The sequence below is a fragment of the Nymphaea colorata genome, chromosome 6 (genome assembly GCF_008831285.2).
Source record: "Nymphaea colorata isolate Beijing-Zhang1983 chromosome 6, ASM883128v2, whole genome shotgun sequence".
Classification (NCBI taxonomy): domain Eukaryota; kingdom Viridiplantae; phylum Streptophyta; class Magnoliopsida; order Nymphaeales; family Nymphaeaceae; genus Nymphaea; species Nymphaea colorata.
Window position 1 is genome coordinate 17697238 of NC_045143.1, and position 144179 is coordinate 17841416.

At 38.4% G+C, this 144179-nt stretch overlaps 3 protein-coding genes, 1 long non-coding RNA gene and 1 pseudogene across 5 annotated transcripts; 4 read left to right on the forward strand and 1 right to left on the reverse strand.

Moving 5' to 3' along the window:
* The first annotated feature begins 22240 nt into the window (after positions 1-22240).
* Positions 22241-60707, forward strand: LOC116256824 (beta-amyrin 24-hydroxylase-like). Of its 2 annotated transcripts, none has more exons than XM_050078413.1 (2): positions 22241-23122; positions 59742-60707. In XM_050078413.1, the coding sequence occupies exons 1-2, from the start codon at positions 22544-22546 to the stop codon at positions 60393-60395; spliced, it is 1233 nt and encodes a 410-aa protein (XP_049934370.1). In that variant the 5' UTR covers positions 22241-22543; the 3' UTR covers positions 60396-60707. The 2 variants fall into 2 exon arrangements, with proteins under 2 accessions (XP_049934370.1, XP_031489181.1); XM_031633321.2 differs by lacking the exon at positions 22241-23122 and adding an exon at positions 55742-56471.
* A 3048-nt stretch (positions 60708-63755) lies between these two features.
* Positions 63756-66324, reverse strand: LOC116256825 (uncharacterized). Its single transcript, XR_004173236.2, has 4 exons — positions 66199-66324; positions 66039-66111; positions 64264-64457; positions 63756-64184 (listed from the first exon to the last, which is right to left on the reverse strand). It is a non-coding gene; the product is annotated as an uncharacterized LOC116256825 (long non-coding RNA).
* Positions 66325-67109: 785 nt separating this feature from the next.
* On the forward strand, positions 67110-71008 carry LOC116256606 (3,9-dihydroxypterocarpan 6A-monooxygenase-like). The gene is made up of 3 exons (XM_031633004.2): positions 67110-67711; positions 67897-68080; positions 70193-71008. Exons 1-3 carry the CDS (start codon positions 67110-67112, stop codon positions 70838-70840), a joined length of 1434 nt encoding a protein of 477 aa, XP_031488864.1. The 3' UTR covers positions 70841-71008.
* A 9242-nt stretch (positions 71009-80250) lies between these two features.
* Positions 80251-85624, forward strand: LOC116256823 (cytochrome P450 93A3-like). Its single transcript, XM_031633320.2, has 2 exons — positions 80251-81205; positions 84659-85624. Exons 1-2 carry the CDS (start codon positions 80324-80326, stop codon positions 85310-85312), a joined length of 1536 nt encoding a protein of 511 aa, XP_031489180.1. The 5' UTR covers positions 80251-80323; the 3' UTR covers positions 85313-85624.
* Positions 85625-90994: 5370 nt separating this feature from the next.
* Positions 90995-100217, forward strand: LOC116256607 (cytochrome P450 93A3-like; annotated as a pseudogene).
* The last annotated feature ends 43962 nt before the right edge of the window (positions 100218-144179 follow it).

Genomic DNA, 144179 nt, shown 5'->3' on the forward strand with positions numbered 1-144179 from the left:
GGTGGCTATCCATTGCCAAAAATGAATATGTTGATAGACAATGCCATGGGACATGAGATGTTCTCTTTCATGGATGACTATTCAGATTATAACTAGATCAAGTTGGCAGTCAAACATCAATAACGTGGGAATCTTCTGCTATACAGTGATGTCCTTCATGCTAAAAAATGTAGGGGCTACACGTCAATGAGCAATGACAACAATCTTTCAAGATCAAATGCATCAATGTATGGATGCATATATTTCGGTGTTCAATCAAAGAAAGTTTCTCGAATATATAGTCATTAAAAATTGATATGATTCGGTGTTGAATCAAAGAAAGTTTCTCGAATATATAGTCATTAAAAATAGATCAAGCAAAAGCTAAGATAATAATTGATATGTTTGCCCCAATGACTCTTAGAGAGCTAAGAAGCTGGCAGAATTCAAGCAATTAGAAGATTCATTTTCAACTTGGATCTTAAATGCAAGTCATTCACCATTTTCTCAAAAGAGGGGTCAATCTTCAGTGGGCCCCACAATGCCAACACTTTTTGACGTATATCAAATAGTACCTATTGGATCCACCTATCCTTCAACCACCAACATTAGAAAAGTCATTTCTATTATGTTTCTGTAAATGACTCAACTTGTGGTTGATTTTTAGCCCAATATGAAGGATGTGCAAAATTAAACATGCAATATACTATGTGAACAAGACTTTTGTGCAATATGAAAAGGAATGTTCACCAATGGAAAAGACTTGCCTACCATTAGCCTAGCTGTGTTAGAAACTTAGGCACTACCTTCTTTCATGTGAAGTCAAAGTAATCTTTCAATTAAATCCCCTCAAATATATTTGGAACAACTTTTTCTCAATGGCCAAATCGCTGGTAAGTACTCCTCATGCAGTATGATCTTGAATAAATTCTTCAGACATTTACAAAAGGGCATGAAATAGCCAATAAGTTGGCTAATTTTTCCATAACAGAAGAACTGAAGGCAATGGATAGTTTTCCTAATGAATTGGTCTTGCATGCAGTGTCCCCACTAGCGTGGACCTTGTTTTTCAATGGATCTAAGAACATGGTGGGAATATGAATGAGAATTCTCATACTCTCGCCTAAAAAGGAAATAATACCATATTCCCTCAGGCTGGATTTCCTCTGTACATACAACATGGTAGAATAAGAAGTCTTTAGTCGAGGCTTTGAGATACTACTAGAATTTAATGTCAAAAGAGTTCACTCTTAAAAAGACTCCCTCATTATTGTAAATCAAGTTAATGAAGAATGGTAAGTGATAGATTCTAAACTCATACCATCTCAAGAGATGACCAAAGTACTGGTCAAACAGTTTGATGAATTTCAGCTTTTCTATGCTAGAAGAGAGTTCAATTAGTTTGCAAATCGTTTAGCCAGCTGAGGCACCATTAGTACCATCAATTGACCTGAACCATGTGGAGCCTTTGAAGTTGGAAGATTGAATCAATCAGTCGATGGAAAGATAGAACAGGTCACCATGTAGAATCACAACAAGCACCTAGTATGAAAAAGGTCACCATGTAGAATCACAAGAAGCACCCTAGTATCAAAACATAAAGAATTATCTGAAAATAGGAAGCTTCCCTCTAGACATGTCTAAACAAGAGCAGAAAGCAATTAAAAAATGTCTTGTCAATCAGCCTATGAAAGGATAGAACGGGTCAACCGGAATCAAAAGAAGCACCTTAATATCAAAACATAAAGAATTACCTAGAAACATGAAACTTCCCTCTGGATGTCCAAACAATAGCAGAAAACAATTCAAAGAATGTCTCATTGATATTGTATACTCGCCAAAATTTTATACAAGAGGGCCTCCAATGCAGAATACTCCAGATGCTTAGATAAAGATGAGGCATAAGAGGTAATTAGAAAAAACCCATGAAGGAATCTGTGGTGGCCACATAGGCTATGAAACTCTCACCGAGCAGTTAATTAGAGCCAACTATCATTAGCAAACCATGCAAAAAGATTGTTACAATCATGTCAAAAAGTGTTTCAAATGCCAAATTCATGTAGATTCCATTCATGCACCTACTACATATTTACACTCAGTAGTCTCACCATGACCTTTTTTCAATGTGGGCATTTGATGTTGTGGGCCCATCAATCACTCTACTTGTAATGGTCATAATTACTTCCTTGCAACCATGGAATACTTCACTAAGTGGGTTGAAGTTGTCACCCTCAGAATAGTAGAAGGCAAACACATAGTGGCTTTCATTCATATGAACATTCTGTGTAGATTTCCAGTGCCTCATGATATTGTCTTAGATAATGGGACACACTTCAAGAATGAACACATGCAGAATTTCTGTTCAAAATTTAGAATTAAGCGTCAATTTTCAGCACCTTACTACCTACAAGGCAATGGCCAAGTAGAAGCCAGAACCATGAAAAGATGGCATGAAAAGGAATGGTTGAGTCCAGCTAAAAATGGCATGAAAAGATCTACAATGCATTATGGGCATATATAACAAGTGTTAGAACTCCCACAACTATAGCTCATGCAGAATTAGTATATGGAACACAAGTAGATTGTCACTTCATCTACAAAAGCCAACATTTAAGTTTGTGGTGGTTACAAAACTACCCATGGATTAGTGTCAACAGCAGAGAATTTTTTTATTATTAGACCTCCTCAATGGGAAAAGATTGAAAGCCACATAGCATGTTGAAGCTTAACGTAAGCCAGTCATTGTGAGAAAATTCAAAGTAAATGATGTTGTGTTTAAATCAACCATTCCATGGAGGCATCATCGGCAAGGAAAGTGAATGCCAAATTGGGATATGTTATCGGAGAAATTACCTGAGCCTATCAATGCGCTTCATTTGAAAAAAAATGTATGCTTGATGTACTCTTTTTCCTTTCATTAATAAAGATTACATTTTCAGATGGCCATACATATTTTATCTCATGTGCGCAATGATTCATTCTTCCTTCGGCCCTATAATTAAGGGCATCACATTATCTAATGGCTATAATTTTTTAAAGGAACAAGTTCAAAATCATTCTAAAAAGATTTTTCAAAAGTAAAGAACCTATTAAGTGTCACAATTTCCCAAACTTTTGCCCCATGAAGGGAAAAAGAATATAAAGGTTTTCAAAATGTTTTTGAATGAATATATGCCTTCAAATTTGCAATCGTGATTTCAGTAACTCGTGATCATGAAGTACCATGAAAACTTTACATGTGAATATTCAACACTTGTAAGTATAAAATTTTGCAAACCTACCAATGTCGCATAGAAACTTTCTCATCTTAGCACCACCTTGTCTGTAAATCAAGAATTTTCAAACAACACAACTCATCAGAGCATCAAAACTGTGTCTGTGTGCTGGAAATCTCACATAGATACACACCCATTTCTTGCATCAACACGCACCAAAGTCTCGTCTCGCACCTAGATAAATACCCCTATTTTAGCATCTACACATACCAGTGCCTTGTCTCACACCTAGATATGCTCCTTTTCTACCATCTACATGCACCAGAGCCTCGTCTCACAACGAGATGTGCCTATTTTTCAGTGTCTACGTGCACTAGAAACTCATCTCATGCCTAAATACACCCCTTTTCTAGTGTCTTTGTGCACTAGAGCCTTGTCTCCCACTTAGGTGCACCCTTTTTCAGTATTTATGCACCAAAGCTTTGTCTAATGCCTAGATACACCCTTTTTCTACCATTTGTACGTACCAGAGTCTCATCTCACACATAGATCTACCCTTTTTTAGTGTCGACATGCACCAGAGCCTTGTCTCATGCATAGATACACCCTTTTTATGGCATCTACATACATTATAGCCTCATCTCACCCTACATACACCTATTTTCTATCATTTTTGTGCACCAGAGGCTCATCTCTTGCCTAAATAGCCCCTTTTTATAATGTAAACAAACTAGAGCCTCGTATCGTATCACGCCTAGATACACCCCTTTTCTAGCATCTATACTTACTAGAGCCTCATCTCACACCTAGTTGCATCTCTTTTTCTAGCATCTATGCACACCAGAGTCTCATCTCACACGTAGATGCTTCCTTTCTCATGCTTAAATGTACACCAACATTCAAAAGTAAAGCACTTCAATTTTGAAATTGAATATCCCAAGATAATTTGTTGATCGAATTTTAATACTGTGTGAAAAAAGAGAAACCATTTCTATTGGTTAAAAAGATTCAAGGAGCAAGTGTCTTGAGAATGTCGTAATATGAACCTTTGTTTTTTTTTCTTTACTTCACTTCCTTTCTTTCTCTTTCTCTCTCTCTTTGTTTTTTTTTTTCTTTAGTTCACTTCCTTTCTTTCTCTTTCTCTTACAACCTTTTTATTTTTCTTCCTTTTTTTTTCTTTCTCTCACTTCATCTTTTTCTCTCTCCCTAAGACATCAATCTTCATATTTCATTGATGTTCTATTGATTCTATGCATTTCATTTAGCTTATGCATCTAGCTTTGATCTACACTTATTTCATCTAAATTATCCATGAAAATTTTTAGTCTTTGATCGATGCTTCCTTATTTTATTTATTTTATTCCTAATTGATGTATTTTATAATTTAATTTAAGCATGATCTTTTATTTATGCACTTCACGTAGTTTATTTTCAACATTAACACATTTACACACATTAAACTTAATTGAGACTTGAAGATGATGAATACCTTATAACTTTGATATCAATCTTACTTTGGAAATAAGTAGTTAACTTTGAAATCTTCAAATAAGCTCACCTAGATTAGACGTGCATCTATTTCAGTTTGAATACATTTGCAATACTAGAACACACAATTCACCTTTATTAGAATTTAAACAAGTTAGATTTAGTAATATATTCCAAGTAATAACTTGAGTATAAGAAGTAACCAGAACTTTATTAAATTCTAATTGAGCACTTTGTTTTCAAATATGCATCTGTGTTTTCAAAAAGAATTTAAAATGCACCAGTAGTTTCAAAGCAAGTTTTTTTTAAAAATAAAAGGTTTGTGATTAAGACTTAGAAAACATCAAAACGTCTAGATTATACCCACTAAACCATAAGTATTCTCCCCAAAGCTTAGATCTTAAACATCTAAACTAAAAGGAACTGATCATATAGGAGTCCTAAAACCCTAAAATAAACTTCCTTTTAAAAGAAAGAAATGGAAACCTAGCATTAATATCATTCAAACCCTAAAAATATTGTTTCTTAATATCCAAAAAGATGATAAAAAGCCACATGCCACTAAAACAAACTAAAAAAAACCTTATATTAAACCCTTGTTTATTTTGAAAGTTAGGTCTAAACTAGAATGATAAAATGAAAACCTAAAACAATCGCCATCGAACCACATCCAATTTCTAGTAAAAGTCATGAATAAAATTAAGAAAAAAAGCCATAAAATCCTGATCCATTGATAGTTAAAACCTCTGAATCCAAGTCTTAGAATCTAGATCTCGTTTTTGAAGAAACCAATCCTAATCATCAATTCTTTGAGATGTATTTATCAAGTAGTTTATGGTAAATTATTGCATGGCCTATGATGGTAACGGGATAATCGAATGAAATTTTATTATGAGTTCTAACTTTTGAATGCTGAATTAGAATTTTTAATAAAGCATTACTTTTAAAAACTAGAGCACATTTCCTTTATTCTTGTATTAGATCATGCCTTTTACTTGATTACCTCTAATAAAGGCATCAAGAACGGTCAAGCGGAGGCAAGTCATATATCATATCTCTGAAAACCTTATACTAGTCAAACTGAGGTAAGTCAAATGATGAACAATCGACCCATGGAGTGACCAAATTTACATGAAAACAGTTTGGCCACCATGACAAGACTTGTCCTTATTAGACAAACCTTACCCTCTATTTTATTAATTTTTTAAATGACATTTGAACTTTAGAGTCTGATGTGCCCCATATAAATTAAGGCATGGTTGGTTGTAATTTCTCAAATCTATATGAGGCACATCAGACTCTAAATTTCAAATGTCATTTAAAAAATTAATCAAATAGAGGGTAGGTAGGTCCAATAAGGATGGGTCTCATTATGGTTGCCAAACTGTTTGCACGTAAAATTTAACGGCTCTATCCATTGATTATTCAACATTTGACTTGCCTCTGTTTGACTAGTATGAGTTTTCCAGAGAGATGAGATCCAACTTGGCTCTGCTTGAACATTCATGATGTTTTTATTAGAGGTAATCAAGTCGAGGACACGATCTAGGTCTGTTGTACTGACATGTCAGTTCTCATCTCTATGAAAACCTCATACTGGTGAAATGGAGCAAGTCAAACGATGAACAATCAACACACAGAGCAGTCAATTTTACGCGCAAACAGTTTGGCGACAGTGATAAGATCTGTCCTTATTTGATCAACCTTAGCGTCTATTTCATTAATTTTTGAAAAGACATTTGAACTTTAGAGTTTGATGCACCCCATATAGATTTAGGCATGGTTTGTTGAAGTTTCTTATGACTAGTGGAGGAGTCATCATACATGGTCACATAGAGTTGGGAAAATATAACCCTCCTTTATTTTAGAGTCGTATGAAAACAATGTTTGTTTCTTTTAATTTTAATATTCATCTTGGGCCTCATTGCATTAGAGTCAAGAGTTTGTGCATGCACTTTGGATCATCATGTCGCTGGGCTTACCCTGTGAGCAATAGAACTGGCAGAAGTTTTATGAGTGGGTTAACCTTTGGAGCTAGGTTTTTCGCTCATCTTTCCAGTACTTTGACACTAGTCCAGTATATTAGCAATGGTCAAGGAGAATAAAGAGAACCATGCCTTAGAAACCATACCTTAGAACCTATAGGCTGATGTCATGTACTCTTTTACTTTGGTATATAGACATATCTGTATATGGAACTCTTGTTGATCATCTTAAACCCAACTCAATTTAGGAACTCCAAGCTTTTTTTTTTGAAAAAAAAATAATGCATAGCAATTCTTTTTAGGAAATGTTGTTTGTATGTCAATGTTATGTATATATACATACATTGTTTGTAAATACATATATGTATTTCTCTTGGGCATGCCCTAATGAAGAGATGACCAAAATCTTCTCATTACTGTTATCAAGTCTCTTCAAGTCTAAGCTGTTCGTCCTTGACATTTGGTCAAAATGAATATCTCCATTTACTTGGATCAACAAGGTTTGTCCTCTTCTTAGTCCACTTTTTTATTTCAGTCACTATGGTTTAGACCCCTGCAGAAGGTCACATCATCCATAACATTCTTTATGCAGACCATAAAACCTGCTTCATTCTATCTGAAACCATAATCTTTCAATGATACGTTGATTGGCTATCTTATACCCATGTATCTCCAGACCAACTTAAAAGTTGTGGGATCAAAGCAATAACACAATCAAAATGCCTCATTGTGAACCTCATATGTGCCATCTCTGAAAGATGGATCCCATAAAACAACAAGTTTTGTTTCATTGGTGAGAGATTACTGTCAACTATGATGAATTTTTAATTATTATTGACCTACCTCAGCCAGTAGGCCATTCTAAAGACTCAAGTGGCAAACAATTTATAGTCAATGACAGAATACAATTGGAAGGAGATTCTATTCAGGTTAGCTGGGGTAAAAAATTGGACTATCACAAAAGAAGTAAATGGTTTTTCACCAATCTAGTATTTTTTCACATCATATTTGCAAAAACAGGGGCATAAATGAAGACCCTATCCAAAAAAAGCCTGAGATAGAACTAAGCATGACATGTGATTTATACTACTGGCTTAATTTTCTTTGCAAGGTACCATTGGTGTTCAGATTGTAAAATTTTTTAGAATGTGGGACACTCAAAGAAGGAGATTGTCAATAGTAGTGACTGCATTTGCCTTTTTATACAAAGGTCTGACTCAATTTACAATGCAAGACACAACACTCATTGTTCAATATTGCACTTGGGCATTGAACCAATAGTTCTATAGACATGTCATTCATGAAGGAAGTGCTTTAAGAACCACAACATCAATTCTGTGCTGCAGGCAAGTGATTGATGAAATGAAAGAAGAACATGTCATGTGAGACTAAGTCAATCGGGATGAAAAAAGGTTCAGTACACATTTGCAAGAAGTACAGATCTGATTCTATTGAGACCCTTTTTCTTTGTTGATTATCATTCAGAGAGGTGCATTCGACAAGTTACTCAAAGGATTCCCAAGATATGGAGCCATACCATGAAACGATCTTAGCTTCAGAAGATGGTCTGGCATGCATCACCTAATCTTGCTTATCTAGACTACATTAGGAAATGCATTGTACTTTTATTGCAGTCCAGGTGTTGGCTTTGGATATGCTTAATGGTGGAAGTCTATTTAGCCACCTCCTTATTGTTCTTAGTCTTTTACATTGATGTATTGTTTCCACAAGTCAATGTCATTTTAACTTTTTTTATGTTTTGTTATGATGTTTCTCAAATCTATTCCTATTCTACCATATTTGCTTCTCTTATGAAAATATTGAAAAGAGTCAACCTTTCTAATATAGTGAATACAAGTAGAATGCAAAAACCAAATGATCAAGTTTCATATGACAACACTACTGGAGAAGTGAATCTCGAGAATCAAAAAATCAAAGAAATGAAGTTAGCATTGATCCTACAACATTCAACATATTTCAAAAATGATTGAGAAAGTCATACAAGATGGGTTCAACTTTGAAAAAGTAAAGACATGCACTCTAGGACTGAATGGAAAAGAAACATCAAAGGATTCTCAAAATACACAGCCTTCCCCTAAGGCAACTGTTGACCCATTCTAGACAAAAATACAAAAAATCGAAAGGATGATGAAAGCAATATAGAATAAAATAAAAATCTACCCTTGTGAAGACTTTTACCCAAATTTAGAAGGAGAAGAGGAGATAGAAGATCTCCCAAGTGATCTTTCCAACTACATTAGTAAGGAAGATATGAGGAATGATCTGGACAACTTTTTCAAAAAACGCTTCAAAATAAGATGGAACAACCAAATCCCTTTTAGACGTTTTCCTCAAACTCTTGAATGCGATGCAGCTCACATGGTCTGCAAAAAATGTTAAGCCAACCAAACTTAAGGAATTTGACAAGGTTATTAATTTGTTTATCAAAAAGCATGAGGTCAAGGGTACTGCACCAACATAGAGCCATTTGAGCACCTTGCACAAAGAATCAGGTGAAAAGATTAGAGATTTTATTCAAAGGTGTGAGTGACCAATAACAAGATGAAGACTGGGGTCCCTAAAGAGCATGCCATCCTAATGATGCTAGATAATTTCAATCAACCACTAGATAAGAAAATTGCTTAAATTCCCTATAAGTCATTTGTAGAGTCAGCCAAACGAGCAGAATGTGTCAAAGCAACAATTAACAAAGGCAACCATGATGACCCCCTAAACAAAAAAGGAGCTCAAGAAGCAAGCAAAAGTCCAAGTAGCACATTAGTTGCAGCTACATCTAGCCTAAAACAAGACTATATGAATCAAAATAAGCAAAACAACTATATTGACAACAATAGACAAAAGGTTTTATCATCTAGCAAAGAAGCTCCAAAGGAAAAACATCCCACCTAGACCAGGCATAAAAAATTTACCCTATCGAAGCAATCTATGGCTGAATTTTTAGGACTATGCTTTTTTAACATCCCATAAAGCAACCCAAAATATCTGACACATCATAAATGAAGGGTAAAAGAAGAGACCAGTTCTGTAAATTCCATTCTGAGATTTGATATAGAAGATTGCATCGTCTTAAGGCATATAGTGCAAGACTGCATTGATAAAGACCTATTGGTGGAGGAAAATCAACTAGGAATTCTGAATCATGTCTTTCCTAACCACAAACAACACATTGCCGTTGTGGTTTTGATGCTGACCTTTTGCCCTCAAGACTACATACAACATGAAATGCTGAATATGTCATATTGTGGTAGTTGCATTGCACTTGGAGTCAGCACCAACTCGCTTCATCTTAGCTCTGGCCAAGGAGACATCAACTCTCAAAATAGGCTAAATAATGAGAAAAAAGGACTCCCTAGATCACTCATTTCTAATGTTTTTATTCTGGACTTGATCAAGGCATTTCCCTCACATATGTAAGTATTGGAAAGCATGATCAATAAAGTGAAAGTAAAACTCAATACTTCCCCAAAAACTATGGCAGAGAATCAATTTTGTGATGACCGACATGCCAAACATGTTTTCAGTTGATGACCTGCCAAAGCTAGATCAATTCCATAATAATGCCCTATATATTCTGATGGGCACTAAGGAAATGGTAGTTTCACATGTATTTATTGATGGAGGCAACAATCTCAACATATGTCATGAAATAACAACCCAAAGTTTAGGAGCATATGCCAGATAATATGACTATCCACAAATTTGACAACCGTAATCAGACCTCAACAAAAAGAATTTATTTGGACATGTCAATCAATTATACTCTGCATTTTGTCTTTGTCTATGTGGTTAATGTACCACCAACAATCTACTGCTCGGTAGACTATAAGTCCATAAAAACAATGTTGTTCCTCTACATTACAACAGTGTTAAATGTAGTAAAGGACAGTGATCATTACCTTCTTTTCTAAAAATCCAGAAGATCAACTACCTCAATCTATGATACACAGGCTGGCATGTAAAATCCAAGTTCCTAGAATTCATTGGAAAGATGAGATGGACCTGAGCAACAACTAAAATGGCTGAAATTGCAAGAACATATATAACAGGTCAACTCAATTTTACAATGGTGTGGACTAGCTTACTTCAAGCTTGGAGGCAGGATCAATGAGCAAGACATCAAGAATCACCCTCTATATGATCAAAATTTTCACATATAAAGAAGAAATTTTACTTGCTCCTCAAGCATGGCTATAAGCTATGCAAAAGTTTGAGACCAAAGTAGAAATGGACAAATGAAATCGTTGACCATGCTGAGCCAAAGCTCTAAACCTCTAATCTAAATCCAAAATCCAAATCCATGATTAGAATTTGTATCAGAATTTATCCTCACCTCCTCCTCCAAATTTTGCGCCACTTGTGCAATGGATTATGCCTGAGACTCTTGTCACGTGTGGACCAATACCTAGTGGGTCGAACTCAACCAGCTAGTTGATCTTGGCAATGCCTCGAGGACTCTGTGAAGGGCTTGGCCCTCTCTAGATATAAGCAGCAAAACTAATTGCTGGTCGTTGTCTGTCAAGTCGCATGTGACAGATCCTCCCTCCTTAGAACAAGCTTGTCCCAAAGCTCGAAGATGGAGTTACCATGGCTGAAACTCCTACTAGCACTCCCAAGTGAAATGATCCTCGCTATTATCTCATTCAACCAATACCTCATTGAACCAAGTATATTGCTGGTAGATGTGATGCGTGCTAACAATCTGCTGCAGCTACGGTCCATCCTCAGGCAGCAAGGGTACCTCAGATTAAGGGTCTCCCACATATGACTTCAGCCAAATGACGTCAAAGAATGGATGCACCACAGCTTGAGGAGGTGTAGCTAGCTAGTAGGCCATCTTGCGACCCCCGCAATCACCTTGTAGATCCCATAGTAGTGTAGAAGGAGCTTCAAACATGGCAGGCCAAAGAGTGTTTGCTGCTTGCATGGAAGTCTCTTGAGCCACACCCAATCATCCACGACAAAAGTTTGATCCTTGCGCCCGTGTGTAGTGGTGTTTCTTTGTAACTTGCGATGACTTGATATTGAAGTGAAGGAGCTTGACGAGGTCATCTCAGGTGTGAAATTGTCTCTGGATCTCCAGATCTTGTACTGTACTGAGCTCAAATATCACCATAGATGGAGGATGAAAGCCATGCATAGACTCTTGAGGAGTCATCCTTATGGTGAAATGCAGTGAGGTGCAGTAGCTCCACTCACACCACACAAGATGTTAGACTCAAGTGTTGGGCTGCTACCCAATGCATGCCTGTAAGTGTGTCTCTATCATTTGACTGGTCACTTTAGTATGACCATCGGTCTATGACTAGTGTGTCTTGCTGTTGTTGATCTGAACTCCTAACATCCTCATATGTTCTCTCCAAAGAGAGCTTATTAAAATGGAGTTTCGATCACACACTATAGTGCACGGCAGTCCCGTGAAGCTGCCCAAATGCCATAGATATGTCTTGGCTATAAGAATCGCAAAGTATTTTCAAGAAAGTGAAATAAAGTAGGTGTGATTCGTCAAACAATCCACCACAAGTAGCATCATATTCCCTTGAACCATGGCATCGTCTTTATGAAGTCCATCGTCACGTTGGTTCAAAGGCTAAGTCGACACGAGCAAAGGAATGATGTGGCCTGTTGGGCGTTTGGCATCGTACTTCTACTACTGGCATGTGGCTCACTCTCAAACGAAGCACTGAACATCAGTACAATTTTCCTCCTACCAAAACTAAGAACGAGGGTGCTGGGGTTCATGGAAACACCCTCATGATCCCTTCAGCACCACAACATGGTTGCACTTGCACAGAAGCCTAGACCAAAAGTACAGAGCGATATGTAGTCTAGGCACTGTTCTACAGAAGACCATCTGCTATTGTCCAAACATGTCCCATATGTCTACCTGTACGGCGGACAATGTGATAAAGTTCTCTCTAAGCTTGGGCAAGGCATCGGCTGCAGTGTTCTTTGGCCCCTTGCGGTACTCTCAACAACTTTGCGACGTGTGTTGCGATGAAGATCTTCAGTTGGAGAAGGTACTTAAGGCATGTGTAGTCAGTGCATACCATGTAGCTGCCTTCTGAAAAAGTATAGCCTCCACTTCTCTAAAGCAAAAACAATTGCCAGTCTCCTTCTAGTAGGTAGGGAATGGCTTAAGTGCCCCTCCACATGTAGGCAATAGACTGTCTAAGATAGGAGAGGACATCCCCTATGCCTACATCATAGGCGTTGATCTTTGTTCGCTGAAGTCTGGCAATGCTAGCATAGGTGCATGGATCAAAGCACTCGAAAATTTCGATAGCCTCGTCCGCACAAGAAAAGCCTCCCAGATGCGGATGCTCATCAATGGTGTGGCTATGATGTTGTATTCTTGTGTGAACCAGCAACAGTACCCAGTCAAGCCAAGGGAACTACGCATGATTCTAGCTTCTCTTGGTCATGGCCATGCCTCCATGGGTGCTAGCTTCTCTAGGTCTATTGAATGTCATCTATGGAAACGATGTGTTCCAAGTAACCAAACTGCATCCAGCCAACTGAAAACTTACTCACCTTGGCATAGAGTTGGTGGTCGCACAAGATGCCAAGGACAACGTGCAAGTCATGGGCATGCTCCTCCAAGAATGGGCTGTACACCAATACATCATCAAAAAATACGAGCACAAACATCCTCGTGAGTGCCTAAAAGCTTTCATTCATGCTGCACTAAAAAAGTGGCTGGTGCATTAGTCAAACCGAAAGCCATGAGTAGAAACTCGAAGTGATCGTTATGAGTACAGAAAGCTGTCTTATTTATCTCACATCTTTGGCCATCCAAATTTGGAAGTATCCAGTGTGAAGATCAGACTTAAAGAAGTAGGCTGCGCTAAAAGATCGCCCAACAACTCATTGATGATGGGAAAGAGTTGATTGTTATTGATAGTCATCTCATTCAATACTTGATAGTTTATGCAAAAGCACCATGTCCTGACCATCTTCTTCACCAAGAGCATGGGCAAAGGCACTCTGTCATCAAGGCCGATAGGTTGGAAGGTGTCTAGAAAGTTTAACTTTCTGTTCTGCTATAAAAGTCAATTTGAAGCAGTCAAGTGCCATCTACGAGCGAAGTCCTACACCTCCATGCAAATTTCTTGGTGAAGTCCTCCAAGGTACATCATCACGAAGGCTAACTCCAGCCAGTCATGGATGCAACAAGGTAGCCACTCAAACAGAGCTTGTTAGTTAGTTACGTTGTCGGTTTGTCCTAGTTCTTTGAGCTCGATGTCATGGGTGGCACAGTTGGATTTGTCAAATCTCTTGGTGGCAGCATCACAAAATCTATCCTTGTAAGCTGTAGGTGTTTGTCAACCAGCCATATCCATGGCTTCATCCTCAAGGTTGTGCAAACAAAGGCAGATTCATCGGTGTGGTGGAATCGGTTGGCAAGTTAAGTATTGGCATACCTGAAAGGGTAAATGCTTCAGGTCCTTGTTTGTGAGCTTGGGGAAGTCGGCATGTCTTGCTACTCACACCCATGAAGCTTCTCACATAGACCCCAAAAATCCATGTCGATGACTATTTACATCCTCAAAAATCTTTTGGTTCTTGAAGTGCTCTAGAAAAATGAGGTTTTATTTTGAAATAGAAAGAAATTAACTCACCCGTCTATATAAGGATTGACTGTTCCCGGCGCCTTTACCGTGGGTAACCATTCCAAGAGCTATGCTTATTTTTTATGCATTTTGTTTTTACTTAAACATATTTTTCATTCTAAATGTGGTGTGGTGTTTGAAAAAATATAGAAAATTTGATGTTTCAAATTATTGAGCAAGTTTTGAAGAATCATTTGAAAGTGTAAAACATCTTTATTTGAAAAATTTTGAATTGAGAAATCTTTACAAATTTCATTTGGAGATCTTTGAAGATCACTTTTTGAAGTCACTTTAGTGTTCTGTTAAGACTTTAAGTAAGTTTGAGATTTTACTCTAATTCAGTTACTACCTAATCAGAGTTCCATTTTTTCTTGTCTAAGTTCTTGCATAGAGGTGTTTGTGATCATTCATGTTGTTAAGTGAATGTGGATGTATGAATGTGCTGATCCTATATAATTAGAAGGAAATCATTCATTCTTACTATAACATTAATTTTAAACATTCCTACCATCATATACATTTAAGTTTCTCATGATTATAATTGTTATAGGCATTTTTATGAAAAAAAAAATAAAAATAGACTGGGGTTATAGACCATCAAGCATGATTCCAATATTGGGTCATTACTTGAGTTTTGGTCTTAGTGAAGTCGGCAAATGAAAAGATTTTGACAGAAGAATACTGAAAAGAATGGAAAAGAGAAAATACTTTAATCCAAGAGCAATAGAGAAAAAGAGAGAGAGAGAGAGAGAGAGAGATTTTGAAATCACAAAATAAAAGATTTTTAAAAAGAAAGAGAGAGAGAGAGAGAGGTACTATACACATAAGTACTTTTGTATATATATATATATATATATATATATATATATATATATATATATATATATATATATATATATATATATGTTTTTGAAATCTTGTGAGAAATATTAAATCAAATGGAGAAGGAGAAGAAGATTTTAGAAAAAGAAAGAGAGAGATTTTAAAGAGAGAGAGAAAAAGTTAACACATGTATATATGTATTCATTTGTATATGTATGTGTATAAGAATTTATAAAGCATATGTTTAATCACAAAAAGAGAAAGACTAGGAAAGATAGTCATGTACACGTATATGTATATAACATGTATACACGCATATGCTTTCATGGCAGTTGAAAATCAAGAAAGAACTTAAAAATATCTAACTTCAATTTTTCTATGTAGGCCAAAGAAGATCTTCGGCTCGTGCAGGAGCCTAGGCTAAGTCTATAAGCGTCTTTAAAGAGGGTTCTTGCTTTCGAAAATATTTTAGGAAATATGATTCCAAATACCTTTGTATGTGAACATGAAACCATAATTATTTTGTTTGTTACAAGAGAATATATTTCTCCCACCAGCGGGTATAGAAGAAAATCAAGCAACGTAATAAAATGCTCATTGGGGTTCCTAATCGGGTGATTAAGAGAGAAACTATACGTGAGAATGACACAGAGATGCATTTTAACATATACATATTTGTGATGGATTTTCCCATATTGGAAAAATCCCAACCTAAAAAATCTACACAACAATGAAAAAATGTCAACCCAAACACTCATTCTCACCATGCATTTACTCATTAATTAAAGAAAATTAATCTATCACACATGAATATCATCTTAAACATAAATAATGAATAAAGCGATATAACAAGTACATTTTTGGAAATAAATGAAGAAATAAAATTTATTTCGCCTTGCTCATGCTCCTGGTGTACTCAAGAGTAGTTCTTGACTTCAAAAAGAAAATCTTTAGTTTTTTTGCACGGCCATGGGGAGGTGGCAAGAGGAAATAAAAATAAAATAGAAACAAGAGGAGGACTACATACCTTGAATATAAATGATATTTGAAATGAGTCTCGTCCTTTTAGTGATCCTAGAGTCACCTTGGATGAAGCCCCAAGATGATGAAGGTACCCCTCCTCCCTCCCAAAAGAATTCTTTGTGCTCCTTTGAATAGTTTGAACTTGGAGAAGCTTGCTCCCAATGTTGTTGAAGAAGAAGAAGAATAAGAAGAAGGAGGAGGAGGAGGGGAGAAGAGGGAAATGGAAGGAGAGAGCTAAAGAAAACTATAGATTTTCAAGTGAAAAAGCACTAGAGATTCTCCAAGAGTTTGCTTATGCCCAAGAGAGAATATTATGGGGGTCTTTATAGAGAGTTTTGGAGCCAAAACTTAAAATTTGAATTTGTTTGAATTTAACAACATTTTCACGAAAATTCCAAGCATTTTTTAATGATTTTTAATTTTTTAAAAATAAGTTTTAACCAAGTGGGATTGGGCATTGCCCTGCAAATACCCCTTTGCAGTGTGGGCAGGGCTAATGCCCACCTAACATGGCCAAAATCACCCCCAAGGGGAAGTTTTAGCATGAAAATGGCGCCTACGCCCCCCGCATGCACTGGCACGTCGGCTTGCAGTAGTGTGAGACTAAGGACCACGCGATCATGCTCGACTGCGCGATGCGCTTTCATGTTGCATGATCCTACGCAATGTTCACGTGCATATTTTTTAAAAAAATAAACAATAAATAAATAATAATAAAAGGCTGTTTATATAAGAAGTGTAAAATCATTTTTTATTTAAAATGTGTATCAAAATGGTTTTTGTTACAAATGGATGGCTGACTCCGTTTTGAGCGATTTCGGGCTCATTTTAAAGCCTATCACAAAAATGCATCCTGACGCGAGAACGCGAGAACAAAACATCAAACAAATGGAAGGTCCGTGCATGCGCACATGGTGCTCTATAGCATCAAATTTGGTTGTTTCGATCTTGGCGTTTTGATTTGGATCTAAATATGGGTTTCGAATTTGAATTTTGTGTTTATGTCCAGATAAGTGTTTAAAGATTCGTTTTTGGATCAAATAGTCACAAATTTGTTTTAGGCCTAAAATTGGGCTTAGATCTAAAAATTTAAATCCAAATAACTGAGAATTTCGTTTGGATGAAAATAAAATAGTCTTTTTGAAAAAATTTGGTGTGATAACAATGGCGAAGGTAGTCTCAACGACTTCCTTGCCATAGTCATGTGGTGGAGACTGTCCTCCATGCGGGTTGCGGCCAGCATGCTGCGGGTCTGCTCCATAGCCGTGGGGGGCTGGTCATCTTGTGGCCAGCGATCTCAGTCGGGACATTGGCCGAACTCCGCATGACAGCTGGTATCCAAGCTGCCAGAGCCCCAGGGTCTATGGTGCGGTTGCTCACCATTGTTTCTTTCAGATTTCTTTGAGAAGTCCTCCATGCGATGGCCTTGTGCTTGGACCTCTTGGATGAACAGAAGGAAGCCCCTCAACTAGGATTCCATGGCCGCATGCATCCACTGCATAGCCTGCTTCATCTTCTTCATGTAGATGTCGAGGGTGGACTATGCTACATGTGCGGGGCTGAAAGCGACATCCTTGTATTGGTCCCCATTGGCCATGATGATGATTTGGCTTTGATAACAAATTGTTAGTCTTTTGGCCAGGATCTAATCGTCGAAGTCGGAGAGGATATTAGTCTCAGATCTAGGAAAGAGTTGGGAGAAACTATCCTCTAGACCTTGGCGGGGTTGAGACTTGAGTGCACCAGGGGCACCAGTGTCTCTCTCAGACAAGTCCGATAAGGATTGGCATGGCAGAACACTCGGCTGCTCCCAGCAGCCAGTAGTGCTGCACGTAACACTTGCTTATTGCCTACTGCAGAACACTCGCTTCCTCTCGCTCATTTTAATACTCCATCCCTAGTATGGCATGCCGTCTTCCACTCATCCCCCAATGGATGTAATACCTACCAGATTGGGTAATATGAATTTTTGACTAGAACCTCTTCCATCATAATACAATGACATGACAATCTAGTTACTCTATCTAGACGAAAAAGAATGTCAAAGAATACTCCTTTAATGTCGTCGTGGAACCTAAGATTGGTTTTTTTTCATTCAATTTGCATCTTGTGTTTCATAGAAAGGCGGGTAGTCTCATCCTTGGGCAAGGACAAACCAATCCATGTTTTGGGCAGAAAGATGTGTTTCATTCGTGGATGATTATTATAAGAGATTCCCAACATATAATCAAATTCCAATTCTTTAAAAGCAAATAAACGCTTTTCTAAATCCAAAAAATAGATGGGATTCTAGGACGAGGCAAAGACTGCATATCTCTTCTGGTTGGTCTACACCAACCTGCCTTTTGCTTGGCTAGTTTTGATGAGTGGTGGGCATCTGTTTGCATCCCCAAAATTTCTTTAGTTGGCTTTGGAGTGCTCCAGAAAAAATGAGGTTTTGTTTTGAAATAGGAAAGAAAAGGACTCGCCGGTCGGTACGAGGATCGACCGTTCCTGGCGCCTTTACCGGGGGTAATCAACCGAAGGACAATGTTTATCATTGATGCATTTCGTTTTAACTTAAATATTTTTTTGATTTTATATGCAGTGTAGAAAAATATTGAAAGTTTGATGTTTCAAACTTTTGAAATGATTCTTGAAGAATCACTTGAGAGTGTGAGACATTTTGGGAAAAACTAAAATTGAAAAGTCTTTATAAATATCATTTGGAGATCATTTTGAAATCACTTTAGTGTTCTCTTAAGACTTTAAGTAGGTTTGAGGTTCTGCTTTAATTGGGTTACCACCTACTTAGAGTTCTATCTCATCTTGCTTAAGTTCTTTTAGAGATGTGATTGTGTTCGTTGGTGATATTAAGTGGAGGTGAATGCATGGATGCATTGATCTTATATGATTAAAAGAGAATGAAGCATATATGATTAAAGGAGAATGGAACATTCCTACCACAACATTCATCTAGAAACATTCCTACCATCGCATGCATTTAAGATTTTAGTTTTGATAAATATCATATATAAGAATGAAAAGTTTTTTTAAAATGGATTGGGGTTTTAGCCCATCAAGCATGAATCCAATATTGGGTCATTACTTGATTTATGGTCTTAGTAAAGTCGGTAAATAAAAATGATCTTGGAGAAGAAAAATATAAAAAAAGATGCATAAGATGAGATATTTGATCATAAGAAAATATAGAGAAGAAGAGAGAGAAAGAGATTTTGAAAATCACAATATCAAAGATTTAAAAGAAAGAGAGATACATATTCATATACATATTTATATATACATATGTATGTATATACATATACATATAGATATGTATATGAAAGCTTATGAAAATGAGGTTTAAATCAAGTAAAGAAGAGAATATCATTTTAAAAAGAGAGAGAGATTTAAAAAATGGAATACAAGTATATATATTTATATATACATATATGAGATTTTATAAAAAGATATGTTAAATCATAAAGAGATAATGACAAAAAGAAATAATCATGTGCATGTATATGTATATAACATGTATATACGTACATGTTTTTATGAGAATAAAAATCAAGAAATGCAAACAACCGACTTCAAGTTTTATGTAGGCCAGAGGAGAGCTTGGACTCATATAAGAGTCTAATCTAAGTCTCTCAGGCCTCATTAGAAGGTTTCTTTTGAAAATGTTTTAGAAAATATGATTTATATAAACATAGAATGTTATTATTCAGTTGGTTGCAAGAGAAAATTTTTCACCATTGGGTATGGAAGAAAATCAAGCAACATAACGAGACACTTGTTAGGGTTTCTAATTGGATGATTAAGAAGGAAACTATACGTAATGACATGAGAATGTATTTTTAACATGTATATATTCGTGAAGGTTTCCCTGGATTGGACAAGTCTCAACCTCGAAAATTAATATGAAGATAAAAATAAAGAACATCAAACCACACTCTCATTCCCATCATACATTTACATATAAATGGAAAACCAAACAACTATGCATGGATAATATATAGACAATATTCAAGGAATGAAAGAGAGAGAGAGAGAGAGAGGATGATGGAAAGAGAATAGTTCAACTAGGAAAAGGGCATGATATAACTACGAAATGATATGCCATCTCATATTTTCATGCTATCGATGCACTTGAGTATAGCCTCTTATATCTAAAATGATGTTAACTGTTATCTCCTTTTGCTACGAGGAGATGAAGATGAGAGAAAAATGAAGAAAGAAACAATACTACATTCAATAAAAGAGAAAACATAATTCAATCAAGAAATGAAAGATCATCTTATCTTTGCATTCTCCCGGTGTACTTGAGCATAGTCTCTTATCTCTAAAAAGAAGTTGAGTGATATCTTCTTTGGCCATGGAGAAATGAAGATAAAAAGAAAATAAAGAAAATAACAATAAGACTATATTCAAGAAAAAGAAATATCAATAATAATAAGAATATATTAATGAAGAGAAAGAACAACAAGAATACTTGAAAGAGCATAATTTAATTATAAAATAAAATATGATCTCATCTTCTCATGCTTTCGGTGCACTTGAGCATAGCCTCTTGTCTCTAAAAAGATGTTGAGTGTTATCTCCTTTGGCCATGGGGAGATGAAGATGAAAGAAAAATGAAGAAAGAAACAATGCTTGAAATGATTTTGAAAGAATCTCCAAGAGAGTTGTAGTTTGCTCTAAGTTGGAAAGGAAAATGGGAAGAGAAAGAGGGAGAGATAGAGAGTTCAAGAGAAACCCTAAGTCTTTAAGTGAGAATACTCTAGGGTTTCTCCCAAGAGCCACTCTTGCCCAAGATGGGGGACATGGGAGGCTATTTATAGAGAATTTTGAAGACAAAACCCAAAATTTGAATTTTTTTGAATTTCACAGCATTTTCATCTGAATTTCAAAGAATTTTGAATTATTTTCAAAAGTTTTTAGAAAAATAGGTTTTTGACTAAATGGATTGGCCCTTAAGCCTGCAAATACCCTTTTGAGGTATGGGCAGGGCTAGCCCACCCAAAAATTTTTTGAAAACCGACCCTAAGAGTCTTTTTTTTTTTTTTGCAAAGAAAAGGAGCGGGGAGGGGGGCTTGCATCGTCGAAGCCCCTGCCCGGGCGTTGTTGTGCTGCCGCGCGCAAGGGCGATCGTATTAACACGATTGTCACTCGATCGCGTTACGTGCGATCGCGTGACGCGTGCTCACGCGGCGCAAGGTCGCACGACTGCACGTCGCGCGATACTCCTTTTTTTAAAAACTTAAATAAAATCAAATGAAATCTAATAAAATGAAACAAAAAAATATTGTTTATATAGAAAACATTTTTTTATTTAAAATGTATAAAAGAAAAGTTTTTGTTAAAAACGAGCGGTCGACTCCATTTTGAAATTGAATCATTGCTGACTTAAAAAAAAAAAGGAGAGGCAAGGACCACAAACCCAAAAACGTGAAAAAGAACAAAAAGTAATCGAAAACAATTGCATGAACTGCTTGAATGATTGGGGCCGACCTTTTAATTGAAATGTTCCACTCTTCCATACTTCATTGTCTTTTCCTTGGGGGTAAAAAACAATTGTGGGAATTTGAGTCCTTTTTTAAGAAAATGTGACTTCTCTTCCTGTTCTAATCTTAGAAGGAGTTGCTAGTTTTTCTAATGAAAAAAATTTTGCTTTTTTACTATGGGACGTTATTTGTATGCCCAATCATTCAGTTACGTGGCCACTGCACTTTACCCCTCTCTGCAATTTGGAACCAAGTGGCCTCTACCAAAAACATGTGGCTGTCCCGTATTTGGTTGCTCGGCTGTGGACCCTTCTTTCTATCGCCTGACGTTACACGTACATCCTTGGAGCCGACCGATCTTCACTTTTATGAGGATTCCCATACCGATCAAGTGGCCTCTACCAAACGTATGTGGCCGTCCCATGTTGGTCGCTCGGCTGTGGGGCCCTTCATTCTAGCGCCTGACGTATAATGCTTGGAGTCGACCGATCTTCACATTTATTAGGATTCCCATATCGATCCGACCCGAGCTTGACCCCATCATATCACGGACGATGGTAACAAGGTTTGGTCACGTAGGCTGGACTTTGCCGCTAGATCTTCTCCTGATCGTCCGCACACACGAAGCCAGTTTTCGGAAAAAACACATAAGTGCTGCCATGGAAATAGATTATTCCTTCTGCAACACGCCTATCATTGTCTCTTTCATCTTCCTCGTTATCATTTTTTGCCGGTTCTTGTCCAATCGATCCACCTCCCACCTTCTCCACCCTCTCTTCCGATCTTGGGCCACGCTCACCTCTTACTCGGCAGCACCCCTCACTCTGCATTGCAAAAGCTTAGCATTCGATACGGCCCGCTCCTGTATCTCCGAATCGGCTGTGTGCCCATAATTGTCGCTTCCTCGCCGTGGCATGCCAGAGAATTCCTCAATGTCCATGGATCGTCCTTCTCCTCTCGTCCCGGCATCACCCTATTGGACACTCTGTGGTACGGCAACAATGAGGAAAACATGCATGGTGGAGCTCCTTGGCGGCAGGTCGCTCCGACGCTTCAGCTTCATTCGGCAGCAGGAGATCGGCTGCTTCTTACGGGTCATGATGCCGAGCGCTGGTGAGCCGGTGGACGTGTCGGCGAAGTTTGGGGTACTAACTGGCAACATCTTGGTGAGGATGGCGACGGGACGGACGATAGAGAAGGGATCACGAGTGCTGGATTTGGTGCAGGAGGCATCTGAGATAGGCGGCCAGTTCTATCTTGGTGATTACTCCAAGTTTATGAGCAGGTGGGATGTGCAGGGATACAAGAAAAAGTGCAGAGATATTCATGAAAGACTCGATGGTCTTATGGAGGAGGTGGTGAAGGAGCACCAAAGCAGGAGAATGGAGAAGACGGTGGAGGGTAAAGATATCATCGATGTTCTTCTGAAGAGCATAAAAGAAGATAAGGAAGAGGGAGGGCTCACCGAGGAGGATGTAAAGTCTCTTATTTTGGTAAGAAACATGCACCATTTCTCGCCCACGCCTCATTAGAATGTCAAGTCTCTTATTTTGGTAAGAAACATGCACCAGTTCTCGCCCATGCCTCATTATGCTGCAGGCTATCACTTTTCGTAGAAAAGTTACAGTTTTCATTTCATTATATACAACATAGTTAGTGTGATAACCATAGACATACAAAACTTTTTTTTTTTTGAGAAAACACATATAAGTGGAGAGAAATAAGTCTGTCGTTTAAAGCTTTTAAAAGACGTTGCTTTTTACGAAAAAATTTAGGTCTTTTTTTAACAATTTAAATGTCAACTTACTTGTTTTCATTTTTTTAATTTTTATTTATTTTGTCTCTAATTTGAAGGTTTTTTTTTATTTTGTCTTTTTCATCATTTTGCCGGCTCTTTCTAGAAGTTTTTTTGCCGGCATACGTCACTATTTCTTGAGTTCAAATTTTATCTGACTTTGGAGATGTAAATGACCAGTATGACATTCTCATGCTAGGAATTAAAAGGAAGACCGCTGCATGCTTTTGAAGGTTTGTTCATGTATAAATATGTCTCCATTGAAACAAAAAAAATTTAAAAAAATATATTTTTTAAATTTAAACGGGCCAAACCGGGCCGGCCTATCGGGCCCGGGCCCAATCAGGCCGGCCCGACGCCCACCCTTATTGGGTACCCGCTTGCTTTCAACAACTCCTTGATGTCCAATGATGGTCGCCGTCCTCAGCCTTGGTGGATGGCAAGGGTTCTGTAATGGACCCTCGTCGTTCATTGAGGAGCGCCATCTTTCCCTGACCACCAATCGAGGGTTTTTTATTTTTTGATTTTTTATTTAAATATTAAAAAAAATTTGAATTGAATGTTTTTTTCTATTGCTGGAAAGAAGGAGAAGCTCGGACCCAACCCCTCAACCATAACAACTCTATTTTTTACTTTAATACTTTAATACTTTATATGAAGGAGCCCTTGTTTGAGAATTACATACAAAAGTTGAGGGTCGCCTCTTTGATGATCACTTTTAAAATTGGCAGTTATATTTGATGTTTGCCCCTTTGCTTGCCTCCTATTAATTTGTAGTTTTTTTAATAATAAAATGTCATATTGAATCTTGGATGGCTAAATCCATGCTGGTTTCGTTTTTGGATCTAGATCATATTGTTATATTGTGTCCAAATATATTTTGGGCCTGGATGTGATTTCTGTCGAAGTCATTTAGGTTCTGATTTTATATCCATTTAACGTTTAAGATCCATGGGTTGAAATTCAGTTTGGATATATTTTAAATCCAGATCTGGACTACCTATTTTGGATAATTTGGTTTGGGAACTAAATCCTGTTTGTATTGGATTATATCTTACTATGACACATTACAAACAAGTTAATTATCTGCATATTAGTTCCGCATTGTGTCTATTCTGAATATGATAATGTGATTGGATATGATATGCTTGCTATTCAGTTTGGAATCAACATTCTCTTGATCTAGAATATCAAATCTTGATTGTGTTTGACATTCTATTGAAACCTGTCACAGAAGCAACATCTGCAGTGGAATAAAATTGATCGACTTTGTGATATTAAGATTTCTACATACATGTTATTCTTGTGGCCAGAGGAATGCTGTGGCCAAATTCAAACATATCCATCGATGTTGAATATGTAACGATTTGCCTGTGAACGATACGTCGGTTCAAAGATAGATGGATATATTATAAATCTGGACAGATATATTGTAACTCACTAAGATTTGGCATGAAGATGAAGCTAGCTTGTTAATGAAGCTCATACGCAGATGAGTCCCTCAGTGGCAATTCGTGGAATTTGCTGGTTGGCTGCTTGTATAGATGGTGGCATGAATTCCAATGTCGTTAAACACTCCATTCTTATAATTATCTGTTTACATGCTTGCTTCAGGATGATTGTTTCAAATCCAGCAAACGGTTTATATGTCATGTGCCGCTGGTGTGGGTGGTTACAACCATTTCACTACTTACAATAAACGCTGATAGTTCCAAACCGGTTATGTGCAGCTTGCACACTTTTGTGTACGGAAACGGTTGTGCAATGATCTAAATGTGCATGCTTTCCCTTTTTCGTGCATATTTGGCAACTCAATCTCACACAGCTCTCTGAGCACACTTGACCGCCTATATGGGTTATATTGATGCACGAAATTTCATGCATTAATATGGTTAATAACTAAAATAGTCCTCGATCACATTTTTTAAGAAGAAAAAAGTAAAAATCTATCGATGGCATGTCGGTGGCTTGTGTGGGCAAGGCCTTTGAGACTTCTACCGATGGCAAAAGACGTCGGAAAATCTCATGAATGCTATAGTGCATTCATGGAGTTGTGATCAAAATGAGTGACAAACCTAAGATTAAAGTTATGATGATGTATACTGGGCACGTGATTGGGATGACTGGAAGTCGACCTCAGCATATTACTGCTTTCTGGGTGGTCCTCAGGATATGACTGATATTAATATCTGGCTCCCTATGCTTTTTGGGATTTAAGTACTAAAAAGGTTCGCACATATTTACCTTGGACCCGTTGTTGACTAGGCCTGGGCATCAAGCCAGGTACCTTTCCAGGACAACCATGTCCAAGGCCCGGCAAAGCCCATTTTTAAACCGCTAAATGGGCCAGGCTGGGCCGATTGCGCTGGATCCTGATAACATCCGAACGCCGCATCTATAACTCGTTCGTTGTTATAAGTAGAGGCCTAGGCATTTATCAGCACTGGAGCAGGAATAAAACTGGTTCTATCATTTCTTTTTGCTTTTTGTGTGGTGCATACATTTCTCAACAAAGAAAACAAACAACTATTTACCACCGACAACTTTAAACCAGAGAATAATTAAGAGCTCCAACTTACAAGCATGAAGTGATATAAGTTAATAAACTCACAAAAAATTAAAATTAAGATCTTTTGTCTCTCTGATTTTCCTCAAGTTTCTGACAAGGGTCTTCATGGACCATGTACACAGGAACATGATCATGCAAGCACATAAATAGGCGTATGCACACATAAATAAGCAGGTGTTACCCTATTCATGTTCAAAAGGACTGTCTCAGCCTGAAGCAGTCATTACTCCCATGGGTAGGGAAAAACAGTCCAAGCACCCATATTGCGTGCTCATATCAAAAATTTGCAATGAAGCTACTAATCAACAATACAACATCTCCTAATGAAGCACGCACAACATTTATGTCACTGTAAGAAGCAAAAGTTTTACATTGACATCTTTTGTAGCAGGAGGCGCTGCAATATATTCATAGAATTCAACAAGAAAAGGCAAAGAGGAAAAAAGCAGGGCAAGTTGGGATCTAGGGCCAGGAAATGATCTCCCTTTTCAGGCTTATCATTCTGAAATTGATCCAGATATCCTTTAGCAAAATCTTGCTCAAAACCACCAAAACATACAGCATGATCCTGCGACACAATGAAAAATGCACACTCCCTATCCTGTTCAGGTTCAAAGGGACTTTGTCAGCCTGCTCTATCAACCAATAGGATGGGAAAGCGCAGATACAGGCACACCTAGTGCATTTAGTATTTAGCAAACTGAACTGGATAGCATGAAGAATATTTTATTCCACAAGGATAACGACTCTACTATTTGAACAAAGTCGGCAGATGGATTGATTTTATTTTCCACATTGTAGGTTACCCACAACCAGATAAGAGCAAAAGGGACCATTTAGACATATAACTACATCCGATCCTTCAAGATCCCAAATAGTTGCCTGCAAGGTCAATGCAACAAAATGATTATGTAACAAAATAATGATATATTTAACAGAGATAACTAGAGAAGTTTCAATTTCATTCCCATTTCTTAATTTTAACCATGAATGACGAAGCAGATAAAAAATTTTAACAGACTCAAATTCTAGCAGGTTTACTATATCACTTCCGGCCTTAATAAATTAGGCAACACCTTGCAGTTTTGAGAAGGAGCTTCATCGGAATAGAAGTCCAGAAGAATCTAGTTAAATGATGGCTACTCAAACTTAGATGTTAGCAGGTTTACTAGTCCATAACGGGCATAACTCCTTGGAAGGTAAATTTCCCACCAACTTCACCATGTTGTTCCCCACTGATGGTTTTTTTTGCCGCTAAAAACTCCTTACAGCATTCATACCTTCTTGAACAGCTTCTCAGAAAGGAAACTTGAACTGATTTTCTGTAATCATTACCACTACCACTAAATTGATACAAGTTAACTTACCAAATTTGTTGTCTACATAGTTTCCTTTGTATTATATGCTGGAACATCAAAACAGGTCAAAATGATTACAAGCAATAGCCATAAAAACGTGAACTGACAGAAAAGTGGAACTTGTGGTCTGCATAACCAAAGGTCATGGTGTTATGGCATATGTTAGCAGCCACCTGCTAACTACCGACCCTTACAAGGTAAGTCCCCACAACTCACTCACACACTGCCCTAACCCAGTTAGAGCAACCCCCTCACTAGAAAAGAGACCTCAATTCATCGATGGCCCTAATGACCTCCACAATTCCCTTATTTATAACGATCTTCTGGGTCAGTCCAGTGAACCCGATTCCTGATCCGAACCCTAGACTGTAGCATTACTCCCTCCTTTGAAAACACCTTGTCCTCAAGGTGTGAGAGTTTGTTATCGAACCATTGTCAAACCATTGTCAAATGAGGGTAGTCCTTCCCCCCAGTGTTCTATGCTGTCCATGCGATCAATGTGCTCCAAGTTGAAGATTGCAACTCCATTACCAACTTAATTGATTCAACAACTTGATTAAGAGCTGCATTTGATCTGCAGGGCTCCTTGTGATCTCCACTACTAACTACGCAGTAGGGGATGAGTAGTGATGAATCCAGGCTGCACCACTTCCAGTGAATCAAAACAACTCGTTGATCCAATATGATTCTCGTTTCTGACTCTCCCACTATAGGTTTGCCATTCATCTTTAATATGTGAATGTCTCTAGGATGAAATGTAACATTTAACGCCTCCAGAGCATCAGCCAGGGCTTCGTTTGCAGCAAACTGAACTGCTGCAGCCTCCGTTACAGGGGGCAGCAATGTAATCACATTCCAAGTGTAACTCCACCAAAACTCACCTGCTGAAGTAACCAGCCTATCCTCTGAATGAACATATAACTTCAATAGGAAAGTAATAGACCTTAGAGATGCGACCGCTTGCAGTAGAAAAGTAGTTGAAGAGGTGGGCAATCTCCGTTGACTAGGCCCCTCTAGTTTTCCCAATACAAAACCAGCTAAACCAACACCTTTTGGCATATTGCAGGACCGCAATACAGCAGATGCTGGTCTTGCAAAGGAAACAAGCTCCTCCAAAATATGTTGGAATGACTCCAAGAAATTATCCAATAAGGCACCAATCAAATGAAAATTCTTTCCCATCATTATATAGCCATTGCGTATTTTCATCCCAGTATTATGCTTCTGAGCTTCAATAATTGGAAATATGGCCTGTCGGTGAATACCATATAATTCAGCTGTAAATCTACGAAGATCTTCAAACGCCAATAAATGAAAGGCCCTATTTACTAGGAAGGCAAATTTGCAATTTTCATCATCATTCTCAATAAAATTTCTGGATGTTGCCAATTTGCCATACACGACGGAGGAGTTCAAATCATATAAAACTAGCCGAGGAAGTAACCTCCTGAGAAGAAGAACTACATTTGATGGATCACCCAACTTATGGTCCATCAAAGGCTCAATCAGACCGTTCCAGTCTTGAGCATTAGTAGACCCCTTAGGTGTCAATCGCAGAACCAACTCAATGTCCAGTCTTGAACTTGACTGTAAAGGTGGAACATTTGAGGTTATAGTTTCTGTTGCTTGCACTAAAACCTTTGAGGCATCTGAACTGTGACTAAAATCTCTAAGGCAGTCAAGAAGTACAGCTACTGCATCAAGTTTGTCTTTCCGACATTTCAGTAGTTACCATGACATCACTAGCAGCGGATTGGACTCGCTTATCATAAGAATAGATGTATTTCAGCAAGGTAAGCAGAACAAAAGTAGGATGAAGCTGCGTGAACAGTTTGGCTCCCAATACATGATTTACAAGCTCTTCATCACCAAGGCATTCCAAAAAGTGTTTTCTTATGTCACGACTCGCTTTCAGCTCAAAAAGAACATCTACAACATTTCTCCTTTGGATGTGATTTTTTGAATCATGCCACCCAAGAATTTCTTGAAGACCTTGATTTCCAAATGCAGGAGAGTATCTTCTAAAAATAATAGTCCTCAAGATGTCCTGTGATCCTTCTACAACATCTCCATCAATACCATGATAGAATTGTTGCCCAATATTCGACACAGCAACTTCTCTAACCTGTTGTAAAGAGGTCTCAGAAATCCAAGCAAGGAAAAAAATTCTCAACCGACCACAAGAAGGCAAGTTGTGTTCTTGATGGGGTGTCGGCTTTGGGCATTCCCTTGAAAATGAAATTTTCCCTGCAACCTCAATCGATTGACTTAAGTTTAACGAACATTGAGACTGGTAGGCAAACGGATGCTACAAAAAATTGGAATTTGTGCCTACATTGTCCAACATAATCTCGAATCATGGCTCTTGATTGAACAAAAGCAATTTGGTCTAGCTGTACCTCATATGCATTTCCCCCTCACACATCTCAAGCAAGCCCTTGATGCACCACCACACCATTTTTTTGTTGAAGGTAAACTGCACCCTAGACTCGCGAGAGCCATCATTTCCTCTATTCACTCCTAGCATGGTGTGGCACAACTGGTTGCAAATGATTAATTTGATTAATCAACAGCCTACACCATTGTCGTCCATAAGCATCCTTGCAGTATGCCTCTTCTCCTGCTCGGTCTGCCGTCGGGTCTGCTTTGGGCTCAGCTTCTTTTGAGTCTGGAAGTATCTTGTGGCTACATTGTTAGTCTTCACCACAAACTGACTTCCCAACAAGTAGTGCCTCTATGTACGAAGACAATGGATAATGGCCATCATCTCCCTTTCATGAACAGAATACCGACGCTCCGCGTCACTAAGTTTTCTGCTTTATAGGCAACCGGGTGACCTTCCTGCATCAACACTCCGCCAATAGCAAAATCTGATGCATCTGTTTGGACTTCAAACTTCTTCGAGTGGTCGAGTAACCTGAGCACAGGCTCCTGCGTCAGGGCCCTCTTCAATTTCTCGAAGGCATCTTCCTCAAGTCCTTCCCAAGCCCAAGTCCGGTTCTTCTTTAGCAATTCAGTGAGAGATGCAGCTATCAAAGAATACCCCTCAATAAATCGCCGATAGTAGTTCTGAATAGCCCTCACTTTTTCTGTGTCTATTCGTAGTTGACCTTTTCCGACAATATGACCGAGAAAACTGATTTCTTTTTGGCCAAATAAGCACTTCTTGCATTTCACATAGAGTTCATTTTCTTCCAACACCTTGAACACTGTCCGCAAGTGTTCCACATGATCTCCCATGGAGCCGCTGTATACTACAATATCATCAAGATAGACTACCACGAACTTATCTAAGTACAGATAGAATATCTTGTTCATTAGAGTCGAAAAAGTAGCTGAGGCATTCGTCAACCCGAACGGCATTACTAAGAATTCAAAGGCACCGTAGCGAGTGACACAAGTTGTCTTTGGCTCGTCACCGTCAACAATCCGAACTTGCCAATATCCCGATCTGAGGTCCAACTTGGAAAATACTCGAGTTCCGTCTAGTTGATCAAACAGATTTTCAATCAAAGGTAAGGGGTACTTGTTTTTTACCGTCACCTTGTTCAGCGCTCGATAATCCACACATAGCCTTTTGGAACCATCATGTTTTGCTTGGAACAACACTGGTACACCAAAAGGAGCTTTGGAGGGTCTGATTATACCTCCAGCTAGCATCTCGTCAAACTGTTGTTGAAGCTCTTTTAATTCTGTATGGGTCATTTGATAAGGTGTCATTGCCGGGGGTTTGGCATCAGGAATGAGTTCTATGGCATGATCCACCTCACGTCAAGGTGGTAGCCGTTTAGGGAGCTCCGCAGGCATTATTCCTGCGAAATTTTGCTAAGACAGGCGCAAGCGCCCCTGGGACCAAACCAGGGAAGTCATTAGTCACTTCCCTGATTGCCACCAAGTACGTATCTTCACCGTGCTTTAGGCCTTTCTTCAACTGAAGAGCAGATATCATTGCGGCCTTACCATTATCCCTCTTAACCGATATTATTGGGACAATAAAAGGAGACTTCTCGTCCATGATACTGATACTGCGCAGATGCGGCATCAGGACCATCTTCCCTGTATTGAGGAGCTCCATTCTTAGGATCATCCGAAAGTCATCCATCGGGACCACCGAGAAGTTGGCTCTTCCTGACCAACTCTCAATCTTCACAACCGCATCCTGGGCTACACCGTGGATGGGTTTTGCCTCTAAGTTCACCGCCTTCATGCGTAACTCTCCTTTCTCAAGGGTGAGGCCCAATCTCCTCGCCTCCTCATCTGAGACAAAGTTATGCGTGGGACCTGTGTCTACCATGGCCATAGTAAGCCTTCCATTTACCAAATTCTCTAGGTACATGAGTTCGTTGGAAGGTATCGCTATCACCTTCATTTTCTCCTCTTTTCTTAGGGTGTTCAGAAGTTGAGTGCACCCATCTTTGGCTCTTCCCCTTCTTCACCTTGTACCGCACTAGCAGATTGTCTTGAAGAGCTTGCTTGATTGTTCATGTTTAGACGCTTCGAACATTGCCTTCCCAAGTGGCTACCTTCGCAAAACCAGCATTTCAACATTCTATTCTGAGAGTTGTCATTTTTGCAAAAGAATGTCCTCCTCTCGACTTGATGTTGAGTCGATGATTCATCTTTACATTCTCATCGATCCACTTTCTTTCCTCCATGGTCAGGCTTCTTCGAGGGCCTGAACGTGTTAGTGTAGCTCTTGCGCTGAGTATCAGCTAAGAGTTTCGCTACCATATAAGCATCCTCCAAGGTCTCTGGATTACTCCTTTCCACTTCGGATCGTGCCCACGATTGGAGTCTCAAAATAAATCAGTTCAGTTTATCTTGTTCCTGCATATCTGGCACATCTAACATGAGCCTTTGATAAGCCCTCACATCATCTCGCAGAGATCCCGTATGTTTCAATTCACCGACCATCCGATAAGCATGGCATGTCGCATTCGAGGGCATGAAGTAAGTCCTCAACTCTCGCTGAAAATCATCGAAAGTGTCTATTGTGCAGATCCCCTTTTGAATGTCGAGTCGTTTTCGTCTCCACCATGCTACAACATCATCCTCCAGCAACATAGCTGCATTCTTGACCTGAAGGTCGTCCCCCACAACGCCTTGCAGATCCAAATAGTATTCCACTTGGAATAAAAAGTTGTCGATCACTCGACTATCCCGAGCCCCATTGTATTTTGCTGGCCTCTGAACGTCAACCCTCGCTGGCCGATCGTCACCTCCACCTATAGAGATCTGTCGCTGTAGTGTGTGGTTCTTTATTTGAAGTTCCTTGACTTCAGCTTGCAGTGCGGTCACTGTGTCAGTAAGTGACCGATTCATGGACATAAGATCGGCCATTTGATCCCGCAAGATCTTTATCTCGTCCTTCATTTCACCGAAGGACTTGGCTGCATTACTCAACGCTTCTTGATGAGTAGTCACGTCGGTAACCAGCTTGTTCACCACCTCGGCCAGGTCTTCCTGACCCTGAGATGTACCCATCTCGTCAGACTGGGCTACTCCCTTGGCCTTGGTGCTTCGCAGATTATATTGAGTCGCCAGGACGTCCTCCTCGATCAACGATCGCAGGTGTGTAGTTCTACACCGACTATCCAATCGTTTCCCCAGATTGAGCAGAACCTGGGGCTCTGATACCAGTTGTCACGGGCTGACTCCTTCAGCCCTTGCGGCACGACAAAAACCTGATTACCGTAAGCCTTCAAACCACCGAAAGGGGCGCAAAGGTAGTTTTTAGAAAACAAGTGTATAAAGAATGCTTTGTCAATAAAGAAATCTCGCAATGTATTCAACTTGAAAAATTAGTACATCATGAGAAATATAAGCAAAGAGAATGATCTCAACTTTACTTATATAGGATGGCTGAAGCCGCTTACAGGATTCTCATGCCGACCAACCCAAAACTAAGAATCCCAATACATGACACTTAGACCGGTGGGAGGGTACTCTCTTACAAGCAAACAAGCATAAGCAAAGGACTCAACATAAGCAAAGGAAATACACTACAAAACAAAGCAAAGGACTGTACAGACTATCAGACAAAGGGGAACAACCAGAATGGCCTTCTTAATTAGCATCTCTTTTTTTGCCTCAGCGTGGAACCGCATGCTACAGAGAGCTATCTTTGACACATGGAGCATCTATGCTCTACTGCATGTGGGCAACACCTTCACCAAACACCTTCACCAATTTCAAAGTTATATTAGAAAAAAATGCGAGAAAATGAAATGCCATTTAAAACTTAAAAAAACTCGTTAAAAAAACGTGAAAAACGAAAAAACGAGTTTTTTCACTTTTTTTTCATTTTTTCATTTTTTTACTCCAAACAGTTGTTTTTTTCATTTTTTATTTGTTGTAAATATGTTTATCTTTTGATGTTTGTGTTATTATTTTCTCATTCATTTTATTTTTTCTCAGTTTTTGTATTTGTTTTTTTTTTAAATACTGTTTTTTTTTGTATTTTTCTACCCCGTCTTATTATACCTGAGAAAAGTCTCACTGTTCAAAACTCCAAGACGTTATTTGTGACTATGATTCAAACTCTCCTTCCATCCAGAGACTCATCTCTTAGACCCTCGGGATTGCATTGCACTCTCCTTCCATCCAGAGACTTATCTCTTAGACCCTCGGGATTGCATTGCTCCTGTATCAGGTAAGTAACCTTTCTTTTTGCCTGTTGCTTCCTCCAACTCTACTCCTGTGCCGTGGTGCCGATGCCCGTGCTCTCCTTTGGTTGTTGGGAGTGCCATGCCAACAACCCTTGGTGTATTATTGCATTCTTTCTTGCAGGGCTTGGGTGTTTCGCTCAGCCCCATCTCATTACTAAGATGGAGAACCCCATTAAACAGTGCATACTCTAGTCCCTCAGTCCTCAACGTTGAGTCGCTTGCAGTGATCATCCTACCAACCACACTCCGGTAAGATGCTCCTCGTGCATTCATAAACCACGTGTCTTCTTCTCCACCTGATATGTAAAGAAAGTGCAAGGGAGAGTAAACAAGAAAAGGAAAGAGGCAAGAATTAATGTGGTTCAGCTTAGCTGAAGCCTATGTCCACGATCAGAAGGCGCTATAACTTTTATTGACTGGAAAAAGATGATTACAAAGACAAAGTTGAGTCCCTTTTATAGAGGAAAAAAAAACTACGTCTTATCACAGGCCAGATCGTTCTTGCCTTGATTACGTAAGATCTTCATTTGATTCCAAATACGTTGGCTTTGCTTATCTTTAGATTTTTCTGCCTTCTTCATCCAATCGCTATCTTCAATCACCAGCTTGACATTCTTATCTTTATCCATCTCCTGATTTTCTTCATTGCTGATTTTCTCTCCAACAGATTTGTCATCGTTACCAATTTTGTTAACATTTCGCCCCCAAACCGAGCCACTACTGAAGGTCGAGTTTGTTTTTTAAGAGATTAAAAATGTGCTTTGATAAGCCTTTGGTAAAGAGATCAGCAACTTGATTGTTGGTCGAAATGTATTTAGTCTCAAGTTGCTTTTGAGCTACTCTCTTTCTTACATAATGAAAATCAATTTGAATGTGCTTGCTTCGGTTATGAGACACTAGATTTGTTGTCATATAAAGGGAGCTCTTATTATCACAATGAAAAACCAAAACTTTGATAATCTGAATTCCAATATCCTTCATTAAGAATTGCATCCATGTAAGTTCTGCTGTTGTTGATGCCATTGCTCTATATTCGGCCTCGGTACTAAATCTGGCTACACTATTTTGCTTACTGGAAATCCAAGACACACAATTAGCACAAAAAAAAACACAAAATTCAGTGGTCGATCACCTAGTTTGGAAGCATTATGCCCAATCAAAATTTGAAAAAGCGTAAAACTAAGAGTACTTTGCATCAATATGTTTAGTCTCACGTGTATTGATCTGTTAATATACCTCATAATTCTTTTGACCATTTGATAGTGAATATGAAGTGACTCATGCATAAACTGACTAACATAATTGACAGCAAAAGAGACACCTGGTTACGTTAGAGTCAAGTATTACAAGGAAGCAAGATCTGCCTGTAAAGAGTAGGATTGTCAAATTTTGCTTCATCATCTTTACACTGAGGTATCTTTGAACTCCTTGGCGTGGTACTTGTCTTGCAGTTCTCCATCTTTGCCCTTTAAAGAATATTTTTAGCATACTTGGTTTGACATAAGAATTCATTTTTCTGTCCAAGTCACTTCAACTCCTAAAAAATAGCTCAATCTGTTGAGTTTTTTAACAGGAAACTCCTTGAAAAAAACATCAACAAAACTTTGCAAAAATATGAAACAATTTCCTATTGAGATCATATCATCCACATACACAAGGAGCACAAGAGATTTTGATTTTTTATGTAATGTAAACATAGACGGATCAGTCATGCTTGTAGAAAACCCATAATCAAGAAGAAACCTACTTAACCTAGCATACCACGCACGCAATGCCTATTTCAAGCCGTAAATAGGTCGCTACAATTTACCAACTTATCCAGGTTTCATTTTATCTTTGTACCTGGGAGGTTTCTCATGTATACAACTTCATGAATAGCACCACGTAAGAAAGCGTTCTTAATATCTAGCTGCCTTATTTTTTACTGTCTAATAGTGGCAATGGAAAGAACCATCCTAACAGTTGTAGGTGGAACCACTGGAGAAAAAGTTTCATGGAAATCTATTCCCTCTATTTGAGTGAAACCTCGAGCAACAAGTCTGGCTTTTAGTTTTTCTAATGTCCCATCTGATTTGAGTTTGGTTTTAAACACTCATCTTGATCCTACTAAATTCATCTTTGAGTCATAGGGTACAAGTCTCCAGGTTTTATTTTTATCTAAGGCTTTGATTTCTTCATCCATAGCCTTCTTCCAGCCTGGTTTTCCAAGAGCTTCATTAACACTTGAAAGTTCTTTAGGGATATTTTGGTACAAAATATGTAAGTTGGCATACTTGGGGTTTGGTTTAAAGGTTCCCACCATCGATCTAGTCATAGTAGAAGGAGGAATAGTAGTGATCTCACGCTCATCTTGTTCCAAGTTTTCAGTCGTGACCATGTCAAGTATCTCATGTTCGCCTTGATCTGAGTTGTCCAGCTGATCGTGAACAGGCTATTCATTGATAGGCAGAGCACTGTCTTCATTTCTGTGTGCTTCTATATTGTCAATTGAAACCCCTTGAAACTGAGAGTGGATGCCAATCTCACGTCTTTCTTCCTCACGAACATCATTTGCTTGAATGAGGTTAGCATCTTCGAAAGTTGGTTGCTCTATGTCCTCTTGTTCCTCATCAAAAGAAATTAAATATGAAGTTAGAGAGTCTCCATATAATTGGGTAGGATTTTTATAAGGAAAAAAATATTCATCAAAACAAACATGTTGAGAGATAAACATTTTTCTGGTGACCGGATACAAACAACAATATTCTTTGTGACTGTCACTATACCCAATAAAAATACACGACCATGATCGAGACTCCAATTTATCCCTTGCATAATCTCTCAAGTAAGGGAAGTATTGGCATCCAAAAAACATGAAGAAAATCGTATTTAGGACGCTATCCAAAAAGCTTTAAGTAAGGAGAATCCATCTTAAGAGAAGACAATGGTAGCCTATTAATCTATGTCACTTGAGTGCGGGGTGCGGGTGCCGGTGTGGGTGCTGGTGCGGGTGCCGGTGTGGCACATCTCAAAAAATTTAGGTGCGGCGGTGCGGTTAGAGTATTTTATATTTTTAAAATATAATAATACAAACCACAAAATTATTAAATAACAAGATCAAAATTACAATTTGCTAATCATGAAATCATTATCAATCATCAATTCAAAATTCAACAACAAATATATGTCATCAATTCAACATTCAACAAGAAATATCATCAATTCAACATTCAACAAGAAATATATATCATCAATTCAACATTCAACAAGGAATATATATAATCAATTCAACATTCATGATTCAACAACAAATGTACTTTTTGAGTTTACAAAAAACACAGTTCATAGAGTCATCAATACATATTCTTCATCATCAAACGCCTTCATAGTCCATACATCAATACATATCAGATATTACATCATCATTCATAATTCATAAAACAGAGTTACGTTGCACTTCCACTTCCACTTCCACTAATATGTTGATTTTCTTGAATGCTTGGAACAATACCATCATCATCAAATGCCTCAGAAGGAATAACAGGATCAGAACATGTTAGCAACATATAAGTTGCGTTGTCCATCGAAATCAAATTCATCTGGATTTACATCCCAATATTGCGATGATCCACATCTGCATTTATTAAAGACGAAAATTAAACAATTAAAAATATGTACCCCAAAAATATAAAAAAACTAATACAACATAACAAATTGAGCAAAACAAAACAACCTAATATTGAAATACTTGTATTCATTTTCTTTTCTTGAAAGAAGACGCAAATTGGAATGCACATAAACCAAGTCCTCTGCACGTTGGCTAGTGAGCTTGTTCCTTTTAATGTTGTGTATATGACCTCCAATTTCTTTCACAACACGATGATGTAACAGGTTGTTATAGTAACCTCAAAGCAAGTTTATGAAGCACGGGCATTTCTAATCCATAGGATGCCCACCAATCAAAAGGACTCATGTCTTCTCTTGCTTGTGCTGCACCTTCTGAATTAAAATCTCCTAAAGAAAACTTGTTATATTCACACATAGCTTGTGTTCTGGTATAAGAATCTATAAAAAGTCGGTCCATACATGACATTCTTTGAGTGTTTAACTCATCATCTAGATGTGGAGTGACACGTCCAGGAGCTCCTTCAATCCATTTTTTCGTGTAATATTTGGGATTTAAAGAATGAGCCATGCAATGCAAGGAAGTATTGCTTTTATCCCATCTTTCAACTAATATTGTACTTATACGATCAAAGAACTCTGAATGATCCAGTACAATGTCTTTTTTTTCTTTTTTAAAAACTATACATTGAATTTCTTCAATCATATTTTCCCACATTGCGTAAACTTGATGAAGCATAGGCTCATCTTTATCAACAGCTCTCAACATGCACCAAATTGGTTCTGTAAAATCTAAAAAATATGCAATTTTATCCCACCATTTATCTTCAACAATAAGGTTTTTAATACTTTGAGCTTTAGCCTCATCTTCAACCCGATAAAAGCTCCACTCTCTACTAAACACCATTTGAATAAGTGCATCTCGCACTCTTTGAATTCTTTTTAACATGACAATTATTGAAGCAAATCGTGTCTCTGCAACCTTTAACAATCTCAAATCAGAATAACTACTAAAAAGAGACAATACATGTTGGTGATTAACGATGAAATTTCTAATAGTTCTCACATCTTTTTCAATCTCTTGAATCCATGAAAATAGTTCATGTCCTTAGGATCTACATCTTCACTTGGAGGATTGCATATGTCCTTAAGTGCTAAATTCAAAGTATGTGCAACACATGGAGTCCAAAAAATATGTGAAAAATCATACCTCAAACTAAGTCCAACACTTTTGCATATAGCAGCATTGTCTCTAATGAGCTGCACCACCTTATCAGAACCAACCTCCTTGATGGCTTCTACAAATAATTGCTTCAAATATCCTGCATCTTTATATTCTCCAGACGCATCAACTGCCTTCAAAAATATTGGTTCATCACGTGCAATGGCAATGAAATTAATTAGTGGACGTCTTTGAATATCTGTCCACCCATCAGAAACAATTGATACCCCAGTTGTATTCCATTTAAACTTTTTTCTTTCCAAACTTTGCTCAACCTCATTTTTTTCATTAAGAAGAAGTGATGTGCGTAACCTTTCTGAACCAGGAGGTTGATATCCTGCTAACTTGCTATTTGCAAGCATAGTACAAGCCTTCTTCCAATATGGATTTCTAGCTACATTGAAAGGAATGCAACTAGAATAGAAAAACTTAGCAATCACTTTATCTATTTCTGCCCTTCCGCAAGAATCAAAACATGTCTCTATAGTCTTTCTTTTTTTATCAGAACTTTTAAGATTTGTCACAATAATACTTGTTTTCTTCTTGTTGTGTATTTCATCAGCATGATCTTGCAGCCTCTTGAACTCTTGAGCTTTTTCTGTAGAAACTTTTTTACATCCTCGAATTCCATGACCTGACAACTTCAACAAATGTGCATTAATTCTTGTGTAAGATCCTACAAATGTACCTTCACAATGTTTGCATACGAAATGCACATTTCCACCACTGCCCACATCTTTAGTGACCGCTTTCATTTCTTTCCATAGTGGTTGTTCTTCGGATGCAAATGCTTCACCAGTTTGTGTACAAGACTTTGAAACATCACTTTCATCCACTTCCACACTACATGAAGAGCTTATTGCAGGAGAATCTGAAACAACTTCTTTTCCTTTCGTTCTGTTTGCCATCTTTTATGGTTTTACCTTCAAAGTCCAAGATCAATGTGTGGAGTATTAGAAAGTAGAAACATAGTGTACTACAAGATGCTTCTTCATTCATGAAAGGGGAAATGAAATGAAGTGTTCGCCGAAGAAATGGGAGAACGCATTAAACAAAAGGAGTGACAAGTCATAACAATTTTACAAAGTTTGTTTGGTAGGGAAACCAAAAATTCTACATGAAACATGAGATGCTAATCTAAGACTACACAGTGGTCTCGTGTTTGTGCTCTCATTTTTCATTAATGATCAGACCATATGCACTAATATTAATATACAATTCTTCCTAAAAAATATCCACCCAAAAACATATTCTTCACATTTAATCACCACAACCAGTGGCAAAGAGATTCTATAGACCGAAACCAGTGGCACCTGAAACTTTGACCGCCATTTCATTAGCAAAATGTAACCCACAAAGAGGGCAGTAAAGCATTGAATTCTAGCTCGACAGAAAAGGTTTCACTCCATCACTCCAACAACTAACCAACCAAGAAGCTGCAAGTCAAAGTTCCAGTGTTTTCCAAAAAAAAAAACGTATGTGAAAGAGAGATGGCGGTCAATTAGTTCAAACTCCAAAGGGTGAGAAATCTGCAAACAAGAAGTTCGACGGTCACCTTCTGCCACAAGCGCAACAGATCCGCTCACCAAACCTCCAATTCAGAGCTCTGCAAGAGAGAGAAAGACCCATCACTACTCTGAACTCAACGCATACAAAGACGCGCTCACTAAACACAATCACTGCTCCTTCTACTCCAATCCCCACCTTGCTCTTCAAGAAGAAGGAGAGACAGAGAGAGAATGTGTGTGTGTGTGTTTAAATTTTCCAGAGATCAGAACTCGGGAGAGCAAATGGGGAGTTGAGAAAGAGCAGAAAAATGTCACCAAGAACACTTGGAAGCGAGAGAGAGAGAGTTTACCGCACGCAGCGCAGAGAGAGGGAGCAGCGCAGAGAGAAGGAGCGGCCGGCGGCGTCGCAGAGAGAGGGAGCAGTGCAGAGAGAAGGAGCGGCCGACGGCGTCGTAGAGAGAGGGAGCAGTACAGAGAGCAGAGAGAGTGAGAGGGCAGCACAGAGAGCAGAGAGAGGGCGAGAGGGAGAAGGAGAGAAGCCGAGCGTGCCCTAACCTAAATCATGTAAAAATTAAAAAAACGCCCAAAATTTTGACGGAAAAGGGCAGGTGCGGCTTGACCGCACTCGACTCGCGTCAAACGCGAGTCGGGTGCGCATCCGAAAATGGACGAATTCAGTCAGGCGCGGCTGACCGCACCCGACTCACGTTGACCTTTTTGGGTGCGCACCCGCACCTGCAACGCGTCGACACGGGTGCGGGTTCAAGTTGTTCGCACCCAGGTATCATTGCTATTAATGAGAAAAACAGCACTGCTAAAAGCCTCAAACCAGAAATGCTTAGGAACATTGTCATGCTACATCATGGTCAAACTCAATTCCTTGATGTTTATCCTGCTATACCATTTTGTTGTTTAGTGTATGGGCTAGAAAACTGCTGTTTAGTACCAAGAGATTTGAGATATTCTCTAAATTTTGTGCTTGTGTATTCTCCTCCTTCATCTGATTAGAAAACTTTTATCCTTTTATTAAATTGCATCTCTACAAATTTTTGAAAATGCTAGAAACAAAAAAAAAATCAGATTTTGACTTTAAGGGGTATAGCCAAGTGAATCTAGAATGCTCATCAATAAAGATCACATAGTACCGATAACCAAAATGAGAAATAACAAGCATTGGTTCCCATAAATCCGAGTGAACTTTTTTCAAAGAGATTAACTGATTTATTTTCTCGTTCAAGAAATGACAACCTACATGATTTGCTAAGTTGACAACTATGACAAATAGAAGTTTTAGAAAATGAAGAGCAAACAATAATCAAATTTTCTGCTGCAAATATCTCACGATGCCATTATAAGGATGTTCTAATCTGAAATGTCATTGTTCTTCTGAAACACGCCGAAATCTAGATCAAAAACATGTTGTATGAGAATGTCTTGCCTTGCCAATAGTGTAAAACTCCATCACGCTTACTGTCCTGTGCCACTATTTTCCCTGTTCTCCTGTCCTTTATAAGACAACATGAAGAGAAAGATTCAAAAACATATAGTAACTCACTAGTTAGTTGAGTAAGTCTTTATTTAATTTGGGAACATTTAGAACCTGAGAAAGAGGAATTGATGGATCATGTATACCAATTTCACTTTTACCAATATGAGTTATAGGAAGAGACGTGTCATCTCCAACAATAATGCGATCACGCCCATGATAAGGAGAGATTTTAAAAATCTTACCGAGGTTTCCAGTCATGTGAGCTGATGCTTTGGTATCGGCCAACCATTCAGAGTCATTCGCATCATCAATAGTGACAGTGGCGAGAGCTTGTTGGGCATCCTTGGCTTGATAGGCATGGTTGAATCGTTCAAAACACTTGACGGCTGAATGATATTTCTTACCACAGATTTGCCAAACAATAGGATTTTTGTTTTTCTTTTCATCACCTTTGTGAAGAACTTTGATAGTTTCCATGTCCTCTATTAAAATAGCTGAGTCCACCTCCTGATTGTTGCTGTGTCATTGCCATGATGGGAGGATTGAGACTTTTTAACTGTGAGTCAAAGCTTTGGAGAAGAGAAATGAATTCTTCATAAGGTAATGTAGGTGGGTGAATCATGGAGGCAATAAAAGCTTCATATCCTTCTCCAAGTCCTTGAAGCAGCCAGTAAACCTGTGCCTCCTCATCAATAGGTTTTCCAGTAGCTGGAAGATCGTCGCACATTCGTTTGAATTTGCATATATAATCTTCCCCAGAATCGTCATTTTTCTTAAGCGAAGTTAGCAAATGCATGAGACGAAAATTTCTCTTTCATGTGATTTGCGAGAGAAGGCATTCATAAGAGCCCTCTATCCTTTGATATCTCAAAGCCAACAACTAGACCAAGAGCACTTTCAGACAACATGCTAGTTATCCACCCCTTGATTCCATCCCTTGATTAGGTGATTGGTCTTCCTCCAGGCAGTAAATTGGGGATTAGGCACCAGTTTCTGAAAAGAAGAACTAGATGAATCATCAATAAGTTCTGGTGGAGCAACAACCTCGCCTGTCAAAAACCCTTAAAGATCTTGACTTTCAAACAGTGTCAAGATTTGTGTCTTCCATAGAAGGAATTCTCAGCTCGAAGTTTGAGTGAAACAAGTTTGACACATTGATTGTGTACATGACGCCACAAAGAAACCTGACTATGATACCGCAAAGAAAGTGCAAGGGAGAGTAAACAAGAAAAGGAAAGAGGCAAGAATTAACGTGGTTTGGCTTAGCTGAAGCCTACGTCCACGATCAGAAGGCACTCTAACTTTTATTGATTGGAAAAGAGACGTTTACAAAGACAAAGTTGAGTCCCTTTTATAGAGGAAAAAAACTATGTCTTATCGCAGGCCAGATCGTTCTTGCCTTGATTAGGTAAGATCTTCATTTTATTCCAAATACGTTGGCTTTTCTTATCTTCAGATTTTTTTGCCTTCTTCGTCCGATCGCTATCTTCAATCACCGGCTTGACATTCTTATCTTTATCCATCTCCTGATTTTCTTCATTGCCAAGTTTCTCTCCAACAGATTTGTCGTCCTTACCAATTTTGTTAACAATATGAAGATAGGATGGTGGGACGTCCGTGGCCTAATCAATGATCCGAGGACATTCCCCACCTGTTTTGGTATTGCGGGGTTATGTAGACTTCACACATGGAATCAGCCTCGCCTTCAAGTTTGCCTTGACTCAACCATTAAAAGCGTCATTTCTGCTCCTCCCAATCTAGTTAAGGAATCTATTAAGGAATGACGTAGTTTTTCATGGAAGAATTATCAATGTCAGGACCTTGAAATTAAACGTCATGTTTGATGTTGCTGTTCTAATTCGTAGGCAGAATCACTCGTCTTAGTATCAAGTTTGCTATCTGATATTCCCCTATTTCTCATTTTTTCTTGGTTCTTCATTTTGGTCTTTTATTGACCTTCGGTTGTATGATTTTCTTTCCAACACCCTGTTGGAGCTTAGTAAAGTTGAGTACCCTCATCTCTCTCCCTCATTGGGAAGAGAAGTCTCTCTCTCTCTCTCTCGCTCGCTCGGGGTGTAAATACACCTAAAAGCAAGAAGGGGAAATCCGAAATCATGAATAGACTGGCCAACAAAAGGTGGTTTTTGGAAAGCTTTTTTTACAAAATATTTAGTACTGGCTAGGTCTCTCATTCATGAAGCGCCCATGGTTATGAATTATTTTATAAGCTAAGTTAGGTAATTGCAACCTTTCAAACATGAAGCGGGTTTTGTAAATACATAAATTCATCAAGTTAAAATTAATAATATCTCGGATCAATAACCGTGCAAGGAAACAAAGAAATATATGCAGATCTATGGACAGATTCAGGCCTGAAGTCTGAACTAATAAACAAATCCAAACAAGTCAAAAGGCACCGGCGAAAGAGTCTTATGATCGCCCTCTTTTTCCACCTTCTCGACCCATCACGTGGATCACAGATACCATGTGTGACCCGAGCTTCTCGAGTGCACATGCTTAAAATCCTCCGAAAAGGACCCGTTTCTTGAAGGTGATCAACTTTAACCTATAGTGTCTTTGCACCCAAATAATTGAGTACTATTCTGATGAATATTTAATAATTTAGATCCGATTTAACGTTAAAATGGATGGCAAGTTAGAATATTATACTTTTATTTGTTCAAATTAAAATTCAACCTTGAGCCCAATTGGGCAGTATTTGATTACTTAGTGACATGTGATATTAGCTCTATAAGGTGCAGATTCAGTCTCATTGTAGTGCCCCCTTTTGAAATGTTTAGTTTCTATATAAAATTATGAAGAACCTAAGGGGCTTATAAATAAGGTTGTAAAGTGATTGTCATGGTTCTTAGCTTTTATTTGGATTAAAGTCAAAGCAGTTAGGGGTGGGTTCAATTGGTCAAAATCTCCATTTTTCCTATAATCCAAACCTTATATTACTACTTTACCACTAAACCGAATTATGTATTCAATTCAAACTTCCAATTCAAAATATTACTCTAATCCAAAATTTGACATCAATTCTAATATCAGACACAATTACATCAGATCCGTGCCTCAAAAAACTTGATCTAGATCCAAATTAAGTTGAAATCCAACATCTAAATCTATTTTAGATCCAAATATTAATATCAAATCCAAAATCTCCACTTTTGGACTACCTTCATATCTAAACTCTCTCTTTTAGATCCAAAATATCGCTTTTGGATTCATTTTCGATCCAAACTCACTTTTAGATTCATTCAAATCTAAAATACATTGCTTGGGCCCAAACCATCATTTTATGATCTATTGAGATCCAAACTATTACTTTCGGATCCATTTAGATCCAAACTTTCTCTTTCAGATGCATTTGGATTCTAAATATCACTTCCGGATCCATATGGATTCAATCTATCCCTTTAAGGTCTATTTGGATCCAAAATATCACTTTTGGATCTAAACTATTTTTTTGAGTCTACTTATATCCAACATATCACTTTTAGATCCATTTGGATCCAAACTATCACTTCCATATCCATTCAAACCCATACTATCTTTTTCAAAACCATTTGGATCCAAAATGTGACTATTGGATCTATTTGGACCCAAAATATCATTTTCGGGTCCATTGAAATATCCATTTCATATCTATTTGGACAAGAATTATCACTTTCATATCCATTTGGATACAAAATATTACTTTTTTATCCAAAATATCCATTGTTGATCCATTTGGATCCAAAATATCTCTTTCAGATCCAATCTGGATCCAAACCTCACTTTCAGAATCCAATTTGGTTCTAAATATTAGTTTCAGCCGAGCTGCGCTTTCAGATCCGTTCTAGAATCCAATTAGTCACATCCAAACTCAGAATCCAAGAGTCATATCCTGGACTTTTATTTCAGATCCAAAATTCTATTTCAGATCTTTGAAGGCACAAAATACGATACACTACAAACATTTTCTTGAATGCCCTTCATTTTTGCTTTAAAATACCCAAGACACCCTTAATTCACAGGATACTATCGATTCCCCAAATACCCTTGGATTTCACTTTAAAATATTTAAAATAATTTTGATTTCCCAAAATAGGTCTGTCTTTAAAAAAAACGCTGTTTGTTTTCTAAAGAATAATGCTGCCAAATAAATTTTTAAAAAGGAAAGTTTTGACAAAATTCAGGTTGGCCCATTGCCCCTATCAGGCGCATGGCTGGTCCGTGCTGGCTACGCACTGGCCTTGCATGAGTTGACATGGCCTCATGCTGGCTAATCGTGGCCATACGCAGCAGTGCATCTGGCCAATGGATTGGAATTTAATTTCTTTGTTAGTGAGACCTCATAGGATATGGTATGTCTTTCTCTCTCTCTCTCTCTCTCTCTCTGACTTTTGTTCTCTTTAATTAGTTTGCTTAAATGAAATTCAAGAGTGATTAATTCCTTAATCATGTTACTAATCTTGATATAATGGATTAAAATAATTATCTTAAAATTTCAAATAAACACACTTATTTTTTTTTTAATTTTATGTTAATTGGGGAGGGGATACCCCTTTCTCTTGAAGCTAATTTTAATTTTACTTAGTCATATATATTGCACACATTACCTTTAGTTTAGATTAAAGAGTCAGACAAAGAAGTCACAAAAGAACTGTGGCCTTCTATCGTAAAACTGATTCGAGAGGGCTTGTTGAATGCTATGTCATTTACAACCCCGGCGTCTTTCAGATGCTTGAAGGCCCCGTTGATCCGAAGTGATTTAGAAAGATTCTTCTGACTCGAAGGTGATCGGTCAGATCGGCCTCCTCAACTGTGTATCGATCGAAAGGCTGTCAAATGGAGCCTTCGGAACGTCGACTCAACAGGACGGCACAGCCGCCAAGGGGGTTGTGACGTCCAGTATATCCCCCTTATCCCCGACATGCTATGGTGCCCCGGGGTGGGGGTAGTACCACAGTGAGTGCTAATCTTCTCACTGTGGTACTAATTTTGGTTTAGGTAATAAATAAAATCTCATAAAGACCACAAATAAGCCTACTTAGAATTTTTTTTTCTTACCAATTAGAGATACTTGGGGTTTGGTATGCCCCTCTTCTCTTTATGTCCATTTTTCTTTCTTTATCTCTTTCATTCTCTCTCTTTCTTGCTCTCTCTATACTCAATCTCTTTTTCTCTCTATCATGCACTATATTTTTCTCTCTTTCTCTCTCTAGTTTTCTCTTTTTCTTTCTATATTTCTCAATACTTTTCTCTTTTCCCTCTATAATCTTCTACCTTTTCCTCTTTACTTTTTTCTCTTTTCCTCTCTAGTCATCACCTTTTTCTATATTTTTTTCCTCTCTTTCCCCTTCTACCTTTCTTCCTTTCCCTCTTTCTATTTTTATTTTTTCTCCTTTAGGGCCCGTTTAATGCACAGGAAGAATTTAACGTGGTAAATTTACCATGGTAAATTTTTCTAAAAAAATTTACTAGACGAAATTTCTCTCTCTTTCAATCTGAAGCCCTATTTAATGCACAGAAAGAATTTAACGTCCATTACCCTATTTATTCAGCCATGGCAATTGAACGAAAGAGTTCTTATACATATTAGATATGCACATTTGCATTTCAATTCAGTGGTGCTGGTACTGAGTTTTGTCTTGCAAGAATTCATCATACTTCAAAAGCCAATACTTGTCTTTTATATTAGTTTGACAATAATCTCAACATGCAAATTTATAGCTATATATTAAGCTCAACAAGATTATACATGGCTGAATAAAAAATTTGTAGGCTCACATAACATATATTGTAAGTGGTAGTAACTGCAAACATTCTGAACTGTAGCAATAGATGCAGCAAAAACATTAATGACTTTACTATGCTTTACTATGTGTTTGCAATTTACAAGGAAATGGATACAGAGATTTGAGCATGATGTCTATGTTGATTTGGCTTTATCTGGTTTCTGATACAGTGCATTTGTAGCCCATGCTGATATTCAAGCATTCACTGTTGAGTGCGAGAAAAGTTGCTAGCTCGATGTCAGGAAAAAATTGTCAAGGACTTCTCACGAGCAGTAAAAGAGATTTGTGAGGCATTTGAAGCATTACAACAGAAAAAGGTGTGTCCGGAAGGGTATGCTGATGGACTACTTAAGCAACATCCACCTCAAATTGGACATGCCAAAGATATAATGAGTGTGCAAGATCATAACTCATCTATAGCAAGGGATGATAATTTGGAAAATTATCCCAAGGCCCTTCCTCTTCATCCTCACAAGGCCCTTGTACTGAGACCATGCCACATTAGTGAAAAATGAAAGAGCTTTCTATTATCAGTTGGGTAAATCCTACGATTCAGCAAAACATGAAAGAGGACCAGAGAAACAAATCTAAATGCTCAACAAAAATGAACCTGCAAACCACAGAGACTGTGAAGTCAAATCTAAATGCTCATCAAGACCAAACCACAGCAATTTGTATATCATCTAAAACAAACATAGCTACATAGACAAAGAGATAGGAAGCAAAAGAAAAAGAATCTCCGTCAAGTGCAGAAAACCAAGTATTAAAACCTGCTTCCTTTCTGTTTTCTCATACCTGGTTTACTTGATACTTGATCTCCGTCGACTGCGAGTGAGGAAGGGAAGGCAACAAGAGAGGCGAAGATGGGCATCCACGGGAAGGGAATGCAGCAAGAGAGGGGAAAATGGGCATCCACGGGAGGGGAAAGCAGCAAACAGAGGGGAAGATGGGCGTCCACGGGAGGAGAAAGTAGCAATAGAGGGGGAAGATGGCGTCCACGGTAGGGGAAACCAACAAGGAGGGGAAGATGGGCATCAACGGGAGGGGAAAGCAGCAAAGAGGGGAAGATGGGCTTAGCAATAGCAGAGGGGAGCGTGGGCGATGGGAGGAGAAAAACTGAGAGCGCTAACAGCTCTCTATTTTGTCTCTGCGAAAAAATCCGAGCTTACAGCTCGGTTTTTTTCACAGGTGAAATTTCACCCGAACTTACGAGTGAAATCGGGTGGAATTTCATCATGTTTGATACCGCCGCCCGTACAAATTTCAACCGATGCACAGGAAAATTCCTGTTTATCAAACGGGCCCTTACTGTCTCTCTTTTCTCTCTTTGTCTCTCTAATTGCCCCTTTTTTCTCTATTTCTCTCTCCATTTTCCTTCCTTCTCTCTCTCTCTCCCTCAGTCTCTCTTTATTTTGCTTTTTTTCTCTCTTCCTTATATATATATATATATATATATGTATGTATGTATGTATGTATGTATGTATGTATATATATATATATATATGTATGTATGTATATATATATAGTATTTCCACTTTTTCTCCCTCTCTCTCTTTCTCCCTATGTCTCTCTCTCTTTGTTTCTTTTTCTTTACTCACTTCTTTTCTTTCTCTTTTTCTTACAACCTTCTTGTTTTTTTTTTTCTTTCTCTCACTTCATGTTTTTCTATCTCTCCCTAAGACATCAATCTTTATATTTCATTTATCTTTTATTGACCTATGCATTTCATTTAGCTCATGTATCTAGCTTTGATCTGCACTTATTTCATCTAAATTATTCATGCAAATAGTCTTTGACCGATGCTTACTTGTTTCATTTAATTTATTTCTAATTGATGTACTTTATAATTTAGTTTAAGCATGATCCTTTATTTATGCATTTCATTTAGTTTATTTTCAACATTGACACATTTACACACATTAAACTTAATAAAGACTTGAAGATGATGAATCCCTTATAACTTTAATATCAATCTTAGTTTGAAATAAGTAGCTAACTTTGAAATCCTGGATTAGACATGCATCTATTTCAGTTTGAATACAATTGCAATATTAGAACAAACAATTCACCTTTATTAGAATTTAAACAAGATAGATTTAGTAATATATTCCAAGTAATAAGTTGAGTATAAGAAGTAACTAGAACTTGATTAAATTCTAATTGGGCACATCGTTTTCTAATTTTCATTTGCGTTTTCAAAAAGAATTTAAAATGCACCAGTAGTTTCAAAACAAGTTTTTTTTTTTTAAATAAAAGGTTTGTGATTAAAACCTAGAAAACATCGAAAAGTCTAGATCATACCCACTAAACCATAAGTATGCTCCCCAAAGCATAGATCTTAAACGTTTAAACTAAAAGGAACTTATCATATCGTAGTCCTAAAACCTGAAAATAAAATTCTCTTTAAAAGAAAGAAAAGGAAACTTAGCATTAATATCATTCACCTAAAAATATTGTTTCTTAATATCCAAAAAGGATGATAAAAAGCCACATGTCACTAAAACAAACTGAAAAAAAAAATCCTTGTTTATTTTGAAATTTAGGTCTAAACTAGAATGATAAAATGAAAACTTAAAACAATCTCCATAGAACCACGTCCAATTTCTATTGAAAGTCGTGAATAAAATAAAAAAACCATAAAATCTTGATCAATTGATAGTTAAAACCTCCAAGACCAAGTCTTAGAATCTAGATCTCGTTTTTTGAAAAAAACAATCCTATTCATCAATTCTTTGAGATGCATTTATCAAGTAGTTTATGGTAAATTATTGCATGGCCTATGATGGTAATGGAGAAAATCGAATGAAATTTTATTATGAGTTCTAACTTTTGAATGCTAAATTAGAATTTTAATAAAGCATTACTTCTAAAAACTAGAGCACGTTTGCTTTATTCTTGTATTAGGATCATTTCTTTGATTTGATTACCTCTAATAAAGTCATCAAGAACGGTCAAGTGGAGGCAAGTCAGATATCATATCTCTGAAAACCTTGTACTAGTCAAACGAAGGCAAGTCAAATGATGAACAATCGATGCATGGAGAAGTCAATTTTAGATGCAAACGGTGATGATACCTGTCCTTATTTGACCAACATTACCCTCTATTTCATTAATTTTTCAAATGACATTTGAACTTTAGAGTTTGATGTGCCCCAAATTGATTTAGGCATGGTTTGTAGTAGTTTCTTATGACTAATTGAGGAGTCATCATACATGATCACATAGACTTGAGAAAATATAACCCTCATCAACTTTAGAGTTGTATGAAAACAATGTTTGCTTTCTTTTAATTTTAATCTTCATCTTAGGCCCCATTGCATATATATACAGAACATTAATGTATATGGAACTATTGTTGATCATCTTAAACCTAACTTAATTTAGGAACTCCAAGCTTTTTTCAAAAAAATAATGCATAGCAGTTCTTTTTAGGAAATGTTGTTTGTATATTAATGTTCTGTATATATATATATATATACATTGTTTATAATACACATGTATTTTTCTTGGGCATGCCCCAACAAAGAGATGACCAAAATCTTCTCATTACTGTTATAAAGTCTTTTCAAGTTTAAGCTATTTGTCCTTGACATTTGATTAAAATGAATATCTCCATTTACTTGGCTCAACAAGGTTTATCCTCTTCTTAGTCCAGCCTTTTTATTTCAGTCACTATGGTTTAGACCCCTCCCAAAGGTCACATCATCCATAGCATTCTTTGTGGAGACCCTAAATCCTGCTTCATTCTATCTGAAACCATAATCTTTCAATGATACATTGATTGGCTACCTTATACCCATGTGTTTCCAGACTAGCTTATGAGTTGTGGGATCGAAGCAATAGCACAATTGGCATGTCACATTGTGAATGACAACCTCATATATGCCGCCACCTCTAAAAGATGGAACCCATTAACCAACACTTTTTTGTTTCACTTGAGAGAATTTACTGTCAACCTGGATGAATTTTTAATTACTGTGGACCTACCTGAGCCAGTAGGCCATTCTAAAGGCTCAAGTGACAAACAATTTATAGTCAATGACAACGACTACAATTGGAAGGAGATTTTATTCAAGTTAGTCGGGGTAAAAAATTGGACTATCACAAAAGAAGTAAATGGTCAGTTCATCAATCTAGTACTTTTCTACATCATATTCACAAAAACAAGGGCATAAATGAAGACTCTATCCAAAAAAAGCCCAAGGTAGAACTAAGCGAGACATGTGATTTATACTACTGGCTTAATTTTCTTTGCAAATGGATAAGGTACCATTGATGTTTAGATTGTAAAGTTTTTTAGAATGTGGGACACTATCAAACAAAAAGGTTGTCAATAGTACTGACTGCCTTTGCCTTTTTATAAAAAGGTTTGACTCAATTCATAGTGCAAGGCACACTCATCGTTCGATATTGCACTTGAGTATTGGAGCAATAGTTCTATCGACATGTTATTCATGAAGGAAGTGGTTTAAGAACCGCAACATCAATTTTGTGCTACTGGCCAATGTTTGCAATGCTCGATAGTCTATGCAAAAGCACCACGCCCAATCCTTCTTCTTCCCCAAGAGCACAGGTGAAGGCACTCAGTCGGCAAGGCCTATAGGTTGGAAGGTGCACATAAAGTTTAATTTCTTCTTCTGCTATAATAGTCAATTCGAAGTAGTCAAGCACTATCTACGAGCGATGGTCCTACACCTCCATGAAAATGTCTTGGTGAAGTCCTCCAAGGTACATCATCATGAAGGCTAACTCTGGATAGTCATGGATGCGACAAGGTAGACACTCAAACAGAGCTCGCTAGTTATTAAGTTGCTGGTTTGCCCTAGTTCTTTGAGATCGATGTCATGGGAGGTTCAGATGGATTGGTTGAATCTCTTAGTGGCAGCATCACAAAATCTATCCATGTAAGTTGTAGGTGTTTGTCGACCAGCCATGTCCATGGCTTCACCCACAAGGTTGAGCAAACAAAGGCAGATCCATTGGTGCGATGGAATCAGTTGGCAAGTAAAGTATTGGTGTACCTAAAAGAGTCAATGCTTCAGGTCCTTGTCCATGAACTTGGGGAAGTTGGGCATGCCCTGCTGCTCACACCCACGAAGCTTCTCACATAGACCCTAGAAATCCATGTCGATGATGAAGGTAGTTTCAGCGGCTTCCTAGCTATAATGATGTGGTGGAGAGGGGTACTGTCCTCAGCTTGGGTTGTGACCAGCATGCCACAGGTCTGCTCCATAGCTATGGGCGGACTGGTCATCTCGTGGCCAGCGATCTCAGTCGAGATCCTAGCTGAACTCCGCATGGCAGCTGGTCTCCAAGATGCCAGAGCCCTAGGATCTATGGTGCGGTTGTTCATCCCAGAACTGGTCGTGGCGGTCCTCTTGGTGCTCAGCTCAGCATTATCCCTCTCAGATCTCTTTGAGATTGGCATCCAACATCACCATCCGAGCCTTGCAGTCCTCCATGCGAAGGCCCTATGCTTGGACCTCTTGGATGAAGGGAAGGAAGTCGCTAAACTGGGAATATATGGCCCGTGCATCTCCCGCATAGCCTGGTTCATCTTCTTCATGTAGATGTCGAGGGTGGACTACTCTACATGTGCAGGGGTGAAAGCGACGTACTTGTGTTTGTCCCTGTTGGCCATGATGATTTGGCTTTGATACCAAATTGTTAGTGTCTTTTGGCCGGGATCTAATCGTCGAAGTGGGATAGGGTCAGAGAGGAGATTAGCATCGGAACTAGGGAAGAGTTAGGAAAAAACTCTTCGCTAGACCTTGGCTGGGCTGGGCTGAGACTTGAGTGCACCAGCAACACCAGTGTCTCTCTCGAACAAGTCTGATAGGGATTGGGATGCCAAAACACTCGGCTGCTCCCAGCAGTCCAATGACAGCGGCTGGCACCCAGCAGTGGCCAATCAATAGTGCTGCACGTAACACTTGCCTATTGCCTACTGCAGAACACTCGGCTTCCTCTCGCTCATGTTAATAGTCCATCCCTAGTATGGCATGCCGTGTTCCACTCATCTCCCAATGGATATGATACCTTTCAGATTGGGTAATATGAATTTTTGACTAGAACCTCTTCCATCATAATACAACGACATGAGAGTCTAGTTACTTTACCAGAAAGAATGTCAAAATACTCCTTTAGTATCATCGTAGAAGCCAAGGGTAGTTTCTTGTCATTCAATTTGCATCTTGTATTTCATCAAAAGGCAGGCAATCTCATCCTTGGGCAAGAAAATAAAGAAAATAAAGAAAATAACAATAAGACTATATTCAAGAAAAAGAAATATCAATAATAATAAGAATATATTAATGAAGAGAAAGAACAATAAGAATACTTGAAAGAGCATAATTTAATCATAAAATAAAATATGATCTCATCTTCTCATGCTTTCGGTACAATTGAGCATAGCCTCTTGTCTCTAAAAAGATGTTGAGTGTTATCTCCTTTGGCCATGGGGAGATGAAGATGAAAGAAAAATGAAGAAAGAAACAATGCTTGAAATGATTTTGGAAGAATCTCCAAGAGAGTTGTAGTTTGCTCTAAGTTGGAAAGGAAAATGGGAAGAGAAAGAGGGAGAGATAGAGAGCTCAAGAGAAACCCTAAGTCTTTAAGTGAGAATACTCTAGAGTTTCTCCCAAGAGCCACTCTTGCCCAAGAGGGGGGACATGTGAGGCTATTTATAGAGAATTTTGAAGACAAAACCCAAAATTTGAATTTTTTTGAATTTCATAGCATTTTCATCTGAATTTCAAAGAATTTTGAATTATTTTCAAAAGTTTTTAGAAAAATAGGTTTTTGACTAAATGGATTGGCCCTTAGGCCTGCAAATACCCTTTTGAGGTATGGGCAGGGCTAGCCCACCCAAAAATTTTTTGAAAACCGACCCTAAGGGTCTTTTTTTTTTTTTGCAAAGAAAAGGAGCGGGGAGGGTGGGGGCTTGTATCGTCGAAGCCCCTGCCCGGGCGTTGTTGTGCTGCCGCGCGCAAGGGCGATCGTATTACCACGATTGTCACTCGATCGCGTTACATGCGATCGCGTGACGCGTGCTCATGCGGCGCAAGGTCGCACGACTGCACGTCACGCGATACTCCTTTTTTTAAAAACTTAAATAAAATCAAATGAAATCTAATAAAATGAAACAAAAAATATTGTTTATATAGAAAACATTTTTTTATTTAAAATGTATAAAAGAAAAGTTTTTGTTAAAAACGAGCGGTCGACTCCATTTTGAAATTGAATCATTGCTGACTTAAAAAAAAAAAAGGAGAGGCAAGGACCACAAACCCAAAAACGTGAAAAAGAACAAAAAGTAATCGAAAACAATTGCATGAACTGCTTGAATGATTGGGGCCGACCTTTTAATTGAAATGTTCCACTCTTCCATACTTCATTGTCTTTTCCTTGGGGGTAAAAAACAATTGTGGGAATTTGAGTCCTTTTTTAAGAAAATGTGACTTCTCTTCCTGTTCTAATCTTAGGAGTTGCTAGTTTTTCTAATGAAAAAAATTTTGCTTTTTTACTATGGGACATTATTTGTATGCCCAATCATTCAGTTACGTGGCCACTGCACTTTACCCCTCTCTCCAATTTGGAACCAAGTGGCCTCTACCAAAAACATGTGGCTGTCCCGTATTTGGTTGCTCGGCTGTGGACCCTTCTTTCTATCGCCTGACGTTACACGTATATCCTTGGAGCCGACCGATCTTCACTTTTATGAGGATTCCCATACCGATCAAGTGGCCTCTACCAAACGTATGTGGCCGTCCCATGTTGGTCGCTCGGCTGTGGGGCCCTTCATTCTAGCGCCTGACGTATAATGCTTGGAGCCGACCGATCTTCACATTTATTAGGATTCCCATATCGATCCGACCCGAGCTTGACCCCTTCATATCACGGACGATGGTAACAAGGTTTGGTCACGTAGGCTGGACTTTGCCGCTAGATCTTCTCCTGATCGTCCGCACACACGAAGCCAGTTTTCGGAAAAAACACATAAGTGCTGCCATGGAAATAGATTATTCCTTCTGCAACACGCCTATCATTGTCTCTTTCATCTTCCTCGTTATCATTTTTTGCCGGTTCTTGTCCAATCGATCCACCTCCCACCTTCTCCACCCTCTCTCCCGATCTTGGGCCACGCTCACCTCTTACTCGGCAGCACCCCTCACTCTGCATTGCAAAAGCTTAGCATTCGATACGGCCCGCTCCTGTATCTCCGAATCGGCTGTGTGCCCATAATTGTCGCTTCCTCGCCGTGGCATGCCAGAGAATTCCTCAATGTCCATGGATCGTCCTTCTCCTCTCGTCCCGGCATCACCCTATTGGACACTCTGTGGTACGGCAACAATGAGGAAAACATGCATGGTGGAGCTCCTTGGCGGCAGGTCGCTCCGACGCTTCAGCTTCATTCGGCAGCAGGAGATCGGCTGCTTCTTACGGGTCATGATGGCCAGCGCTGGTGAGCCGGTGGACGTGTCGGCGAAGTTTGGGGTACTAACTGGCAACATCTTGGTGAGGATGGCGACGGGACGGACGATAGAGAAGGGATCACGAGTGCTGGATTTGGTGCAGGAGGCATCTGAGATAGGCGGCCAGTTCTATCTTGGTGATTACTCCAAGTTTATGAGCAGGTGGGATGTGCAGGGATACAAGAAAAAGTGCAGAGATATTCATGAAAGACTCGATGGTCTTATGGAGGAGGTGGTGAAGGAGCACCAAAGCAGGAGAATGGAGAAGACGGTGGAGGGTAAAGATATCATCGATGTTCTTCTGAAGAGCATAAAAGAAGATAAGGAAGAGGGAGGGCTCACCGAGGAGGATGTAAAGTCTCTTATTTTGGTAAGAAACATGCACCAGTTCTCGCCCACGCCTCATTAGAATGTCAAGTCTCTTATTTTGGTAAGAAACATGCACCAGTTCTCGCCCATGCCTCATTATGCTGCAGGCTATCACTTTTCGTAGAAAAGTTACAGTTTTCATTTCATTATATACAACATTGTTAGTGTGATAACCATAGACATACAAAACTTTTTTTTTTTTGAGAAAACACATATAAGTGGAGAGAAATAAGTCTGTCGTTTAAAGCTTTTAAAAGTCGTTGCTTTTTACGAAAAAATTTAGGTCTTTTTTTAACAATTTAAATGTCAACTTACTTGTTTTCATTTTTTTAATTTTTATTTATTTTTTCTCTAATTTGAAGGTCTTTTTTTATTTTGTCTTTTTCATCATTTTTCATGTTTTTTTTCAAGCTCATCGTATTGTACAAGGAAACATTTCTTTTTTACTATGGTTCCAGCATTGATTGTTATATAATCAATCAAATGTTACAACCACAACCTGACTAATTTTGCCCAAAAAAGGTTAAACATTACTGCAATCTTTTTCGTATATTGCATTTGTCGTTTAATAGACAGGTTTTGCAGTTGGTGCCAGCGAATATGTACCTTGGGCAATAAAAAGCTTCATGAAAGTCTGAATGCTTAAACTGTATAACATTTTGTAGAGATTTTATGAGTAAACTCGCTAAGTACATTCATCGACTTTTAAGACTTAATGCAATCATTTTTGTTCTACCAACTTTCATAATTTTCTTTTCCAGTCGATCGACATGTGTACTAATTAGCTAGATAATGTCGACCCTCACATTGTCTTTATTTACTTTGTTCGTTTAGAAATCTATTTCTTCAGATTTGAACTATAATGTAGCAAGCTGGTTTTTGCCGAGATCCCAAATAATGGTTGAAATTGTGTAGATACCAAACCATTTTTCTTTACGTAATTTTTTTTTTCTTTATTCAATTTCTGTTAGCTAAAAGGAACATAAGGTTCCATTCCATGGGACCTAATCAAGTCATTTTTGAATGGGCACCAATCGTTGTCCTTCATTTGATTATACTAAAATACTCTTTCTAGAAGTTCTTTTGCCGGCATACATCACTACTTCTTGAGTTCAAATTTTATCTGACTTTGGAGATGTAAATGACCAGTATGACATTCTCATGCTAGGAATTGAAAGGAAGACCGACTGCATGCTTTTGAAGGTTTGTTCATGTATAAATATGTCTCCATTGAGAAAAATAAAATTTACCAATATAAAAAGGAATATGGTAATGGGTACCCGCTTGCTTTCAACAACTCCTTGATGTCCAATGATGGTCGCCGTCCTCACCCTTAGCGGACGGCAAGGGTTCTGTAATGGACCCTCCTCGTTCATTGAGGAGCGCCATCTCTCCCTCACCACCAATCGAGGGTTTCTTATTTTTTTGTTTTTTTATTTAAATATTTAAAAAATGAATTGAATATTTTTTTTTATTGCTGGAGAAAAGCTGAAGCTCGGACCCAACCCCTCATCCATAACAACTCTATTTCTTACTTTAATACTTTATATGAAGGAACCCTTGTTTGAGAATTACATACAAAAGTTGAGGGTCGCCTTTTTGATGATCACTTTTAAAATTGGCAGTTATATTTGATGTTTGCCCCCTTTGCTTGCCTCCTATTAATTTGTAGTTTTTTTAATAATAAAATGTCATATCGAATCTTGCATGGCTAAATCCATGCTGGTTTCGTTTTTTGATATAGATCTTATTGTTATATTGTGTCCAAATATATTTCGGGCCTGGATGTGATTTCTGTCGAATTCATTTAGCTTCTGATTTTATATCTAGTTAATGTTTAAGATCCATGGGTTTCAATTCAGTTTGGATATATTTGAAATCCAGATCTGGACTATCTATTTCGGATAAGTTGGTTTGGGATCTAAATCCTGTTTGTATTTGATTATATCTTACTATGACACATTAGAAATAAGTTAATTATCTGCATATTAGTTCCGCATTGTGTCTATTCTGAGTATCATAATGTGATTGGATATCATATGCTTGCTATTCAGTTTGGAACCGACATTCTCTTGATCTAGAATATCAAATCTTGATTGTGTTTGACATTCTTTTGAAACACGTTGCAGAAGCAACATCTGCAGTGGAATTAAATTGATCGACTTTGTAATATTAAGATTTCTACATATATGTTATTCTTGTGGCCAGAGGAATGCTGTGGCCAAATTCAAACATATCCATCGATGTTGAATATGTAACAAGTTGCTTGTGAACGATAAGTCGGTTCAATGTTAGATAGATATATCATAAATCTAGTTAGAAATATTGTACATCACGAAGATTTAGCATGAAGATCAAACTAGCTTGTTAATCAAGCTCACATGCAGATCACCTCAGCAGCAATTCGTGGAATTTGCTGGTTCGCTGCTTGTATAGATGGTGGCATGAATTCCAATGTCGTTAAACACTACATTTGTCAATGCTTAATGTCTCCTACGCATGAGACTGACCTTGTAAACTGTATTTTGCGCCAGTTTGATTTCTCTCCCAACTCTAGCTCGATTAAATTAAAAGAAATATTTTTAAATATAAAATAATATATAAATATAATGAATCATAATAAAATATTATAATTATATATAAAAATTAATAAAATATATATTAAAAAATATTATTGAGCCCACCTAGTACGGTTTTTTTTTTGGGCTCGGGCCTGGGTACCCACCGGTGGCCTGACCGGGTGCCGAAGCTTATATTTGGAGTGAAATTCGAGACCTGGATAGGATATCTCTTTTGGCTTCAAGTTGAATTGCATCATGTTTTGAGCTATATTTGTTTCTGTACATTTGCTTAATGCTATTTTGCTTGAGGCAATCTGATAAAATTTGTGCAAGAATCCTCTAACAGTTTTGATGGGGAAACATTTTTTTGTGTGAACCATGAAAAGGGGAGTGTGGGACGTGATTCCTGACTTTGGTCACACCCAATCAACCAAGTGACGTTTCTGGGTGCTTTGATTTAGGTGTGGATATCAGGCCAAGTACCGAACGAGTACTTTGTACAATTCAGGACTGGGATATTCAATTGTAGTAAAAATATGTTTTTTAGTTCTAAACGGACTGGGCAGGACCTAAGCCCGGGTTACAATAAGTCAGACAGGGCCTAAGCTGTGATCTACCAGACCAGACCGGAGCTTTTAATTTGGTTATGTGTCCTCGACCAAAGAATCTCCTTCAACTACTCCATAACTGGACATGTTTGCTGTCTGCAGGATGTGTATGTTGGAGGCTTTCACACGGCATCAATTCCGTTGCAGTTTGGCTTGATGGAGCTTGTACGTCACCCTTCAGTGTTATTAAAAGCCCAAGAAGAGATGGATTCTGTTGTTGGCAAGAAGAGGCTGGTGGAAGAAAGAGACTTGGCCAACCTTCCTTACCTTGAGGCCATTGTGAAGGAGACACTGAGGCTGCACCCGCCAGTGCCAATGGTGCCCAGAGCAAGCACTGAGGATTGCAGAGTTGGGGAATATGACATCCCAGCCAACACTTGGGTCTTTGTAAATGTGTGGGCGATGGGGAAGGACCCTTGCCTTTGGGACAGCCCGTCCGAATTTCGACCGGAGAGATTCCTTGGCAGTCCTGTAAACGTCAAGGGAGAGTACTTTGAGTTGCTCCCTTTTGGTAGCGGCCTGAGAATGTGCCCGGGCTCTGCCCATGCTCTGCTTGTGTTTCGCACTGTGCTCGCATGCTTGATACAATGCTTCGACTGGGAGGTTGATGGTGGCCCTAAAAGACTGGACGTGGAGGAAAGATCCGCTGGCATGACAGTTTCGATGGCGAACAAGTTGATTTGCCGTCCCATCCCTCGTTTTGATGCCCTAATCGTTGAATATAAATCAGCAAATGAGTCTCTAAACTACAGGTAGACGCTGTTGACAGATTGATGCTTAGTCTTCACATTTCAACCAAGGACGAAGATCTACCACGATCGAATAGAGTACTGCTCAACTAACACTCTATTGTGCTGGTTCTTATAATTATCTGTTTGCATGTTTGCTTCAGGATGATTGTTTCAAATCCAGCAAACGGTTTATGTGTTACAATCTGTTCCGCGATGTATCGTTTAGAATGTGCTTATGATATAAGTTGCCTCCATTTGTTTACGTATAATAATGGCATGTGCCGCTTGTTTGGGTGGTTACAACCATTTGACTACTTACAATAATTACATGTGACGTTGATTGGGGGAAACCGGTTATGTGTGCGCTTGCACACTTTTGTGCATGGCTAGCGTCTGTAATAATGTAAATATCTCCATTAAAATGAAAAACGACACCTTTAAAAAGACAAAAAGAAAACGGTAAAAATATTAAAAAACTAAAATGTACATAGTTTTTTTTTTCCTGCATATTTGGCAACTTAATGTCACACACGCCTCTCTACACGAACACATTGAACTGCCACTTAGTTATATGGGCTATAAATTTTGTAAGTTAATAGGGTTAATGACTAAAATACATTTTGTTTATATTAAAAAAAAAACTTTTACACATACCTTTCTACACGAACACATTGTTATATGGGCTATATTTGTTCACCAAATTTTGTGCGTTAATAAGGTTGATGACTAAAATACAAAAAAACTTTTTTTTACAAGACAAATTAAAAATCTAAAAAAGTAAAAAAAAAAAAAAAAACCTACGAGGGACATTTTTTTTAAATCACCAAAATATCACACCGCCCTTTTAAGTCGTATGTAGTTTTTCATTAACCGGGAACCAACAAATGGTTCAAATGAATGAATGCACGGTAGCATGAATAGCGATGAAGTGCGTGCTGCTATTTAAGACACGCTAAAATTAGTCGATAGTTAACGCAATCTACAAAATGCCTATATAAAACTGACCATCTCTCTCTCTCTCTCTCTGTCTCCCTCATATGGCTGAATATAGAGACAAAGCCCTCCGTGTTCCACTCAAACCATCGCGCGCCCGAGGGTCTCTCGCTCTCTCTCACTTTCTCTAGGCGATGGAAGGTTGAAGCCATCCACAACACAATAAGGGGGGAGGCCTTAGAGAAGTACATTGAAAAGGCTAAAGCAGTTAGTACCTTACCTACTTAGAGCACAATTGAAGCTGAGGATGAAGCAAAGTCCTTCTACAAATAAAGAGAAGGGAGACATGCATAAGATTTTATATGCTTCAGCTATTGGTATTTAATGTATGCTATGGTGTGTATAAGGTCAGATATTGCTCATGCAATTGGGGTTGTCAATAGGTTACTCTCAAATCCTCTAAAGAGCGTTGGAGTGATGTGAAATGGATTTTGAGATATTGTCAAGGTGCTAGTAATGTGTGTCTAAGTTATGGTGGATAGCAACCTACTTTGATAAGTTACACTGATTCATATATGGCAGGTGATGTTGATTTTAGAAAGTCAACATCTAGTTACTTGATCACATTAGCAGGTGGTGCGGTGTCGTGGCAATCAAGACTTCAAAAGTGTGTGGCAATTTCTTGTATAGATGCAGAGTTTATTGCAGTGGCAGAGGCTAGTATAGAATTGTTATGGATGAAAAAGTTTATATAGGAACTTAGTTTTGATCAATAAAAGTATATTTTGTTTTATGTGCGATTCATCTTGGCAAAAATTCTACCTTTCATACAAGATCGAAACATATTGTTGAGAGGTATCATTAGACAAGTAATGTGTTAAAAGCAAAACAACTTGAACTTGAGAAAATTCATACAGATGACAATGGTATTAATATGATGACTAAAGAATTGCCTTGTTCAAAGCTTGATGTGTTGTTCGATCATCGGTTTGGCAGGATCCTTTACATAGTCAGTGAAGGGAAAATGTGTTGGGTTGGATCTCCTTGATGTGGAGATCCAGATCTGAGCCAAAAGAAAAAAAACATCCATACTTGAAAAAAATGAAGAGGAGCATTTTTAATAAATTTAGTGGACTAAATCTAAGAATTTTAAAAAAATGGGCTGAAAGAGAAGGACACCAATTTTTTGTGCAAGTTGGACTTTAGGGTTTTCTTCTCCTTTTTTGTAAGTTATTCTTGAAACCAAAGAAGAAAAGAAAGGAAAAGTTCTTGTTCTCCATTGATTTTTGAAGCCATTACAGAGATTTAAAAGAGAGAGAAAGAAAGATTGAGAAGGGGAAATATTCCTTTACTGTTTGGGCATTTCTTCCATTCTTCTTCTCTTTGTTTATTGAAGATTAGGGCAAGAGAAAGAGGGTTTCTTGTTGTGGGAAGATCATTGCTCTTAATTAGATGATATTCTTCCACTTCCTCCTCTTCATTTGCTTCATTGTTTCTTTATTTTGGTGATTATTGGGCTTTTGGAGTGTAGGCATTATATCTTGTCCTCTTGTAATCATTTTCATATTACATAATGGATTTGTTTTTGGGTTGCTTTCAACCCGGTGGTATTTATCTCTCATTTTGAGAGGGTTTTATACGTTAAAATTAGCTCTTTTATTTCGCTTGAGATTATGATTTGATTGCTTGTTTCATTATTATGTATTGAAATATATATATTTGTGAGATTCCTTAGATGATAAGGGTTTTATTTTGGGTGGAAGAAGTATTTTGTTTTGTGTTTGCACGAGAAATAGTTCTAACCGCATCATTGAGCTGCAGCTTAACGGTCACTTCCCCTCCGAATTGGGCATGCTCTTTGGTGGCATTCCCACCACCATTGCGAGGCTTACTACCCTCAGTACCTCTTTGACCCCATCCCCTCTTCCTTGGCCAACCTCGTGCACCTCAACTACATATCATGGCTATCATTCGTTAATAACCCAAATTTTTTGGAAATCTATACTTAACATTTTTCAAACATTTTACAACAGCTTTCAAGGAATTTCGACTTCAAACGCTTCAATTTCTCTTAATTTTGATCATTTTTTTCTTTTATTTGACTATCAACTATATTTGTGATTTATTTGGATCTAGTTTTAGACTTTGGACACAAAGTCCAATCCCAATTTAAACTTATTTTACAATTCAAACTAGGATCCGGTCCAAAAACTCGTATAAAAACCCAAAACAAATCCCTAAATCTAAATATGGATCCAAATCTCAGTTTTAGGTCCAAAATAGATCACTAGATCCAAATTCAGATCCAAATACCAGCCCAGATCCAAACCAGATCTAAGTTATAGCTCTAGATCCAAAATGAATCCATATCCAAATCCAAATTCTAAAACTAGATCCAAACAACAAATGTCAAACAAATGGTATAAACAAACTTACTATTCAATTGATAATTTGTAAACATTTGAGATGATATAGCTGCTCTCATAGCATTGTTGCTTCCTTGCTGATGTGTTTGGCTTGCAATTTCAGGTTCACTTAAGACAAAGTTATCATTTGAAGGTGTATCTTCATCATCAAATTGCTCGGTGTTTGGATTGTGTTCAATTATGAAGTTGTGCAATACACATGTTGCAAGAACGATTTGAGCTTATTTTTGGAATGGATACTGGACTTGCATTTTAAATATTGAAAAACGACCTTTCGACATGCCGAAAGTTCTTTCTTCTGTATTTCGGAGTGATGAATGCCTATGGTTGAATAATTCTTCTTCAGCTCTAGGTGAGCGTGCTCCCCGAGTGTTAAACTCAGACATATGATAACGATGCCCTCGATAAGGTGTTAGCAAACCGACAATGTTTGGAATCAGCAAGATAATATTTGCCTACAATTGAACACAATTTAGTTATACATTGATACATGCTTCTTAATAAAAGAGTGAATTGGTTGGTGGAACTACATACCTTCTGGGACAACAAACGGGTTTGTTTCATGATCAACTGCATTATACAATACTCTTGAGTCTGTTGCACTTCCTTCCCATCCAGCCAAAACATAGTGGAATCGATTGTCGAACCCGACCACAGCCAAAACGTAGTGGAATCGAGTGTCGAACCCGAACTATCATTGCCTATTGTCTAAGGCTCTAGCACAACACCTAAAACCCACAAAACCTGATTCCATTATCAGCCTTCCATTGAACAGAAATAAGGAAACATGGATACCAAGATAGAGAAAGAGAGAGAGTCTCTCATTTTGTTTTTGGTAACCAGAAGAAACAAGACCAGAAAAAGAACGATCAGCAATGCATGGTTGTTGATTTTTAGTAACCAATTCCTGCATCCATTCGTTTATTCTTCTTGAATGTTCAGAAAAGCCCCCAAGATGTGTGTGTCTTTCATGCCAACTAGTTTAGAAGCTGCTAGCAGTGCAGAAAATGAGGAGACAATCGACAAAGACCACATCCCACATGGCCAGGAGGCCAGACTTGAGACCTTGAAGCTGAAGAAGGACAAGAGTTCAATACCCAGATGAGTCTCTCTTGGCATCGACACAATCTTGTCATGAGCCTTCCAAAGAAAAGGAAAAGTGAAACAGTGCAGAAGAATTGTTCACGTATCACAGACTACAGGAACAAATCTTTTACTACCCATTGTTGAGCAAACTGTGAAACATGCAAAGATAATGTAAGAGCTCCTACAAGGCTGATTTGATTCAGCAGAAAATGACAGGAAACTGGCCAGTTGAAAAGAGAATACCCAACTTCTGGTACCTACACCTTGGTTAACCCTGTACCCATTTGACGTAGCTTGAGACTTTTAAGTTGAAACAATCTGGTCATGAGCCTTCCCATGCTCAGCTTGTGCATCAAAGAAAGGACAGGGAGGACAGGGAGACAGTACACAAGAATTGTTCAAGTACCACAGGAAAGGTTACAGGAACAAAGTTTTACAACTCATTGTTGAGCAACTGCTAAACTTGCAAAGATAATGTAAGACCACCGATAGAGCTCATTTGATTTAGCAGAAGATGACAGGAAAATGCCCAGTTGGGAAGCAAATTTCAACTTCTGGACCACTAAATGAAACAAAAATAAGAAGATGACAAAAAATTTGAGCTTCTTGCCTCATGAAACAAACAAGGCCCTAGGATACACTAATTTCTCCCTTAAGGGTACTTGCAGAACCCAACAAAAGACACGGCTGTCTCAAACCTCCCAAAGAACAACCCGATACCAAAACCACCGAGAAATTTGCAGAGGTTTTCTGACTGTCACAAACCTGGAGAACATGGAAAAGATATTCTGGGCCAGTAAAGCAAGTAAGCAACCTATGCTAGAGTTGATCACTGATATGAACAAAAGAAGGCTTGCTCATAAGACGAGCAAGAGATTTGGTGCTTTCCTCATTTCGGCAGCCACCAGGCAATCGATTGAAAGGGAACTCAAAATCCACAAAGTATCTCGGATTTAAGCATAAAAAGACAGAGCGAGAGAGGAGGAGTAAGGAGCAACTGGCGGTGGAATTCTTCACGGTTCCATCAATACAAAAAGAAGCAATCAAAGAAAAAACATCATGGGGCAGTAACAGAGGGCAACAAATCAACTTTTTCTCATCAAGATTTCATGTTTATGCAAAAAAAAACATCAAGCCGGCAAAGAGAGACGCAAAGACAAGGTAGCAAATGAAACGCCCAAATCTAGAAGGAGGAGAAGCGAGAGAGATATTGAGCAACTCACGGGGCAGTAATAGAGGTGAAGGAGCGGCAACTATGGCAGTGGAGGATGCTGCCTGTCTATGCGTTTCTCTTCCCTGCCGGTGAGAAGCCACATAAGAACTAAGGGCAAGAGAGAAAGGGAGAAAGCGATGCCATCAGAAAGAAAAAGGGAGAAAGCATACCGGTGGAGGAGCAGAGAGGCGATGATGGAACGGAGAGGCGACGGCGCAGTGGAGAGGCGAAATTTCACCCGCCCATCAAACGTAGCTTACTCAGCCAAGTGTTCCTAAAAGCCAGTTTGTGAATCGTATTGGAAGTGAATTGGTCAATTCACTGTTTCAGAAAGGAAAGATGTTTAGAATAGTTTTCAGCAGTAGATAAATGAATAGGTAAATGTAATATAATTAAAAATAATAAATTTTTAAGAACATTAAGAGATTGTTTAAAAACTTTGCACATGCCAAACTTGAATCTGTTTGAAATTGAATCCGTTTGTCATTCATTGATTCTCTGTGGGCTCAGTTGCTAGATTGTCAATTTTTGTTATGAATTAGTGGAGCATTGCTGACTTAAAAAAAAAAAGGAGAGGCAGGGACCACAAACCCAAAAACGTGAAAAAGAACAAAAAGTAATTGAAAACACTTGCATGAACTGCTTGAATGATTGGGGCCGACCTTTAATTGAAACGGTCCACTCTTCCATACTTCATTGTCTTTTTCTTGGGGGTAAAAAAAAAAATTGTGAGAATTTGAGTCCTTTTTTCAAAAAATGTGACTTCTCTGCCCTTTGTTCCTGTGGTAATCTTAAAACGAGTTGCTAGTTTTTCTAATGAAAAAAACTTTGCTTTTTAATATGGGACATTATTCGTATGCCCAATCATTCAGTTACGTAGCCACTCCACTTTACCCCTCTGTGCAATTTGGAACCAAGTGGCCTCTACCAAAAATATGTGGCTGTCCCATATTTGGTTGCTCCGCTGTGGGACCCTTTTTCTCTAACGCCTGACGTATATGCTTGGAGCCGACCGATCTTGACATTTATAAGGATTCCCATATCGATCCGACCCGAGCTTGACCCCTTCATATCACGGACGATGGTAACAAGATTTGGTCACGTAGGCTGGACTTTGCCGCTAGAGCTTCTCCTGGTCGTCCGCACACACGACGCCAGTTTCCGGAAAAAACACATAAGTGCTGCCATGGAAATAGCTTATTGCTTCTGCAACTCGTCTATCATTGTCCTTTCCATCTTCCTCGTTATCATTTTTTGCCGGTTCTTGTCTAATCGATCCACCTTCAGGCTCCCACCTTCTCCACCTTCTCTCCCGATCTTGGGCCACGCTCACCTCTTACTCGGCAGCACCCCTCACTGTGCATTACAAAAGCTTAGCATTCGATACGGCCCACTCCTGTATCTCCGAATCGGCTGTGTGCCAGTAGTTGTCGCTTCCTCACCGTCGCTTGCCAGAGAATTCCTCAATGTCCATGGATCTTCCTTCTCCTCTCGTCCCCACATCACCCTACTGGACACTCTGTTGTACGGCCGACTTCGCATTTGCGCCAGTGGGGCCCTTATGGAAAACAATGAGGAAAACATGCATGGTGGAGCTCCTTGGCGGCAGGTCGCTCCGACGCTTCAGCTTCATTCGGCAGCAGGAGAACGGCTGCTTCTTACGGGCCATGATGGCGAGCGCTGGTGAGCCGGTGGACGTGTCGGCAAAGTTTGGGGAACTAACTGGCAACATCTTGGTGACGATGGCGACGGGGAAGAGGATAGAGAAGGCATCACGAGTGCTGGATTTGGTGCAGGAAGCATCTGAGATAGGCGGCCAGTTCTATCTTGGTGATTACTTCAAGTTTATGAGCAAGTGGGATGTGCAGGGATACAAGAAAAAGTGCAGAGATATTCATACTCGATGGTCTTATGGAGGAGGTGGTGAAGGAGCACCAGAGAATGGAGAAGACGGTGGAGAGTAAAGATATCATCGATGTTCTTCTAAAGAGCATAAAAAAAGACAAGGAAGAGGGAGAGATCACCAAGGAGAATGTCAAGTCTCTTATTTTGGTAAGAAACATGCACCAGTTCTCGCCCATGCCTCATCATGCTGCAGCCCATGCCTTAGTGTTATAACCATAGACATACAAAACATGTTTTTTTTTTTTTTTTTTTTTTTTGAGAAAACACATATAAGTGGGCGAGAAATAAGTCAGTCGTTTAAAGCTTTTAAAAAAACGTTGTTTTTTTCAAAATACGCCAAAACGAAAAATTTTAGGTTTTTTTTTTTACATTTTTTAATGTCAACCTACTTGTTTCATTTTTTAACTTTTATTTGTTGCTTATTTACTTTTTTTTATTTGTTTATTAGTTTCTAACTTATTTTAGTTTTTCCCTAATTTGAACGTTTTTTTTTTACCTTGGGCAATAAAAAGCTTCATGAAAGTCCGAATGCTTAAAACTGTATAACATTTTGAAGAGATTTTATGAATAAACTCTTAAGACTCTTCTGAAATCATTTTTATTCTTCCAACTTGTATAATTTTCTTTTTCAGTCGATCGACATGTGTACTAATTAGCTAGATAATGTCGACCCTCACATTGTCTTTGTTTACTTTGTTCGTTTAGAAACCTATTTCTACAGATTTGAACTATAATGTAGCAAGCTGGTTTTTGCCGAGATCCCAAAATAATGGTTGAAATTATGTAGATACGAAACCATTTTTTTTTACGTATTTTTTTTTCTTTATTCAATTTCTGTTAGCTACAGGGAATATAAGGTTCCATGGGACCTAATCAAATCATTTTTGAATGGGCCCTCAACGTTGTTCATTGAGGGCCGCCATCTCTCCGTCACCAGTCACCACCAACCGAGGGTTTCTTTTTTTTATTTATTTATTAAAATATTTAAAAAAAATTGAATTGAATATTTTATTCTATTACCGGAAGAGAGCAGAAGCTCGGATCCAACCCCTCATCCATGACAACTCTATTTCTTACTTTATTACTTTAATACTGAAGGAGCCATTGTTTGAGAATTACATACAAAACTTGAGGGTCGCCTCTTTGATGATCAGTTTCAAAAGTTTGGCCGTTATATTTGATGTTTGCCCATTTGCTTGGCTCCTATTAATAATAAAATGTCATTTCTTATTCATTGGTTATTGAATCTTGGATCGCTAAATCCATGCTGGTTTCGTTTTTGGATATATATCTTATTGTTATATTGTGTCCAAATATATTTTGGGCCCGGATGTGATTTCTGTCGAAGTCATTTAGCTTCTGATTTTATATCTAGTTAACGTTTAAGATCCATGGGTTGCAATTCAGTTTGGATATATTTTAAATCCAGATCTGGACTATCTATTTTGGATAATTTGGTTTGGGAACTAAATCCTGTTTGTATTGGATTACATCTTACTATGACACATTACAAACAAGTTAATTATCTGCATATTAGTTCCGCATTGTGCCTATTCTGATTATGATAATGTGATTGGATATGATATGCTTGCTATTCAGTTTGGAACCAACATTCTCTTGATCTAGAATATCAAATCTTGATTGTGTTTGACATTCTATTGAAACCTGTCACAGAAGCAACATCTGCAGTGGAATTAAATTGATCGACTTTGTGATATTAAGATTTCTACATATATGTTATTCTTGTGGCCAGATGAATGCTCCGGCCAAATTCAAACATATCCATCGATGTTGAATATGTAACGATTTGCCTGTGAACGATACGTAGGTTCTTATTATAAATCTGGATAGATATATTGTAACTCACTAAGATTTAGCATGAAGATGAAGCTAGCTTGTTAATGAAGCTCATACGCAGTAACGCAGATGAGTCCCTCAGTGGCAATTCGCGGAATTTGCTGGTTGGCTGCTTGTATAGATGGTGGCATGAATTCCAATGTCGTTCAACACTCCATTTGTTAATGCTTAATGCCTCCTACGCCTGTGACTGACGTTGTAAACTGTATTTTGCGCCAGTTTGATTTCTCTAACAGCTCCTCTATTGTGATTAGAGCAAATATCGAAACCTGGACTAAGTAATTGAATGATCGCTTGGAAGGTAGGGCGAGCTTGGAAACTGCCCTGGGTGCCTTAGTTTAGACGTGCTCTCCTTAATAGTATTTCAACTACTCCTTAATTGGACAAGTTTGCTGTCTGCAGGATGTGTTTTTTACAGGAATTCACACGGCATCAATTCCGTTGCAGTTCGGCTTGATGGAGCTTGTACGTCACCCTTCAGTGTTATTAAAAGCCCAAGCAGAGATGGATTCGGTTGTTGGCAAGAAGAGGCTGGTGGAAGAAAGAGACTTGGCCAACCTTCCTTACCTGAAGGCCATTGTGAAGGAGACACTGAGGCTGCACCCGGCAGTGCCAATGGTGCCCAGAGCAAGCACTGAGGATTGCAGAGTTGGGGAATATGACATCCCAGCCAACACTTGGGTCTTTGTAAATGTGTGGGCGATGGGGAAGGACCCTTGGGACAGCCCGTCCGAATTTCGACCGGAGAGATTCCTTGGCAGTCCTGTAAACGTCAAGGGAGAGTACTTTGAGTTGCTCCCTTTTGGTAGCGGCCTGAGAATGTGCCCAGGCTCTGCCCATGCTCTGCTTGTGTTTTGCACCGTGCTCGCGGGCTTCATACAGTGCTTCGACTGGGAGGTTGATGGTGGCCCTAAAAGACTGGACGTGGAGGAAAGATCCGGTGGCATGACAGTTTCGATGGCGAACAAGTTGATTTGCCGTCCCATCCCTCGTTTTGATGCCCTAATCGTTGAATATAAATCAGCAAATGAGTATCTAAACGACAGGTAGACGCTGTTGACAGATTGATGCTTAGTCTTCACATTTCAACCAAGGACGAAGATCTACCACGATCGAATAGAGTACTGCTCAACTAACACTCTATTGTGCTGGTTCTTATAATTATCTGTTTGCATGTTTGCTTCAGGATGATTGTTTCAAATCCAGCAAACGGTTTATGTGTTACACTCTGTTCCGCGATGTATCGTTTAGAATGTGCTTATGATATAAGTTGCCTCCATTTGTTTACGTATAATAATGGCATGTGCCGCTGGTTTGGGTGGTTACAACCATTTGACTACTTACAATAATTACATGTGACATTGGATGTAAGATATTTAAAACTAATTATGATCTAAATCTGAATCTGATATGAATCTGATAAGAGAAACTAAGATTGAATCTTGATCAGATATCGTTCCTTGAATTTTTTAATCAAATATCAAAGTTTTTTTTTTCCTTGTCTGATTTCTTTTGAAAAGTCTTTGTCGCATATGTGCATACAACAAGCGACCGGATTAAAGGACATCCACGACACAACACCCCACCCCATTGATGTTACAGAATGACTGTGACGCTGATTAGAGACAGAATCCGAGACGATATACATAATCTCTTACTGTTGGTGGATGTCAGCTTCATTACGTGGATAAAGGTTGTGTCAGGGACTAGCAGAACGCTTCAACAACTATATCTGACGAATAGCCGTAAGCTTTGTAGTGCCCCTTCTTTAAATTACATGCCTTTTTTTTTCTTCCACCATCACCAGGGTTGCTGCATGAACATCAATGCTAATGTGTGTTTGAGAATGATTTTGAAGGGTGCAGCTCTTTGTATGGTTCCCAAAGAACATTAATGCTAAGGTCATGTCACCTTTACTTCAAACTATCACTTTTTATTCGTTGTGTGAGGTGAACAAAGTTAATAAGCTTCAACTTTCTTTATCTAATTTGTATGCGTACTCGTGAAACAATACCCAAGATGTCAACTTTTATATCAAATAGACATGACCATGTTACAAGGAAACGATGACTTAAAGCGAAAAGCGTTTGGCGGACAGACAACTTTTGTCCTTTGAAATTATATTCAAAGTGAAAAGTTGGATTTGTTGTATGTAGGGGGCCTTATTGGTTTTAGTGACAAAATATATGCAAAAAAATTTGGTTAATAATTCCTTCCTCTCCTTTCCTATTCCTCCATTAATATTACTGGTGGGCAGTTTGTTTTTCATTTAGCCATTTCTGAGCTGCTGACTGGACAAATCTGTTATAGATAAATGAGGTTTGTCTAGCTGGTTTTTAGCCACCTATCAGCAACTCACTGGTCTTTACATCTAATGTAAATGTAGACTTTGTGCATGCGCTCTGGATCATCATGTTGCTGGGATTACCCTGTGAGCACTACAACCGACAGAAGTTTCACGTTGGATTAAACTTTGGAGCTAGGCTTTTCGCTCATATTTGCCAGTACTTTGACAGTAGTCCAGTATATAAGCAATGGATAAAGGAGAATAAAGAGAACCATACCTTCGAATTAACCTTTGGAGCTAGGTTTGCTTTCTTTTAATTTTAATCTTCATCTTAGGCCCCATTGCATTAGAGCCAAGAGTTTGTGCATGCGCTCTGGATCTTCATGTCGCTGGGCTTACCGCGTGAACAGTAAAACCAACAGAAGTTTTACGTTGGATTAACCTTTGGAGCTAGGTTTTTTGCTCATATTTGCCAATACTTTGACACTAGTTCAGTATATAAGCAACGGATCAAGGAGAATAAAGAGAACCATACCTTATAAACCATAACTTAGAACCTAAAGGCTGATGTCATGTCCTCTTAGCTTTATTTTAGTATATAGGCATATCTGTATATGGAACTACTTTTGATCATCTTAAACCTAACTTAATTTAGGAACTCCAAACTTTTTTCAAGAAAATAATGCATAGCAGTTCTTTTTAGGAAATATTGTTTGTATATTAATGTTCTGTATATATATACATACATTGTTTGTAATACACATGTATTTTTCTTGGGCATGCCCTAACAAAGAAATGACCAAAATCTTCTCATTACTGTTATAAAGTCTTTTCAAGTTTAAGCTATTTGTCCTTGACATTTGATTAAAATGAATATCTCCATTTACTTGGCTCAACAAGGTTTATCCTCTTCTTAGTCCAGCCTTTTTATTTCAGTCACTATGGTTTAGACCCCTCCCAAAGGTCACATCATCCATAACATTCTTTGTGGAGACCCTAAAACCTGCTTCATTCTATCTGAAACCATAATCTTTCAATGATACATTGATTGGCTACCTTATACCCATGTGTTTCCAGTCTAGCTTAAGAGTTGTGGGATCGAAGCAATAGCACAATTGGCATGTCACATTGTGAATGACAACCTCATATATGCCACCTCTGAAAATGGAACCTATTAACCAACACTTTTTGGTTTTACTGGAGAGAATTTACTGTCAACCTGGATGAATTTTTAATTACTGTGGACCTACCTGAGCCAGTAGGCCATTCTAAAGGCTCAAGTGGCAAACAATTTATAGTCAATGACAACGACTACAATTGGAAGGAGATTCTATTCAAGTTAGCCGAGGTAAAAAATTGGACTATCACAAAAGAAGTAAATGGTCAGTTCATCAATCTAGTACTTTTCTACATCATATTCACAAAAACAAGGGCATAAATGAAGACTCTATCCAAAAAAAGCCCAAGGTAGAACTAAGCGAGTCATGTGATTTATACTACTGGCTTAATTTTCTTCGCAAATGGATAAGGTACGATTGATGTTCAGATTGTAAAGTTTTTTAGAATGTGAGACATTATCAAAGAAAAAGGTTGTCAATAGTACTGACTGCCTTTGCCTTTTTATAAAAAGGTTTGACTCAATTCACAGTGCAAGACACACTCATCGTTCAATATTACACTTGAGTATTGGAGCAATAGTTCTATAAACATGTTATTCATGAAGGAAGTGGTTTAAGAACCACAACATCAATTTTGTGCTACAGGCCAATGATTGATGAAATAAAAGAACATGTCATGTGAGACTATTTCAATCGGGATGAAAGAAAGGTTCAGTACCCCTTTGCAAGAAGTACAGATCTGATTCTATTGAGACCCTCTTTCTCTGTTGATTATCATTCATAGAGGTGCATTTGACAATTCACTCAAAGGATTCTCAAGATATGGAGTCATACCATGACACGATCTTAGCTTCGGAAGATGGTTTGGGATGCATAACATAATCTTGCTTATCTAATCTTCATTAGGAAATGCATTGTACTTTTATTACAGTCCATGTATTAACATTGGATATGCTTAACGGTGGAAGTCTATTTGACCACCTCCTTATTGTTCTTAGACTTTTACATGGATGTATTGTTTTTACAAGGCAATGTCAATTTAAATTTTTTGTCTTTTGATATGATGTTTCTCAAATCTATTCCTATTCTACCATATCTGCTTCTCTTAGAAAAATATTGAAAAAGTCAACATTTGTAGTATGGTGCATACAAGAATGCAAAATCCAACTCCATAATATGACTATCTACAAATTTGACAACTGCAATCAGACCTTGAAAGCAAGAATTTACTTGGACTTGTCAATCAATTACACTCTACATTTTGTCCTTGTCTGTATGGTTAATGTACCACCAACAATCTACTACTCAGTAAACCATAGGTCCATAAAGCCAATGTTGTTCCCTCTACCTTAACTTATGATACATAGGCTGGCATGTATAATCCAAGTTCACAGTATTCATCAGAAAGATGAGATGGACCTGAACAAGAGCTAAAATGGCTCAAATTGCAAGATCATATAGAACAGGTCAACTCAGTTGTACAATGGTGTGGACCAGCTTACTCCAAGATTGGAGGCAGGATCAATAACCAAGACATCAAGAGTCACCCTCTCTATGATCAAAGTTTTCGTAGATAAAGAAGAAATTTCACTTACTCCTCAAGCATGGCTATAATCCATACAAAGGTTTGAGGCCAAAGTAAAATGGACAAATGAAACCATTGACCACGCTAAGCCAAAGCACTAAACCTCTATTCTAAATCCAAAATCCAAATCTATGCTTAGAATTCAGATCAAAATCTATCTTCACCTCCTCCTCCAAGTTTTGCACCACCTGTGCATTGGATTAGGCCTGAGATTCTTGTGTGGACCAACACCAGGTGGGTCGGACTCAACCAGCTAGTTGATCTAAGTGCCTCAAGGACTCTATGAAGGGCATGGCCCTCTCTAGATCCAAATTGCAAAACTGGCTGCTGGGCATTGTTTGTCAAGTCGCATGTAACATATCCTCCCTCCTTAGAACAAGCTTGTCCCAAAGCTCGAAGATGGAGGTACTGCTGCCCAAAACTCCTACTAGCACTCCCAAGGGAAATGATCATCGCTATTATCTCATCAACCAATACTTCATTGAACCAAGTGTATTGCTAGAAGATGTGATGTGTGCGAACAATCTGTCGTGGCTGCGATCCATCCTCGGGCTGCAAAGGTACCTCAGACTGAGGGTCTCCCACATACAGCTTCAGCCAGGTGACGTCAAAGAACAGATGCGCCACAGCTTGGAGAGTTATAGCTAGCTAGCAGGCAGCCTTGCCGACCCTCTCAATCACCTTGTAGAGTCCGTAGTAGTGTAGAAGGAGCTTCAAATATGGCTGGCCAAAGAGAGTGCACTTCTTGCGTGGATGTCTCTTGAGCCACACTCAATCATCCATGGCAAACTTTTGATCCTTGTGCCCTTGTTGTAGTGATGTTTCTTTGTATCTTGTGAAGACTTGATATTGAAGCGAAGGAGCTTGATGAGGTCATCTCGGGTGTGAAGTTGTCACTAGATCTCCAAATCTTGTACCGTACTAAGCTCAAATGTCACCATAGATGGAAGACGAATGCCATGCACAACCTCTTGAGGAGTCATCTTTATGGTGGAATGTGGTGAGGTGTAGTAGCTCCGCTCACACCACACAAAATGTCAGACCCAAGTGTTGGGCTGCTACCCAATGCATGCTCGTAAGTATGTCTCTATCATCTAACTGGTCAATTTATCATCTAACTGGTCACTTTAGTCTGACCATAGGTCTACGACTAGTGTGTCTTGTTGTAATTGATCTGAACTCCGGGCATCCTCACATGCTCTCTCCAAAGAGTGTTGATGAAGACAGAGTTCTGGTCGCACACTATAATGCAAAGCAGCCCGTAAAGCTACCCAAATGCCATGGATATATATTGGCTACAAGAAGCATAACGTATTTTTTATAAAGTGGAACAAAGTGGGCATGCTTCTTCAAACAATCCACCACAACTAGCATCCTATTGCCTCGAACCATGGCATCATCTTTATGAAGTTCATCGTAACATTGGTTCAAAGGCTAAGTCGACACAATCAAAGGAGACATGGCTGGTCGGGTGTTTGACGTCGTAGTTTTGCTACTGGAAAGTCACTCACTCTCAGACGAAGTGCTGATCATCAGCACACTTTCCTTCCCACCAAAACTAAGAATGAAGGTGCCGGAGGGTCATGGAGGTCATGACCCCTTCAGCACCACGACATGGTCGCACTTGCACAAAAGCCCAAGTATAGAATGGTAGGTAGTCTGGGTGCTGTTCTACAGAAGACAGTAGATGCCTCAAGGTGTCATCGACCATCTACTCTTGTCCAAGCATGTCTCATATGTCTGGCTGTAAGACAAACAAGGTGATAAAGTTCTCTCTAAGCTGGGAAAAGACATCGCCTGCAGTGTTGTCTAGCCTCTTGCAGTACTCAATCACAAAGTCATATTCCAATAACTTTGCGATCCATTGTTGTTGTGTTGCAATGAAGATCTTTTGTTGGAGAAGGTACTTAAGGCATGTGTAGTCAGTGCACACTTTCGATCAAGTATGACCTCCACTTCTCTAAAGCAAAAACAATTGCCAACATCTCCTTCTGATAGGTAGGGAATGGCTTAAGCGCCCTTGCACATGTAGCTAATAGAGTGTCCGAGCTTGGAGAGGATAGCCCCTACGCCTACAACATGGGCATTGGTCTCCACAATGACCTATTGGCTGAAGTCTGGCAATTTTAGCATAGGTGCGTAGATCAAAGCACTCGAAAGATGCGGTAGCCTCGTCCAACCAAGAAAAGCCTCCCTTACAAGCTGCTCAATGATGTTGTATTCTTGTGTAAACCAGCAACAGTACCCAATCAAGCCAAGGAAGCTACGCAAGGCTCTAGCGTCCCTTGGTCGTGGCCATGCCTCCAAAGGTGCTAGCTTCTCTATCCAGCCGACCAAAAACTTACTCACCTTGGCATAGAGTTGGTGGTCGTGCAAGATGCCAAGGACAACATGCAAGTCATGCGCATGCTCCTCCAAGAATGGGTTGTACACCAATATATCATAAAAAAAACGAGCACAAACCTCCTCATGAGTGCTTGAAAGCTTTCATTCATGCTGCACTAAAAAAGTGGCTGGTAAAGCCATGACTAGGACTTGAAGCGACTATTATGAGTCCAGAAAGTTGTTTTCTTTATGTCATCTTTGGCCATCTGAATTTAGTAGTACCCAGTACAAAGATCAGTCTTGAAGAAGTAGGCTCCGCTAATAAGATCGTCAACAGCTCATTGATGATGGGAAATGGGTGCTTGTTCTTGACAGTCATCTCATTCAATGCTCGATAGTCTATGCAAAAGCACCACGCCCAGTCCTTCTTCTTCCCCAAGAGCACAGGTGAAGGCACTCAGTCGGCAAGGCCTATAGGTTGGAAGGTGCACATAAAGTTTAATTTCCTCTTCTGCTATAATAGTCAATTCGAAGTAGTCAAGCACTATTTACGAGCGATGGTCCTACACCTCCATGCAAATGTCTTGGTGAAGTCCTCCAAGGTACATCATCATGAAGGCTAACTCTGGATAGTCATGGATGCGACAAGGTAGCCACTCAAACAGAGCTCGCTAGTTATTAAGTTGCTGGTTTGCCCTAGTTCTTTGAGATCGATGTCATGGGAGGTGCAGATGGATTGGTTGAATCTCTTAGTGGCAGCATCACAAAATCTATCCATGTAAGCTGTAGGTGTTTGTCGACCAGCCATGTCCATGGCTTCACCCACAAGGTTGAGCAAACAAAGGCAGATCCATTGGTGCGATGGAATCGGTTGGCAAGTAAAGTATTGGTGTACCTAAAAGAGTCAATGCTTCAGGTCCTTGTCCATGAACTTGGGGAAGTTGGGCATGCCCTGCTGCTCACACCCACGAAGCTTCTCACATAGACCCTAGAAATCCATGTCGATGATGAAGGTAGTTTCAGCGGCTTCCTAGGTATAATGATGTGGTGGAGAGGGGTACTGTCCTCAGCTTGGGTTGTGACCAGCATGCCACAGGTCTGCTCCATAGCTATGGGCGGACTGGTCATCTCGTGGCCAGCGATCTCAGTCGAGACCCTAGCTGAACTCCGCATGGCAGCTGGTCTCCAAGATGCCAGAGCCCTAGGATCTATGGTGCGGTTGTTCATCCCAGAACTGGTCGTGGCGGTCCTATTGGTGCTCAGCTCAGCATTATCCCTCTCAGATCTCTTTGAGATTGGCGTCCAACATCACCATCCGAGCCTTGCAGTCCTCCATGCAAAGGCTAAACTGGGAATACATGGCCCGTGCATCTCCCGCATAGCCTGGTTCATCTTCTTCATGCAGATGTCGAGGGTGGACTGCTCTACATGTGCAGGGGTGAAAGCGACGTACTTGTGTTTGTCCCTGTTGGCTTTGATACCAAATTGTTAGTGTCTTTTGGCCAGGATCTAATCATCGAAGTGGGATAGGGTCGGAGAGGAGATTAGCATCGGAACTAGGGAAGAGTTAGGAAAAAACTCTTCGCTAGACCTTGGCCGGGCTGGGCTGAGACTTGAGTGCACCAGCAACACCGGTGTCTCTCTCGGACAAGTCTGATAGGGATTGGGATGCCAAAACACTCGGCTGCTCCCAGCAGTCCAATGACAGCGGCTGGCGCCCAGCAGTGGCTAGTCAATAGTGCTGCACGTAACACTTGCCTATTGCCTACTGCAGAACACTCGACTTCCTCTCGCTCATGTTAATAGTCCATCCCTAGTATGGCATGCCGTGTTCCACTCATCTCCCAATGGATATGATACTTTTCAGATTGGGTAATATGAATTTTTGACTAGAACCTCTTCCATCATAATACAACGACATGACAGTCTAGTTACTTTACCAGAAAGAATGTCAAAATACTCCTTTAGTATCATCGTAGAAGCCAAGGGTAGTTTCTTGTCATTCAATTTGCATCTTGTATTTCATCAAAAGGCAGACAATCTCATCCTTGGGCAAGGACAAACCAATCCATGTTTTGGGCAGAAAGATGTGTTTCATGCGTGGATGATTATTATAAGAGATTCCCAACATATCATCAGATTCCAGTCCTTTAAAAGCAAATAGACGCTTTTCTAAATCCAAAAAACATATGGGATTCTAGGATGAGGCAAAGACTGCATACCTCTTTTGGTTGGTCTACACCAACCTGCCTATTGCTCGGCTAGTTTTGACGGCCAGTTTTGATGAGTGGTGGGCTGGCTACAAGTACAAGCAGCTGTTGGGTTTTATCATTGGGGATGAGACCAATTTTTGTCACCTCGTCATCAACTCGTATTTCATGAGCCATGGACTGCAGCGGGTGGTAAGAAGATTGTAACCTCTCGTCCTCCTTTTTTTTTTTTTGTGGTCCTACTGTTAACCCATTTCAGTTTTACCTTTACCGGCCGCTTAGCCAAGTGTTCCTGAAAACCAGTTTGTGAATGGTATTGGAAGTGAATTGATCAATTCTCCATTTCAGAAAAGAAAGAAAAGATATTTATAATACTTTACAGAAATAGATAAATGAATAATTAAATGTAATATAATTAAAAATAATAAAATTTTAAAATATTAAAAATTTGTTTAAAAACTTTGCACATGCCAAACTTGAATCTGTTTGAAATTGAATCCGCTTGTCATTCATTTGATTCTGTTTGAAATTGAATCCGCTTGTCATTCATTTGATTCTCTGAGGGCTCTGTAGGCAGGGGTAAAACATTCATGATAAGAGGAGAGGGACAAACCCAAAAAACGTGACATGCATGACGTGCTTGAATGATTGGGGCCGACCAAATGGTCCACTCTTCCATACTTGTCTTTTTCTTGGGGGTAAAAAAAAAAAAAAGATTGGGAGGATTTGAGAGTTCTTTTTCACAAACTGTGACTTCTCTGCCCCTTTGTTCCTGTTCTAATATCGTTCTAACATGTGTCCTCCACCAAAAATATGTGGCTGTCCATATTGGTTGGTGGGCTGTGGGACCCTTTTTCTCTAACACGTGACGTATATGTTTGGACTTTGGAGCCGACCGATCTTAATACTTATTAGGATTCCGATGGTAGCAAGACTTTGCCCCTAGATCTTCTCGTGATCGTCCGCACACACGAAGCCAGTTTCCGGAAAAAACACACAAGTGCTGCCATGGAAATAGCTTATTCCTTCTGCAACTGGTCTATCATTGTCTCTTTCATCTTCGTCATTATCATTTTTTTCCGGTTCTTGTCCAATCGATCCACCTTCAGACTCCCACCTTCTCCACCCTCTCTCCCGATCTTGGGCCACGCTCACCTCTTACTCGGCAGCACCCCTCACTCTGCATTGCAAAAGCTTAGCATTCGATACGGCCCACTCCTGTATCTCCGAATCGGCTCTGTGCCCGTAATTGTCGCTTCCTCGCCGTCGCATGCCAGAGAATTCCTCAATGTCCATGGATCGTCCTTCTCCTCTCGTCCCGGCATCACCCTATTGGACACTCTGTGGTACGGCCGTAACAACTTTGCATTTGCACCTTTGGGGCCGTTATGGAAAACAATGAGGAAAACATGCGTGGTGGAGCTCCTTGGCGGCCGGTCGCTCCGACGCTTCAGCTTCATTCGGCAGCAGGAGATCGGCTGCTTCTTACGGGCCATGATGGCGAGCGCTGGTGAGCCGGTGGACGTGTCGGCGAAGTTTGGTGAACTAACTGGCAACATCTTGGTGAGGATGGCGACGGGGAAGAGGATAGAGAAGGCATCACGAGTGCTGGATTTGATGCATGAGGCATCTGAGATAGGCGGCCAGTTCTATCTTGGTGATTACTTCAAGTTTATGAGCAGGTGGGATGTGCAGGGATACAAGAAAAAGTGCAGAGATATTTATGAAAGACTCGATGGTCTTATGGAAGAGGTGGTGAAGGAGCACCAAGGCAGGAGAATGGAGAAGACGGAGGAGGATAAAGATATCATCGATGTTCTTCTGGAGAGCATGAAAGAAGACAAGGACGAGGGAGGGATCACCAAGGAGAATATCAAGTCCCTTATTTTGGTAAGAAACATGCACCAGTTCTCACCCATGCCTCCTCATTATGCTGCAGGCCTAAAAGTTACAGTTTTCATTTCATTATATACAACATAGTTAGTGTTATAACCATAGACGTACAAAACGTTTTTTTTTTTTGGGAAAACACATATAAGAGGAGAGAAATAAGTCTGTCGTTTAAAGCTTTTAAAAGACGTTGCTTTTTACGAAAAATTTTAGGTCTTTTTTTAAAAATTTAAATGTCAACCTACTTGTTTTCATTTTTTTAATTTTTATTTATTTTTTCTCTAATTTGAAGGTCTTTTTTTATTTTGTCTTTTTCATCATTTTTCATGTTTTTTTTCAAGCTCATCTTATTGTACATGGAAACATTTTTTTTTACTATGGTTCCAGCATTGATTGTTATAGAATCAATCAAATGTTACAACCACATCGTGACTAATTTTTCCCAAAAAAGGTTAAACATTACTGCAATCTTTTTCGTACATTGCATTTGTCGTTTAATAGACAGGTTTTGCAGTTGGTGCCAGCGAATATGTACCTTGGGCAATAAAAAGTTCATGAAAGTCTGAATCCTTAAACTCTATAACATTTTGTAGGGATTTTATGAGTAAACTCGCTAAGTACATTCGTCAACTTTTAAGACTTAGTGCAATCATTTTTGTTCTACCAACTTTCATAATTTTCTTTTTCAGTCGATCGCATGTGTACTAATTAGCTAGATAATGTCGACCCTCACATTGTCTTTATTTTCGGGTGAGCAAGGGGTATTAATCCCACCGCCCGAAAAAGGCCCGAAGGCCCCCCCATTCCCCCTGCCTCCGGGGTCCTGAGCTGCGTCGGTGTCGGCGATAGCAACGGTGCACCCTTCATCTTAGATGCCGCGCCCTACCGCCTTAAGACACAGGAACATAACGCCCACGGGAATCGAACTAGAGACCTGCCTTAGTACAGGCCCCTAGCTCAACCAGCTACGCTATGCCCCTTGAGGCCACATTGTCTTTATTTACTTTGTTCGTTTAGAAATCTATTTCTTCAGATTTGAACTATAATGTAGCAAGCTGGTTTTTGCCGAGATCCCAAATAATGGTTGAAATTGTGTAGATACCAAACCATTTTTCTTTACGTAATTTTTTTTTTCTTTATTCAATTTCTGTTAGCTAAAAGGAACATAAGGTTCCATTCCATGGGACCTAATCAAGTCATTTTTGAATGGGCACCAATCGTTGTCCTTCATTTGATTATACTAAAATACTCTTTCTAGAAGTTCTTTTGCCGGCATACATCACTACTTCATGAGTTCAAATTTTATCTGACTTTGGAGATGTAAATGACCAGTATGACATTCTCATGCTAGGAATTGAAAGGAAGACCGACTGCATGCTTTTGAAGGTTTGTTCATGTATAAATATGTCTCCATTGAGAAAAATAAAATTTACCAATATAAAAAGGAATATGGTAATGGGTACCCGCTTGCTTTCAACAACTCCTTGATGTCCAATGATGGTCGCCGTCCTCACCCTTAGCGGACGGCAAGGGTTCTGTAATGGACCCTCCTCGTTCATTGAGGAGCGCCATCTCTCCCTCACCACCAATCGAGGGTTTCTTATTTTTTTGTTTTTTTATTTAAATATTTAAAAAATGAATTGAATATTTTTTTTATTGCTGGAGAAAAGCTGAAGCTCGGACCCAACCCCTCATCCATAACAACTCTATTTCTTACTTTAATACTTTATATGAAGGAACCCTTGTTTGAGAATTACATACAAAAGTTGAGGGTCGCCTTTTTGATGATCACTTTTAAAATTGGCAGTTATATTTGATGTTTGCCCCCTTTGCTTGCCTCCTATTAATTTGTAGTTTTTTTAATAATAAAATGTCATATCGAATCTTGCATGGCTAAATCCATGCTGGTTTCGTTTTTTGATATAGATCTTATTGTTATATTGTGTCCAAATATATTTCGGGCCTGGATGTGATTTCTGTCGAATTCATTTAGCTTCTGATTTTATATCTAGTTAATGTTTAAGATCCATGGGTTTCAATTCAGTTTGGATATATTTGAAATCCAGATCTGGACTATCTATTTCGGATAAGTTGGTTTGGGATCTAAATCCTGTTTGTATTTGATTATATCTTACTATGACACATTAGAAATAAGTTAATTATCTGCATATTAGTTCCGCATTGTGTCTATTCTGAGTATCATAATGTGATTGGATATCATATGCTTGCTATTCAGTTTGGAACCGACATTCTCTTGATCTAGAATATCAAATCTTGATTGTGTTTGACATTCTTTTGAAACACGTTGCAGAAGCAACATCTGCAGTGGAATTAAATTGATCGACTTTGTAATATTAAGATTTCTACATATATGTTATTCTTGTGGCCAGAGGAATGCTGTGGCCAAATTCAAACATATCCATCGATGTTGAATATGTAACAAGTTGCTTGTGAACGATAAGTCGGTTCAATGTTAGATAGATATATCATAAATCTAGTTAGAAATATTGTACATCACGAAGATTTAGCATGAAGATCAAACTAGCTTGTTAATCAAGCTCACATGCAGATCACCTCAGCAGCAATTCGTGGAATTTGCTGGTTCGCTGCTTGTATAGATGGTGGCATGAATTCCAATGTCGTTAAACACTACATTTGTCAATGCTTAATGTCTCCTACGCATGAGACTGACCTTGTAAACTGTATTTTGCGCCAGTTTGATTTCTCTCCCAACTCTAGCTCGATTAAATTAAAAGAAATATTTTTAAATATAAAATAATATATAAATATAATGAATCATAATAAAATATTATAATTATATATAAAAATTAATAAAATATATATTAAAAAATATTATTGAGCCCACCTAGTACGGTTTTTTTTTTGGGCTCGGGCCTGGGTACCCACCGGTGGCCTGACCGGGTGCCGAAGCTTATATTTGGAGTGAAATTCGAGACCTGGATAGGATATCTCTTTTGGCTTCAAGTTGAATTGCATCATGTTTTGAGCTATATTTGTTTCTGTACATTTGCTTAATGCTATTTTGCTTGAGGCAATCTGATAAAATTTGTGCAAGAATCCTCTAACAGTTTTGATGGGGAAACATTTTTTTGTGTGAACCATGAAAAGGGGAGTGTGGGACGTGATTCCTGACTTTGGTCACACCCAATCAACCAAGTGACGTTTCTGGGTGCTTTGATTTAGGTGTGGATATCAGGCCAAGTACCGAACGAGTACTTTGTACAATTCAGGACTGGGATATTCAATTGTAGTAAAAATATGTTTTTTAGTTCTAAACGGACTGGGCAGGACCTAAGCCCGGGTTACAATAAGTCAGACAGGGCCTAAGCTGTGATCTACCAGACCAGACCGGAGCTTTTAATTTGGTTATGTGTCCTCGACCAAAGAATCTCCTTCAACTACTCCATAACTGGACATGTTTGCTGTCTGCAGGATGTGTATGTTGGAGGCTTTCACACGGCATCAATTCCGTTGCAGTTTGGCTTGATGGAGCTTGTACGTCACCCTTCAGTGTTATTAAAAGCCCAAGAAGAGATGGATTCTGTTGTTGGCAAGAAGAGGCTGGTGGAAGAAAGAGACTTGGCCAACCTTCCTTACCTTGAGGCCATTGTGAAGGAGACACTGAGGCTGCACCCGCCAGTGCCAATGGTGCCCAGAGCAAGCACTGAGGATTGCAGAGTTGGGGAATATGACATCCCAGCCAACACTTGGGTCTTTGTAAATGTGTGGGCGATGGGGAAGGACCCTTGCCTTTGGGACAGCCCGTCCGAATTTCGACCGGAGAGATTCCTTGGCAGTCCTGTAAACGTCAAGGGAGAGTACTTTGAGTTGCTCCCTTTTGGTAGCGGCCTGAGAATGTGCCCGGGCTCTGCCCATGCTCTGCTTGTGTTTCGCACTGTGCTCGCATGCTTGATACAATGCTTCGACTGGGAGGTTGATGGTGGCCCTAAAAGACTGGACGTGGAGGAAAGATCCGCTGGCATGACAGTTTCGATGGCGAACAAGTTGATTTGCCGTCCCATCCCTCGTTTTGATGCCCTAATCGTTGAATATAAATCAGCAAATGAGTCTCTAAACTACAGGTAGACGCTGTTGACAGATTGATGCTTAGTCTTCACATTTCAACCAAGGACGAAGATCTACCACGATCGAATAGAGTACTGCTCAACTAACACTCTATTGTGCTGGTTCTTATAATTATCTGTTTGCATGTTTGCTTCAGGATGATTGTTTCAAATCCAGCAAACGGTTTATGTGTTACAATCTGTTCCGCGATGTATCGTTTAGAATGTGCTTATGATATAAGTTGCCTCCATTTGTTTACGTATAATAATGGCATGTGCCGCTTGTTTGGGTGGTTACAACCATTTGACTACTTACAATAATTACATGTGACGTTGATTGGGGGAAACCGGTTATGTGTGCGCTTGCACACTTTTGTGCATGGCTAGCGTCTGTAATAATGTAAATATCTCCATTAAAATGAAAAACGACACCTTTAAAAAGACAAAAAGAAAACGGTAAAAATATTAAAAAACTAAAATGTACATAGTTTTTTTTTTCCTGCATATTTGGCAACTTAATGTCACACACGCCTCTCTACACGAACACATTGAACTGCCACTTAGTTATATGGGCTATAAATTTTGTAAGTTAATAGGGTTAATGACTAAAATACATTTTGTTTATATTAAAAAAAAAACTTTTACACATACCTTTCTACACGAACACATTGTTATATGGGCTATATTTGTTCACCAAATTTTGTGCGTTAATAAGGTTGATGACTAAAATACAAAAAAACTTTTTTTTACAAGACAAATTAAAAATCTAAAAAAGTAAAAAAAAAAAAAAAAACCTACGAGGGACATTTTTTTTAAATCACCAAAATATCACACCGCCCTTTTAAGTCGTATGTAGTTTTTCATTAACCGGGAACCAACAAATGGTTCAAATGAATGAATGCACGGTAGCATGAATAGCGATGAAGTGCGTGCTGCTATTTAAGACACGCTAAAATTAGTCGATAGTTAACGCAATCTACAAAATGCCTATATAAAACTGACCATCTCTCTCTCTCTCTCTCTGTCTCCCTCATATGGCTGAATATAGAGACAAAGCCCTCCGTGTTCCACTCAAACCATCGCGCGCCCGAGGGTCTCTCGCTCTCTCTCACTTTCTCTAGGCGATGGAAGGTTGAAGCCATCCACAACACAATAAGGGGGGAGGCCTTAGAGAAGTACATTGAAAAGGCTAAAGCAGTTAGTACCTTACCTACTTAGAGCACAATTGAAGCTGAGGATGAAGCAAAGTCCTTCTACAAATAAAGAGAAGGGAGACATGCATAAGATTTTATATGCTTCAGCTATTGGTATTTAATGTATGCTATGGTGTGTATAAGGTCAGATATTGTTCATGCAATTGGGGTTGTCAATAGGTTACTCTCAAATCCTCTAAAGAGCGTTGGAGCGATGTGAAATGGATTTAGAGATATTGTCAAGGTGCTAGTAATGTGTGTCTAAGTTATGGTGGATAGCAACCTACTTTGATAAGTTACACTGATTCATATATAGCAGGTGATGTTGATTTTAGAAAGTCAACATCTAGTTACTTGATCACATTAGCAGGTGGTGCGGTGTCATGGCAATCAAGACTTCAAAAGTGTGTGGCAATTTCTTGTATAGATGCAGAGTTTATTGCAGTGGCAGAGGCTAGTATAGAATTGTTATGGATGAAAAAGTTTATATAGGAACTTAGTTTTGATCAATAAAAGTATATTTTGTTTTATGTGCGATTCATCTTGGCAAAAATTCTACCTTTCATACAAGATCGAAACATATTGTTGTAAGGTATCATTAGACAAGTGATGTGTTAAAAGCAAAACAACTTGAACTTGAGAAAATTCATACAGATGACAATGGTATTAATATGATGACTAAAGAATTGCCTTGTTCAAAGCTTGATGTGTTGTTCGATCATCGGTTTGGCAGGATCCTTTACATAGTCAGTGAAGGGAAAATGTGTTGGGTTGGATCTCCTTGATGTGGAGATCCAGATCTGAGCCAAAAGAAAAAAAACATCCATACTTGAAAAAAATGAAGAGGAGCATTTTTAATAAATTTAGTGGACTAAATCTAAGAATTTTAAAAAAATGGGCTGAAAGAGAAGGACACCCAATTTTTTGTGCAAGTTGGACTTTAGGGTTTTCTTCTCCTTTTTTGTAAGTTATTCTTGAAACCAAAGAAGAAAAGAAAGGAAAAGTTCTTGTTCTCCATTGATTTTTGAAGCCATTACAGAGATTTAAAAGAGAGAGAAAGAAAGATTGAGAAGGGGAAATATTCCTTTACTGTTTGGGCATTTCTTCCATTCTTCTTCTCTTTGTTTATTGAAGATTAGGGCAAGAGAAAGAGGGTTTCTTGTTGTGGGAAGATCATTGCTCTTAATTAGATGATATTCTTCCACTTCCTCCTCTTCATTTGCTTCATTGTTTCTTTATTTTGGTGATTATTGGGCTTTTGGAGTGTAGGCATTATATCTTGTCCTCTTGTAGTCATTTTCATATTACATAATGGATTTGTTTTTGGGTTGCTTTCAACCCGGTGGTATTTATCTCTCATTTTGAGAGGGTTTTATACGTTAAAATTAGCTCTTTTATTTCGCTTGAGATTATGATTTGATTGCTTGTTTCATTATTATGTATTGAAATATATATATTTGTGAGATTCCTTAGATGATAAGGGTTTTATTTCGGGTGGAAGAAGTATTTTGTTTTGTGTGTGCACGAGAAATAGTTCTAACTGCATCGTTGAGCTGCAGCTTAACGGTCACTTCCCCTCCGAATTGGGCATGCTCTTTGGTGGCATTCCCACCACCATTGCGAGGCTTACTGCCCTCAGTACCTCTTTGACCCCATCCCCTCTTGCTTGGCCAACCTCGTGCACCTCAACTACAGATCATGGCTATCATTCGTTAATAACCCAAATTTTTTGGAAATCTATACTTAACATTTTTCAAACATTTTACAACAGCTTTCAAGGAATTTCGACTTCAAACGCTTTAATTTCTCTTAATTTTGATCATTTTTTTCTTTTATTTGACTATCAACTATATTTGTGATTTATTTGGATCTAGTTTTAGACTTTGGACACAAAGTCCAATCCCAATTTAAACTTATTTTACAATTCAAACTAGGATCCGGTCCAAAAACTCATATAAAAACCCAAAACAAATCCCTAAATCTAAATATGGATCCAAATCTCAGTTTTAGGTCCAAAATAGATCACTAGATCCAAATTCAGATTCAAATACCAGCCCAGATCCAAACCAGATCTAAGTTACAGCTCTAGATCCAAAATGAATCCATATCCAAATCCAAATTCTAAAACTAGATCCAAACAACAAATGTCAAACAATCAAACTAAACAAATTGTATAAACAAACTTTCTATTCAATTGATAATTTGTAAACATTTGAGATGATATAGCTGCTCTCATAGCATTGTTGCTTCCTTGCTGATGTGTTTGGCTTGCAATTTCAGGTTCACTTAAGACAAAGTTATCATTTGAAGGTGCATCTTCATCATCAAATTACTCGGTGTTTGGATTGTGTTCAATTATGAAGTTGTGCAATACACATGTTGCAAGAACGATTTGAGCTTGTTTTTGGAATGGATACTGGACTTGTATTTTAAATATTGAAAAACGACCTTTCAACATGCCGAAAGTTCTTTCTTCTGTATTTCAGAGTGATGAATGCTTATGGTTGAATAATTCTTCTTCAGCTCTAGGTGAGCGTGCTCCCCGAGGGTTAAACTTAGACATATGATAACGATGCCCTCGATAAGGTGTTAGCAAACCGACAATGTTTGGAATTAGCAAGATAATATTTGCCTACAATTGAACACAATTTAGTTATACATTGATACATGCTTCTTAATAAAAGAGTGAATTGGTTGGTGGAACTACATACCTTCTGGGACAACAAACGGGTCCGTTTCATGATCAAGTGCATTATACAATACTCTTGAGTCTATTGCACTTCCTTCCCATCCAGCCAAAACATAGTGGAATCGATTGTCGAACCCGACCATAGCCAAAACGTAGTGGAATCGAGTGTCGAACCCGAACTATCATTGCCTATTGTCTAAGGCTACTATCATTGCCTATTGTCTAAGGCTCTAGCACAACACCTAAAACCCACAAAACCCGATTCCATTATCAGCCTTCCATTGAACATAAATAAGGAAACATGGATACCAAGACAGAGAAAGAGAGAGAGTCTCTCATTTTGTTTTTGGTAACCAGAAGAAACAAGACCAGAAAAAGAACGATCAGCAATGCATGGTTGTTGATTTTTAGTAACCAATTCCTGCATCCATTCCTTTATTCTTCTTGAATGTTCAGAAAAGCCCCCAAGATGTGTGTGTCTTTCATGCCAACTAGTTCAGAAGCTGCTAGCAGTGCAGAAAATGAGGAGACAATCGACAAAGACCACATCCCACATGGCCAGGAGGCCAGACTTGAGACCTTGAAGCTGAAGAAGGACAAGAGTTCAATACCCCGATGAGTCTCTCTTGGCATCGGCACAATCTTGTCATGAGCCTTCCAAAGAAAAGGAGAAGTGAAACAGTGCAGAAGAATTGTTCACGTATCATAGACTATAGGAACAAATCTTTTACTACCCATTGTTGAGCAAACTGTGAAACATGCAAAGATAATGTAAGAGCTCCTACAAGGCTGATTTGATTCAGCAGAAAATGAGAGGAAACTGGCCAGTTGAAAAGAGAATACCCAACTTCTGGTACCTACACCTTGGTTAACCCTGTACCCAATTGACGTAGCTTGAGACTTTTAAGTTGAAACAATCTGGTCATGAGCCTTCCCATGCTCAGCTTGTGCATCAAAGAAAGGACAAGGAGACAGTATACAAGAATTGTTCAAGTACCACAGGAAAGGTTACAGGAACAAAGTTTTACAACTCATTGTTGAGCAACTGCTAAACTTGCAAAGATAATGTAAGACCACCGATAGAGCTCATTTGATTTAGCAGAAGATGACAGGAAAATGCCCAGTTGGGAAGCAAATTTCAACTTCTGCACCACTAAATGAAACAAATATCAAAATAAGAAGATGACAAAAAATTTGAGCTTCTTGCCTCATGAAACAAACAAGGCCCTAGGATACACTAATTTCTCCCTTAAGGGTACTTGCAGAACCCAACAAAAGACACGGCTGTCTCAAACCTCCCAAAGAACAACCCGATACCAAAACCACCGAGAAATTTGCAGAGGTTTTCTGACTGTCACAAACCTGGAGAACATGGAAAAGATATTCTGGGCCAGTAAAGCAAGTAAGCAACCTATGCTAGAGTTGATCACTGATATGAACAAAAGAAGGCTTGCTCATAAGACGAGCAAGAGATTTGGTGCTTTCCTCATTTCGGCAGCCACCAGGCAATCGATTGAACGGGAACTCAAAATCCACAAAGTATCTTGGATTTAAGCATAAAAAGACAGAGTGAGAGAGGAGGAGTAAGGATCAACTGGCGGTGGAATTCTTCACGGTTCCATCAATACAAAAAGAAGCAATCAGAGAAAAAACATCATGGGGCAGTAATAGAGGGCAACAAATCAACTTTTTCTCATCAAGATTTCATGTTTATGCAAAAAAAAACATCAAACCGGCAAAGAGAGACGCAAAGACAAGGTAGCAAATGAAACGCCCAAATCTAGAAGGAGGAGAAGCGAGAGAGATATTGAGCAACTCACGGGGCAGTAATAGAGGTGAAGGAGCGGCAACTATGGCAGTGGAGGATGCTGCCTGTCTATGCATTTCTCTTCCCTGCCGGTGAGAAGCCACAGAAGAACTAAGGGCAACTCGTCTATCATTGTCCCTTCCATCTTCCTCGTTATCATTTTTTGCCGGTTCTTGTCTAATCGATCCACCTTCAGGCTCCCACCTTCTCCACCTTCTCTCCCGATCTTGGGCCACGCTCACCTCTTACTCGGCAGCACCCCTCACTGTGCATTACAAAAGCTTAGCATTCGATACGGCCCACTCCTGTATCTCCGAATCGGCTGTGTGCCAGTAGTTGTCGCTTCCTCACCGTCGCTTGCCAGAGAATTCCTCAATGTCCATGGATCTTCCTTCTCCTCTCGTCCCCACATCACCCTACTGGACACTCTGTTGTACGGCCGTGACGACTTCGCATTTGCGCCAGTGGGGCCCTTATGGAAAACAATGAGGAAAACATGCATGGTGGAGCTCCTTGGCGGCAGGTCGCTCCGACGCTTCAGCTTCATTCGGCAGCAGGAGAACGGCTGCTTCTTACGGGCCATGATGGCGACCGCTGGTGAGCCGGTGGACGTGTCGGCAAATTTTGGGGAACTAACTGGCAACATCTTGGTGACGATGGCGACGGGGAGGAGGATAGAGAAGGCATCACGAGTGCTGGATTTGGTGCAGGAAGCATCTGAGATAGGCGGCCAGTTCTATCTTGGTGATTACTTCAAGTTTATGAGCAAGTGGGATGTGCAGGGATACAAGAAAAAGTGCAGAGATATTCATACTCGATGGTCTTATGGAGGAGGTGGTGAAGGAGCACCAAAGCAGGAGAATGGAGAAGACGGTGGAGAGTAAAGATATCATCGATGTTCTTCTAAAGAGCATAAAAAAAGACAAGGAAGAGGGAGAGATCACCAAGGAGAATGTCAAGTCTCTTATTTTGGTAAGAAACATGCACCAGTTCTCGCCCATGCCTCATCATGCTGCAGCCCATGCCTCATCATGCTGCAGGCTATCACTTTTAGTAGAAAAGTTGCAGTTTTCATTTCAATATATACAACATAGCTAGTGTTATAACCATAGACATACAAAACATGTTTTTTTTTTTTTTTTTTTTGAGAAAACACATATAAGAGGGCGAGAAATAAGTCAGTCGTTTAAAGCTTTTAAAAAAACGTTGTTTTTTTTAAAATACGCCAAAACGAAAAATTTTAGGTTTTTTTTTTTACATTTTTTAATGTCAACCTACTTGTTTCATTTTTTAACTTTTATTTGTTGCTTATTTACTTTTTTTTTATTTGTTTATTAGTTTCTAACTTATTTTAATTTTTCCCTAATTTGAAGGTTTTTTTTTTACCTTGGGCAATAAAAAGCTTCATGAAAGTCCGAATGCTTAAAACTGTATAACATTTTGTAGAGATTTTATGAATAAACTCTTAAGACTCTTCTGAAATCATTTTTATTCTTCCAACTTGTATAATTTTCTTTTTCAGTCGATCGACATGTGTACTAATTAGCTAGATAATGTCGACCCTCACATTGTCTTTGTTTACTTTGTTCGTTTAGAAACCTATTTCTACAGATTTGAACTATAATGTAGCAAGCTGGTTTTTGCCGAGATCCCAAAATAATGGTTGAAATTATGTAGATACGAAACCATTTTTTTTTACGTATTTTTTTTTCTTTATTCAATTTCTGTTAGCTACAGGGAATATAAGGTTCCATGGGACCTAATCAAATCATTTTTGAATGGGCCCTCAACGTTGTTTATTGAGGGCCGCCATCTCTCCGTCACCAGTCACCACCAACCGAGGGTTTCTTTTTTTTATTTATTTATTAAAATATTTAAAAAAAATTGAATTGAATATTTTATTCTATTACCGGAAGAGAGCAGAAGCTCGATCCAACCCCTCATCCATGACAACTCTATTTCTTACTTTATTACTTTAATACTGAAGGAGCCATTGTTTGAGAATTACATACAAAAGTTGAGGGTCGCCTCTTTGATGATCAGTTTCAAAAGTTTGGCCGTTATATTTGATGTTTGCCCATTTGCTTGGCTCCTATTAATAATAAAATGTCATTTCTTATTCATTGGTTATTGAATCTTGGATCGCTAAATCCATGCTGGTTTCGTTTTTGGATATAGATCTTATTGTTATATTGTGTCCAAATATATTTTGGGCCCGGATGTGATTTCTGTCGAAGTCATTTAACTTCTGATTTTATATCTAGTTAACGTTTAAGATCCATGGGTTGCAATTCAGTTTGGATATATTTTAAATCCAGATCTGGACTATCTATTTTGGATAATTTGGTTTGGGAACTAAATCCTGTTTGTATTGGATTACATCTTACTATGGCACATTACAAACAAGTTAATTATCTGCATATTAGTTCCGCATTGTGTCTATTCTGAATATGATAATGTGATTGGATATGATATGCTTGCTATTCAGTTTGGAACCAACATTCTCTTGATCTAGAATATCAAATCTTGATTGTGTTTGACATTCTATTGAAACCTGTCACAGAAGCAACATCTGCAGTGGAATTAAGATTTCTACATATATGTTATTCTTGTGGCCAGATGAATGCTCCGGCCAAATTCAAACATATCCATCGATGTTGAATATGTAACGATTTGCCTGTGGACGATACGTAGGTTCTTATTATAAATCTGGATAGATATATTGTAACTCACTAAGATTTAGCATGAAGATGAAGCTAGCTTGTTAATGAAGCTCATACGCAGTAACGCAGATGAGTCCCTCAGTGGCAATTCGCGGAATTTGCTGGTTGGCTGCTTGTATAGATGGTGGCATGAATTCCAATGTCGTTCAACACTCCATTTGTCAATGCTTAATGCCTCCTACGCCTGTGACTGACGTTGTAAACTGTATTTTGCGCCAGTTTGATTTCTCTAACAGCTCCTCTATTGTGATTAGAGCAAATATCGAAACCTGGACTAAGTAATTGAATGATCGCTTGGAAGGTAGGGAGAGCTTGGAAACTGCCCTGGGTGCCTTAGTTTAGACGTGCTCTCCTTCATAGTATTTCAACTACTCCTTAAGAGGTCGTTTGATTGCTGTCCACTGGGACAGGACAGACAGGACGTCCTGTCCATTACACCATTGTCCTGTCTTCATGGACAATGGTGTTCCTTGTCCACCGTTTGATGATTTTAGGAACAGAACACTATGTTCTTCTTGTCCGGCGTTTGTTTCGTGTGTGTCTGTTCTGTCTTGTCCGGCGTTTGTTTCGTGTGTGTCTGTTCTGTCTTGTCCGGCGTTTGTTTCGTGTGTGTCTGTTCTGTCTATTCTGTCCGTCCTGTCCGGCGTTTGTTTCGTGTGTGTTTGTTTTGTCTGTTCTGTCCGTCTTGTCTAACGTTTGTTTTTGTCTTGTCCGATCTATCCGTTCTATCCGATGTTTAATCCTGTCTAACGTTTGTACTGAAAGAAACCTTCAATTTCAATATCTCATGTATTTATTTCGAGAGAATATTTTATTTACAAGTACAACTTCATCAACATTAAATAAGAAAAAACAAAAAACTTAAAAGCCTTTTATCAGCAATACAAAACACCAGTGAACAAAGGGGGAAGCATTCAGATCACATTGGAAGGAACATGTTCAAATAATGTAAGAGCGTGCGCCCTTCAAATATCTTAACAGTTCAAGCAGGAAAGACTTTCAATTAAACATAAAATGAATTATTCTTCCTGAATGCCATAAACATTTCACAATTTTCTCTATCAATGTTAACAAGTATTAACAAAGAGCCACCTAACCACCATCCAAAGGATCATGTCAGGGTAGAATCATGCCCAGGCAACGCCTTCACCACCACTAATGAACTAAAACACCATGCTCCCGTACAAATTGTTTAAAATATTCAATTGTTGTAAGCCATAAAACAAAAACAAGTATGACAACTTGCTAGATTACTAGTCTTCTGTCATGCACACTACTCTTCCCAAGATGCATCACCGTCTGGTTCCTGCATTTCATAAGTTAAAAAGACAAACAAATAATTAGGTTATCATGATAAAGTATTAAAATAATCAACTATAATTAAAACAATGACATATAATATAATGAGAATGTTACACAATCAATATCTTACTTGAAATATAATCATTCCACATTGTTGAAGTAATCTGCTCACAAAGATCATTGTTGCTACCACGTATTTGCGTTTGTTCAGTATTTTCATCATCATTTATAATTTCAATTACTTCACTATCATTTATATCATCAGAGGGAAATTGTTCAGCATTTGGATTGTGGTTAATTATAAAATTATGAAGAACACATGTTGCTTGTACAATTTTAACTTGAGTGGATACTGGATATGACACATGATTCTTCAAAATCGGAAACCTTGCCTTAAGCAAACCGAACACTCTCTCCACAGTAGTACGCAAAGATGAATGTCTATAGTTGTACAATTCTTCTTTTGTGTCAATTTGCCTAGATCCAGAGACATTAAACTCTGATAGATGGTACCGACATCTTCTATATGGAGTTAATAATCCGACAATATTTTTCTTGGGTGTCCGTGCATGCAGTCATGCACAAATTGGGCTCCTGCTAGTCGATTAGTATGTACTAAATTTCTAGTAGGTCTATCTTGAGCTTTCAAGCATTCCATCATCAACCACATAATGAGAATAAAGATAACTGTAGATATTTCGTCCATCCTGATAATAAATACATAAATTAATGAGAATAAACACTATTTAATTGCAAAGAATTGTGAAATAAAAAACAATTGCAAGCACGTTCATAGCCATTGTATATCGCAAATTATTAACAATTAAAAACATAAAAAATATACTAATACAAACAATTAGAATATATCACAAATTACAAACAGTTACACGCATCAAAAGTAATGCATAATTACAAACTTGTCATTTAGCCAATCTGCATGCACAACCATGTAACCTGCAACTCACGTGGCATCATAAGAAAAGCATTTGCTTTATCAAAATTAGAAAGTAAATCGACTGATCTGAAAAACAAATGATTATCTATTTCCCCTTTGGAATGCATATCTCTTAAAATTGCTCCACTCTTCTGCAAAATAGCTGCAGGTTGGGTTTCCACAAGTTGTCGTATGTATTCACCAACGGTTTCAAAAGTATTATCATTAATAGTTGTGGACGTTCTCACTCTTTTGATTCCCTTCGTGCTGTTAGAGGTTTCTCCCTGAGTATGAGCATTGCTATCCATTGGTGAAGTAGGTAATTGAAAATCATTTTCATCTTGTTCATCTACATTTATTTGTATATCATCTAGTGGCCTACTATCTACGCCACTCCTATTGTCACCCAATGCAGTGGAAGATCCCCAAATTTCCATTGCATGCTCATAATACTTTCATGTTGCTGGCAATTTATATTTTTTTCTATTTGGGTACTTTTGTATATATTCTTTCCACACATTATCATCTGCTTGTATAATTTTTTTATCTGGGTCCCACCCAAATCCTGAAGCAGTAAGCATCTCTTTCATCACTTGTAAGTCAGGTTTTGCTTTTTTCAACCTGTTTCGAATTTTCTCTAATGTAAACATTGGTCCAAATGCTTCCATCATTTTTTGTTCAACCACCTTCATAGTTGTTTCTTTTAGTCCACCTGATGTCTCCATTCCTAGAATCTTAGCTTGCTCTAACATCATGTCAAATAAAAACTGCACTTGCTCTTCATCCCACTGTAGTTTGTCATGGTGGCTATTCATCTAAGTTTAACAAATAGAAGTATAAGAGATCAAGCAATTTAGTTACATGAAATAAGTTTAAACAATTGACTTGTGCGAATTAACAAATATATAACAATAATATAAAAAACAAAAGTTAAACATAACTCTTCATGTATTCTTAAAAAACATATGTTCTATAAAGAAAGAGATAGACATCGTATTTAGGTTGTCTTTGTTTTGCATGAGAGAGAGACAGAGAAAGATATTATGCTTCTACAAAGAAAGATATTTGAGCTTAAACATGGACAATCCTTGCAACTGGTTTAAGATCCTTTGCTGCACACTACCATTGCTGTATAAGAATGTAGTCCTTTTGTTTAACATGTAAAATATCTGCTAATTGGGATATATCTCATTCTCTGGCTAACGTAATCTCTGCATAGCATTGTAAAAAAAACAAAAACTGTCTCGTGAAGATCTCTAATTTTAACTGCCAACAGTAAAAGAAAAATATAATAAAATAAAACATAGAAGAATAATGTGGCATAGATGTGCTGCCCAAGAACCAATTATTTAACCATTAAGCTTATGAAAGACTTCCCAAACAAAACATGATAAACACGTACACATGAAAGAAGAAAAAATCAGAGCAAAAGGGCACGGCTCCTAGGAATCATCTGGTTTTGCACCAGAGGAGGAATCCCAAGCTGCTTCTCCTCTCAAGTAACTAGACTGCTTAATGCATATGCCCTTCATCTTAAACGTCAGATATAACAATTCATGTGGAACCCATATTTCTGTGCATGAACAATTTATTGCATGGCAGAATGATCCATGACAGACAGTCTCTTGGTGGTTGTCTGTCCTGCTTTAAAGTAGTGGTGAACATGGCAACTCTCTGCTGGTTGACTCTCCTGCTTTTCAAGTAATGATGAACATGACAACAAATAGGTGGATCATAGTGCAGAGGTTATACATATAAAGTCATCTTATAGGAGGATGATATATGATTACTTTTGAAAATATGAACACTAGTCTTCCTCTCTAGCATGTCGACAGACTAACATCTAATTCAATGCTATTAGAATCTAATTTATGAAACTATTTCCTGCCTGCAGTCTTGTTCTCTGTCTACCAATCTTAGTGGCTGAGAGTACTCTACTACCCAGATTCCATTCAGTTTTATGGCACTTATAAAATGCTTATTTTTTATATTTGGGATATTATGTTAGGTGCGTAAGTATTTGTAGTTTCAAACTTAAAAACTCTCTTTTAACAGGAATAAAAGACCAAGCCTTTTCGTTGTGTATCAGTTTTCTATGTAAGAAGGGAATTCCAACAGTACCACTCAAAGCCAAGTTTCTATGTTCTGTCTTGTGAAGGAGACATTTATTTTCCCTTTTAAAATGAAATGACAGAGAAAGAGGATGGTGACAATATAATGGCCTGGTCTGCACACTTGACGCATAACAACATGCTGCAATGTTGCATTCCCTGACGGTTGCGACTGTCAGGATGTAAATTTATCTTTCCTGACGGCTAAACTAGGCGGGCAATGAAAGAAGTTCCTGATGGTTCAAACCGTAGGGATTGCATAACTGTTACTCACAGTTTGAATAGTCAGGAAATGATTTACAATATTCTGACGGCAATAAATGTTGGGAATATGAATATATATATACTTTCATTTGGAAGATAATGTAAACAATTAAGGTTATATATTACAACAAGTATTTTATATACATCAAATTGGTAAAAATGACATTCGATAAACAAGGCCTCTTCAGCTAGAGTGTACACATCGTCTCAGCCTCTGCAACAAAAACAGAGACAACCGACTAGTATTACAGCAACATCCCACTTGTCGAAGTTGAGTAAAATGGATCATGTTCAAAACAGAAGTAGCCAACCAGTAAAATGGATCTCAAAGTGTTGACATGATTACAAGAGAGTTATTGCATGAAGGTGGACACTTCCTGTATCTACAATGTTTCCGCGAACAGGATGCAATCAATATGCACATACATGCATCTAAGTTCTAACCATTTCTGCGTCTCAGCTTGAGAATCTGAGATATCAAAACGTTAATATAACATATGTCATGCTAAGACCTTTGCTTCACAAACGCCTACAATGGAGAAGCAGCCTTCAGACAGGGACATACCTGTGGAACAGGCATATTGCTCCTCAGGCACAAACAACTTTTAGACGAGCAGCGAGTGAAGAGGAGGCCGGACTGCACCTCGTTTTTCAGGTCCACAGCCAAAATAAGATCAATTTCTGCACTGTACAAGGAAAAAATGCAAAACCCCAAATATTCAACGTAGTCACCTGTGCCGATTCCTCAGGTGGAGCAGAGTAGGTGTGGTGACGGTTCCTCAGGTGGAGCAGAGGAGGCGTGGCGACGGTTCCTCAGCTGGAGCAGAGGACTCTGCGACGTCGAGTAGAGGAGGACGATTGCTAAGGCGGAGCAGATGAGTCTGCGACGCCGAGAAAAGGAGGCCGCTGAGAATTGCTCTACTCTTTCTGAAGATCAAAGATTCGTCTGATTAGGGCACCCAAATCCGTCGGAGAGGGGAAGGGCGATGGGCAGGTAGGGGAAGCGAAGATTAACAAAAACAAAAAAAGAAGGAAACACTCACCTATAGGAGAGGAAAACGACGGGGACAGGTGCAGAGATGGAGGAGAAATCAGTGGCGGAGATGGAGGAGGAGAGAAAGGCAATGGGAGGAGAGAAAGACAACGGGTCGAGGGCTGGGGGTCGGGGGCTCGAGGTTGGGGGTGGGAGGAGATGTCCTGTCTGTTCCGAGAGTTAGCTCGGAACAGCGTGGAACAGAAATTCAATTTATAACTTTGTCCAACCGTCCATCGTGTCCAGCCTGTTCTCTGTCCAGCGTTTGATGAAAAAATCAAATCAACAGGACAGGCGTGTCCTGTGGCCATCAAACGACCTCTAATTGGACATGTTTGCTGTCTGCAGGATGTGTTTTTTTGCAGGAATTCACACGGCATCAATTCCGTTGCAATTTGGCTTGATGGAGCTTGTACGTCACCCTTTAGTGTTATTAAAAGCCCAAGCAGAGATGGATTCTGTTGTTGGCAAGAAGAGGCTGGTGGAAGAAAGAGACTTGGCCAACCTTCCTTACCTTGAGGCCATTGTGAAGGAGACACTGAGGCTGCACCCGCCAGTGCCAATGGTGCCCAGAGCAAGCACTGAGGATTGCAGAGTTGGGGAATATGACATCCCAGCCAACACTTGGGTCTTTGTAAATGTGTGGGCGATGGGGAAGGACCCTTGCCTTTGGGACAGACCGTCCGAATTTCGACCGGAGAGATTCCTTGGCAGTCCTGTAAACGTCAAGGGAGACTACTTTGAGTTGCTCCCTTTTGGTAGCGGCCTGAGAATGTGCCCGGGCTCTGCCCATGCTCTGCTTGTGTTTCGCACTGTGCTCGCATGCTTGATACAATGCTTCGACTGGGAGGTTGATGGTGGCCCGCCCTAAAAGACTGGACATGGAGGAAAGATCCGGTGGCATGACAGTTTCGATGGCGAACAAGTTGATTTGACGTCCCATCCCTCGTTTTGATGCCCTAATCGTTGAATATAAATCAGCAAATGAGTCTCTAAACTACAGGTAGATGCTGTTGACAGATTGATGCTTAGTCTTCACATTTCAACCAAGGACGAAGATCTACCACGATCGATTATTTTAAGGTTGGGACATGTCCAACCCCCTAAACATGCTTGATATACATGTTAATTTGCATTGAGCATGTGTTTTCGATTTTTCAAATTGCAAATTCATCTTTCATCTTTTTCCAAACATTCATTTCTTTCACCCTTCCTTTGGCCTACTTATATTTTCAATACACCCTTGAATGACTTGCTAGATGAAATCTTACTTCTATTAACTTTCAACAAATGTTTCTTTTCCGTTGCCTCATAGACGTATATTATGGTAGAAATGATTTATTTCTTTCTTAGGCGTATAGAACTTATGTAACTATGTATGCATGATCACTTATGAAATTCACGAATACTCACAAACACATCTCTAAGAAGCTTAATTACAGCAAGATTAATTCCTAATGAGATGATAATCAAATTAAGATAAAATTTTAAAACTTACTTAAAATTCAAGAAAAACAACCCTACAAATTCTAATATTTTATTGTTTCAAATATCAAATCTCATTTTTCAATATATTACTTTGATTTTCAATTTTTTTTTGTATCAGGAGAACCGACTGAGAAAAGTAGTGGTCATTACATCTTTTTTTCTTTGGTTTGTCCTTTTGGCCTTGCAAAGGGTTTTATGTTACCTTTTCTCTTTGTTGGAATATGCAGCGAAGACCACGGTCGTTTTTCGGCAAGGTACTACACCTAGCAGTCCTTCTAGGCTGAAATCCAACAGCATATTGCTCTAGATGGTACTGCAACAAATATTTGAAGCAGCCAGCTTGTTTTTGTGTCGATGATAAATAGCTCTGATGTGAAAAATGTATTGCAAAATTTTGTATCCCATCGATGATACAAGTGACTATTTTGTTTTGCACTGACGATAGTAGCACACTTTTGTTCAGCATTGGAGCTTCAAAAGCTCCAACAAGCCCTATCACGTCAGTAATAGTGTGAAGGACACTATTATTTGTGTCTTTGCTTAACAAAAACAACAACGGTTGTGTAATATCGCTACTTCAATTTTGGTGAATTGTCTAGTATCGGTGAAATGTATTACTCTGTGTGTGTGTGTATATATGTATAGAGAGAGAGAGAGTAACATAAACACAATTGATTTTTATTATAAATATAAGATAGTTTACTAAAAGAAAAATTGCAACTTATTATATGATAGCTATATTATTAAAAAAGCCTAATTAGCAGTTGCATTGTGGAGAATCGTCTTAATTAAGTTGTGAAAATGCAAAACTAGCAGCTGCTGCATCTCATAACTTCTCAATGACAATAACCCTGGAATCCCAATGAGCACTGTAGTGACAACAACCTCCGTCGTGAAAGTTTTTTCATTATCAACAGCAACTGCAACTCCATGATAATTCCAAGAGATTTGGGTAAACCTATGATAAGCATAAGAGCCACATTCTAAACCATATATAATATGAAATGATTGCATGAAACGAAGAATCCAGAAGAAATTTGAATTGAGAAACAGATATAATATAGGCAGCATCCATCCCCATTTGGGCAGTTACCAAGGCTACTTTGGTGGTTCTAGGTGCTAGGCTTCAATGACAAGGTCATCCTATAAAACTTTGTCATATGAAATCAATTCAAAGTACAAACTTAAGTATGTTTTTGTTATAGCACCAATATGTTGATCCACCATAATATCTTTTGCACAAAAGTTGTTTGGGTTACTGAAATATTAGAACTCTTATTGAGCAGCCCACTTAATTTAGTTGGACGACCTATAACTTTTTCAGATCGAAATTAGCATAAATATAAATTTGATTTTACTCAACTATTATTGAGCTGCATATCATATGAGCCATCGAATCATATTTGGGATCTAAGACACCTTGTACCTTGACCCACATGCCCTTGAATCTCTTAACAAAATGAAAATGCCAGTCTTTGGTGCTTGTAGAAGTCGCTATCAAGATATTCTCTCAAACTAATGGGACAACTGGTATTAGCAACAGGGTTAATGTATCTATTGAATGTAGTTATGACTAGTGCAGGTCTCTATTGGCACAACTCGGTAAGTGCTCAGTGTCTACCTAGCCTTGTTTCTCAGAGAAAAAAAAGGAAGGGCACTTCTTGAGTCCTTGACTGCCCCAATCCTGGCACTTCACCAAATTAGAGAACAAATTCACTACCATGATGGTTAGCACAACTAAGTATCTAAATATTGCAATGGCAGCTTGTAAATGCATAAATATGCACAAATGAAATTCAGGTGACACAAACAATGCAGATTCATCTTTATTATGCCAAGGACATCATCAGTGTGACAACAACAAACATTGCATACGTACGTAATACTGTTGGTGCTATACTAACTGTCTAGTTATGTCATGCTATAATATACAACAAGTCAGCATATTCATACCCCAACAGCATATTGCTCCACAAAACCTTCTATTGCAATAATGATAGGAGAAACCTGCTCTTGGGCAACTGCTGTTCTTGCTATTACCAGCATCACTAAAATTATCTGTCAGCACCAAAAACAAAGGTTAATGTAGTTAAAGATTGATCTAGTGCACAATTTTAGTTTGTGATTGAGGGCTATCAACTTTGTTCTACAAGGGGTGTCACATTCCTCTAGTTACCTCCAACAAACATAAGAAGAAACAACACTTATGATGAACAACACAAGCTAGAACCAATGAGAAGCCAAAAGTAGTGATCTTTAATTAAAAAAAAAAAAAACAATGCCAACTTTATAATACAAAACTGAATTTGAATGACTTATGATCATGTGATCTAAATTACAAAGCAAAAGATAAACTTACACTCAAGTTAATATGAGCAGAAAAGTTAATTTTGAGGTTGAATGTCCCCATAGGGTCTTCCTCCAAAAGCTTTTGAGGTAAAATGATGTAAAAGAAAAAACCATGTAAAAAAAGAAAAAGAATGCTCTCTTGGCTAATTGAAGGATATTGGTAGAAAGAGGTAGGAAAAAAAGTGATCATGCACAAATGAATAAGACAATACTAAATTGCTATACAAGAAAGAAAACAATCAGTTGTTTATGTACCAACAAATTAACTATGTAAGGTCAAACCAAAACGTATGACATAAAGTTTGAAATAAAAAAAAGAAGTGTTGTTCCACTATGTCCTATGCTTCCACAATCACCTCCTTTCTCGTTATTTGATACATATCATGGGACCTACATATAACATCAAAATCATTAATCTAACAAGTTTGGTACCCTAAAATTACGTTGTAAAATGATATTAAAAGTTTAAAAACAATTATTACCAGTTGGCTTCCGGTACAAATACCAAAGTAGGTTGCAATACGTTCATCTAATTCGGTTCACTTAGCAATGTGTTCCTCCAGTTGAGCAACCTCTGCTTCTAAGTTAACCACTTTGACTTCCAATGCAGTATTTTATGCTATGAGTTCATCATAACTAGGTATTTTCCCACTAAATACGATAGAAGCTTTGACACCAATACCAAAGGTACAAATAAGTTCATTCTTATTAGCATCAATAACTTGAAAGTGGAAGTCATTGCATGCTGCATGGTCCACATGCCCCTTGGAGAGCTAAGCTAATATATTGGTTATTTTGTCCTATAAATAGTGACAATCTCTACGAATAGTAAATACAATAAAAAAATACCCATATAAATGTTACTTTGATGCAAACATTTTTCTTATTTATCTAAATTTTTAATGAATAAGCCTTACAATCATTACTGATGTTTCTATACTATGGTAGTAGACATGCTTGGAGGTCCTAATCTTCAGCCAAAATCCAGCACGAGATGGGTTTGTTTCACCGGCTACTTCTTGAAGGTCCATAAGGGCTTTCAAACACGAAAGAAAACCACATGTACAAATCTGAAGGTATAATGTGCGACAAAAGAGTTACCTGTTCATCACTTACACAAGCAATGCTTTTTGTGCCCATGGCATGCAAATATTTGATATTTGGTTGATTATCAGAGTTTTGTGCAATGTGGGAAATCCCCGTGGTATGTTTGAGCAATATGTGTAGACCACCATCAACTGATCTTTGGGTTCAAAATCAAAGACTTGAAGAGGACAAAGTCTTTAAACTTCTAGCTGGTCTAAGCCATGACTATGAATATCTTCGAAACAAAATTCTCAAGACTGTTTCTCTCCCATCGTTTAACATTGTTTATAGTATGATTCAACAGGATGAAGCCCGTCGAAAAGTTATGAACTCATCTTCCTCTGTGGAAATCTCAACACCTGCCGAGTAGCCGAATAAAGTTGTGTTTCATGTCAAAGCACCTTACTCTCAAGCGCACAGTAATTTTTCTACATCTCAAGATAAGTCAAAGGCTAGATCTCATTTCAAGTTTACTTATTTTCAAAAACATGGCCACACTCATGACCGCTGCTGGGATCTTGTTGGCAAACTACAATGCAACAAAGGCTCAAATCAAGAGACCACCAAAAGAGACTCAGCAAATACAGCCTCTTGTATCACTAGAGATGAGAGGATGAAGTTGTTCAATCAAATGGCTAAAACGAACTTGGTAACGTCTCAACCGATCACTGAACCATCTCAGCAACATGTTGATTCGGGTACGCCTTTTGTCTACATTCTTAACAGTCAAATTCATGATTGGATGGTTGATTCTGAAGCCACTAACCACATGACCCTTCAACCGTTTTTATCAACTATTATTGACAAAATCAAACCTATTTTCAAAGCTAATGGCTCAATCATGTGGGTTACCGGCACAAGTCACATGAAATTTTTAGATCACAAGGAGAAGTCACATGTGCTTCATGCTCCTAAAATTTCCACAAATATTTTGTCCAGCAGTAATATCACACAAACACATAACTGCATAGTTATTTTTTCATCTAAAGATGTTACTTTTTAGGATGCAATGTCGAAGAAGGAGATTCATGAAGGCATTCAATGAGATTGACTATATTTTCTAGATTTTAACAGTTTTGCTTTCTTTAGTTGTTCTTCTTCACATGGATTGTTTATGGCACTCTTGCTTTAGGACATTATTCTCAAAATGTTGTTAGAATGTTATTTCTTAAACTTTCTTATTCTACTTATTCATGTGGTGCTTGTGAATTTGCAAAATCTACTCAATTACCATTCAATAATGGTGCCCATCGGAGTGACGTCATGTCTGATCTTGTTCACTCAGATGTGTAAAGACCAGCTCCTTTTGAGTCCATTAGTGGTTTTTGATATTATGTTACATTTATTGAAGATAAATCTCGTGTCACTTAGGTACATTTCTTGAAATGTAAAAGTGAGGTTGCAGATGTTTTCCAAATTTTTTATCGTATGATTCTCATGCAATTTGATGTGAAAATTGAACATATTGGTTCTGACAATGATGATGAGTATACTAATGAGGTGTTGCATGAATTTCTAATGGTTAAAGACATAATACCTCAAACTACTTGTGTGGGCACACCTCAACAAAATGGTGTTGTTGAACGCAAAAGCTGCAACTTGCTAAATGTGGTGTGTGCTTTAATGTTTCAAATGAATGCTCCGCAAGAGTGTTGGTCAGATGCTATCTCCATGGCTTATTACATCATCAATCGGTTACCTAGCAAAAAACCTTGGCAAATTGCTTCCATGAATTTTTGACTCAGCGTTCTGCTTCTATTAATCATTTTAAAGTTTTTGGATGCAAATGCTTTCTCCACCTTCAGGAGTAGTTTCGGCATAATCTTCAAAAACATGTGATTATGTACATCTATAACTCTGTTTCCAAAAAGGGCTTCAAGTGCTATGATCCAGTTTCCAAATGTCCTTATATTTCCAGAGATGTTTGATTTTGTGAAGGTGAACCTTTTTTCTCGAAGCGTACTCATCATGAGGAGGACATAGTGATTTCATCCACGATGATCCAAATAAACTCTCCAAGAGGATTATTCTACCATGTTTGATGGTTTTCAATCAACCACTAATATTGGTGGCATTCAATCCACCCAATCCATGCCTGTGTTTGAGAACCCTCGTAGCAGTTCTCCAACAAGTGAACCTGACTGCTCATCTCATCATCTCAATACACAAGTCAAGCAACCTTCTCACCACCAAGGTACTCAAATAGGTCATCAAGTAGAGTCTTTGACTCAAGATCAAACCCATAACATACATGAAGTTAGGAGATCCACTCGTATTCCTCATCTACCGAACCGGTTTAGAGATTTCTACCATTTTTGTTCCAACTTAGTCCAGTCCAATACTAAACACTTTGTTGAAAAACAAGTAGATTTTAGCAATTAGTTAACCAAATATTAAAACTACTTATTCAATACCTATAGTCACTAGGAACCAACAACATTTCAAGAAGCTAGTATGTATTTTCAGTGGAGAAAAGCCATGAATGAAGAACTGAATGCCCTAGAAAATAAATCGGACCTAGACAATGGTTCCCCTCCCAGCAGGAAAGCAGCCAGTGAGATGTCGGCAGATATATGAATAAAGTACAATACTGATGGATCTATTGACAGATATAAAGCCAATCTAGTCACAAAAGGGTGCACTAAACATGAAGGTATTGACTTTACCGAGACATTCGCTCCAGTGGCCAAAATGAACTCTACTTAGATCTTGCTATCAGTAGCTACAAATAGAAACTGGGATACTTTCCTTCTAGACGTGAAAAATGCATTCTTAAATGATAAACTTAGAAGAAGTATATGTGGATTCCCCACCAGACATTTACAATCAGAAAGGCTTTGTTTGCAAGCTGAAAAAATCTATTTATGGCCTCAAACGATCTCCTTAGGCTTTGTTCTCTAAGTTAAGTAGTTTTCTCACCTATATTGGTTTTCAAGCACAGTAGTTTTGACTATACCATGTTTACTTCTCATACTAGCCAAGGAACCACTATTCTGTTCATATACATAGATGACATCATTATCACTAGGCAACAAAGATCAAATGAAGAAAGTTAATCTATTCTCTATGACAAATTTGACATCAAAGACTTGGAAAGCTGTGATATTTTTTGGCAATCGAGGTTGCTCACTCAGAGAAAGGTATATTTTTATGTCAACAAAAGTTTACATTAGAACTTCTTACGGACATTGTTTTTTTGGGAGCTAAATCGAGTTTGACGCCACAAGAAGTCAACTGCAAGCTGAAAAAGGGCGATCATGAGACCCTTCAAGATGTTCAAAGTTTTCAACATCTACTTGGAAATTGATCTATTTGATAGTGCCTAGACTAGACATCACTTTCAAAGTCAACTTGATAAGCTAGTTTATGCAAGACCCTAGATCATCCCATCTAGAAACTGCTCATCATATTTTAAGGTACCTGAAGATGAATTCAGAAAAAAGGCATTCTAGTGGAAACAAATAACAATTTTGATGTAATTGGATATATAGACGCAGACTGGGTCGGCTACCAAAATGATACACTACTAGGTTTTGTATATTTGTTGGAGGGAACTTGGTTACATGGAAGAGCAAAAAACAAGTTGTGGTGGCCAATGAATTTGTTACATGGAAGAGCAAACAACGAGCAAGTGAACTCGTTTGGGTAAAGGCTCTTCTTCAAAATATGAGAGTAAAAATTGAACAACCAATGAATTTCTTGTGTGGCAATATGGCAGCAATTTACATCGGTGCAAACCTTGTCTTTCAGGAACTAACAAAACATATCTAAGTTGATTGTTAATTTATTCGTGAAAAGATTCAGAATAAAGTCATATGCACTCCTCATGCTCACACCCAAGAACAATTGGCAGATATATTTACAAAGGCGATGGTGAAGGACCGTCATCAGTGGATTAGTACCAATTTGGGACTGACCGATATCAACTCACCAACTTGAGAGGGAGACTGTTTGCAATGGCTACTCCAAACCGTGTATAAAAGGAAAGGGATAAAGGTCTTTCCTATAGTAAGGAAGAAAGGTGGAAGTTTTTGTAAAAGTATAGAGACAAGAGAGAGAGAGAGAGAGAGAGAGAGAGAGCACAAGCAGTTACGTGGTTCGGTCAAGATCGACCTACGTCCATGACAATGTTCCTCTCCTTTACGATTCTGGTAAGAATGAATTCTCTCGTGTTACAACATCAGAAATTTTTGAAGAGGAAAGAAAGCTAAATAGGAAGATTCAAGCTGGTCTATCAAGTTCTGATATTTTTGGATCTTGATTGAGAAATTGAATTTCTTTCCTTTTGAAACAGATATTGCCATCTTCGAATGTTGGAACATTTATTGCTTTCCTCTTTTGAGTGTCAATCACGTTTCTTCCATATTGGGCTTGATCCAAGCAATTTGATTTACATGGCATTATAGGCAAGAGTGATGGGTGAATAGGATCGGCAACCTTATCTTTAACATGCCCCTTCGATCTAATCTCCATTTCAAGGACGTTTAGCATTTCCTTGAAATAATGGAATCGTGGTCCTAGTAACGGCTTAGTAAAAATATCAGCTAATTGTTTTTCTGACTGAACATATTTAATCTCAATTGTATTGTCTGCCACCTTCTTTTTGACAAAATAATAGTTAATTTTTGTGTTTTGTTTGTGCATGGAAAACTGAATTTGCCACCAAGTATGTTGCTCCAATGGTGTCGGAGCACAGAATTGGTTTCTCAGTTTGAGTTCCCAGATCTTTCATCAAGTTATTCAGCCATATCACTTCTAAAAGAGCTCTTGCAATGGCCTTATACTCTGGTTCTGTGCTAGATTTAGCTATTGTCTATTGTTTGGTAGATCTCTAAGATATGATATTGTGTCCAACTTTTGTAACATAGCCACTAGTAGATCTTCGGTCGTCCGGGTACTCAACCCAATTTGCGTTAGAGTAGGTAGATAGAACGAAAGAATTGGATTTTGATATCACAAAACCATGCTGAATGGTACCTTTAAGGTATCGTAAAATTCTATTGACATGAGTCCAGTGAGTTGAAGTGGGCTGGTGCATGAACTGGAAAGCTTTATTCACTACAAAGGTAATATCCAGGCATGTTAAAGTGACATACTAAAGAGCTTCTATGATTTGTTGGTACTGAGTTTCATTTTCCAATCTTTCGCCATCGAGTTTGGATAGAGGAACATTTGGAGCAGAAGGCGTGACACAAGATTTTGCCTTGAAATATCTCTGATATATTTTTCCTGCGAGAAAAAAAAAATTGTCCTTTTGATGTGACACTTCAATGCCTAAGAAGAAATGTAATTTGCCAAGATCTTTTATAGAAAAGGCTTGTCCCAAATTATGTATAATCCTTTGAATTTTCTGTGGATTATTTCCTGTAATAATTATATCATCCACATATATAAGTAGAAAAATGATTTTATCTTGGGACAAAAAGTCTAGTGTCAACTAGTGACTCCTTGAACCCATTTTCAAGAAGATATCCTTTGAGTCTTTCAAACCAAGCCCAGGGCGCTTGCCTTAAGCCATAAAGCGCCTTTTTGAGGTGACACACATGGTGAGGCTTAGCAGTATTCTCAAATGTTGGTGGTTGAGTAATCAAAACTTCCTCCTTTAGAATCCCATGAAAAAATGCATTGTTAACATCCAATCGATGAATAGTCTAACCTTCGGACACAACAATACAGAGGATGACCTGTATAGTGGTAGGTTTTATCACTGGACTGTATGTATCAGAATAATCAATTCATTCCCTCTTGCTATAACCTTTGGCCACATGTCTAGCCTTGTAGCAAGCAATGGTCCCATCTAAACATCCTTTGATTTTAAAGACCCACTTACATCCGATTATATTAACTCCCTTAGGTGGTGCGACAAGGTCCCAAGTTTGATTTTTGTAAAGGGCGTCCATTTCACTTCGCATTGCTTCAATACATTGTGGGTTTTTTAAAGCCTCCACAACACTTTCTGTGTCTTATTCTTCCAGAGATATAGCAGCCATGTAAACCATGGGTCACCTAGTTCCATCTTGGGACCATATGATCACGGGGTGGGTTTGACTTGAGGCATCAATGGTGAGATTTGGAGGAGATTGAACAATAGCATTTTCTTGAATCCCATGATTATAAGTATGACTTTCATCAATTGAATTGGTCGACTGGTTGTTTTGAGTCTGATCTTTTTCTCATGAATTTGGACCGGGTAAGAATATATATTTGGATCCATTTGGATCAAATCCAGCTTTCTTGGAGTTGTCTTTTTTTTAGTTGAACTGAAGGCATGACTAGATGATTGGAAATCCATTTTTCAATGTCCCTTTCAGTGGTAGGAGAACCACATCCATGAAATAAGAAATTGGTCTCGTTGAACATAATGTGTCTGCTAATAAAGACCATGTTAGTAATAGGATCCAAACATATGTATCCCTTATGACATGTACCATAGCCAATAAAGACACATGCTTTGGATTTTGTAGAGAGTTTGGACTCTCTATATGGCACAAGAAAGGAATAGCATGTACATCCAAAAACTCGAAAATAATCATATTGAGAAGCAGATTTGAAAACAATTTCAAATGGAGATTTATTTTCGAGTTCTGGGCTAGGCAATCGGTTGACGATGTGAACTATTGTTCAAAAGAGTGAACCCAAAAACGTTGAGGAAGAGATGCATGAACCATCATACTTAAGTCGGTCTCAACAACATGACGATATTTTTTCTCCACAACACCATTGGAGGCGTGTGGGGGCAAGAAAGCCATTTTTTATTCCAGTGAAGCTGAGAAAATTTGAGAAATCATTGCTTAAAAACTCGCCACGAGAATCGCTATGGAAAATTTTTAGCTCGTGTCTCAATTGTTTTTCCACATGCACCTTAAAATTTTGAAAGCATGGCAGCGTGTCTGATTTTCTAACAACGGAAAAAATTTAACTAAAACATGAAAAATCATCCACAATCAATATATAATATTTGTAGCATTCTCTAGAGCATGTTGGGGCAGGTCCCCAAAGATCGGCATGAAGTAAAAGAAGTAGATGAATGCTAGTAGTTAAACTAAAATCAAATGGTAGTCAGTGCATTTTAGCCAAGATACAACTAGAACATAAATCAAGTTTACTATCATCTAAAGACATAATTATTTTTCTTAAGTAAATTCAATGTCTTCAAGTGAGAATGACCCAGTCATTGGTGCCAAAGATTGACTGGAAGACTTCTAGAATGCTGCATAATAAGAGCACGCTTGGATCCTTTGCTGGCTTCATCAGTCCATATGTCTAGACCATCCTTAGTTTTTCCCTTGTGAAGAGCTTCTCTTGTCTGCAAATATCTAACAACAAATCCATTAGCATCAAATTCCACCGAGCAATTGTTGTCTTTTGTAAAATGAGAGATAGATATAAGATTTTGGCTGATCGTTGGCACATGTATTGCATTCTTTAACTAAAAGGAACGAGGGATTGAGTTGAGAAATATGTTACCGATATGAGAACTTGGAGGCTTAGCGCCATTGCCTACAAGAACTCCTTCCATCGCTATGAGTCACATGGTGGGTTGCACCACCATCAGGGTGCCAAGCATTGTCACGACCTCCGTTTAGAGCCATGGCCATAAAGGTCTTAGGTATGTCATAGCACATCCACACGCAGTATGATTTCTACGCCCACAAAATGACATATAACCTACTGATTTTCAGAATTCTTTTGCCCTTGAAAGCTTCATCCAGCAGGGTAAGAGTTCCTTCTGCAGCTACGGCCACCACGACCATTACAACCACTATTTGCTCCCCTGCCACTATAGTTTCCACGATCACCATAGCCTCCTTGTTGAGTAAAAAAAAGCAGTTGGTGAATATTCAACTTGGGTAGGACTTTTAGCAGCAAGTAATTGAAGTTGGTGCTCTTGATTAAGCAAGAGATCATGTAACTCGGAAAAGGTGGGTAGAATTTTGGACATCGTGACTGTTGTAACAAAACTCTCATACTCACTTGACAGGCCGTTGACAGTATGCAAGACCAGATCTGAATCAGATACTATCTCATTCACAGCTCTAAGAGAATCAACCAAAACCTCACGTGGTTGAGATATTCTAACATACTTTTGTCATTCTTTTTGGCATTTTGCAAATCCCTCTTTAACTGAAGAATACAAATATTTGAACGAGATGCATGAGCCTTAGCCAGGGCCACCCAAGCTTCACGAGCCATGTCATAGTAGATAATTTGAGTGGGTATAGATTCAGTAACGGTAGACAACATCCAGCTTAACGCAAGCTGGTCAGAGCACTTCCATTTGATATACTCCAGATTTATTTTGGTGGAGTTATCATTCAATTTTTCAGGTGGAGTGGAAGAGCCATCAACATACCTTAATAAATCTTGGCTATACATGGGGACTTCGGAGTAGCGATTTCCAAAGGAGATGGTTGTTTTCATCTAGGTTGATAGATACGAGGCTTGCAGTAGCATTCCATTGAGGATTGATGGTTGCCATGGTAGATTGCTGAAACAAACGTAGCTCTGATACCAAGTAAAAGTAGAGATGAGAGAGAGAGAGAGAGAGAGAGAGAGCACACACAAGCAGTTACGTGGTTCGGTCAAGATCGACCTATGTCCAAGACAATGTTCCTCTCCTTTACAATTCTGGTAAGAATGAATTCTCTCTTGTTACTACAACAAAAATTTTTGAAGAGGAAAGAGAGCTAAATAGGAATATTCAAGCTGGTCTATCAAGATCCAATATTTTTGGATCTTGATTGAGAAATTGAATTTCTTTCCTTTTGAAACAGATTTTGGCAACTTCGAATGTTGGAGCATTTATTGCTTTCCTCTTTTGAGTGTTAATAACGTTTCTTCCATATTGGGCTTGATACAAGCAATTTGATTTACGTTGCAATATTGGCAAGAGTGATGGATGAATAGGATCGGCAACCTTATCTTTAACAGTTTCATTCACCCAAGATTGCAGGTGATTAAGTTTCATTGGTTGACCTTACTATTGGCTGTTGCTGTTTTATAATGATGTAAATCGAGCAGATAAATTAATGAAAAATCTGAACATGAATTTTTTACCGTGGATGCACGCAAGAAGCCGAACCACGCAACCATGTTACATTTTTTCTGATATACATAACCCAGATCATTTTTGAAGAACAATTGACAGATGACTACTCGCTTTGGCGTACTTGCATTAGAACAGTTCACTAATGATCAAATGTTTAAATATGGGAACTCAGCGGACCGTATCTTACCTTCTTTCAAAATCTGTATTGAAGGTATATTTGTTAGGGGAGGGATTCAAACTACCGTGTGTTGGATGTTGTTGGTTAGTTAAAATTTAAAAAATTGTCTGCAAAAAATAGTCGCTAAATTCATATTAGCCACGCCTCAAGGGGCATAGCGTAGCTGGTTGAGCTAGGGGCCTGTACTAAGGCAGGTCTCTAGTTCGATTCCCGTGGGCGTTATGTTCCTGTGTCTTAAGGCGGTAGGGCGCGGCATCTAAGATGAAGGGTGCACCGTTGCTATCGCCGACACCGACGCAGCTCAGGACCCCGGAGGCAGGGGGAATGGGGGGGCCTTCGGGCCTTTTTCGGGCGGTGGGATTAATACCCCTTGCTCACCCGGAAATTCATATTAGCCACGGTTTATATGTGGCGATGGTTTATAACAGTAGCGGAGTCAGAAATGTTGAAGTGAGGAGCACTAAATATAAAACCCTGCCCATATATATAAATGAACATAATTTTCTAATTTTTTAAAATATCAAATATGAAAATAAAGCCATTTTTTGGGGCTGGCATAGGCCACAATACCACACTTGCATATATGTGGCTCCACCATGGGTTCATAGTGATTTTATCGATGACTTGTGATTTTTTTTTTAAACAAAATAAAGTTTAGTCATCAAGCAAGTATAGGACACACAGCAGCATCCATTATCCTTGCTGGTGTTTGTCGATATACTTATAATGCAGTGCAATTAAAATCAGTTTATGAAGCAATGCAGTGTAATTAAAATCAGTTTATGAAGCAACAAGTGAGGCCGCTGATTTGGTAAATCCGCTGCTTCACCGACTCAGGCGTGAATAAGTTGTGAATTAGCCAAAATCACCAGCTAGCTAGAAAGTTCTTTTCTGAAAAATAAACCAAAAATTAGTAACAATAATTAAAAATAAAAAGTTAAATACATTGAGAAGAACTTGACAAGTGGTGTTTCTTAAATCTGCCGCCAAATTGGGATTCTATCTGCATTGGTCGATTCATGGCAATTTGGACCGACTCGAATTGCACTGCCACGAAGTTCTACTTCTTCCTCCGTTAAAAGTTGGGGTCCAATGAGTATCTGTTCAATCTTGTTTCAGAAAATTCAAAAGTAATGCTGATTTTTGTTGGTCTGAAACCACGCAGGTTAATTTCTACTTATTCTATTTCATTCCTGTATGTGCATGGTTTTTCGTTTCTACAGCAGGAGCCAATAGACCAGGGGTGACATGGTTAATGCAACAGCCGTGAAAACAGAAGCAATCTGAAGGGTTCCACCCATGGACAAACTGGACGGAAAAAGATAAGGACCTCTGTTTGCAATATCAGAAAAGAAAAATGTCTATTGCCATCTAAAATTTTTTTGGTACGCGGTAAAATATATTGTTAACCTCTAAGCATATAGCATAGCTAGTGGGATTGATGAGCTCACAGACCATACATTGTCAAGTCAAATTTCCATGAGTATTATTCCTCTAAGTCTTGCAAGGTGGACATCTTATCTAGTTACAAGGTGGACTCTGGAGGCAATGGCAAAGCGTATTTGCAACATGCAGCTACGGGAAAAGGGTATATGCTGAAACAATTAGCTGCAGAGACTTGGGACTCGAAGAAAGCCTTTAGCTAAGCGCTTAAAGAGAGACACTAGTTTCATATTTGCAACATGTAGGCCCACTTAATCAAATTTAATGTGGTTTATGGATGGATTGATTTAATAAAAATCAATCATTGCAATATAACAGGTTTTTGTAGCATTTCCCAAAAATAAAAAAAGAAGGATCCTGGAAGTACCATGTTTTGGATAACAAGGACAACAATGCATTTTCATATGAGGAAGACACCATCCAAAGGGTTGAACATTCTCATCGTTCTTTATTGCAATTTAAAGAAGAAATAGAACATCGTGTAAGTCCTTCCAACTAGGTGAGTCCATGTCAATGTTCCAGAACTTTTTTCTTTTTTTTTGGCATCCCATGTCTTTATGGGACTCATTTATCAAAGAAGTGTCAAGTGTTCTTCACTAGGGAAGGACTATCTTTCTTTGAACTTTTTTTGTCCCTTTTTTTGTCTTTTCTACTTCATGCACACCTCTACATGGAAATGATTATCCTTCTTTTATTTTTTCTTTCATCTCATTAGGGAAACCGTTTTAAGTGTGGAATCATTAATGCAATACCCTTATGCCTTTGACTTACTTTAGAGCTTGTGTGTCAAAAGGGTAATCCTTCCAAGAGTGCAAGGGATACCCCAAAAAAAAAGGAAAGAAAGAAAGTGGTATGTTCATATAAGAAAGAAAGTCCGTCCCCTTATTCAAGGGGATTATTCTTTCATCTCTTGTTGCAAATTATACTAATAGTGCAAATTATTATTCTTCTTTTTCTTTAGGTCGAGGAACTCTAATGGAGGATAAAGTTTCTTAATTGACCTGCCATGTACAATAAAGCCCCAAGCAACGCTATATCATATCTTAATTACCTGTTATATAGAGAATATATTTAAGCTGCCTTGTTATAATTACAAAAAATCCAGTCGTGTGGATAACTTCAACGTAGCTGGTCTCCCATGTTATTCTTCCTCAAAATATCCTTTACTTTACTGAAATGTGTGGTTTTTTATTTTTGAAATCACATCAATTAATCCATGTAGAAGCAAGCATGTGGTTGGATTCTAGTGATTTTAAAAAGTAGATACTCTTTGCTAAACGATGCTTCATTTGATGTTCATAGAAAACCACTTTCGGGGTTAAACCTTAAATCCATGGCTACGTACAAACCAATTATCAGTAGAAGTCGGATTCAGGTCCAATATATCATTTCTTTTTCAGATAACAAACAAATCCATGTACAACCGGATTTGTTAAATTGGACTTGATTCAGTTTTCAACATCTTCGTTCCCTTTACATCATTCACCGCCACAATTACCGTAAGAGGTTATAAATCACTTTACGGTGTGTCAAAGCTAAAGTAAAGAGATAGACTTGTAACAATCACGGCTGCAGATAGGCTTGAGGTTCCCATTGGGCCACCTGCTATGTCACTTATCATTCAAATTTCATATGGTTCAGAATACAAGTGTCATCTACTGAGTATCGACAATAAACAGCCTGTCATGAAATCATCTCTGACCTAGTAAATGGAATGTCACCTAACCAAAAACACTTGCAGAAAGTAATTGTACACAGAACAACATAGGTGAAAATATTGCATGAAGTCTTTTGCAGCTTTGATGGACCTTTAAGTCTCAAAAGTTGGTTTAATTCTTCCTTCCTCCACTAAGTACAATTATCTCACATTCTTCACGAAGATTCTGACGAGGATGAAAGCAGGCCATGCCGCTTGAAAGACTCTCGGAAGCCATATCCACTCACATCATAATTGAACTGAACAGGAAGGTGGAAAAGGGTGCATAATTATAACTTCCAAAGGGTAAACAAATACCTCACTTTCTGGCGATTATATAACATATGCATGTGTTTTAAAGTTAACATCGAGGAGATTGATGGCATCTACTATAATTTAATTAAAAAAAGTATCTACAAATGTTATCATAATCAGAATGGGTCGCGCATTAGACATTTTTGCTGCAGGTTGATAAGATGACAGAGAATGCAAGGGTTGGAGAAATAATATCTATTATTTTATCAAATATTTTAAAATTATAAATTGTTAAGTAGAGAAAACAAACATCCAATCTGGCAATTATATAACATGTGCATGTGTTTTAAAGTTAACATCGAGGAGATTGATGGCATCTACTATAATTTAATAAAAAAAGTATCTACAAATGTATCATATTCAGAATGGGTCGTGCATTAGACATTTTTGCTACAGGTTGATAAGATGACAGAAAATGCAAGGGTTGGAGAAATAATATCTATTATTTTATCAAATGTTTTAAAATTATAAATTGTTAAGTAGAAAAAACAAAAAAAATGCCAAATCTAGACCGATGCACATCTGTGTGACATGCATCTGTTTTAAAGGTTTCCAATACGACATGAAACTGCCATATACAATATCGCCCACTACAATGGCTTAGAATACGATGCTCAATCTTGAATTTGTTTTCACTAGCAAATGTGCTAGTCTCCCCTAGTCCCCTGCACAAACTTCACACCGAACTTTAAACTTGTTTACTGGACAAGCTTGTAGAAGAAATCACCAGTTGTCAACATGTTCTTGAAGTTTACTTCAGATCAGAGCCTCCATATATGAGCTCGATGTTCGTACATTTAATAAGACATGGTTGCGTTAAAATGCTGCAAGTGTCAAGTTTCTAAGACTAAGAGCTTCAAACATCATAGGTCCAAAATACAAATCCTTGAAGGAAACCGTTGGAGATGGACTTGTTTACCAAGGAGCTAACGTTTAGGATTAGACACTATGCAGATGCATGAAGAAAGTTAATCTATTCTCCGTCTACCATTCTTAAAATTTTTAACTAGATTCTATTGTTTTAACAACTGATTCTACAATTCATCAAAAAATACCCAGTAATATGATTTTTTCCATCTCTTTACCATAAAATTTTTTTTAATATTTTCACATGCTCCATTGATTCTACCAAACTTTGAAGCAAGTATAATTAGTGGCAAATCTTGTAGTATCCAGACTAGAATCTCTTCATGTAACAGATTGAGTTCTTATTGGATTCAAAACAAAAATATGACTATGAATCAACCTTTTCCCATACATCCAATTATGTATTTTATTTTACTTGTATCTTCAAACGTAAGATCTATTCAATGAGTTATACTAGGGGTCCCAAAGAAAATCGTTCTCTTCCAGAAACAAGATAATTGGCTACCTTCTCAATAATTATTTGAATATATTCTTAGAAGATTATGTTTCTCTTCAATTAACTTGATAGGATAGATTTATCTTGTACTAAGTTAGGTTTACTTATTTTATTATTTTCCTTTTAATGCTGTATTTTATTTTTTAATTGTGTATTTGAATTTTATTTTTCAGCCAAAGATATGGCTGACTACATCGAGCCGTTGAACTTTCCAACGGCTAGATTTCTAGCCATTGGAGACTCCAAGGGCTCTTTTCCTCTTCTATTTATTGTATCTTTTCTTCCTCTTTAAGGAAGCTCTTGAAGAGCAGTGTCTTTTTCATCAATGAGAGAATATTTTTCTTGACTCTAATGAGTAAATCAGAGCTTGGCTCTACTTGAGTGCTTATCTTAGTTAGAGGCTGTTTGAGTGCTTCTTTTAGTAAGAAGCTAAAGACTGTTGATTAAAGAGTGCTCCTTTTCAGTAAGAAGCTGAAGACTATTGATCAAAGACTTACACGTCTGCTGGTGTGAATGATGAAGTGCTGTTCAAAGCTTGAAGATTCAAAGAACAACAAGCTGACTGAGATCTGTTGATGTTGTATCAGTGTTGCTGGAAGTGCTGATTAAGTTAGAGATGATGTCAATTCTGACAAATTGTTTTGGAGTGATCTGTTGGTGAAGTATCAGCATTAATAGAAACATTGAATGAGGTTGAAGTTGCTGTCAATTATGACATACTGCTGTGGGTCATTTATAGCAGAACATATTGACTGTCCTGAAACTGGTACGCTTTCTTTTTCTCTTCAAAAGGCAGGCCTGTTTGCTTTTTCAACCATAAACCACCATATAGGAGGGAAAGGTCTTTGGGGTTATATTGAAAGGACTGAAACTGAGCCTACAATAGGTCTTACTAAAACCATAGACGGAAAATTGAAGAGCTAAGTGGAAATGAGAGAGATAAGGCAGTTAAGGAGTTTGAAAAGAAATGGAAAGAGATGGAAAACCAAACATCACAAGGTGATGCCTTGGTTATTAAACAGTGTGGATCGTACCATTAGTGCCCAGTTAGCTCAATTTGATTTAGCCCACGAAGCATGGAAGTACTTGAAAGAGACATAAATGAAATTTGCAAGTAAAAATCTCTCAATTACAGCAAGGAGACAAGTCCATGAAAGAATATTATAGAGAGCTCTCTCAATTGTGGGATGAAGTGTCTATCTTTGAACCAAAATGGAAGGATCCCAAAGATATCTTACTTAACGAAAAAATAGATTCAAGAGGATGAGCTCTATACTTTTCTTATGGGAATAAGGTCTAAGTTTGATATTGCAAGAACTTCTTCACTACAGAGGCCAACTATCCCTACTATGAATGAGGCCTTGTCTGAACTTATCATGGAAGAGAATCGGCAGATACACTATAAGGAACTCAATGACAGTGTTTTAGCAGTTTCAAAACCAGGAAATCACGCAAGGAATTATAGACCTCCTCATTTTGGAAAAAATAATGAGGATACCACCAAGAAAATTATTTATTTTCATTGTCATGAACCTGGGCATATTAAAACTAAATGCCCAAAATTGAGGAGAGTTGATAAAAGACCAGTTGTTGCTAAAATCAAAGCTGCTACAACTGAAAGTTCTGATCAAAGGACTGTTCAAGGATTCTCACTTGCAGAACTTGACAACCATTCACATAACCCACTACTTTGTTACTGGCCCTTAACCACCGGGCATCAACAACTGTGTTAAGAGTTCTTGATTGATGCTTAATAGAAAAGGTACTCTTGCAGGAAATAGACCACTTAGCATGTTGGGCACTAAGGTTCTTTTGATGATTCAAAAACTTTAAAGTCATGATCTGTGTAAAACAAACTCCTTTAAAATCAAATAATGCCACCAGTAGCACAAGGCCTATACTACTGCATAGAACTCCAGATCGTAAGTGGAGTAGTGGTGCTTTGAGTAAACTTTTCACTATAAAATGTGATTGGTTTTCTATCATGGCTCGAGACAGCATCAATGCCCACATTCGATGCATCACATTCAATTTCAAAAACCTTTGAAAAATTCAGTAACACAGGGGCAGAAGTCATCGTGTCTTTGATAGGCCGGAAAGTCTTCTCAGCTGCAAGACTCTATACAAAACTAGCATTCTTAAGGCACTCGGTAATGATTGTTGCAATTGTGCTAAAACTCTGTATGAACCGTCGATCAAAAAAGACCAATCCATGGAAACTGTGGATTTCTCCCAGAGCCCGACGAGCAATGTTTAAAAACTCGCCAAGTCAACCCGATGACTCGGGTGACGCAGCTCGGCTCGCCCTCCTACTGGGTCAACCCAGTAGAGGGACTTGGTGTTGTCAAAAACTCAGTCAAACTCGACCGAGTCACGAGTCGAGGAAGACTCACCCGAGTTTTGTTAAGTTTTTTTTTTTTGAAAAACTCAGATGTTTCGGTAATTAAAACATGTTATAAAATGTTGAAACGATAAAACCCTCATCGGGTTCTCTGCTCTTGAGGGTAAATGACGAGGGAGAACAGAGAAAACATGTTGAATCCTCATCTACCCTCACTACTTCCGTCAATATTTAAGGCAAAAATTAGGGATTCTGGCGACTGCACTGGTGTCAACGAGTAAGTCGGCCTCAGGTATGTTATGCTTGTTTTATTTTTATTATTTTCGAACATTTTCATTTCCAAACAATATTTTCGGCGAGAATAGGGATTCCGCCAATGACAGACATTTTTCCAACCTGTTTCCCTCCCTCTTTCATTTTTTTGGCGTCACTCTCCTGCCCATTCTTCTCTCATCCCCAACCTGTCGCTCCCTCTCTCCCCTTCTCTGTTTTTCTCAATGCTGTCTCTCTCTCTCTCTCTCTCTTGCAAGGGCTCAAGAATAGCATCACTCTACTCCCCATCCCGCCCCAATTTGTCGCTCTCCCTCTCTCTCTCTTGCAGCCTTGCTCGAGATTGAATTGGGCATTCCCCACGATGCTTCGTTGCAGCCTACGGTTTGAGTGATATGAATAGTAGTAAGGCTTCAACCATTCAAGAACGGTGGTTGATATGGTTCTCCTTATGCTATCTATCTGCTGTCTCCACTCTCTGCATTTTATAATTTTTAGTTTTTGGTTTAATGTACAACCTTTTTTATATTGATTTAAGGCTTTAAAGGTTCAATTCAATTTCATTATCTGTTACTTCCTATACTTGCATTTCAGTATGTTCAATTTCTTGTAGTGAATGTGGAAATCCTTTTGGATGAGTTATGAAGAAAAGTACTTTACTATTTTTGTGCTTTTAATTTTTAAATAAATAGACAAGCCAGTTAATGAAGCTTTGTAGTTGTGAATTGTGATGATGTTCTTGTGGGAGAGATAAAATCAGCTGTCATTGGCTAAAACCTAAATGTCTATACTTGAACTTGTTTGCCATAGGGAGATTCTTGGGTTTGCGTCAATGAATTGATGGGAGACAACCCTAGCGGATGACCACCACTAGGCCACAGCCCACCGGCAGCCCCTGGGACGCCGCTTCCTTCAATGAGGGCCGTTGGGCGGGACTTGACATCCTTGTGACCTAATGCACAGGGAGCATCAGCCCCCGCCCTACGATCTCTTAGGTCAGAGCGGGACCTATGTCCCATTTCAAGACTTGGAACCGCCTGCCTATGTCACATGGGTGTGGGGTGGGGGGTGTGCGTGCTGGTGCGGGTGCCGATGCCCGTGCGGGATGTGACAAGTTCAAAACGAAATTGAGTGCGAGTGCATCGAGAACATATATGTATATATGTTATTTGTTATATAAGTAATTTTATTTGTCTATGCTTTTAAACTTTTTTATCAATGTTACCTTAATATCATACAAAATTCAAAGTTTTTATTAAATAAAATAGGGGGGGGGGGAGAGAGAAGAGGGGAAAAAAAGAGGGAAAGATAGGAGAAAGAAGAAAAATGCAAAAAAGCAAGAGAAAAGAAGAACGGGTGCAATCAACAACACCCGAATCAGTTTGACTGAGTTGGGTGCTGTGTCGGGCTGCACTCGCACAGACGCCGGTGCACCACCATATTTGGTGCACCCGTGTGACTTAGCTGCCGCCCAACCTAAAAAAATTTGTCAAGCCGGGTTGGGACGACTTGTCTAACCCAATTCCGGTGAACCAGGCAGGTTCATGGCCTTCTGAGCCGATTTGTGGGCTCCCAGGCCCGAATTTGGAGCCTCAACCTCTTCTTGAAGCCACCTATAGTGGAGCGGACTCAGATTTACCCTTGAACTCAATCTCGGGCACTTGTCCACGTCCAAATATGTGATTCTTAGACCTCCTAGACCAAAATCGGATCCCAATGGTACCCCCATTTTGCTTTGCATCGGGCCAAAACCAAGTCCGACATGCTATGGACCACTAATTGATCTCCCACCTTGGCCCCCATATTCCGCAGAGCTCGATTCGAGATCCCACCTATTCTTATTAGGATTTGACAACTAATTTAGGGTACCTAAGGCTTGACCCCTCAAGATGTCAGTCTATGCATCATCTCTACCCACATCCTCAGTTTCATCGGAGCCACCCATCTGACCCTCAACCAAACCCCAATTATTATTTTGGACCCTCCCAAGCCCCACACAGTAACCCTACACCAACCAAGAACTTGCGCAGTACCCCTACCTATATACCACACAACATTAGATGTGATCAGTTGCACAGCAAGCACGTCCTAGGCTGCTAGGACCAGTCTCTTCCTTTCACAAGGGCCGAGAAAGGCAGCCCCAAGTCCCTACCAAATTTCATGGAATTCTAGGGTGATTTGACTGATATTTCGTAAAACACCGCAGAGAATTTTTTGCAAAATTAAGTTTGCAAAAATCGGGTTCCGAAATTTTGCCAACTTTGAAGCTTAATATCTTGCGATCCAGAATCGATTTTCAATTCAATAAAGCCCAGTAGTTATCCTCATGTGTTTAGCTGCTCTGTACCAATTTTTAGCGCAATCCACATCCTTTTGCTAGGTCGTTGAATCAATTTATCAAAGGTAGGTTTCTCTTGCAGTTTTCACTAATTTTCTGTCTAAACTGATTTTTTGTCAACTTTGTCATGTCATAACTTTCTGTCTAGACATTATTTTGCCACATTTTGAATTGGTATTTGGTGTATAACATACCAAGCAATGTTGTGAAAAGTGTATCGTAAGCCCTATCGGTCTGGCTTTAAGATACGCCGTATTGTAAAATATCATAACGTATCGTAACCATATCGTATTTTTTTAATTAAATAAAAAAATCGAAAAATTCATAAAAAATCAGTAAAAATGAAGAATAACATAAAAAACAATGAGTGTCTATACAGAACAGTGCCTAAGCCAGGAAAGTTTTCAGAACTGGTGGTCTAATTTTAAAATTTGAAAAAAAAAATTATTATTTCCCCTCCTCGATCCCCACCTCAAGAAAAATATTGTAAAGAAGCTCAAGAAATTATTTATTATAGCAGTAGCAAGGAAAATATTTAAAGCTAAAAGTCATCTCATGAATATATTAAAAAGAGATTAATTTATTTAAGAAATAAAAGCTCGTAGTACATAGCTCTTTTCTATCTCCCCAAGAAATAGGAAGTTACTGCAAAAATGGGGATGGTGAGGGGAAGAGAGGTAAAAGATGGTAAGAAAAAGAAAAATATGAGGGAGAAGGAAACTACAAGATGATGGCGACTTGTTTCTCGTTTTTTTCTTCCTTTTCTTTTAATTTTTTTTTCTTGAGGTTTCTCTCGTTGGATGGAGGCCAATCTGGCGACGATCTTGCCTTCCTTTTGGGCGACCTTAGTTTTGAGCAGTGGTGGTGTCCATTCCGTGACCACCACCATTATTTGACCATAGCCACGGGTGTTGGGGTCCTTGTGCTCGCAGCGGTTGGCAACCGGATGCAACTGGAACTCACCGGAAAAGATAGTGGTCAAGAAGCCGGATGGCTTCACGTCGATGATGGAGAGGTGGGGTGTGGGGTTGGCCGGCTGGGGGATTTTTAAGCGTTGGAAAGCTAAAACATCCCGTATCATACGATACAGGGCGATACGGTACTTGTATAGCACGATACGTGTGATACAGGTACGATACACCCCCATTTTACGATACAGGGGGTGTATCGTTTCGTATTTTACAAACGGCACGGCCCCGTATCGTACGATACGTAAAACACTGATACCAAGACTCTGTCTACCAAATTTCGTGACCTAGGGAATCCTTTTTCATACCTAAACTGTATTCCAAACTCAGTCATCTAGTTATGTTACTACAACAATTATAACATTTAGGAATTGGTCCCTAGCACCAGTTTGGGCAACCGTTCCTAAGTATGCACACAATACAATAAGGGGGAAGGGTTTTTTCATCTGCTTTTTTTCCCTTGTCTCTGACTTTTTCTATCTCTAACCTTTCCCCTACCTCTTTCTCAACTCTGGATCTCTATGTCAGCCCCGTCACTCTCTTTTTGGTCACCATTCTTTTAGTCATGAATTCTCGTTCTATTGATTTTCATTGTTCTTGACCGCCTGTTCTCCCTCTTTGCATTGTTCATTTCTGCCTCATGTGCGATCCATCAACACACTCATCACTCCTTGCTCACTTGCTCACCGACAGCCCTCATTGAAGAACTTTCTTGGTCTAGCTCTATGGGCACCTACAAATGCATGTCAAATACTTTGATTTTCTCATATTGAAAGAATCACCAGATAATCCTCCTTTTGCTCACCTCCATCAGCATCACTCCATGTAGATCGGTCTCGTGCCCTCCACTTTTTTCTATTAACCGGCCAATTACTGCTGTGAGGAAGAAAATAAAGTTTGCTGCAACAACCAAAAGAGAAGATCCAACTATCTGGAGTTCTCTTCCTCCTGAGCAAAAAGTAGAAACCAACAGTCGATCGTTCAATTGATGATTTTATTTTCTAATGGTAAGAATCTCTGTCTCTCTCTCTGTCTCTCTCTTTGTCTCTTTCTTTTCATTTTTTATTGGTCGATTAGGGTTCATCTCTGCCTCTATGCCTCTCTTCATCCGTCTCTATGCTCCATCTTGAGTTTTTGAAGCCATCATGCATGCTACCACCTTCTTTAAAGGTGGAAGACATCGAGACAGCTTGGGAAGAGGCACTATGTTCACATTCACAAATGTAAGAGAGAAAATCTGATCTCCTAATGGAAGTTTCTGCTGTCCACCATAGTTTACTTGGCTGGGGACACGAAACTCACTTTTTACAAGGTGCAGTCTATTGAATGTAGTTGGACTTGTCTTCAACAGGTGATTGATTCAGACAAAAGGATTCATGTGATCAGAAAACTAAGAGTTGGTTCATTCTACTGCAGGAATTAGTGAAAGAAACATTTGCTTCTTCAATTGGTGAATTTTTTGTTTCCAATAAATGAATGCTCATTACTAGAACAACTCTTCTTCTACTACTACTGACAGCACGACAAAGCAATATGATGCCAAAAACTAATGTTGTGCAAGACATGCACTTGATCTTTTTCAACTTCATTTGTGAATGTGAAAGGTTAGGAGGCCTCATGCACAATTTCGAGAATACAGCCTTGACATTTTCCTTTGATTTTTTTTTTATGCTATTAGTTTAGTCACCTTTTCTTTAGGTTCTTGATGCATGGTGCTCTCTGCTATATGCTATATTTAAATTAATTGTAGTTGCTTCTTACAGCACATGTCAAATGTGTATACATTGTCAAATTATGTTGCTTGTAGAAAAAATCATGTTTCTCCATGAAGCTATTGCTTTTATAAGGTAGATGCTGATGTAAGTTGGCAGCAGGCCTTGCTATTAACAATGGGTTTTAGTTTATACACTCTAAAATTCTAGACTATGAAATATTTTGTTGTGTCTCTGTAATGGCATTTGTTATTTAACCAATGCACACTGTGGATACAGGTTTTATGATTGTTGATGATTTTCATCTCTTATTCTTTGAATTTTTACTTTTTGTGCTTTGATTTATTCGTAGTGAACTTTATCCCTTGATGTATCTTTCATATGTTTTGGTTTAGTGGTAATAAATTTCAATTTGCCAGGCTGTACTCCATCTACAATTTTTTTGCATTGAGTTTTTTTTTTGTAGTGGGCCCTTTTGTTTGCATTGACTCAGTTATTAAGCTTACTTTCCATCAAGATTCTAGAGATACTCAATGTCATTATTCGGTTGGGAGACATGGCTGTGTGTTGTTATTGGAATATGTGTGGCACCTTCCTAACCATGAATAGAGCTCGGAGACGAGAGCCAGACCATCTGAGTTAGCTTCTAAAGTCCACAAAAAATATATTTTGAAACACAAGGGGTGTGTGTGTGTGTGTGCATGTGTGTGTATATATATCATGCTTGGAATCTTTCTGGTGATTTTTTGTGTAGTATACAGTTCAAGGCAGTCCAATTGAGAATTAGTGGTTCTATTTTCAGATTGATTTTAGGCATAAATACTTGGGAAAACTCTACATCGTTGCTTTCAAGCCCTTGAAAATCCACCTATCCTAAATGGTCGGTATAAATGCTGATGTGATTTCGAAATGAGCCTTTTCCATATCATCATCAATGTAATGGAGGTAAATTATAATAGTTGATATCATCTTAGGTCTTAAGTTGTGGCTATGAAGTTTATGGGCAAGTAGTTTTAGATACAATCATCTGATTTTCATTATTTGATTGTATTCTCTATTGAATAAGACTACAGCAGGTGTCTAAGTTCCAAGATTGATGCACAAGAAAGCATAAATTGAATATGAACAATGGTATCTTGTGTATCTCTCTTGGTGTTGGGGGCATATATAATCTTTGTTTGCATTAACGGATTATCATCTTCCGCAGCTCAAGCAAAGGAACTTCTGTTTTCTGGACTACAGTAGGTGGCTTGATGATGGTACAAAATTACTATGAAGTAACTTCTGATGATAAAGTTTGATATGCTTATAGACAATACCAATCTGTGTCATAATATAGTGCATGATTACGTTTTAGTTGATTTCCATAGACCGAAAACAACTACTTGCCGGTTTATCAGTAAGGTGCATATACATATCACTTTTTTTTTTTAAACTTTTGTGATGTTTGACCAAGTATATCCTTGCTGAGTTCCACAAATAACTTGCTTTCCATTTATAAAGAACCTCTTTACATAAAAATCCTTGTTCTTAATGAGCTTTTGTAGAGAGTAAAAACTTTTCTCACATAAGGTATGCTCGCTGCTATTGGACGAAGACAAACTTATCCCTTGGTGGGAGGCCGTGGCTCTTGAGGATGGTGGTTTTCATGTTGGGCTTGTGCTGAGTGATATATATATATGTTAGCCGTTAGAAATGCTGATGATGGTTTAATTGACAGACCTTCTTTGTGCCTCTAATGTGCATTCAGTGCATGAAATGAATGTTATCACTTATCACCAATAGTTGCTCACAAGAGATATATGATATAGATGTAGTGGTATACTACTTTTAAAGGAACAAGCATCTGGAGCACCCATATTTCATTGAGGTCCCACTTTCCTGTTCTCCCAGTCTCCTCCTCAAAGATGAACCAAACATTTCAGAATGGCAACAAGGAATTCTGCACTCCTCTGATTGGAGTTTCTAATTGTCCATTACTTATAGCTTCTAACTTGTTGTTGCAGACTTTCTAGAGCATTGAATGATCTAAGGAGCCAAGGAATGCCTGCATTCTACTCATGGTCTTGCAAAAGGTAATCAATTTCTATTGATTGGTCTTTTGTTAAAAAAATTTCATGTTCCAATTTGTTTCTTTTTCTGATTCTAAACATACTTTTGGATGCCCACTTTGTTGTTTTTTAAGCTTGTAGTTTGGTGGTTCTACTTAAGTCTCCTGAATGAATTGATGGCGGCTCACAATATGTCAACTATGCTCTTTGGGTCCATAGTTCATTTCAAAAACTAAGGATTTCTATCTTACTGAAAATCGTAAGATATAAGAACGGGTTTGTGTGCCATAATGTTTGTGAAAGCAATCTAATCTGCCGCACAACTGGGAAGAATATATTCGGAAAGGCTCTAAGCTATTGGAAGGGCTATGTTCCCTGCTCCTGGTATGAAATATGAATTCTCTTTTCTTTTTCAATTAGGCATTTTGTTCTTCTATCGTCTTTTCTTTGACATTCCTCATCATTTGTCTTCCAAATCTTAGTTCTGTGCAATCATAGTTATAAATCGAACTGGCCCAAAAGCATACTTGAATTCTCAATTTAGTGAAGTTGAGCCAATATTCTCTACTTGGAGGGGTTAGCTAATGATCTAAATGTTAGTTCCACACAGCGCTTCCATCATTGTGTCGTAGTAAGCAGCAAACAATCACGTGGTATAATTTGTTTTTTTAAGTTTAACATGTAGTTATTTGAATAATAACATGTACGTATTTTAAGCATTCACCAATGTAGTTTGGAACTTGGATTAGTTACCCCTAGTTATAATGCTAGGAATTGCTGATCTTCATACCAACAGGATGGGTGTCATTTCTTTTCAATTTTCCATCGGTTGCATGTGGGATCAAAATTTCACAGTTAAACACTCGTTATAAAGCAAATCTCACTTTTATTAATCTCTCTCTCTATCTTTTATCAATCTCTCTCTCTTTTCTTAACTCTTTTTTTATTAATCTCTCGCTTTGATTTTTCTCCTAAAATCTCTCCTTTATTAATCTCTCTCTCTCTATACCTCTCTTATTAATCTCTTTCTCTATTATTAACTCTTTATCTCTCTTTTATTATTCTCTCTCTTCAATTTTTCATTCTTAAAATTTCTTTTGTAAATATATATCTCTCTTTTATTGCCTTTTTCTCATTTCTATTAACTCTCCCTATCTTTCTTATTAATCTCTCTCTTCGATTTCTCTCTATCAAAACATCTCTTCTAGTGATATCTCTCTCTCTCTCTCTCTTCCATTAATCTTTCTCCCTGTCTCTTTTATTAATATATCTCAAAGTTCTCTCTCTTAAAATCTTGCTCTTTTAAATCTCTCCCACTCTTTAATACTCTCCCTCTCTCTCTCTCGTTTACATTTTTTTCTTCATCTCTTCAAAGTCTAGATGCTAAATTCTTATAACTCATCGCAAATGTACCCATGAGCTCATGTTGAACATCAAATAGATAAAATCTAATATAGGATAATTCTCAACCTTATTCACTTGAACTCAAATACCTAAGAGCCTAACATGTAGAACACTTGCCAATTCCAAATCACTATACACCAGTTTCAAAACAGTCTTCATCCATTATCAAACCCAACCATCCATACCCACCTTACGATCATGAGATCACAACTGCGTCTCTACCATCTCTGCTAGCATTGTCAAACTGTCCAACGTTGAACATGTAACCTACAATGAAGAAGTTCAATATTCCCATTGGCATGATGTCATCAATCAAGAGTTCAAGGCCTTGGAAGATAATGGTATCTATATCTTATTTCCACCTGAACAACCCTTCAATATTAGCATGAGTGCAAATTCATGTACGAAGTGAGGAAAAAAAGTAGATGAGTCAGTCTCTCATTGCAAAGCTCACACGGTAGCAAGAGGTTATCTTCAAGATGCAGTAATTGACTATCCAGCAATGTTTAGTCATGTTGTAAAACCCACCACTATGCATATCTTTGTTTCTTTACCTAATAATGGATTATGAAACATCTTATTTTAAAAACTTATCATTTCATCTTTTCTTCATTTTGTAAAACTTTAACCTTCTAAAATACTTTTAACCCATTAACATGCTCCACACTGTATATACGTTGAAGATAATTTAAGTAAATATGAAGACGCGTAGCATAGTCCATGGCTTAATTACTCCCAGTAAAGGTACCGGGAATGGTTAAGCCTCATAGGAAAAGGTAGGATCCTTTTTTCCCACTTTTAAAACCAATTCTATTTTGGCAAAATCAAAATTAATTTTCAGATGAAAACCATTCTTGGCTTTGATGATGCTCATTTGAATGACTTGCTGACCAATTATGTATATGTGCAGTAGTTAGGTGGCTATCAGGCACCCAGTCGACCTAATCTTGTATACAAGCTTTTCAAAGTGATCTATTGGCTTAAACAAGCTTCAAGAGAATGGTACTAAAGGCTGAGCAAATTTCTACTTGCCCTTGGCACATATTCTTCGAAAGAGAAAACTCAAAAGATCATTCAGCAACTAAGAAAAAATTATTCTATCGAGGATCCAGGAAAATTGTCATTTTTCCTTGGAAAAATCAAGTGAGAAGGAAAAGAGATGATGCTATAACATTGTTAATAACAAATGACATGTAGGTTTCGTAACGAATATCAACGTTTCTCAAGGTGGACAGACATTGACAAATGTAGGTTTCATTAATAAACAACCAAAGCATTTATCGATGAAATTCGGGTTTGTTGTTGAAGGCACTATATATACACGTGCTACATAACCCAGAGCACCAGTTTTCCCAATTTCCCATGAAAATGGTACAACAACCTTTACCGATCCCCTTTTTTAATCCTATTTATTGCACTTTCTCTCATTCTAACCATTTTGTGTTTGTATTCCTTCCAGCATCGTCAGCATTGCGGTTGACATCGAAGTTCTGGTGCAAGATGCATAATGATAGTGTGGTTACTGATTCTAAGGATTAACATAGTAATTCATGCTCGCCTAAGGAAACATTGCATGGTCAGGAACACAGGTATGATTCTCCACTCTCTCTCTTCCTCTCCCTTCTCTCTAGGGATGAAAATTGCAATCTCTTCTTGGCCATGAGCTCTGCATTTCTCTAGTTCTTTTGGTAAGAGCAAGTCATTCCTCTCCAAGAATGCAATTTATTGCATCATAGTAGAGTTGTGGTTTCAATATTTTTTTAGATACTAAGGATGGTTTGAGGCTCACTACACCATAATGGCCTTTTCTAGCATTCAAACACTGCCGGTAAAGGTTGCTTCCGACATTCAGCAGTGTCAAGTATACTCATGTTGGGACACCCAAAACCGGCGCTAGAAAGCACTGGGAGAATCAGGGCCTTTGGCCATCATTGTATAAATTCCAATAAAAGTTGCTTACACACACACACACACACACACATATATATATATAGATGTATATATATATATGTACAGACTTTGAGATCTTTTTCTATCAAGTAAATTGTTGTTAATTTGTTAGTGCTCATATTACTTGTTGATAAATTTCTTTATCAATACTTTGTGGATCATCTATTTTCATGTTGTATTTTACAGTCAATACAGTATCTTTTTGTATAAGGGAAGCTGTAGAAAAAATTTCATGTGCCTTCAAATAAGGTGCCATTTACAAGTGCTTTAGAGAAAAGGGCCTCTGTTCAACTCCTAATCCCATTAATAAAGCAAGAAGAACACAATTGTTGGTAAGCAAGTGATGTTACCTATTAATAATGCATCTTTGTACTTTTTTTTCCAGTCAAAATTTGCCTTTAACGAAAGGACAACTTGAATACTTCTACATATCATGTTTAAGTAAAATGTTTTTAATATAAGAGAAATAAAGCCATGTAGTGAGCATGTCACCTCCTTGTTGGACCACTGATGTGTGTGTGTGTGTGTGTAGAGTCAACATTTTCACTTTTTCTAGTGCAAAACTCATATTAAGAAAAACTTGACAAAGTTATGTATACATTTTCTTTTCTATGTATGGACATCACCTTGAATGCTGCTGGTGGCCACGTTTTCAGTCTTTATTACTGAAACATGAGGAATGTACAAGGGAAGTTTAACAAATACTTTTTTAGGTTCTTATAGACATAGATCCTCAACTTGTGCATATTGATCTGAACCTGCACATTTGTATGGTCAATTTGACTCTTACATGAACAATGCATCCATGGTTCATGAGCATATAGGGTTTTGTAGCAGCTTTGATTTATTTTTCCCTATTTGTTAATTAAAATACTAAATGGTCATGGAAAATTTCTGCTGAATAGTAAAAGGTGTTCCAGCCTGATGTTACTATGTTTGTACAACTCAGTTGTTGCAGCTAGTACTGTTGTATGTATGTAGTCTAATTGTGGTACATGATCTGTACATTTGTTACAATGTCTAGTAATTTAAAGTACATGCTTGCATTGCTAGGAGTTTACTTGACTCGGTATGGAGATTCTTATTCCACTTCTAGAACCTGAAGCGAGAAGGAATGTGTTTGAAGAGCTTTTGCCATCTGTGCTTACAATGAGCTTCCATATGATGTTCTTGTAGATAGGATAGAAGGTTATTCTAGATTAGGCATCCAATTAGTTTGCATAGATACAATTGTGTAAGCACTCGTAGTTCTCAAAATGTCCTCTAATTTACCATGTTATAAATGTCCAAAATTTCAAAAATTACTTACTCTATTGTTAGGATTTATTTTAATCTATTCTGAGTCAAACATGTCTATCATTTGTTCTTAACATCTCTATTGGGTATGCTTAGGCAAATGTAGTCACTTTTAGTCTAGTCTGGCCATCTTAAATTTTTAATCAATTGTTTGTCTTGACCCCCACTATCTTTTGTCTTCTAGTCACCATGCACCAGATCTATTCTCACCATCACATCGTACACTCCATTCTACAAGAAGATTTGGACATAGTGGTCTTTCCCATGAATGTTCCTACCCAAGGATAGTATTCAGAGTGGTTGGTGCAGCTTCTGACGGCCAATTCGAGATATCTTGATAACTTCAGATTGAAAACTAACACCCTTTCTCATAAGAAAGTGGTAAATGGACGATTGATTCAAGCACTACCAAGGGGATGGAACCCCTACACATGCACATTCTGGTTTCCATGGAGAGAGATGCCACCGCTCATAGACAAGTTCTGGAAAAGATTATGGAGAGAAATGAGAGAACACAGAATATACGTGGTTCGGCATGTATGCCTACGTCCATGAGAAGCAAGGGAGAGCTCATATTGTATATTTTCTCTATATCGTTGTTTCACTCTACAATCACTATTTAACATGAGTGAATACAACAGTTACAAAGCAAGAAATCATGGAAAGAAAAATTAAAGACAATCCATGGTGGGCAACTTTTAATATAGGTAACACTATCCAACTAACCATGGAAATACCATGAATAACGTCGCCATAACAAGCCACCTATAGAACCGTTTCAACACTCCCCCTCAAGTTGGGAGTGTATGTTAAACGACTCCCAACTTGATCATAGTGTTTTTAAGTTTTTCTCTCGTAACTGTTTCGGTGAAGATATCAACATATTGCTCCTCACTTCTGACAAAAGGAGTGATGTTTTTTTTGTTTTGAACTTTATCATGTATAAAGTGACAATCAATTTCAATATGCTTTGTCCTTTCATGAAAGACTGAGTTTGTTGTTATATGTATTGCAGCTTGATTATCACAATACAACTTCATAGGATGAGGTTGTTCAAAGCCTATTTCCTTTAGCATCGCTTTGAGCCAAATGAGTTCACATGTAGTGTTTTCCATTGCTCTATATTCAGCCTCGGCTTTGGATCTGGAAATCACTTTATGTTTTTTACTCTTCCATGAGACCAAATTGCCCCCAACCATAATACAAAACCCTGTAGTTAACTTTCTGTCTAATACACTTCTAGTCGAGTTTGCATTTGAGAAACCTTCTACATCGATATTTCCATTTCGCTTCATCCAAATACCACGTCCTAGAGCTTCTTTTAAGTACATTAAAATTCTATCAATAGCAGAGAAATGAGCTCGTTGAGGGGCATGCATATATTTGCTAACTTCACTAACTGCATAGATAATGTCAGGCCTTGTAACAGTCAAATATATCAATTTTTCAACGATACGTTGATACCGTTTTGCATCTTGTACTGGTTCTTCACAATCTATCTTGTCAAGTTTGTGATTTACCTCTATTGGTGTGACTGCTGGCTTCGCTCCAAGTTTCCCTGTTTCCTTCAATAGATCAAGAGCATATTTCCATTGGGATAAATATAAACCTTTCTTGGAGTGACTTACCTTTATTCATAGGAAATATTTCAATCTTCCTAGATCTTTTATCTCGAACTTTTGATGGAGATATCATTTGGTCTTCTCAACTACATTCTTGGAATCGCCTGTGATGACAATATCATCCACATAAACAAGAACCAAAACAGTTTTATTTTGGTAATGATGAATGAATAAAGAGTTGTTTGAAATGCTGCGGTTGTACCCAAAATCGATCAAGGTAGAACTGAGCTTTGAGTACCAAGCTCGTGGGGATTGTCTGAGTCCATAGCTAGACTTTTTCAATCTACAAACAAGATTTTTCTGGTCTTCATAATGAAGGCCTTGAGGAATTTTCGTATAGACTTCTTCCTGTAAATCACCCTGAAGAAAGCATTCTTTACGTCAAGCTGAAATAAATCACACTACTGTTTGCAGGCAATAGATACAAGGGTATGAATAGTTGTCATCTCTGCCACTGGAGCAAACGTTTCTGTATAGTCAATCCCTTCTGTTTGAGAGAAGCTGTGAGCAACAAGACGAGCTTTATGCCTATCAAGAGTTCCATCACTATGAAATTTCAGTTTAAAAACCCATTTGCAACTAAAAGGTTTTTTACCTGGAGGAAGAGGGACAAGTTCCCATGTGTCATTTTTTGTTAGAGTATCTAGTTCATCTCTTATGGCATTTTTCCAACAAGGGTCCTGAACAACCTCTTCAAATGTCTCTGGTTCAGAGGCTTTGTTTAACTGCATAAAAAAGGCTGTCTGAGTTTGAGAGAAAGCACCATAATCAATACAGGCTTCTATTGGATATTTAACAATACTGCTCATAGCAAAATCTTTGTTTCGTTCGGGCTGTTGGTGAAGTCTTTTTGATCGCCATAAGAGATGAATTAGATGTTGTCGAATCCTTTCTGATCACCATAGGGTGTTTTCTAGCCGTGTTTCAGTTGTAGTGATTTGTCGTGAGGCACTATCAACTCTTTCAATGATAGAAGTGGTATCTTCATTATTTTGGACTTGAATAGAAACTTTACCATTCTCAACATCCGCCATAGGAAAAACATTAGGAAGAGGGAGAGACTGAAATTTTGAGTTTATTTTCTCCCTTTGAGGATGAACTTGAGCCTCCTCCTGAAGACGATTATCAAAATATGCTTGCGACTCATCAAATCTAACATCACGATATATACATTTTTCTTGAAGCCACATCAAAGCATCTATGCCCTTTCTTGGTAGGGGAATATCCGAGAAACACACATTTTATGGCACGAGGCTGTAACTTGTTTTGATGTTTGGGAGATTTCCAAACATAAACAATGCATCCAAACTTTCTAAGATGTTCAATAGTGTGTTTTGTTCCTTTAAGAACTTCAATGGGGGATCTATTTTCAAGATAGCTTCTTGGTTGCCTATTTATAAAATAGTTGGCTGCTGAAATTGCTTCACTCCAAAAACGTTGTGGAACATTGTTTTGGAAAAGCAACGCACAGGTCACTTCAAGTAAATGCCTATTTCTTCTTTCAGAAACTCCGTTCTGTTGAGGTGTTTCTCTACATGTAGTGTTTCTCTACATGTAGTTTGGTGGTGTATACCAACCTTGTTGACAAAGGACTCAAACATTCTTGTTTATATATTCAGTCTCATTGTCCATCTATAAGGTTTTAATTTTTGTCCCAAACTGAGTAACTACCATGTTGTAAAATATTTGAAATTTAGATAACACCTTGTCCTTGGTTTTTAAGAAATATATCCAACCCACACGAGAATAATCATCAATGAAGGATAAGTAGTACTTAAAACCATTATATGAATTAAGAGGGGCTGGTCCCTAAACGTCAAAGTGAACAAACTCAAAAATTGACTTAGTAGTACTTTCAGAGGAAGAAAATGGTGGTCTGGTTAACTTAGCATACCGGCACACCTCGCAAGTATTGCAATAAAAAAATATTCCAGGCTTCAAGGAATTTAAAACATAATTTGATGGGTGTCCCAACCTCAAATGCCATTTTTCTCCTTCAGTCTTGTTTGTAGTGGCAGCAAGTGCCTTATTTCTGCAATTCAAGTAATAGAGACCGCGAAATTTGTTCCCTTCACCAATCGTCTTCCCAGTAATCCAATCTTGAAAACACAACCTTTGAGGATGAGAAAATCACATTACAGTTGTAATTTTTGGTTATCTTACTAACAGACATGAGATTGGAAGCCAAATCAGACATATATACAACATCAATAGGATCCTTCTTCTCAAAAAATTGTGTAACTCCATTTCTTGTGATGCTGCCCCCATTAGCTATGGTAACATGTTTTATAAAATAGACACCTTCAATGTCAGTTTAAATTTTTTTCGAACCAACCATATTGTTTGATGCACCAAAATCTATTATCCAAGTATTCTCATCTAAACAAGACAAAAAACTGCACGTACCTGCATCGTCACCGCTTTTGTTAGTGGCCAGGGTAGTTGAATTTTGTTTGACAAAATTCTGTAAAAGTTGGGTTAGCTTTTCCATGGTCACATTAGTATCTTTCTTATCATCGTGAAAAACATGAGCAGCCATGTGTCATTCTTCATCATTCTATTTTTTGTTTAGCTTCCAACATTTCTCTTTGGTGTGATTTTCTTTCTTGCAATAGGTACAAAATAGTTTCTTTTTTCCTTTGGAATTTTAAAAACCAGAACCAGAAGACATACTCACGCCCTTTTGTTTGGAGACCATCGCTGCTTGGGAGTCCTCCTCAGTTTGGTTGAAAGGATTCATGATTTGACATTGGATTTCCTCACGCATAATGATGGAGCAGACGGTGCTGAGTTTGGGAACTTCCAGTGACATGAGGACTTGACTGTGCAGTGATTCATATTCGGGTTTCAGTCCAGCCAACATCAGAAATTTTTTTTCTTCCTCTCGATTTTTCTGGAGAGTAACAACATCAGTCACTACAGGGGTATAGGATTCCCATTCATCCCATAAGGCGCGAAGTTGTCCAAGATATTCTGTGAAGGTCATATCTCCTTGTTTGAGCTTGCTGATATCTTGCGCTAATTGAAAACATCGAGCGACATTGTATTGCTGGCTGTAGAGATCACGAGCTGCCTCCCACACATCTTTGGCAGTTTCAAGAAAAAAGAATCCATAAGCAATTTTTTCTCCATGGAATTCAAGAGCCACGACATGATAGTGTTGTCGTTTAATTCCCATTCAGCAAATTTCTGATCATTCTCAACAGTCTTTGGTTTGCTACTGGTGATGTGACCGAGTCTAGACTTTCTGCTTAGGAAAAGTTTAGCAGATTTTGCCCAGGTAATATAATTGAACCCATTTAAGGATTCAGTGGTGATTTTGAGTGCAGGATTGACGCTATCCTGCAATTGTTGCTGAGGCCAATCCCTTGCTCCTTGTGACTGGGAGCTATCTGCCATGATAACCTGATTAGAGAAGCCTTCAATATTTGCACGAACCTGGAATTAGATGGAAGGGATAGAACTTCGCTTCCTCCTGAATTTATAGTCGTGCGTCTCGTAGAAGCCTTCTAGCGATACTCAGGATATAGCGACACTAAAAAATTCGTAGAAAATCACCAAGACCTTCGGTTGCCCTGAAATTTGAACTGAAGGTCGATAAGATGAAGGGGAAGGGACAAAAATCAGCCCCAACGGAGCCTCTACGAAGAAATGCACCCCGTCTGAATATTGCTGGAAATCGCAGTCTCTGTTTATAGTAGAACAGAGTACTCCGGCGGTGTTCATGATAAAAAATTCATAGAAAATCACTCAGACCTCCGTTTGCCCTGAAATTTGGACTGAAGGTCGACAAGATGAACGGGAAGAGACGCCCCAAAAATCAACTTCAACGGAGCTTCCACAAAGAAATGCGCCTGCCTGAATATTGCTTGAATTTTTTATCGTGACAGTCTTTGTTTACAGTAAAACAAAGTACTTCGGCGGTGTTCACGGTTATCCTTCACCAGCAATTGGGGCGCTCACAGAGATATACTCTGATTTCAGCTGAGCCTCCCACAATGCAATAAACGCCGTTTTGCCAGTGACACCTCCGATCAACGGAGCCTTTAGAAAACAACAAATGCTGTTAAGCAGTGGACGACATTGAATACTCCCTTTCAATAGGAACCTGTCTCTGATATCATAAAGATTAGGGAGAGAAATGAGAAAACACAGAATATGCGTGGTTTGGCATGTATGCCTACATCCACGAGAAGCAAGGGAGAACTCATATTGTATATTTTCTCTATATCATTGTTTCACTTTACAATCACTATTTAACGTGAATGAATACAACAGTTACAAAGCAAGAAATCATGGAAAGAAAAATTAAGGGCAATCCATGGTGGGCAACTTTTAATATAGGTAACACTATCCAACTAATCATATAAATACCATGAATAGCGTTGCAATAACGAGCCTCCTGTAGAACCATTTCAACAGACATCCTTGGCCTTGTCGATTTGGCAAGAAATATTAGAGTCGCAAAAGAAAGAGGTGGTCAACTACAAAAAGCTACTTCATAGGCTGACCAGATTCAGGACCTAGAACAAGAAGTCAGAGAATGAAGTCTACAAATCCAACTCATAGACATCCACACTCACTTAGGAGGCACCACAAAGCATATATTGGCTCGACTGAAATCCACACAGGAGAGGACTCGGAAGGCCATGATTTCATCGTGCCCTATCACCCATAGACTTCTTCTGATATCCCGAAAAGATATCGCACCATCATCAATCAGCATCTAGGGTCTAAGGATTGGAATTGCGTCAGCACCTTAGCAGAAGCAAATTGGTCGACCATTCAAAGGAACAATCTTGTTCATGATCGACCTAGTAGGCCTGGATATACTTGTCAAGGTGGGGGAGTGTCATTCATGGTCCTTTCATGGTCCTTGTTACTGTTGAGTCTATTTTTGTATTCTGAGTATTTTTGAATAAACAAAATTCTAGCTTTTTATCTCCTATTTATTGTATGTCATATACTCCATGTGTCGCCTAATCTCCTCATTGCTCCCAACTAATCCTAAAGTCCAACTGGTGAAAGCAAACCAATTGATGAGCCAATATGATTCCCGAAAACACCAATGTTACTGACAACACCAATGAGGAAGTCAGAATTGACGAAGTCAATGAGACAAGAGGACAAATTAATCTAGTGCTCCATGAGGCCATCATGCATATGATTTAGCATATGATACACGAACTAAGCACAAAAAATAATAGAAACAACAATCCTAACAGCTCTCGAGTAAGAAATATTGAAAATAATAGTCATGACACTACAAGAGAGCGAGAAAACAATGAAGGAATGTACAATAATAGTTATGCTAACAACACTAATGGTAAAGAGCCATAAAATTCCATAGGAAAGACTCTTGACCACATGCAGTCTCTCGAATAAAGGAAATGGAAAGAGTGAGGAAAATTCAAAACCGAGGCAAGAAAGTTTGCTTTCATAAGGACTTTTGTGAGGGTTTGGAGGATGAAGATCTAGAAGGACTCCCTAAAAAGATCAACAAATTTAAGGCCCCGTTTGATGGCCTGGATTTTTCAGAGGGAAGACTTTTTCTAGGGAAAAAATCCAGGTTAAGTTTACCTGAGGTAAACTTACCTTTTTCCATTACCAGGCCTGGAAATATTTTTGGTGAGGGGAGAAGGTGAATCCGGACATCCCTCACCTCCCCTTACCGCCACACCGCCATCACTGCTGCCATAGGTCACCACTCGCCAGTAGAATGAAAGAACCATCGCAGGCCATGAATATGGCTGGTCATGGGATGCGTCTGCGCCAGATCCCTGCTTGCCGGAGGTAAGTACAACCAAATGGGCGGCGTTGAGCTCTCCCAACTCCAGTGTGCATATGGTAGGAGAGGGGAGGAGGAAGAAGAGGAAGAATGAGTGAAGTGAGGGCCGCCGTGCAGTGGCCCTTGTCTCTCTTCCTCTCCGTTCCACTATTAGTGGATACGGCCCTCCCTCCACCCTCCCATGTCCTTATGCGACTGGTGTTGGCATCCATCAGTGCCAGCATTGCCATCAGAAGGGGTTTGGCACTCCCTCTCGGCTTTTCACAGCGCCCTTCTTCTCCGTCACCCTTCCTAAAGGGCAGGAAAGAAATCCACGGAAAAAAAGTCGGACCCCCAGAGGTCCAACTTTTTTCTGGGGTAAAGTTACCCTCATCGTACTGTTTTTGCGGGGGGGAATTTACTACGTTTGATATGTTTGTGAAAACCCATACAAAAATGGTAAATTTCACCCCATGCACAGTAATATCTGCGCGCATCAAATGGAACTAAGAATCCTCGTACTCATCTCAGCATCTTCTTTGCTGAATGAGACTGACTCCATGACAACAACAAAGCTCTAATTATTTGTTTTCTCAAGTGTCGGGAACCCTATTGACGCAACTTGGATGAAAGAATTTGATGCAATGGTTAATGCTTTTAAAGAAAAATATGAGGCCAACCTCTCAGTAGTTCCCACACTAGACAGCCGAATGGGTCCTCACCAAGAATAAAGGGAATCAGTTTGAAACTACAGTCAAAGGTGGCGAATAACTAGCTTGAAACTTTGGACCCCTAAAGTTCATGCCTTGACCATGATACTCAGAGGATTTTATAAAAAGTTAAGGCACCATATTGTGTCTCTAGGCTACAAAAACTTCTGCGAGCTCACAAGGAAGGCAGAGAGAATTGAAAGACCATAGAGATGGGTTATCTCAAAATGGAAATTGACTAGTTCTCAAGCAAGAAAGATGACTAGAGGTCAGGGAAAGCTCAGATCCATGCCACTTTCATCATGAAGACTGGTAATGCAGGGACTCTAAAGCCTTAAACCGAGTGAGTTGTCGATAAAAAACATGTTCAAAGTACACAAAGGATAGCAGGCAAAACCTCTGAAAGATCTATAGGTTTGATCAGGGATTGAAAATTCACTCCTATTGAACAAGATATAGAAGAGCTCTTGGAGTCACTCTTAAAACATCACTTATATCAATTACCTAGGGTGCCAGATCCTCCACGATCGAAAAGCAAGCATCTAAATCAGTATTATAAGTTCTATAGGACCAATGAACACCACAGAGATGCCTGCACAAGTCTTAAGCACATTATTCAAGACTGAATTGATAAGGAAATCCTTATGCTAGAAGGTGACACCAAAAATAATGGCTGATCCTTCTCCTAAACATGAAACTAATGAGGTGAACACAGTTGACATGTTGTCGTACATACCTCAAAACAACATCCAGCCATGCATTTCGGAGGAAATTGTTGCAATGACCGTCACTTACAAGTTAGTCACACCAGTTGCCACCCGAACTCTGAATAGAAAAAGGTGGTACGTAGTTTCCTAGCTGATGAGTCAAAACTCATCTCCAAGTTAATTATCTATCCAAGGAGATTACCAGAATGGAAAAAACAAGCAGGCAAACAATTGAAAAAACATCAAAAAATAAAGTTTTTTACGCTCTTCTCAATGTGTCAATATTGCAATTGTGGTAAATGCATCTGCAGAACACCGCCAAGCACTACAAGGGGTATTGGCAAAAATCAAACTAAAGCGTAGCACTAATCCAAAGACTCTTGGTCAAACTATAAATTCAGCAATTCGTTAATGCTTCCATTACCTTTTCTGATGACAATCTGCTCAAGCAGCACACGTTTCACAACAATGCCTTATACATTGCAGTACATGCATATAGAGTAAATCTGCCACATGTCCTTATTGATGGAGGAAGCAGTCTCAACGTCTGTCCTGATGTAACAGCTAAAGCTGTGGGCCTCAAAGAAGAAGACTACACTCTAGATGACATGGTGATTTTTCATTTTGTCTGAAGTAGGCAAATGGTGACAGGCAAGATCTACTTGGATCTCTGAACTAATCACATGGTGCATTTTGTCCTCTTCTACGTTGTGAGTGTGCCATCTTCTCACAGATGTTGTTAGGACATCTATGGATCCACGAAGCAAAAGCTGTCCCTTCAACTTTGTGCTAATGCATAAAATGAAGCCACGATAGAATTATTACCACTGTACTGGCTAAAAGCCGAGAGAAAAGGTTGCCAAAATTAATGATTCTTAGGCTTGCATACAACATTCAACCCCAAGTACACACTGTTCTGAGGAGATTTATTTGAAGGACAACCTAAAATGTCATGGGTTAGAGGAATCATATGTAAACCATGTTGAATGGAAATGACCCACTTTCTAGAAGACAGAGTGGAGAATCCACCTTGCGAATTTGAAAGAGCACCCAATGTACAAGCAGTTCGCTGAAATCCTCAAAGGACTACACATGAATGATCAGCATGGGCTACCAACCTTATAAAGCTCTTGGAGCAAATGAAGATGGACCACTTGAACCTCTTAATGAACATATGACCGACCAACATAACACTGCAAGACATGGATACAAGAGGAAGATGCCTGATGAAGAAACAAATAGGAAGAGCAAGAAAGAGCACATCGATTGACCAAATTGAGCTTGTCATTAGGATGTTTTACTTTCCTCGTTTCATTTCATTCCATGTCTTAGTGCATAAAGTTGTAGGGACGTGAGGGTGTCCTCTTTGTTTCTCAACATCAATTATATTTTATGTATCTTTATTTGTGCTCTATCTTTTCCCATACACCTACTTTTGTTTATCTTTCTCTAATCATACAAGAATCAGTATGGTCACATATTTGGTTGACAAGATTATAATTAGATTCAAGTGTATGAGGATGAAAATAGAGGAAGTTATGTGAGCAATAGAGCAACAACGCAAGCTCCACCAAGCCCACTAGATAGTCTACCCATAAATGTTGTCACCAAGATCACCTAATCCATTCACACTAAGCAGGCAACATATTCATCTTGACTGAAGAATCGAAAATATCTGAGGACACTATCAATGACTGCAAACTTGGGACAAATTCCTACTTAAGTGTGGCTAAATCAGTAAAAAACATATTCAGAATATCTGTACGATGCTGACTCGTTCTGTGAGCATAGAGAAAGGCTTACCATCTTGCAAAGCAGAGGCTGATTGGACAATTGGAGGAAAATATGACCCTTCATGAAGGCGACGTGCAAAAGTTTGTCTCCAATTTATCATTGACAAGGACTTTGATTCTTAGCTTAGCAGGTAGTTATGGTTTAGCTTAATAAGAAATGTCAAGGATTTGGAGTTGGATCTCAAGGCAACCAAATGGGATAGTCCACCACACTTGTACACTCGACAAATGACATTTTTCAACCATGTGCCTTCCCTACATACCCTTTTGTTTCGAGTCAGATCACTCAAGCAGCAAATCATTGACCAGAGCAAACTCATCAAACTAAATAAAGTAGTCCCAAATAATGTCGAAGAAGACATCAAGACACTCTTACAACACTATAAGTTTCTGAAACTGAAGAGGTTGTGCATAGTGGAAGATCCTATAATTGAGTTAACATTTTCTTCCATCATAAATTCCAACATGAAAGAACTGAAGATTGTCAACTGCTGAGGGTTGAGGGTAATCCTGCAATGGAACCTACTACAAATCTAAAGCCTCAAATATTCAAAATTCAAAGAAAAGCAATAGATTATGATGTACAAGGATCTCAACATTGTCAAGAGAAGGTGCCTGTCTTGATCAGCAAGGAATATGCAGAACAATGCTTTCAAAAGATTAATAAAACAGTTTAGCTACTCACAATTTAAATTTTGGATTTTTGTTCTATACAAGCTATTATTTAGCCATCATACAAAATCCAATCTCATTAGAGTAATCTCCACTCTAGGAGAGGCTGCTCATGGTCCTTTGTAGTATAGACTGACATAAAACCTTGGTCGATAAAATTGCAATGAAAGCCCCTCAACTCAAGAACCATGATGCATACCATGAATTTATGCTTCAATCTGAGGAAGATAACAAGCTGCAATAGGAAAAATTCTGTATAATAGAG

Excerpts from the sequence above, each read along its gene's own strand:
- LOC116256823 (XM_031633320.2), top strand. The coding sequence starts at position 80,324 with ATGGAAATAGCTTATTCCTTCTGCAACTGGTCTATCATTGTCTCTTTC. Across the intron at positions 81,206-84,658 it reads ATATCAAGTCCCTTATTTTG|GATGTGTATGTTGGAGGCTT; the intron begins GTAAGAAACATG and ends TGCTGTCTGCAG.
- LOC116256824 (XM_050078413.1), top strand. The coding sequence starts at position 22,544 with ATGCCAGAGAATTCCTCAATGTCCATGGATCGTCCTTCTCCTCTCGTC. Across the intron at positions 23,123-59,741 it reads ATGTAAAGTCTCTTATTTTG|GATGTGTATGTTGGAGGCTT; the intron begins GTAAGAAACATG and ends TGCTGTCTGCAG.
- LOC116256606 (XM_031633004.2), top strand. The coding sequence starts at position 67,110 with ATGGTAACAAGATTTGGTCACGTAGGCTGGACTTTGCCGCTAGAGCTT. Across the intron at positions 67,712-67,896 it reads GGCCATGATGGCGAGCGCTG|GGATACAAGAAAAAGTGCAG; the intron begins GTGAGCCGGTGG and ends TGGGATGTGCAG. Across the intron at positions 68,081-70,192 it reads ATGTCAAGTCTCTTATTTTG|GATGTGTTTTTTACAGGAAT; the intron begins GTAAGAAACATG and ends TGCTGTCTGCAG.